At 33.0% G+C, this 144,179-nt stretch overlaps 3 protein-coding genes across 7 annotated transcripts in view; 2 read left to right on the forward strand and 1 right to left on the reverse strand.

Annotated features, from left to right (window-relative positions):
* The first annotated feature begins 14,011 nt into the window (after positions 1-14,011).
* LOC143240425 (CAP-Gly domain-containing linker protein 4-like) lies at positions 14,012-81,868 on the forward strand. Of its 2 annotated transcripts, XM_076482845.1 has the most exons (13): positions 14,012-14,106; positions 18,322-18,614; positions 23,673-23,928; positions 28,106-28,249; positions 38,889-39,097; positions 39,659-39,794; positions 54,411-54,557; positions 54,941-55,039; positions 55,248-55,371; positions 60,279-60,361; positions 62,296-62,356; positions 72,350-72,447; positions 73,232-81,866. In XM_076482845.1, the coding sequence occupies exons 2-13, from the start codon at positions 18,345-18,347 to the stop codon at positions 73,435-73,437; spliced, it is 1,833 nt and encodes a 610-aa protein (XP_076338960.1). In that variant the 5' UTR covers positions 14,012-14,106; positions 18,322-18,344; the 3' UTR covers positions 73,438-81,866. The 2 variants fall into 2 exon arrangements, with proteins under 2 accessions (XP_076338960.1, XP_076338969.1); XM_076482854.1 differs by lacking the exon at positions 28,106-28,249 and having other exon boundaries at positions 73,232-81,868.
* A 30,218-nt stretch (positions 81,869-112,086) lies between these two features.
* Positions 112,087-131,465, reverse strand: LOC143240437 (uncharacterized). 2 transcript variants are annotated; one of them, XM_076482865.1, is made up of 2 exons: positions 131,107-131,465; positions 112,087-113,665 (listed from the first exon to the last, which is right to left on the reverse strand). In XM_076482865.1, the coding sequence occupies exon 2, from the start codon at positions 113,635-113,637 to the stop codon at positions 112,795-112,797; it is 843 nt and encodes a 280-aa protein (XP_076338980.1). In that variant the 5' UTR covers positions 113,638-113,665; positions 131,107-131,465; the 3' UTR covers positions 112,087-112,794. The 2 variants fall into 2 exon arrangements, with proteins under 2 accessions (XP_076338980.1, XP_076338990.1); XM_076482875.1 differs by lacking the exon at positions 131,107-131,465 and adding an exon at positions 115,227-115,538.
* A 7,810-nt stretch (positions 131,466-139,275) lies between these two features.
* The window catches only part of LOC143240446 (general transcription factor II-I repeat domain-containing protein 2-like), a 12,528-nt gene continuing 7,624 nt past the window's right edge, over positions 139,276-144,179 (forward strand). For 2 of the 3 annotated variants that reach the window (XM_076482883.1, XM_076482892.1), the window contains exon 1: positions 140,158-140,480. The gene's annotated coding sequence lies outside the window, so the exon portion shown is untranslated. Of the gene's footprint in view, positions 140,481-144,179 lie in introns of all 3 variants that reach the window. The other variant, XR_013021767.1, reaches the window with a different exon arrangement.

The following is a 144,179-nucleotide window of genomic DNA, read 5'->3' on the forward strand; positions in this document are numbered from 1 at the left end:
AACAATCAAGTATAACAATATGTACCTGATGTAACAATCAAGTATAACAACGTGTACCTGATGTAACAATCAAGTATAACAATATGTACCTGATGTAACATTCAAGTATAACATCGTGTACCTGATAAAATTATCGGGTATAACAACATATTTAATTTACACACTAAACCACGGCGCCACAGCGATTTGTCTGTGGACCCACAACCAAGACCCAATAAGACGTTAATAGTACATCCAATTTCACGTCTACTGCACATGTACTGTTTTCACCAAGTATGCTTTAAGAACTTTATATGCTCTATTGTAATCTATAAATGTCCAAGTTCTCAAATACAAATTCTTAGATACAAGTCTTTCGCTAGCATATTAGCCTCACCGCCAGGTACTTTCTTCTTCCTAATCGCTTGAAATTTCACATATACAATTTTTAGACAGAATTTAATTCTATAAGTGGTGGAGTTGAAAAGAATATTTATTAAGAATAAAATATTTCAAAGTATTATATATGTATCATATATATAAATCATATATATATATATGACTTATGCCAGTTATAATTCCACAGAGTCTCCGAAAGTGTCGTATTTAAAGAGTAAATAAAACCAAAATTAAGAGTAAGAAATATTTTTATTTCTTGTTTTTGAAGTACATATGACAGACGATGTTGTAGCCAACAGAATACTTCATTATCTGGTGATTTATGGCATACGCACGTCATGACAGTACAAATTCAACATTAAATGCTCTTCATTTTAGAGTATACTAACTGGCAGACAACACATTACTGTATTGTGGTGTGAATAGTTAAAACAGGTGGCACGATCGTATTTGTTATGGAACACATACACGTTATTATTTTACCTTTGGCTGTGTTCTTTAGACTTGAGGAACACAGACAGTTAGTTATATTGTTGAAAAATTTTGTATGTTTTCAGCAGTAAGTATTATTCTGCCTACAATTCACTGTTTCTAAATTTGCTATTGTGTCTGTCTATATAAGAATAATACATTGTTAATTGAAAATAATTTAATGTACAAGATGTTTATAATCTCTTGAATTTCTTTATTAATTAAGCAGAGTAATAGTACTTAATATAAACAACTGCAGCTTGCGTTTAATGGAGGCTAACACTTGAGATTGTCTGTGAAGGATGTTCAGGCTGTTATCGGAATACACTCATACATGTATATTGACAGCATCTCTAGAATAATTATCTCAATTATGTTAGTTATTCAACCACTATCTATGGCACGTTATTGTGCCATAATCTAGGACCTTAGATTTGTAGACAGTGTCTTCTACATACCCAGATCTAAAATAGTAAAAATCTAAAACCAGTCTACCACATACCGCAAACCGCATGTATTCACCTTATGTTATTTAATTAAGAAAGCGGTTCAATAATTTACGAACCACCTGTATATTCATGGAATTGTTTAATTTGTAATTGTAGGTTATCACAGACTGTACGGATTTTTATCAGATTTCATAACGAGATGAGTGAGAAGCACTGAAGAGTTTTGAAACACATTGTGCAAATTAATTAATAATTGTACAATAACAATGCATAATATTTTATCTTATTCTCCATCTATGCAGCACATACATTTTTATCAAGCTTCTAAGTGGCTTAGTAGTACACTTGATAACTTGTAACGCAAAAATGTGAGGTTCGATCCTGCAGCAGATATAGCACAAATAGAGCATTGTGTAGCTTTGTACTTAACAACAAGTGTCGCCCGTTGATACAGCGGTAAGTCTACGGATTTATAACACTTAAAATCAAGCGTTTGATTCCACTCGATGGACTCAGCATATAGCCCGATGTGACAATAAGAAAGCATACACAATAACACATAACTTATCAAAATATTAGCTGTCTGTTAATTATAAATGAAAGTTTGTATGTATAAATAAAGGTCGACATTATTTTTTTTTTTTGTAAATCTAAAATATCTCAAAACTCATTTAAAATAACGTGAATATGAGGTACTAGCCACTTTTGTAAAACTTCTCTGAAATTCGGGTGAGCTATGCTACCAAAGCGTTATTGTTTTGATTAACACTCTCATCAGTACCTTAATTAACATCAAAATAACACTCCAGTTGAATACAAAATATGTTCTTCATCAAAGAAAGAAGTGCTTCTTATAGAGGTTTAATAGAAAACTTATTTTTCTGATATGGATACACTTCTTCTTTTACTTTAGTATTTCATATTTCTTATTTCTAACAGCTATTGTTTTACAAGATATGTTATTTACATCATAAATAGCAGACTCGGCATGGCGATGTGGATAAAGCGTTCGACTCCCACTCCAGGGGGGGGCAAGGGTTCGAATCCCAATCACACCAAACATGCTCGCCTTTTCAGCCATGGGGGCATTATAATGTAATGGTCAATCCCACTATTCGTTGGTGAAAGAGTAGCCCAAGAGTTGGCGGTGAGTAGTGATGACTAGCTACCTTCCCTCTAGTCTTACACTGCTAAATTAGGGACGACTAGCGCAGGTAGCCCTTGAGTAGTTTTGCGCGAAATCCAAAACAAACAGACAAGGACGATCTTAGCTATGGTAAAGCAATAGTCATAGAAAGGTTCCAAAATATAATATAATAAGTAATCAGCGACAGCTACTACTGACTAAAGACTTCCATTTTTTGGATTGTGTTCCCAAAGGGCCATGTAGCACAGAAGGTATTAGTATATTTGAACGTTTCCTAAATGTTCAAATACATGTAGTATCATTAGTAAACAAAAACCACGTAATATGTAAATGTTCTTCAAGCTCAGTGAAAATGTATTTATAGTATCACGATCACCATTTCGACTTTATAATTGTTAACGAAAGGTTTTCTCGTGGTTAATTGTTGCTGTTCAAAATGTGATAAATAATTTAAATGAACCTCTTTGTTTAGAGTTCGGTTTATTTTATTTGAATAAACCTACTCGAGAGCTGTCTGCGCTAGCCATCCCTAATTTAACAATGTAAGACTAGAGGAAAGGCACCTACTTATAACCATTCACCGCCAACTATTCGGCTACTTTTTTTTTTTTACCAACAAACAATGGGATTGACTGTCACATTATAACGCCCCAACGGCTGAAAGAACGAGCATGTTTGGTGTGGGGGGGATTCGAACCCATGACTCTCAGATTACTCGTCGAGTGTTTTAACCACGCGGCTATGAGGCGTCTTGTTTTGAGTATCGTAACGTGTGTTATAGTAATGAATGTCTGTACGAAAATGTATTTACTGTTCTGATTGTAACAGAACGTTTAAATTTGTAGAATGTTACAATCGACATAAAGCAAAGAAGGTGAACAATCAAAATCTTCATGTGATAAATTTTACGAGTGCAACAATTGTTTTATCATTATAGACATAATTAAACACAATCATGAATTTCATTGTTGTGGTGAACACATTTATTTAGGATCTAAATCGTATGTTTTAAACAACCACATATGTTTTCTCCAGGACAAAGATCTATCAAATAAATATTCATATTAGATATTTGAAAACACATCAAGAAACAGAAATTCACAAGGTAAACTATTATGCGGTCCATGATTTTAACGATAAAAAAACAGTTTTCAAGATATAATTTCTGTGACGGATTCTGTAAATTTTTATTTTTGAAAACAACATAAGAACTATGCAGCTATGTCACACAATATGAAATGTTTTAACGGTCATTTTATTTTGAATTATCTTATTTGTCAAATGATGAAAAAATTACGATCATAACTCTCAGAAGTCTTGGAATAAATATAATTGAAAATTATACTTTTATACTCACGTCTTCTGTTTCCAAAAAACATTTGGATTAGTAGAAGTGCAGAATATTTTCCCTCATCTTTTTAACATCAAATCATATCAGGAATATTGAAAACCTATCACACCACATTGTCATAGTGTTATATTTATAGACTTACAACACTAGAAACCGAGTTTAGATACCCATGGAGGGCAGACTATGTCTTGGAGCTCCAAGAAGATATGCACAGGTAAAAATATTCTATCATTCTTAATTTTTTTTAAAAAGTGTTTTGTTGAAAAAATAAAACTATCATTACTGATTCTAAAAAAAAAAAGCAAACTGTATTACTTTGTTGTTAAATGCTACATTTATCGTTCTTTATTTTTTTCTTTAGATACTGTTGATCAGATGTAGATATACTTCGAGAGTGCTGTCTCCAGTTCAGGAATAAGTTTCTTCCAATCTGTTGCGATCCAGTATTTTAACATAATAAAAGCAATAACTAATATTTTGTTTGTTCTACAACAACATAAAACACTGACTGTAATTGCAAGAATTAGATTATTTTCAAATAGATATTGAGAACCTATCAGAGAATATATTATATTTTTGAAGTTTCATCCCTCTCTCATAAGATCATAATTACTCAAAATATCTTAGTGGATGTTTTCCTGACAGTGATATACACCAAATTTATACATATGCAGTAACATTATCAAAGCATATCAAAAGATATGTAAAGCAAGAAGTTCTCTTAGTGAAACTATGTTGACTATCAAATAAAATCCTAAGCTATCTTAACAAACTTTGCGAAGTATCTTCTATCAGACTTTTCTTAACTTTTCCCACAACTGATATAAAACTAATAAGCCTATAATTACTAAAAACCTCTCTTACCTCACTTGAAGATTGGAGTAAGATTAGTTAATTTCCAATCTGTTGGTATTTGTTTACCATTCACGGATTTATAAAAATATGTAGCAAGTAAGTCACATTTTCAATCCTTGATCTCCTTTGAAACCTTTGTAGAAATATTATATGACCCAAGAACCTTATTATTTTTTTAATCTTCCCAATTTTGTTCTAGCAAGCTCAGAATTTATGCAATTGTCTCAAAGCAACGTCAACAAAATCAATATTTCTCTTATCATTGAAAAGATTCAGAGCGAATTAGATGTTGGGACCTATGGAATAAAATAAAGTCTAAAATTTGGATTAAAGAAGTAAAACCCTGGTTCCAGAGTCCAATATGTCTTTCATGTATTTAAGTCAGAAATCAGGGCCGTTGTTGGTATCTTGATGCCACTTAATAAGTGCACTTGTTTGAAAAACGTGCATAAATAACAACGACTCTATTACCCATTGAGTTGGAAATATACAGAGGCATGGACAAAGAAGTGGCCCACTTCTTAATTTGTTATATTTTTTACAAAATAACATAAAAATATGTAAAATTATACGTTTTCAGAATGCACTCGACGAGATATTTCAGATATGTTCTCAAATTCTAATTTTAACACTGGTGTTTGTAAATATCTGAGCTTTGCGTGATTTTAGTTATATTTTTTTATAAAAGTGTTGTACATCTACTGTAGTTTCTTACATCTTCTTATTCTAATTAGCCTACAAAATGATCAGACAAGTTTCTCTACAGTTGTGGAGTCATTAAAAGATATGTTATAAATAAGAGAATTGATGTTATGGAATGGCAAGACCAATCACCTAATATAAATCTGATTGAAAAGTTATGGGCTGAGTTAAGCCGATTAACGAAAGATCGCAAGCCAAACATGAAATATTAAATTTTAGAAGCACTAAAGAGAGGATGGCAGGAATATTTGAAGAAACACATTTAAAGCATGCCACGTTAATGTGAATCAGTACTGAAATAGAAGAGAATGCCGATTAAATATTAACTTATTAAACTGGTTTATGTTATGTTGAGTTTCATTTTTACGTTCCATTATTGCAAAGAAGCTTGTTTGATCATTTTATAGGCTAATTTGAATAACAAATAAAAACTTGAGTTTTACGTATGTTCCTGTTATCTAACAAAAGATATAATAAATTATCACCATTTTCAGAGAGGCACATTTATATCAAACCTCTGTAGCTTGTTGTCAAAATGAAAACATCCATTGTGAAATATGAAATCTAAGATTTCTTTGACAGTGTCTATTGTCAGTGTTTATGTGTTTCAACATGAATTCACACATTGCATTAATCCCATTTTCTGTATAGATGAGTGGAGACAAACTACCTAAAAATGTGAAAACAATTGCTGTAATGCTCACTAAGTGAGATACTTCCTTATATGATGATAATAGTTCTCGTTTATCATTTAAGTTGCTTGGAACGTAATTTAGTAACGGCAAAATTGTATGAATAAGCCAAGACAGACCTTCAGTAGCTTTGCCATATGCTGAGACCATGAGTGGCATATTTGGTTTATGTTCCTTAGGTAAACCGTATAATTCTGGGATGCGACTAATCGAAGGTTTAAGTCCATCCAGCAGCTTTTGAGGGAGGTTACTTGTTTTTGTAAGGTCTTAGTTAATCTCTTTAGCTTTTGTTTCAATTTTTTGGGTGAGGTCACTGTTAAATGTTTGAAATTTAAATTCTTCTTTAAGGTGAACAAATATGTTTTGTTCGTAAATGTTTATGTTTGTAACTATTAGGTTGTCCAGAAATAAATGTCGGAATTTTGACGATGACATTTAGAGGCTGATTATTGAGTAACTTATCGTCATTTGGTTTGTTTAACCCAACGTTTATCGCTTACAAGGTATCTTAATTGTTTGCTGTTTCAACTCTACTTAGAATAAGTTTCTCAACCCCAAAGGCAGAATGGACAAGAAGGATTTTCGTCTGATTTTCCTCTACGATTTCATACTTGGAAGAAAAACTACCAAAATTACACGGAACATCAGGCATTTGGCGATAGATATGTTACTGAACGTAAAGTTCAGCGTTGGTTCCAAAGGTTTCCACATGGTGATGAAAGTCTTGAAGACCAAGAAGATCGTGGAAGGAAGCCATTCTTAGATGAAAACACATTAAGGAAAGCAGTTGAGACAGACCCTTGCACAACAGTACGTGAGCTTGCAGAAAAGCTAGGCATAAGCAAATCAAGCATTGCCAAATACCCAAGTGCAATGAGAAAGACGAAAAAGTTGGAGAAATGGGTTCCGAATGAGCTGACTGAGAATCAACAAAATCGACGTTATGAGACCTGTCAAGTATGACGCTTCAAAAATTGAACGAATTGGGAATCAAGGTTCTGCTTCATCCTCCTTATTTTCCAGGCCTTTCCTCTATAGATTTTCATTTTTTCAAACATTTTGACAACTTTTTGAACAATAAACGCTTTCGAAAGACGGCAACTGTAAATGAAACTTTCAGGGAGTTCCAGGGCCGGATTAAGGGCAACTGATGCTCTAAGCCCAGCCCTACAATAGTGCTCCCTTCAGCCCCTCCATTGCTTAATTGACAAGACATTAAGACTAAAAAAGTACTGAAAGTAAAATAAAAGTTTGAAAATTTATAACTTTTTTTCAGGTTTCTTCCAGGTCAGACCCCACAACAATATTAAATAAAACTTTTTTTATTTTATTTATTCAACAGACTGGGCATGGATCAAAATCAAGCAATGACTGAGGCCTTTTATTCAGAAATGATGAGGGAAATAACTTTTTTGATTAATGATAATTAAAAAGACTTATTTTTAATGTATATTTGTTTTCATTCTGAGTTAACAGTTCTCACTTTGATGTTCACACATTTACATTTTGATGTTAACAAAAATGAAAAACGTACTCAAAACCCTTTTATTCAAAAAATTCTCACTTTAATGTTAACAATTCCCACTTTGAACTTAAAACCCTGTAAGCAAATTATTTACTTATACCTTAATATTTATTTAAATTTTAAAGTTTTCTTTTAGATTTTTTAATTGCAAAGTCTTTGATCAAGTCCTCAAAACTAGTTTGGTGTAACAAATCTGCTTCTATACTTAGCAGAGACAAGGCATCCAGCCTTTCTTGTCGCACAGTTTTTCTGTTGAGATTTTTAATATGCTTGAGTTGAGAAAATGAACGCTAAGCTGTGCAATTTGTAACCATTAATGTTAAAAATGTACACGATGCAATGTCTACGTTTGGAAACGCACACTCAATCTTGTCTTATGAAATTATTTTACAAAGTTCAGCAGGACTGAATTTGTTTTTTACAGTTTTTATTGCACTGAGCTTATGGCGCACATATGAGTGAAACTGCTGAAGCTCGGCAGAGAAATCAGTCCTCTAGATAAGCATCAATTAGATTTTGAGAACACTGAGAGTACGTTTCAGTTTCAGCAGATGAAGTGACATCAATCAGAAAAGAAAATTTGTTTGCTGTTTCTTTGTACACCTCTCCTTTTCATCTGGGTTTCTAGTTTGTCAACAATTGTGTTGAAAGTGATGATACGAAAATTATCTCTGGCATACAGATCTACTTCTTGTGCATTGAGTACATTCTTTCTGACACGTTTGCGAGTTTGAGCTGCATTGTAATCAACATCTGGTAGTATTTCTTTTGCAACTGCTTCAAAGCTTTCAAAGCCATCCTTTAAAGGTACGTCTAGGTTGTCCAGCTAATAACCTGTACAGATCTGCACTTGTTTTTAAGTTCACATTCTCATTTTGCAGAACTTGACTTGTTTTATGAAACTTTTGCAAAATCTCATTCCACATGATCAACATGATGACAAATAATAGTTCTTACATTTTAATTGTAATATTGTCTGCTTATCTTCTAACGTCCCCCTTTTTGTGGCTAGTCTTCAACTAAACATTCTAAAGTTTCCAAAATCTTAAAGAAAGACTTCAAAATTGCTGTTGTTGCCATAGCATGTGCATCCCATCTGGTATCAGAGAGGGATTTTAACACATTTTCATTTCCAACACAAGCTTTAAGAATTTTCCACCAACTGGTTGAGGCTGAAAAAAATGTATAGAGCAAATGCATTTTAGAAAAAGAATTAACTACCAACAGCACTTTGGCCTACCAGATTTAGTGAATAGGCTGCACAGGGCACATATACGGCAAACTTATTTTCTTCTAAAATCTTTTTCTGCATCTTCTTATAACGCCCACACATGTTAGCGGCATTGTCGTAAGACTGACTCCTACATTTTGAAAATTTAAGTTTGCAAATTTCACATATGTACTGCAATACCTAGTTTGCCATTTCCTCACCAGTATGGCTTTTCAGTTTCAGAAAGGTTAAAAAAGCGTTCAATAGGTTGCCCCTCTTTTAAGTATTGAAGTACAACACTTAACTGATCTACATATGATAGATATGACGTCGAGTCAACTTGAAAGCTAAAATAACCAGAAAAATTTACTTAATCAATAATGAACGCGTGGACTTTCTGAGCCATTGGTTCAGTACGTTCTTTACAGGTGCTTTTGGACAAATAAGAAGGATTTCCTTTTCCAGAATTTCCATATTTCGAAATGTGCCCTGCTAGAAATGGATTAAACTGACTTATGAGCTCAAGAAGGCCTAAAAAATTGCCATTCTGCAGTGAACCAAAATCTTCATCTGTTCCTCGAAAAGCCAGGCCATGTTTACCTAACGTACGAATAATAGCTGTTACATGCTCCAAAACATGTTCCCACTAATTACACTCTTCTTTAATTTGTTTTCCAACTCATGTCGCAAGCCTAAACCCTGTCTGTAAGTTAAGTATGTTATCATAGAGTCTCGGTGAGTAGTGATTCTTTCATGACGATCAATTACAATAGTATTTCCCCAGTCACTGAACCCTTCTTTTTGAACAAAACCCGAGGAAAATTTAGGGGCAAAATGTTTACAAACAAAGCAGTAAACTGTCCCTGTTGATGGTGAATACAATAACCACTCTGTCTTGTATTGCTCATCATTGGCTTTTACCCCAAAGAAAAGTTTTTGCGAACAGTATCTCGTTGGTTTGCCACTACTGAAAGTCCGGCAAGATTTGCCAAATAACCTATTGTGATGTTTACAGTCAATGGGTCCACAAGCAATCCAATAAGCCACATTATCAGCAGAGAAATCGAGCCACAACCTTAGATCTTTTGCTTTAGTTTCTTCATTTTTTGTAGACTGAAGCATTTTACCATAGTCTAGTAGATTTTCATTTTCAGCAATTATTTGAATTTCAGTCTGTCTTGTTGAGCAACTTGCATAACATTAACACTAGAGATATCAGTAGAATTTACAGGCAAAGTGAGATCAGTTGTGAGACTTGTGGCAGTCGAGACAGCCTGTGACACCTCAACGTCATCACGATGTTCTGACCTTGAAGTGGACAAAGTGGTATTTGTAGGTGTGGAGCTTGGTTCAACTTTAATCTTGTTGGTCAGATGCATTACAAGTGACTTCTGATGGTGGAGGTGGGTTTTGGTTTGGAAGATCATGTTGTGTAAGTTGAGTGAAAAAATTTGTCTGCTTTCCAGTCTTAGCCACTAAATCTAAATCTTTTTGTTGGTTCTTTTTTGTCAGTTTTCTCTTTTGTGCACACTTAATTAAACATGTTTCAATTTGCAGTCTGAAAAATAGAAACAAAAATATAAAAAACAAAATAATATGGATCGTATATAGTTATAATGATTAGAAAAACGTTGGTAATTTAGACAAAGATTGTTAGAAAGTTATCCTAGGATCTAGGTCCATCCGCACATAAACATGAATTCATAAATACCTTTATTGATTTACTGCATTCTAATTGGTTGAAAACCATTCGAGTCTGGCTTCAATCTATTTTAGGATAATTACTTTTTAGTCATCGCAAAAGTTTCATTAAGGTTGTTGCTATGGTAGCTGTATGCAAGTAGCAATGTCAATGGTAATATGCAAATCCATTGTGAGCCAAAATGTGTTCCAAAACAATCTGTGATCAACAACATATTCTGCAGTAACATATATACACAGTGATCATTATGTACTGGTACACATATATAACATACAATCAATTGTAAACTGTACTGCACTTTGAACTACTGAATACTGGGTTAGGCCTAGGCTAGAGTACCGTAATCCCAATCAAACATCTGAAGACTGAGTTGCAACCTCAACTCTGAGCTCAGTTTTGACCTGGGGACTTTAGAGGAGCCAACAAACCATACATCAACAAAATAGGCATATGTCTGAAACATTATGTGCATGTCTGGATGCGAAGGCAAATTCAAAACGACGGCTTTAAATTGGGAATACTTCACTTCATTTTTCCAGACTACAGTAGCGTTTCCAGTGTACTTGCTCTAAATTTGTTACAGTATTAGGTCTAACGTTACTGTCACTCAGTTCTCAGACAACACTAACGTTAGGCCTAATGTTAATGCATTTCAACTGATGCCGCTAACGTTAAACCTAGTACTCAGTACTAATTTTATTCACATGAACTTGTTCAATTCATGCGTTTTTACAGACAATCCTCAATTGATTTTGTTTGTTTGTCGGTTCTTTACAGTATCTTTGTGTGACCACAGTGCCACAGCACTGTACTGCTACTAATAGTATTGTGTATACATAACAACGTTAAAAATCATATTGTTGTACATGTCGAAGTGGTACGCAATTTGACCTAAAAGGTCGAATTATCGCCTTTACACTGCTCCGATAAGTCGGTTGTTTTCCCAGCTTTTCAGAAACGTAATAGAACATATACTGATCTAAATTTACAGTCGCAAAATAGTTGAATTACATCTACAAGTTTGTCGTCGTTACCTCTGCGTTTCTCTCTCGGATTGTTCATTCGTCTCATAAAGAATATCACCAGAGGTGCGGGCCGGGTCGCGACATCATGACATCAGGATAGGAACAAGGAAGAAGTAAGAAGAATATAATTGTGATCTCCATTTTTGTGTATAAAAATTGCATATTTGACAAAACTTTGTTGGCTATTTATAAATGGGGATACAAACAAGGGTGCTCGGTCTTAAATCTCAACTTCAGATCTGCTTATATTATCATGTCATCACAAGGGAATACATAGATGTTCAAATACTCTTATAGGTTGCATGTTATCTATGAACAGTGGCATTGCTACAGTGGAATTCCTTTCTAAATTTTTTCTTTGTATGATAAATTTCAAAACATGTACTCACACACAAAAGAGGTTTTTTCACAGCAAGTTGTTTGAAGCCAAAAAAATTGCGGCTCAGAAAATCTTCAGTGACAAACACACTTATAAAAATATTACAAAACACACATGAATAATGCAATACTAATGCAAATAAAACTGAAACAAACAAGACAATAACCCAAATATAACGTACAAAAACAGAAGCCAAAAAACACCCCATAAACTAGCTAAGTTTCTGTATACATTTGTCACCATTTCGTTTGTCTTATCTTTCTGTGGCATTATACTCTTATTTTTCTGTAGATGTGACTGAATAAAGTTGTGAAAGGTAAAACAAAACAGTTCCATTGCCTATAATTTTTAATAAATAGCACAACAGAAGGAATGATTGATAAAAATATTTCATCTTCAAGGTCAGACATCGTAATATACGATCATCTTTTACCTGGAGTTTTATCAACATTTTGTTCTGCTCTTTACAGTAATTTTTCGCAGATCAATGACTTTTTACTTTAGTCACTCACTGAGTCAAAGAAAACGTTTTTTTAACAATGCAGAGTAAAGTCAAACACGGCAAGTAGGGACAATTACAAAAAAATCGACTAAAGTTGAGTGTAGCAGCGAAAGAGTTAAGGGAATGATAGTTAGGAGAAAAACTCTGTGGTTCCCCCCTGCTTATTTTGCTTAATGGTTAATCCAGGGCTGGGGAATTAATTGACTATAGAAACTCTGATTTATATAGCAGGGGCATAAACAGCATCGTTACGCGTTGACCAAAGTGTGTGGAAGCAAATGGTGCTTACTTCAATTAAAGCATGTTTTACAAAACTGGTTTGCACTTTTCTAAACTTTGCAGTTCAAAAACGACATTTATTTCTGGACAACCTGATACAAAACCCACACACCTTTACAATTCTTTGATAATGATGTTATTATCTTTTTTTATACTTTATAACAGCTAGTTGTTCTTATGGATTTAATTTTGGTTTGTATTGATGATTCCTACGTCTTTGCAAAACGTCTCTGTTCTCCTCCCTCACGTTCGCAAATTATGTTTCAATATTATTGTTATCGTGGAAAGGCCGCTTGATCGTATCAAAAGTGTGTTTTGTGAAACATTTGAAAGCTGCATAATTTGTTGCAACTGTAGTTGAAAAAGTATTGAGGAGTTTCAATTTTGATTATAGTAGAAGATAAGTTAGTGCTATTTTGCTAGGTTTTAGTCGTTCCTCTATTTTCATAGAAATGGTCTTATCGTGTGCATTAAAAAGGATGTTTAAAAGAAAACAATGTGTGAAACACACTTGGTTTGAAATTTTAACAGTTCATTTGGCCAGTACGTTCAAAAAGGAAGTCGAGAGTAGAAGGTCACTTTTCAATATTACGTTTTTACCTGTTGTCTTGTTTTTTATTGTTATTAGAATTTTAAATGAAAGTATCTGATTCAGTGGTTTGTTCGTCATTTATACTTATCTATTTATTTTCAAAGTCTTGTGTGGCATGCTGTCATTTCTTTACCTTTGATACCTAGTTTCATGTTCATTATTGAAGTGTGGAAACTGGAAATTTCAACTTGGGTGATGGGCCCGGCATGGCCAAGCGTGTTAAGGCGTGCGATTTGTAATCTGAGGGTCGCGGGTTCGCAGCCCTGTCGCGCCAAACATGCTCGCCCTTTCAGCCGTGAGGACGTTATAATGTGACGGTCAATCCCACTATTCGTTGGTAAAAGAGTAGCCCAAGAGTTGGCGGTGGGTGGTGATGACTAGCTGCCTTTCCTCTTGTCTTACACTGCTAAATTAGGGACGGCTAGCACAGATAGCCCTCGAGTAGCTTTGTGCGAAATTCCAAAACAAACAAACAAACAAACTATCGGCCTAATTTACAGTTGGAGAAAAATTCGGTCAATCATCGCTAACAGAACAGTTTTTTTTTTCTAATCTGCCACTTTCTTTTTTATTCAGCGAGACAGTTAGATTAAGGATCACTAACATGTAATGATTTATATAACGTACAGAAACTCAATGTACTACAATTTATTAAAAATAGCGATGCTCGAATACATTATTTATTACAAAACATTTTAGTATTAGATGAATGGGAAAAAATATATTACTTTTTTTTTTATAACTACACGCATGCGCAAAAGTGTGTTTGCTAGTGTTCACCGGTGCAGTCAGGATGTTTTGATTAATTTTTATTTGATTTGAATACGTGTGTCAGAACAAATTTCAAGTGAGATAAGATTTTGGCTTATCTATGAATAAATATAAGTTTAAAACTTTTGATATTTAGGTTAGTTACGCTGAATATTAGTATTGGTTATTGCTTTTTTAGAACGTTTAAACTAAACATCAACGAGGTATCTCGAACAATCAGTTGAATTACATTTTAAAATTATCAGTACAAGATAGTTAAGTATTTGTGTGTGTTTATTAATATTATTATTTAGTGTAAATCTTGTAAGTATTCCTTGCACAAGCAGGAGACTTCATTGACTTATTGTTAGTATTATATTTTTATAACAACAGTATATGTCTTTATTTACTATTGTGAGTGCTGTCTAAAAATGGTTAAGAATAACAAGTCTCTAACAAGTTTAGGAATAACACTTAGAATTTAGTTTTTAGAGAAGATACTAATTACTACTACTGTTTAAATTATTTTACTTTGCACTGTTAACTCTTAACAAATAATAAAATTGACCACTACATACATTAAAACTCTCACAACTAAAAGATGAGTTTGTATGATTGGGTTTCAGTCTCTCAATCTTTATATTACGATTTGAGCAACATAACGCCAATCCATGCCAGCCTTGGCTCTTCTGGAACCTTCCAATTTTCTTATCATAGTCCATAACCAAGCTTACATAAATTGTATTTGCATAACATGAAACATTTGAAAATGAAGTAATACAATCGATATAATATTAAATTTTAAAATTTTTAGTTTTCTGAATTTCTCCCACACTTGTATGAATATAATCCAGCATGTAAGAAAAAAGATAAATTTTACAGAATTAATACCAAATAACCCAATAACTTTGCAACTGCATAAACTTATTGCTGTCTTAACAGAGTTGAAAATCTCCAAATCATAAGCACTAAGTGCACACCACTGTATGAAGCAAACTATATCATATGAGTATTTTTATGAATACTGCAAAAATAACTGCTTAGAACAACTGAGGGTCTAAATTTTCATATCTTATTTTGATGATATTCTAGTTTCATTTGTACCATATTTGAATGTAAATATATCTTGTCTGCAGATGTAGCTTGTGTAAAAGCTTAATAGTTCTGAGCCCTATGAACATATAACCACTTCATGAGTTTTTCCTAATAGATAAATGTTATGAAAGTGCAGAAGTTATGAGAGTGACTGAATGGCTAATGAAAATGTATATAAGAGTTGTAATATTTATATTAGTTGAAACTAATATCAGTAAAATGTATTTTTACAATGCTTTTACATACTAGCTAAAAGTATTCATTAGTAGGTAAATTGAGAGACTGTATTGCAAATAAAAAGGCCTAACATGCATTAATTAAAAGCTTCTAATTAAGAAAACAAAAATAGTAAGGTTTTATTTAAATAAGCATTATTTTTAAGAACATCAGGTCAAAATGTCATACTTGGTGTAGTAGATAATTGTTCTTAGGTTAAGAAAAGGAAGAGTGTATGTATATCCACAAGAATGGATAAAAACTACAGAAGGCAATTCAGTTGTACAACATTGTCTCCTTCTGCTCTTAAAAATAACCAGTAAGTGCATAAAAAACAACTAATATCTCTCAGTTCTGTGTAAGATTTTTTAAATCATAACATCATTGCAATTAATATTAACCCTTTTGCAACAGGTCAGGGGCCAAAGGCCATGCTATTATGTTTAACTTGCATTCAAAATTTTAAACTATATTTTATGAATTGATATCAAAAAGTTTGGAAACAACTTGTAGGTTAATTCAAACTTTAGTGTTATGTATGAGTTAATTTCTTAATTTAAAAGTAAATATTAAAATAACGCATCTAAATGTAGATTTTAGTGAGTCACATGGTATGTTAAAGCCAGCATTGTTTAAGATTAGATGTTTGTGATGTCAAAATACTAAGTCAACAGTTTTGTGCCAATTAGGAACTCAAATCACCAATGTTAACAAGCTAGAATATAAAATAAGAAACTTGTATCATTTTATTTTGCTAAGATATATATGGCTTATGTATTGAATCAAACACGGTGGCCCCATTCACCTTAATTCCATTTTAGGAAATTGTCCCTAATGTACACTTCAATATATGTGTGTGAATAACCAATCAACAGCTTATAATGTTCCCCTAGTGGTTTTCTCAGCTATTTTAATCTGTGATAAGGCTACCACATTCTTACGAATGAAAATTTCAAGAAAGTAGGTTGTGTCTTTTGTTTGCTCAAAATTTCATTTTTTTTAAACCTAAATGCATTTTAGTTACAAAGTTCAATAAATTATAATGAAATTCTATAGTATTAGAATAGTTATTTATGATTTTTGTGGTTATTCAATTGTATATAGAAAACCTAAAAAAACATTTGATATTCTCCACATGTGAAATTTTAAATGGCTCAGCAACTTGTGTCCAGCAGCAACTGAGTAAAAAGGTCATAGCTACAAGAGATACTTGTATGCTTTACTTTTTTATTTATTGTTCTATATTTTAAGAAAAGTTTAATAATTTATTCCAAAATAGTAATAATCTATATATGTATCAGCCCCCCAGTGGGTCAGCGGTATGTCTGCGGACTTACAAAGCTAAAAACCAAGTTTTGATACCTGTGGTGGGCAGAGCACAGATAGCCCATTGTGTAGCTTTGTGCTTAATTCAAAACAACAACATATGTGTATCAAAAGTTATAGTGCAAATATTTAACATGCAAATGTGTAGGTGAACTTGTGTATATTATACTGAGCCAGTGTGCAAGGGGTTAACTCTCTTAACTCTAGCTGAATTGAACTGACCACTTTGTACTCTTTATAGTTTCTATGTTATTAACTTTTAATATAGTATGTAAACATTTGCCAAATTTGGCAGACTTTGAACATTACAAGCATTAAACTTTAAAAATAATCAAATTTTTCAATAAAGCACTTTTAGTAAAGATTTGTTCCTGAATACCTCCAGTCTTTTTTTTTTTGGTAGTCCATGTTCAAAGTAGTTTTCACGTTAAGACTGAAATACTTCATCTGAAAAATTCTGAATTTCATTGTTGTAATCTCTAAAACTTCCTAGATACATTTTAAATGTTTCTTTCACCAAAGCTTTTATGTTTTATTTGTTATCATCTGTATCCTAACTCAGTACAAGTTTGGTCAGTTTGACAGACCTCATAACCATCAAAACAAAATCAAAGTTACCCTTTCTTTCTTGCTAGAATGACTTCAAGTTTAACATGAAATTACATTTGTTTATCCTAAATAGCTTGAAACTTGTAATGGTATACATCTGTTTATACTTAAATTTTATTCTTTTATTGTCCTTTAAACTATGTTTGTTTACTTTTTGCATCATTATAATTTATAAATCACTTAGGGAATATGTGGTCCATGTTATGCTATCATTACATTACCTACAAGCTGCTCACGTATATGACTCATGAAAATTTATTATATTATTACTTATTTTACCCTATATTTTTATACTAGTAGTGGTAGTGCATCAAATAATTTTTATTTAATTAAAAAATGCAATAAAGAATATATTAACATGCAAAAGAGCAAATGTCCAATAACTCATAATTTCTTTTACATTCTAACTGTGCAACAAGAGCTGTTACAAATCCATCCAACTAGTCAGTGTTTTCCATAGGAACTAAGCTTTTACTTAAAGAGAAATTGATGATGCTGTGTATATAAAAAAATAAATAAATATAACACATCATTTGATAGATGAAAACCTTGGCTTTTCATTGGGTGGCAAGATGTTTTGATTTTCTGCTTAATGGTTTTGTAACCAAACAAGATTGGAGGCTTTTTAAAGAATAATTTACATGAATAATGACAATGTTATAATAAGTAATTCACATTAAATTCTGTACTCCTAGGAAAGTTGGTAAGTAAATTAGGGCAATGGGGATGCATAGAGAAAAAGTCACATTTCTTGTACTAGGGGGTACTTAACATTATTTCCAATATTGCCATAAAAATTCACAAACTTAGAAACATGTATACTCTTAAAATATGGATTATTAGCTATGATTTTATGCTATACTAGTTGGTAAACAAATATTGGTTTAATTAAATTTTAAATGTAACTCACGAAAAACCTTTTGACATGCACAGTAAAGGATGCCTGAAGCAATAGGGTTAATTTGTTTGTAATATGTTACATGTATATTGGATAAAGAATCTTGTAAATATTGTATAGTTTAAGAAGAATATTTGTAGAAATATTTTTATTTTATTGTTTCTTTAGGTGAAATACTTTGAGGTTAAACTATGACACATGCACACACTGAAGAACTTACACCTAATCAAAGGAAAGAAGAATCTTCTGTAACACAAAGGGATTACCCAGTTATCCACCCAGCATCTGATTCTCCACTGTGTAAGACTTGTCAGCAGTTAAACCTCCCTTTTTTTGACCCTAGCTGTCCTGGTTGTTTGGAGTTTCTTCGTGGAGAACTAACTAGCATAGCTGAGATATTTGCAATTATTCGGCAATGGGTACCACAAACTCAACAAAATATAGACCTTTTTGTCAATGAGGTAGTAAACAATACCATAAAGATAATGAGTTATTACACACAGTATAAAAAAATATAACAATAGATATTTTTAATTCATACTAGTAGTAGCTAATAGCTTCTAGAATTATACAGTGTCACAAAAAGTTATCTGTTGCAAAATAGAAATATAAAACTTGTTATGAATAGCTTGTTACTATCTGACATTAAAAGTCATACAATTTTTAATTTAAAAAATAACTACACCTGCTGTCTGTTTTTTACCATTAATTATGAAAAAAATTATATATCAAAACTGTAAATTCAGTTTACAGTCTTTTATATCTATATCAGATCTTTTTTTTAAATGGGTTCTAACACTGATACTTGTGGTTCAGTACCCATGGAAGATTTTGTAAAAGATTATTAGTATCTTAATTTTAATTCAAGTTTTTATATTAAAACATGCTATTTGCACTCAGACTTTGAACAGTTTTAAGTGCATGATGATTCTTGTTTTAAGTATAGAATACTGTTTTCATTTTACAGTTTTCAAGCTTTATTTGCTTAAACTCTAGAACCTCTTAGAAACCCAAGACATTTTTAAGGCAGATGTTTATATTTTATTTTCATTTTTTTACCATCTTATATCACTAATTATAGATATTATCATCAACATACAATCCATTGAAATGTTTATAATTAAGAAACAGAAAAATGTGCATACCTTTTAAATGAAGCAACATGAAAATATGTTTAATTAATGTTTGTTTTCTTTGTAGCTAAGCATAGAACTACATAATGGGGTATCTGTTCTTCATCCATTATGTTTATCAAAACCCAAGTTCCAGCTCTAAAGTCTAAAGACTTATTCTGCCCAGTGGTATGTATGCCTGTGGTGGGCAGAGCACATATATCCCATACTGTATTACTGTAATACTAGTACAGTAAAATCTATCTAAGCTGGAAACTGCATAGGGCAGAAACCTCTACAAGCCAGAAATATCAAAATTTTGCACCATTATGTTAAGATTTCTTTTATAAAAGGCCCTCTATATGGCAGAACCTGCGTAATGTGGACAGAAAACTATCTTTCACCTACCTCATCCATCAATAAGTAGGATTAGAACCTGAGTAAGGCAGAAAAAATGTTTTTGATTAAATATTAATTTCTTATTTAATTAATAATTTCTTTAAATATTAATAAATTCTTGTTTAATCAATAATTTGTTTAAATATTAATAAATTCTCAGATATTTTGTTACAGTAAATATTGGTTAAATATATTGTTATTTTTTTCTGCTATCAATATTCTGGAGGTTGAATGAATGATTAAGTGTACATTTGTTGCATTTGCTGATGGAAAACTAGAGAAACAATGGATAATAGATAAAAGTGAAAATCAACACTGTTTCAAAAATTTAAGGAAGAATCAACTTCCTGTGGAATGGAAAACAAATAATAAAATGTGGATGACAAGTACTATATCCAAGGAATTTTTGAACAAATTAAACAAAAGAATAGAACAAGAAAATAGGAATATTCTACTTTTCCTAGATAATGGAACATGTCACCCAAAAGTTCAACTTTCAAATATTTATTTAGTCTTTTTACCTCCATGTCAACATCAGTTCTACAGCCACTAGATAATGGAATTATATAGTGCATAAAATTAAAACACAGAAAATTAATACTTCAGCATATTATTGCAAACATGGATGACTGCAAGAGAGCATCTGAAATGACAATGAAAATTGTTGTGTTAGATGTAATTGCACTTTTAAGTCACTCAATCAAATGCGTAAAAGATGAATGCTTAATAAAGTGCTTTCAAAACTGTGGATTTATTCTTGAAAATGGTGGAGATTGTGGGGAAGTTGTTTGTTATGACGATTCTAGTGAAATCCAAACTGATTTAGAAGATTGATGCAGATGATTCTGTGAACGCAGCAAGTTTTGTGAACGTTGACAAGAATGTTTTAACAGAAACTGAAGAAATTGATTTAAAATCTTTAATAGATTTCCAAGATGGTAACAGTGTGAGAGATTGAGAAGATGAACAAAATGGAAAAGATAGTGAGGAAACAGAAATTTCAACTTTATTGCAACTGTTAAGTTATATTAACGCTATCAAATTGTATGCAGAAATGAAGGGGGAAAATGAACTTTATGAAAATGCCGTAGAATTTGCGTTCTCTTTTAATCCCATGAGAAAACCCATTGAGCCAGGATAATGGAAAGTGCTCTTATCATCTGTCCTGGCACCATATATGACTACTGTGAGGTGTCCTCATGATGTATTTAAAAATTAAACTTCTGTCCAATCTATACAATTACCTATTCCAAGGACTACCATGGAAATAACCACCATCAGGGGTGTTCTTGTTTTCATGGTTCATGCTTGCTGATTTTTCAAAGTAGATTTACATGGTCACACATTACATTGTCTCTATTAAAACACCATTTTGGACCATAGGATACTGTATATAGTATTTACATTTATGTTAAGAATGTGACAACATTGAAGAATTTTCCAGTGTTTTGTATTTTCTTTGTGTAAGAAAAAGTGCAAAAATATCTATATGCACCAGTTTTTTGGGCCCGGCATGGCCTAGCGCGTAAGGCGTGCGACTCGTAATCCGAGGGTCGCGGGTTCGCACCCGCATCGCGCTAAACATGTTCGCCCTCCCAGCCGTGGGGGTGTATAATGTGATGGTCAATCCCACTATTCGTTGGTAAAGAGTAGCCCAAGAGTTGGCGGTGGGTGGTGATGACTAGCTGCCTTCCCTCTAGTCTTACACTGCTAAATTAGGGACGGCTAGCACAGATAGCCCTCGAGTAGCTTTGTGCGAAATTTCCAAATTTCCAAACAAAAGCACCAGTTTTTAAACTTCATTACAACTTCATGGTGTTTCTCTACTAATAAACTTACTTGAATTTAATATCTGGATTTTAGAATTTTAGAATTATATTTATGTATAACTTGCTGTACTTTCATGCATTTTATAGTCATTAAACTTGAAGTTAACACTCCTACGAAAAGTGGGGCCTAATAGGCCCCAGAGCAACTTTGAAAGGTTATTAATATTAGGCTAATAATTTTGTATTTAAATGAAATTGCCATTTAAATCCATTAATGAATGGATTAACGAGATTCCCACTGTCCCTATCTACTATCTAGCGGAACCACAGCCAGGGGAACGGGCTTGGAGAAATCAGGACTAGAAACGTCTTTTCGTAAGAGTGTTAATGTCTTGTTGGAAAGGTATTTTTTGCTTAGCATAATGTAATACCAGGTGTGAATGTCATCTTTGTTTTCATTAACTCTCTCCATACTGACTGTAACCACAAAGTAACTATTAGAGTTTTTATAATTATAAATTTTATGTTTTGTGTATTTTCATGAAACTCAGCAGGGTTTCCATAAACAAGAGTCTATTGTACAGCAAAAAGAAATCAGATTTTTTTCTGAGTATTTTTACCAAAGATTTGTTCATAAATACATGGAGTGTAATGCTCTGAATGAAAAGTAATTTTTCATCTTAAGATCAAAAATATTTTTTGTTATATGAAAATTTTCAAATTTCACTTGTTTAACCTTTAAGACCTCTTTAAGTATTTTCTGTACTCTTAACTCTACATGGACTCAATTGGATTTATCCACCCATGTAACAAAAGAAAACAAATCTAAACTGCATTTTCTTTCTAGAATTTCTGCAATTGTAACCAAAGACTACAGTTGTTTCTCCTAAATAGTTTAAGGCTCATAACAGTTTACTTCTGTTACTACTATATTGTTTTATTGCCTTTTGAACCATATCTAACTGATAGTCTTGTCATAAAAGTTGTAAATCATTTGGCAGATTTGAAGAATTTTTGTTATTTTTGTCATTATTCCTAACTTAAATTTAGATTTTTACATTTTATAATTTTTAACTTTTTAAACTTTTATTAAAGTCAAATTTTTAACTTTTATAAAAAGTAAAAGATTTACATGAAAAACAAGAAGTACAGTATTTAATTTTAACTTTTGTTGTTGTCAGTTGCTGATGAAATTTAGGTTAATTTTTTTTAAGTAATGATGGTACTAGTATACTAAATTTTTATTTAATTGAATGATGCATTGAAGAACACAGAATAATATGTGTAAAGCAATGTCCTATAACTATTGTAATTCAACTGACTTTCTAACTAAGACAAGAAGAGCTTTAAATAATTCCCTTAACTTCTTGATAAACTGTGAGATAAACTTTCAAACTGAAGGCATAATTGACAATATTCTGTACAAAAAATATCACATCATTTGATAGATAAGAAAGTAACCTTTCTGTTGGTTGTAAGTAATGTAAGATTTCAGATAATTTTGGTTATTTGTAAAAGAAAGGATTTGACAGGTGGGTTGTGGCAGGTGAGTCTAATTTATAATGATGATTGAAAACTTTGTCTTAGTAATATCTATTGTAATAAGTAAAGTACATTAAATTTCATGCTTCAGACAGGTGTTGTAAATAAATTACAGCATGGGGAAGAGCTAGAAAACAAATGTCTGTTCTTATATAAGGACAGAATGAGGGTTTGAGTATTTTTTATAACATTACGTTAAAGCATTTTAATGTTATATGAATTATAAACTACATTTTGATGCTAAAGTTATTTGTATACATCAGTAATAAATTAGTTTAATTGAATTTTGAATGTAACTAAAATACTGAGATGTGCACACTTTGGTTTACATGATTGGAACAGATATCCTTTTCTTGAGAGTTAAAAATTTTAAGATAAATTTAAGAAATTTAATGGCTTTATACAGACACAAGTTAAAAGCACAAAACATTTGTTCTAAGTTATTAGAAAATTTCAGAGCACATAATTTTAATATTATATTAAACTTAAAAAATTAGGAAGAACAAAAGTTGTTGAGGAAGTACAAATGGAAATTATCTCTTGACATGGTATAGTGTGTTCTGGAAATAAAATCTTTCACAAACTTGCATTGTTCATAGTATTCTTTAATTCAGTAATCTACATGTAATAATAAAAGCATTGTTGTAGTAGCATTTTCTCACTAGCAGTTGAAAATACGTAAATTAATTTATTTCAGATTTTGAAACGGGGTGCTCATATTAATGATCGAGATGGTCTAACTGATATGACTCTCCTACATTATGCATGCAAAGCAGGAGCTACTGGGGTTGGGGATGTACAAGTGGCTATACGAACAACTGCACTTTTATTGGACAAAGGAGCAGATGTTTCTTTAAGGTGTAGATGGACTGATATGGGCCCTGTACATTATGCAGCTTACTTTGATGTGGCTCCTGTGTTGGAACTTCTTCTAAAATTCACAGAAAACAGAGGTATGTAATACTATACTTTTTGATTTACTTCTGACTAACATTTTTCCTCTCCTTGATCTTTTTGTAAATTCCTATAAAATTACATATGGGACTTAAAATGGTTATTATTATTCATTAATAACCAGTCTCCATCAAACTCACCCTTAGAAAGAACATTTTTTTGTTAAACATTAATTCTGTTAATTATTAAATCAAAATTTTTAATGTTAAATTTTTTAATATAATTAATCTTATTTTGGCAATTATTGAAAAATATCTAAAAACCCAACTAGTAGTGGAAGAGTGAAGGTGTACATCATGTGATCTCTTATTCCCTGTGACAGTATTGTTATTTAAGTATACAATTAAATTGTTTGATTAAACAGTAATTAAGAAACTATGAAATAAAGATGTTTACATAAACAATCAATCAATGAGAAAAACAAGAAATAGAAAAAAATACTCGGACTTAAAGAACACCATATTCTTTTTAATTGTGTATTTGTTGCAGTGATTGAATCCCTCATTCTCAGAGGGTTTTTCACACTCTATGGTACTGATTTGCATATTCAAGAACCTTTGTTCATAACTAATCCTATGGGTTCTGACTGATAAGATCCTTAATTCAGTTGTTGCAATTTAGTTGAAGTGTAGGAATCTACAACTGCAGGTGATGCATAAAGTTGAAACCTTTTGGAATAATTACATTACATGTCTTTCTAACATGAAATTCGTGTGTTCTTTGATTTTGTTTTTATTTCATGAAATGGATGCCATATTGATGATACAAAAAAGGCAGGATTCAAAAGGTAAAAAGCAGATGACTTTACCACCTATATTGTAGCCTTGCAAATGGATTTAATTCTACATAAATGATAAAGAACTGTCTACAAACTTTTCCCAAATTGCATAACCAAACAGAAGATCAACTGCAGTAAGCTCAATTAACAGCATCTAGCATGCAACAAATGGAAGTTTATTGTCTGTTGAAGTTGGGTAATTTATTATTATCTTATCAGTGGTACAAAATTGTAAGAATGGTTTAGAACATGTGAAGTTTTTGTTGAGGCAACTTATGGTAATTGCAAGCTACAACTAAAATAGTAAGTTAAACATTCATACTATCACGAAAAATACAAAGGTGAATATTCTATACTATTTGGCTAGTGTACTGACACAAGGAAATGCGATGTTTGTGTGGATGAATCAAGACAAAGCACCTGGCTATGAGACCAGTGCACCAATTTTTTCATGAAGTAGAAGTTTAAACAGAAATTTATACTGTACCATTGGTAAATGTCTCTTTTGGACTTTTTGGTTGCTGAAATAATCCACAAAAAGTTGTTGGCCTTTGAAAAGTAGGTAATATGGTAGAGGGCTATTCTGACCTCACTGTGTGGTGCTGTAGTGCAATAATTCATAGCAAGGGCCATCTGAAAGGACACTACAGATGGTGGAAGAAGAGTTTTAAGACATGGAAATGCATTATTGTAATGTTACCATTGGTTGTAAACTATACACAAGCATTGTGCTTGGATCATCACTCAGAAGAAGCATTACTAGTGGGAGTCATGTACAGAAGTGTTGTTGTACATCATGCTTGTGTGTCAATCTATTATCTCTACATTAGAGATTTTGTCAGAAATTTTAACTTTAAAATTTGATGACTTGCTTTGTAAGAATCTGAAATAACTGTATATATTTGAATCTTTGTTGCCTAAAGTTACTATGGGCTTGAAATTAGTTGTGATTTTATGTTTTTGTAGGTAAAGAATGGCAAATTGAATATTAGAGATAATGTGTAGGAGCTTTGGAAACTTAGAATCAAACTTGTTTTTACAGACAAAAGGCTATTTATCCTTTTAAACAAAATTGTAACATTATATATATTGTGCCTTACATTTGACTTGTGCTGATATTTTGGATTTAGGTTTGTAGTGAATATGTATATATTTAAATGATTTTGTAATGTGATTAAATTCATATCGGGGGTATGAATTGTAAATAAATTTGATAAAGTTTATATAAGGGGAGTTTTGATTAAGATTTTCCTGGCTTGGTGACATTTACTTTAGTTATGTATTTATCTTTTACAGATGTTTTTATGCAAACAAGCCTTGTTAAACTTTTGATAATTAAAAAAAAATTGATCAGTAATAAATACTTTGATTAGCATTGTTTACAGTGCCAATATCACAACAAAGGTCCAAAAATTATCATATCTTATTTGGAGTTTATAAATGATATGTATTTCTAATATAACATGCATACAACACAAGACTATTTAGTCCTTTAAGGCTATCTTTGCACATTCACTTTTGTTTTATGAAAAACATATCTTGTATCTGCTAAGGTAGTGATGAAGTTCAAGAGGGAAGACAAAACTGCTTTTGTTGTCAATCCTGAGTTGTTGGTCTACCTCACCTTGTGTATTTTTTATGGTTGTACAAACATATTGAATATGAATTTGGTATGTTTCAGTCATCTTGTATAGTATTATGTTAATCTCTTGCAAAGGTAGAGTTTAGAAAATTTTATAGATGTAGTGAGTGAACTTCAAATAGTTAGAAACAGTGGTGAATATTTGTAGGAAGTTTATGAAAAACTTTCATTTTGAAAGAGATAGAAGTATACATGGAATAACCAGAAAGTAGGGAAATCTAATATGAAAAATGTTTTTCATACATCTGTGTTAGTGCTTTTTTGGAAATTTCTGTAATTTGAAAGTAAAAATTGTAATTGACAGTGTTTTTTTTAAAACACTTGTTAAATTTAACTTGTTTTGTTTGTAGGTATTATTTAAAAACTATCACATTAATGTTATTTATATATATAGGCCAATTATAAACAAAAACAAGCTGAAACAAAAAATAAAAAATGCTGCAACAATTGAAAGGATCTTAAGGTACGAGCTATAATGTGAGATATAAAATGTGTCCTCGGTTTTGGAGGTATCTACGGAACTAGGACGCACATTGCATTGGGGATACAATGTCTGTCAGTCTTAACCTTTGTTTGCTAATCTCACATAAAGAAATAAAGTAATGGAATAGCAATAGAAGAATAGAAATAGAAATTAGGAGAGTGAGATGTGGGTGTTCAAGTCTGCAACATTCTACATTTATATCACTCTTCACTGTCTGCAGACAGTTGTGGGAATGTGTTTGCTCTCCAAAGCAAAAAAGAAGAAAAATAAATAAATTAAATTAAGAAAACATTAATGTAAAATAAAAATAAGATATTACCATTTGGTGGTAAGAAATAGGAGTTTTAATGGGAGCTAACTATTCTGTTTGTATTTCAAATTTATATCTTTTATGAAAAAAGGTTTATTTTTTAAAACAACATAAATCCAGATATTTTGGCTTTAACTTACAAATATATAGATGATTTAATTAGTATAAATAATCCTTAACTAAATAATGTTATTAACACTGTTTATCTGGTAGAATTAGAAATTGAAAATACTTCAATGCCTAATATGAAAAGAAGGACATTGTTTAGATTTAGAAATTAAAATAGTTCATAAGGATATCAATATAAATGGTTTTGATAAAATAAAATATTTTGCTCTTGCAATATATGGTTTACCCTCTTTTAATAGTAATGTACCATACTCTTCTGTTATAAGCATTATAACTTCACATTTGTTCAGATTTTGTAAAATTTATAATAAAGTATAATTTATTATTAATGTTGAAATATTGATACAAAAATTAATTTTTAATAGATTTAATAGAGGAACTTTAAGTAAAATTATTAAAATATTTTGTAATAAATAGAAAAATATATCAAATATAAATAAATAAAATTAAAGAAATTTTATGAAAAGTTTAACTATTTTTAGTTTTGAATAAGGTCATTAACTTGGCACTACTTCATTAAGATGAACACCTCACTGCATATAAAAGCTTCTTTAAAGTATGAAAATTGACAGTTACAGTACACTTAATGGGTGGTGACTGGGAAATGGTGTTGGAATCCATCTATTTCAGAAGAATTGGTTGATAAATAAGATATAATTAATAATTGTGACTTTTACATGAGAAATTGACAAAGCAAATAAAAGTGTTTGTTGCTGTACTGATATAGTGTTATGTATTAAATTTAATGTTTGTTGTAACTAGCTACACTGACAACTTTTACATGTGATATTGGTTAATACTTATTTAATTTTACTTTAATAATCCTGAATTAGATATAAACAGTCCTTGTCGAGAGTTTGATAGTGGAACACCATTACATATTTCTGCAACAAACTTGTGTATCGGAGTAACTCAAGTGTTAATTGACTATGGAGCTGACTGCCTCATACAAGATGCTTTTGGAAGAATTCCGTTAGGTGAGCTGCATTTAATTGTGTGAAACATGAAGAGATTAAAATATTTCTCTGGTAGATATAGTAGTACCCTTTGGTCATAACTATATTCATAAACAAAAAGGAAGAAAAAGTAACATTTTGTGATAAGCTAACATCAGCTAGTGGTGACATTTTAGAATAATATACTGTTAAGTAAGTTAACATCATTTAGTAATGACATGCTAGTATAATACATTGTTAAATAAACACCATTTAGTGATGACATGCCAAAATAATGTACCATTAGATGAAAACATTTAGTGATGACGTGCTAGTATAATATACTCTTAAAAAATCAAACACTATCTAGTGATAGTACACTAGTAAGATTTACTATTTTGTAAAGTAATATCATTTAGTGATGACATTCTAGTATAATGTAGGAGAAACTAGGGAAAGTTGTAACACATTGTTAGCAAGCTACAGTGACATAATTTACTTTGCAAATGTTCAGTTTCCTGTCTATCTTTGGAAGAGGATCTCACTGTATCAAAATTTTCAGATTTTATTCCCAAAATTAATTTTTGACATCGGTGAGTAAATATAAATGTGTTACACAATTTATGAATCAAAACTTTTATCATTCTCATTCTTGGTATCTCTACATGCAATTGATATACTTAATTCCTTTTAATTTTGTTGTTTTGTTTTTGAACTTGAGGTTTAGTTGAATTGCTCTGGGTAGGGGCTAGTTGTAACTTTTGTTACAGTTGACCTCACATAAGGTCTTTTAAATTGCATACCTTTAGTTAGGACAAGATAAATAGGGAAGTAGCTTTAGAAATACAAGATAAAACATCAAAACTCGGGCAGAAAGGTTGCCTCTTTCCTTTCTGACTGATCATCTCTATGCCTATAATCACCCCTTTACACTGATGGAACTCAAACTTGCTCTTGATTGGTTTGGCAGTACATAATTCGGACCTGATGATATTCAGTATGAGATGTTTTCTCTTTCCTGCCTCTCTTGCTATTTTTTTGGTTGTTTTTAACTAGATCTGGCAGGAGAATGCTTTTCTTGATGCTTGACGCCATGCTATTTTCCTCCCTTTTTCTAAGCTTGGGAAGGATCCCAAGATTTCTTCAAACTACTGTCCAATTGCTTTGCTGAGTTGCCTCTGTACAACCTTAGAGAGGATTGTTAATGTTTCTCTTGTTTGGTTCCTCAAATTAGACAATTGCTTGGTGATGCAGTATTGGTTCTGACAACAACTCTCCACTGTGGACCACCTTAATCGACTTGAAATGTCAATCAGGGAAGCCTTTCTCAAGTGGCAACATCTTGTTTCTGTATTTTGTGACCTTGAGAAAGTTTATGATAGTATGTGGAGGTATGGCATCCCACAAGACCTGTACTCGTATAGGTTGTGTGGCAACTTGCCCATTTTTATGAAAAATTTTTTTAGTGGACTGGCGATTTTAAGCCTGTGTGGGTTCAACATTTTCCCATCCATTTCCTCAGGACTTTTTTTTTTTTTTTAGTATCACACTTTTCATTATAAAGATAAATGCCATCAGTGGATAACTCTCCCTTACATTTGCAAATGATCTCTATGTCAACGATTTCCACATTTTGTGTCAGTCGCTGAGCATGAGGTTAATTGAATGACAGCTACAGACTGCTCTTAATCATTTACTGAAGTGGACCACAGCAAATGGTTTTACCTTTTCTCATTCTAAAACCACTTTGTGTACATTTCTGCAGCCAATGGGATATTCACCTCAATCTTGAGCTCCGTCTCAGAGAAGTTTGCTTTCCATGATTCCTGAGGTAAAGTTTTAGGGTCTTATCTTTCACTGTGAGCTGACCTTTATTCCACACATCAAACAGCTATGTGTCAAGTGTACAAGGGCACTGAATATTCTTCATGTCCTTCTTTGCACCTCTTGGGGAGCAGATCATTGTTCTGTGCTAAAGATCTAGTGTACCTTCATTCGATCAAAACGAGACTATGGGTATCTGGTCAGTAACTCTCAGGAACTCGACCTTGAAGAAGCTGGACCCTGTTCACCATCAGTGGCTTCTGCTCTGCATGGTAGCTTTCCACACTTCCCCAGTCCAGAATTTGAACACAGAGTCTCACGAACCTCCTCTACATCTATGCTGTTTGCAAATATTTTACTGTATTTTTCAAAACTTTGATCCTTATCACAGCATCCTACCTGGGGTTGTGTTCTCGTTCCTAAGTGGGCCATGCTGTTTCATAATAGACAGTCTGCCGTTGTTTCTTTTTGCCTTGGTATCCAAGTGCAGTTGCATGAATTAGGTCAGTTCTTGGATGACATGGCTGGATCCACTTGTCAACCCATCCCACCATGGGTTATTACCATTCACAAATATGACTTTTCTTTGAGTCATCTGAAGAAGGTGGCTACTCCTGACTCCTATTTGCCAAAGATCTTTTGACCCATTCTTCCTTTACCATTTATATGGATGGTTTGAAATCAGGTGATTTTTTGGGCTTTGCTAAGGTTTTTGGTTGTACACAGAATCTCTTCTACAGTTTCTGTGTTCACTGTGGAATTGTATGCCATTTCTTTTGCCCTGGATTAGAGAAGCTATGCAGTACATGAACTGTACTATTTATATTGATTCATTTAGCTATGTACTGGTACTGGAATTGCTTCTCCTTAGATCTCACCCTATTCTCTTCAATATTCAAAACCAACTGGCCCACTTTTCTCTATCATTTATTTTTATCCAGTTTTTGTGGATACCAGGCCATGTTGGTATTTGCTGGAATGAGCTCGCTGACATTGCAGCTAAGTCTGTGTGCTTTGCTACTATCACAATCATGTCTGACTTTTATGTTGATTAGGGTTCTGTGTTGAAGGCTTGGCTCGGCTTCAGTTGGCAGTTGACTTGGAGTGAGCAGCATGATAACAAGCTTGTCCAGATAAAACGTTCCATAGGACTTTGGCTGTCTTGTTTCCATTACAATGGGGAGGAGGCAGCTGTCCTGTCTAGGCTATGCATTAGTCACATTTTTTAACTCATTGTTTTCTTTTATCTGGGACTGATGTAGCAGTGGAACTGGAAACAATTCAGACTGGATGTAAGAAGAAGGCTTCACTCTGTTTATTTGGCACTTTGCCAAGCACACCAGATATCCTCCTAACAAAACTTTTGTTTTTACTTGTCAACCATGTTTTGCATCTGTCATTCTTATGCATTGATTTCTGATATGATACATTACTTCTGCTCACATAAATAGATATTCTTGTTCATTGCTATATAAGTAAAAAAAATACACGTCACAAGCCTTCTACCTCCTCACCATTGGAATTGATTGATTCCAATGTGTGTATGTATCTCATCCAAATCATGTGTCAAACCTCTATCAATGAGAGTGCAACACATTCTTGTGGTGCATGTGTCTCCCTTTATTCAATTTTACTGAAATATCACTTCTCATTTGACAGTATTTGGGTTCAGATGTTTTTGTTTTTTTCTGATAGTGCTCTTCATGCAAATCATGATTTTAATAGTTTAAATTCTAAAATGGCATTTCTTCATTATTATCTTTTTCTCTTACATTGAAAAAATCTTTTAATTTAACTCAATTTCCCAGTCTTTAATTTTTTCTCACTCATACATACATTTTACATCAAGCATTTCTATTTGATTTTCATACTTCTACAATTAATACTGAGGTTCAAGTTCTCACTTTGAGTGATTTACCTCTAGCACTGTTTTCATGGTTGTCATTTAGGCCAACCTTTTTCTCCTGAACTTGCTCTGCTAATCATGCTGAACAAGCTGAACCTGTTTGGGCTGATGAAGATTTTAAAGCCTTTTTTTTTTTTTACACCACCAGCTTTTGTTGTGTTTTTCTCTATTCCTGCATTTTTTCACATGATTTCTAAGGTATGTTATATTACCTTTTTTTTCTGTGTTCCTTTTTTACCTCTGTGCTGGTTCATTTGTCATCTTCAACTCGTGTTTTACATATCTATGTAATTAAAGTTTTCTGGGTTGGGATGCAATCTTGTCCCAGGTACATTTGTCGCATCTTTTTTTTTTTCAGTTTTTTTTTTGTTTTGTCTTGTCTTCAGTCATGTATCTGAGACTTATGAACCTTGTGTAATCTGTGCATCAACACTTAACTGTTTCTTCTTTGATTGCAAATTTGCCACAGCTAGAGTCATGACACACCCATATTCTTTCCCATCCTTGTTGTTATCTGATCAACTGTCTCCCCTTCTAAGGGTCTATCATCTTATTATTTTATTCAAGATTGATGATCATATTCCCAACAGTACTGGAGACTAACTTGAGGTTTTTGGCACAGTGGAAGCTTGATTATATTATTAAACTTTGGTGATCTTTTTCTACAGTTCCATGGGTTCTTTAGGTTTTATCATGAGAATTTGTCCTATTATTTCTTTCCCCATTTCCTTTGTCTCTGGTACCCTTTTTCTTCCCCATGACTTGTGATCCTGCTACCAACCTACATCTGTCTAAAGAGATAAAAGATTTTCTGTCTAAACAAGACAGATTTCTTTTCTTGGCTTTGAGATCCAGGGGTCTTCTGTCTCCTCGGTCTTTGGTTTTCAAGTAGTCCAGTCTCACACCTTTTATATTTGCCAGTCGTATATGCAATTACATCTGCACTTTACTTATGGATGTATTTCTTCTGGATTTGTCGTTCAACATGGCAGGCTGCTCTTCCATGTAATTATATTTATATGGTCCTGCATTGCCTCACTTTGGCTACATTTGAACCACCCTCCCAGTACTCCTTGTTTCACCTTCCCCTTATGTTTTTCTTTCTTTTTTCTATTCATTCATGTACATCAGTTGTCTGTTTATTAGCTAGCAATGTTTCATCTACGTTTTATTCTTCTATGCATCTTTTTCTGGATTATTTTCCTTCCCTTACACTTTGGCACCTCATGAGGATAATACCTGTGTTTAGCTGCTTTCCCTTCCATTTCTCACTTTTATCCTCTTCTTGATCCAGATAATCTGAATGTGCTCTTTTCTATTATATTTCCTACACAGCTTCCTTCTGTGGTGTATTTTTGGGCTTTTTTTTTATTCTAGTGGCGTTTGAGAATCCTTACCAGTTTCCGGTTCCAAGCTTCTGTGGTGGTGAACCATGAAGGCATCCTTGTGAGTGGGTTAATGAGAGTAGGGCATTGGTGTTTTGCTGGTTTTGATGATGTGATATCATATGAAACAAAAAGAAATGAGAGTGAGATGTTAAAATTGCAGTTCACTTCAGATGGGATCCCATGTGGATGGTGGTTCCCTTTGGCCAGGTTTTGGATTTAAAATAGAACTAATCAACACAAGTTCTCACACACATATAAGAGATATCTGCATTCCTCCCTCATTTATACTCCATCAGTGTTGTGGATTACGGTAAAGGTAATTGCATATTGTTTCAGTTTTTCACTTCTGCTGTCTCTCAATGTTTCTTATTCTGAAGATGTTGATGTGCTTGAGGGTGATTGTTTACATTATGTAGACATATTTTCAGTACCGGATGTTGGATTTTCAGATTGATCTATCAATTTATCTTGTATACACATGTGCCCCACACATGGATCAGGGGATACTAGTTTCTCTCACATCTCATGAACTTGAGGTTAAGATAACATGATCCTCTTTCCTATGTACAACAGTTGACTGGATATTGGATTGTAATAGACTTGCCATTAGTATGATCCTCATTTCTACACTCAAATGGATTTTGGTTCCTGGTGGCTTAGGTGTTTTATGACAGTCAACTTACAGGTTCTGTGATCCTCTTTCCTAACCCCACGTGTGTTTTGGTACCAGGCTGCCAGGGTTTGGATTACAGTTGGTTTACTGATCATGTGATTCTATTCATACCCCACACAGATGTCAGTTCCCAGTGGCATGGGTTTTGGATTTAGTTGATTTGCTATTTACATTCCATTACATTCCAATCACTCCATATCTTGCACACTTTTATAATTTGTGGGGTTAAGTTTTGCAAATATTGCATGGTTTAGATCAATTTTCAGCTATAGTTCTCTCCTCGTTGGATGTGATTCTCTATGTTCTGCCCACGTGTATAACATTTTTCTATGGTGGGTGAAGAGTGTACCTGGTTTAGAAGTAGTGCAGTTCCCCACATCAGATCTTAGAATCTGACTGTCTCATGTTGGGAAGTGTCTTGGATGCTTTCAAAAGATGCATCTTTCTTTTCCCCTCACAGGTCTCTCCACCTATTCATATGTGAGAGGGGGTAGGTATCTATTGGAAATACATTTTATGTATTGGAAAATTATAACTTCTGCAAATGTAATGCAATTATTCTCCTTTTCTTTCTCCAAAATTACTACCACAAATTGCATCTCCTTGATCAAAGTGTTTACAGGCCAATGAAGAAGCTTGTGGGCTTGTGTATCAACAGCTGGATGAAAGTGAATTGATAGAAGTCCATATCAGTCTATGATGTTCCCAGCATTGTGAAGACAACACTTCCTTTAGTGCAATTCCCACAAATATACATTCAGGTTTCATTTGTACAGATATGACCTTTTAGTAGGAACATTTTTGAAAACGTGACATTACACCATCTTCTGTCACTGACTGGCCACTACTGTCTTTCTCTTTTGCTGAAGCTGTTCCAGCCTAATCAGATAATTCACATGCTTCAGAGGGTCATTGGAATACCACAGCAGTCACCTTGTGTTGTTTTTTTTTTTTACTAAATCTTGCATCTTATCTTTCTACACATTACAACTGACCTTTTCATTGGGTCAGTTGTAACATCTGACACATTGCTCTGTGTGGGAATGAGAAAATTACATGAAATAATCCATATATAATGGAATGAAATAAAAAAAATGTAACAAATCTTTTTAGTCTCCTAAACATCTCTGTATCTTAACCTTATGCCTTGTCAGACAAGATAACACTGCCTAAGGATGGAGTATTGGTATTATCTAATGTTAGACAAATTAGTATTATTTAATGATGATGTATTTACACATTGATGACCTGGCATGGCCAAGTGGTTAAGGTGTTCGGCTCCTACTCTGAGGGTCATGAGTTCGAATCTCCACTGCCTCTGCACCAAACATGCTCACCATTTCAGCCATGGGGGCATTATAATGTGACACATATCCCACTATTTGTTGGTAAAAGAGTAGACCAAGAGTTGGGAGTGGATGGTGATGACTAGCTGCTTTCTCTTTAGTTTTACACTGCTAAATTAGGGACAGCTAATGCAGGATAGCCCTCATGTAGCTTTGTGCGAAATTCAAAAATAGACAAACAAACACACATTGATATCATTTGGTGATGTTATTTTAGTGAGTGTACTATTACATATACTATAATGTACTGTTATACAAGTTTAACAGTTTAATAGTTGATGGCTCTGTCAAGTTTTTGTATGGGCTGGGATTCTTTCACATTAGGTGTCTGTAACCAGTTGTTGATCAATTTCAACAATAAATAGACAACAGACTCCAATTGCATTAAAATAATATATTCAAAACCAATCGAAAAATCCATTACACTTTCGGTTATCACAACTGTATCCATAACTTTAAGTAATTCTTTTATGTTAAAAGTCCACACAGGCTGCTTCAATTACATTAGAACCCAACTGAATAGATGAATTATTGTTCTCTATTTTATTTATTACATTAAAATCTGAAATTATAACACTAATAGTCACCACATTAGACTTTTTATGGTTAAATTACAAACACATAATCTAGATTTATCTGACTGTAATTTATCTTGCACTCATTTGGCTGCCTGTATGTATATATAACTTGCCCAACTGAGGCATAGAACTTTCTGCTAACTATAAGATGTAAAAATACTCACCTAAAACAATGAAAAAAAATTCAGAAGGTTCAAATAATTTTGTCAAATCACAACAGTTGAATAACACAATAAATGATTTGTAAACAGTTACTTATGTAAAATTGCCATAACTATTGCTTCTAACAATAATTTACTTTAACACTCCCACAATATAAACTTAATACAAAGACTGTTTTTAGTTTATTCCCAAAGTCTACTTATACACACTGCACCAACTTTGGCAGTTCTCTTGATGGCTTTGACATGGAACCTGCAATTCTGGTGGTACAACACCTACTTCATGATCCTCACACTCAGTTTTGCAACTCTGGATTTATGCAAGTGGTTGATGGTCCATCTAGATGATAATCTCTTTCCTGTATAGATATTTCTAAAACTTGTGAAAGGCAAATATGACAATCAAGCATTTTTGTTCAATCATAGTCTAGTTTTTCTTATTGCTCAACAGCTTTTTACTAACGTTACCGGAAACAGTTTTCATGTTCTTACAGGAGTACTGCTTCAATTTAAATATCAGAAGCATAATCATGAATGATAAATGGTTTGTTGAAGTCTGGCATTTTAAGAATTGGCAAACTTCCCAACACGTTCTTCCACTTCTGTAATACCATCTGATGTATTTATTCTCATTTAACCTTGTTGGTTAGGTTTTCCTACTGATGGCAGTCTGTTATACAATAAGCTAACAACATCTAGTGATAATGTGCAGGTATTATTTACTGTTAAACAAATTAACACCATCTGTTGATAACCAAATAATAATTAGTATTATATAGTTTTATGTCATCTAATGATAAAATGCTTGTGTAATGGAATTTTAGTTAAATTTAACAGTTTAAGTAAAATATAATCTTTCTGTTTTTGTGTGTGTGTGATCAAATTCTTGCAGGCAGTTTTCAAATTGTTTTTTGTTGAAACACAAAAATAAAGTGGCAAAAGATGGCATCAGTCTTGAACCAATAATAACGTCATTAATCTCTTCATATAACTTCCATTCAAACTAAAATCTTGACACTCAGATGTATATTCTTGTATTAGTGTAAAATGATTCAGTGTCAAAACTAATACAATTAATGCTGCTGTGAAACTTCAATTGTTGTATTTTATGACAAAACACAAAACGTAACTTTCAAAATGTACTCATTTGTGATGCATTTTGTTGCTAATTGTACAAAGAAGCTTTTCAAAGCATGGTTGAGAGTTTCAAAATTCGATAATGTTGGTCACAATGGGCATCCTCATTTGTGAATATTTGATAGTCTATAAAAATATCACAATATTATTCCAATACTGTCTTTTATTAACATTATTGTCTTTCTTCAGTTGTAGTAAATACTGTTGTAACTTAGTCTCCCTTTTCACTATAAGATCATATTGCACTTTCATAAACTTACTATGGTCACCTACACTTTATGCTTAAATAATCAATTTTATCTTGAATAATAACAATAATATTCCCTGTCTTAGAAATAATACTATTGTCATTCTTACTCATATTTTTAATTTTTAAGGCTTGAATTATTTTGAACATATATTTAAGATGTATTTCTTATTACTGTTGTACTTACTAAAAACAGTCAAAGCAATACCATTGATTTCAGTTTTAAGCACAACAGTGGTTAGTATCTGGAGATGGGCCAAGAATGAAACATGTTATTAAAGAATTATCCTGATTTGTTCCAAATATGATTATGGCTATGTTTGTTAAAACATTTCAAACAGTATATATTTAATTTTTGGGTTTAACCATTTCTCAACGGTTTTGGTGTAACACGTACAAGTTCGTATACATATTTGCACATGAAGTATTTCCACTATAATATTTGAAAAAGTATGGGCATCTTAACAAAATTTGGTAGTTTTAGTAATGATTACAAGTTTTTTGTACACAAAAATAACCAAATTTTTTAATTAAATTTTTATAAAGATTTGTTTTTGAGACTTTTTTAAAGGAACACCTTTATACCTATAATAATTACCAACCTAACATCCAACTGCAATGCCCCCTATAATCCCATACCTGTTTATACTCTTGTCCCTAAGATGTGTCCAACAACGGTCAGTTGCAAACTCTTTGTTAACCTGAAGGTGGCCAAGGAAGGTTGAAATGTTGTTCACAGCTTATCAATAAATGTTTTAATACCCATACCAGCTGTTCTGAGATACATTTGTATTTCAAGTAGGTTTCTCATCACCAAGTCTCAGAAACTGCTCATCAACACTTTTCTCTCATTACTTTTCCCCAAATTTCTCAACTCTGAGGGCTCAATCATATGAAGGTAGAAAGAAAATGGGCAGTTCAAAGTGCAGCTGCATTATGTGATGTAGACGAGTTATGATTGAGAATTTTTCTATTTCTTTTGAAATTAATAAAATTATATAATATCAAAATTTGAATGGTAAACTATATTTTAATGTTAAGTTTAACATACCTTGATCATAAAATAGTTTAAATAATTTTAAAGATACTTCTGTAAAAAAAATGTTGAAACATACTTTTTTTCAATGATATTACATTGTTTTACTTCATTATATTTTTCCCATTGTTAAGTGCAAATTATTTTCTGCAGTTGTATATTCACATAAGCATGAAAGGTCATAACATTTAACTGTCATTACTTTCAGTTTCTTATTAAACTTGGAGAGAGGAGTTTATCAAAACATTGTTTAGTAAAATAAAGTTATTTATATTTCAGAGTGTTGTTACACTGATCTTACTTTATGCTTTTTATGCATACTAAACATGCTTACACTAGTTTTTTTGACTAATTAATTAGAATACTAATGTTACTTTTTCAACAGATTGTGTTCCTGATTTTCCAAATCGTGAAACAATTCCTGACCTCTGTGATGTTGTGAACTCTCTTCGGCAGTTGCTTCAAAAAGCTGTTTGTTTTTCCCAATCATTGCCACCAAATGCTACACATGACTATAGCTGTGTGGCTGGAAAAGCTGTATTACAGTCTGTTGGAGTGAACATTGGAGACAAAGTGATAGTGGGTGGAGCTAAGGTTAGTTGATTTTTAAAAGAATTTGAAGTTCTCCAAGTAACTGACAGATGTGAACACCATGTTAGAGTATACATAAATCATATCTATATAATAAAGATTTCTATTTTCTGATTGTGATATCCCATTCATTAAATTTACTTTAAATATGAAATATCCTTTTTATCAGTTAGTTTATATTTTTGCAATTTTCAACAGTTGTAACTTTTCTTATTTTTTGAGTATTGATAATGTAATTGAAAGTTTGAATATATTTGTCATCAAATATAGGAGTACCATTTTTCATAAATTAAAGGATTATTTGTATCATTTTCTTAACTTAATTTTCAGACAATATTTGACTTCTCTGCTGCACTGATATAGTAATGGAAGTGAGCTGTATTACTGGTAAATGTGTTTTTGCATGTATTATTATTTATTTAAAGATTTACATTATAGATGCAGTTGAACTTGTTTTTGTTATGGTACTTAAAAAGTAAACTTCTACTTTTGTGGTTTGTTTTTTAGTGATGACAGTTTTTTTATGTTATTGTTCATAAATAATACTTTGTACTTACATGCTAGGTTGGAATTCTGAGGTTTTGTGGAGCAACCCATTTTGCACCAGGAATATGGGTAGGAATAGAGCTAGATGAGCCCTTAGGAAAGAATAATGGTACTGTGAAGGAAGTTTCTTATTTTAGCTGCCCTGATAATCATGGTAAGTTTTAGACTAACTTGCAGCAACTGTTGAATGCTCATCAGTCTTGTAATGCTACCATTAATTTATACTTATGCAGTAAAACAAGAGCTTTGTTTCATGGATCTTGCACAACCACAACTTGATTATTCCACACAACTTGTATGTCAAGCAGTGCATTTCTGTGTTTAGATGTAATAGTTGCAAAAATGTGATTTTTTTAGTTCAATTTTGTCTGCTTTGAATTAAAAGATTTTTCTAACATGTTTATAATTATAATTACCAAAAATGTAAAACATTTACAACTTTATAGACACATTTTCTTTTCTGTAAAAATATGAATCATTTATTTCAATAAATGTTGATATCTATTAAGTTGTAAATTACAAAATGCTTAATAAAGCACATTACATTTGATATAAATTACAGAAAGTCAAGTTATTACCAACAGACAAACAAGAGGAAATATATTTTTAAATAAAATACTCTTGTCATTTGATGATAGAGTCTTAATGGAATTTATTCTGTTCTGTATTTAGTTGTTGCGTAGAGCTAGCTTTTGTGAAGATGCACCCTCAGTCATGCATATAACTAATAACAAATTAACAAATTTTTTTCTTTCATAATTTTATTGTAAATTATTTTAACTTTTTATGTAAAAATATGTGTAATTATTATTTTGTTACAGTTTAAAGCTTTTACTGCAAAAACTTACTGTATATTTTATTACTTTATCAGTAAGTAAACTCAAAACAAAACTATTTTTAGTTATTGTTTTGAAATAATCAGAAGCCAGTAACGTTAGGCTACAGTAAATACATTCCTCAAATATCTTCCACTAACAGTAATTTACTGTAGGAAATAGGGTATTGTAAGTATATATTCTTGTTGTTTCTTGTTATGATATCTTTTTCATTGCTTCATTATTAGTCAACAGGTTGAACTTTGAAATGTTTGTGACTGCCGTATGAGTTACTTGATAGAGTATTTTTAGTAAGTGTTTTAGAGAAGTATTACGTGAGGTATTTCCTAACTCTTGATTGATCTATTTTTGTTTTTAGAATATAGATTAATTTCAACTTTGCTAGTTATATTTCTTGCACCTTTTTGAGTAGATTTGTGCTTCCCAAAAAACAAATGAACAGTATTATTTGATGGCCAACATGATAGATATTTAAAAAAACAAAACATTTCTGTGACATTGAAATGTACATGTTTCAGAAGTGCTAATTTTGCTTTTATTTACTTCTTTCTAATGAGGATCTGGTAATTCTACCTCCACCTTCACTGGCTTTTCTATAGTAGTTTATTGTTGAATTTTGGGCCACCTTCATTGCAGTCTGCTGGAGAAACATACCTGTTTTCCCACCATACTCTTAATATTTTTAATCCAACATGCCCAAGTGTACTTGTTTTCTTTGTTTCTGGGATGTAATTTGTTGATTTGTCATGTATCAAAATGTTTGTCTCACTCATTCTTCTCTCATAGACCTTTGTTGCTCTCTTTCTTTATGATTAAGTTTTTCCAGTTTATTTTTTATATTTTGGAGTCTTGAGCTAATACAGCTCAATGGCAGCATCTCTTCTCACTTTGGATTCTTACCCTACCTTAGGGTCTCCCACCAAGTTTCTCATTCTTTACAGACCTCATGAGATCTCCCACTCTCCTATTCCTTGTCCAGCTGTTACTATCCAACAAGTACAGGTGCTCAGTTGAGACACAGAATTTTGCTGTACTCTTACAGTATCAAACTTCTATCACAATTGTTTCATATATACAAGTCCCTTCTATCTGAGGGCTTGTTATTATGGATTGTGAGGGTGGATGTTTTTTTGGAGCCTCCACTTGGCTCTGATTCAGAGAATGGTTAGCCTTTTCACTTTGCATGCATGTGGACTCCTTTTGCTGCAGCTTAATGGGTTAATCAGGTACATACTTAGGGGTTGTCCTTGTCCACTCTCCACCTCACCTGAATGGAATGCTTTGGAATAATTTTGGAACTCCATTCTGGGTTTTATTTTCCCACAAATACAAGAGACTGCCTCTCTTATAGATCTGCTTTACTTGAGTTTTGTTCAATGCTAAAATCAAGATTGACAGTTTTGTTCTGAGAGTTCTTTCCTGGGATGTAGCTTACTAGGTGTGATATCTCACATGTTAAGACCATGTAGCATATTGAGGCATTCTCTGCCTCTTTGTGTTTTGCCTGGCCTTTTCTCTGTTCAAAATCTCCAGTGGCTTAGTCTCAGGGCTTATAACACACATCAGAAAGCAGTATATTATGTAACTTTCTGCTTGACTACAACCAGTCCTACAAACAAAACCTGCAAAATGAATTGTCTGTTTAGGTGGAGTGCAATTCTGAATATGTGCTCCATTCTCTTTGTTTGGTATCTAGAAGAGCAATCTGTATTTCAACATCCTCAAAATGTTAAATACTCAATAATCCAGTCATTATCTTCTAATTTATGTATCTGTTATTGTTATAATGATCCATTTGGACACCATCTCTATCATTTCATTTGTTCATCCCTGTCAAGGTGAATTCCTGTATGTGGTGAGGAGAATTCCCAGAGAAGGTTCTGTACTTTCATCTTACCTCCTCTGGGAACTAAACATCCACCCATGTATTGGTTATGTATGGCAACCAGTGAAGGAGAAAAAAGGATCCTGGTGGTTGAGGAGTCCAACCCCAACACACCACATGGCACTGAATTCCTGTAAATGGGTAGCCTTGGGATGGTCCATTTAGGCTAGGATCAACTAAGTACTAGTGTTGAATGTTCTAAACAGGTGTTGTGGACATTGTCTGATGCTGGTGTTTGGGTATAGTGCTTACAACTCTCCCCGTACCCTTGCAAAATGGTCTCTCTGTCAATTATTTTCACATCTGTCAGTCGTTGAGCATAAGGTTTATTGAATGGCAGCTACAGACTACCCTTAATCATTTACTGAAGTGGACTGAAGCAAATGGTTTTACCTTTTCTCACTCTAAAACCATCTACATACACTTCTGCTGCCAATGAGATATTCAACACTATCCCCAGCTCTGTTTCGAGAAGTTTACTTCCCATGATCCATGAGGCAAAGTTTTTGAGGCTTATCTTTGACTGTAAGCTGTCCTTTATTCCACACATGAAACAACTATGTGTCAAGTGTACAAGGGCACTGAACATCTTCCATGTTCTTTCTTCCAAGTCCTTGGGAGCAGATCATCATTCTGTGCTAAAGATCTATTGTGCCCTCGTTCAATCAAAACTAGACTATGGGCCTCTGGTCAATGGCTCTCAGGAATTTGTCCTTGAAGAAGCTGGACCCTGTTCACCATCAGGGACTTCTGCTATGTATGGGAGCTTTCTGCACTTCCCTAGTCCAAAGTTTATACACAGTCTCGTGAACCTCCTTCATGCCTCTCCCATTTGCAACTGTCTTTACTGTATGCTTCAAAACTTTGATCCTTATCTCAGCATCCTACCTGGGGTTGTGTTTTCTTTTCTCAATGAGCCAATCTTGTTCAGAATAGACAGTCTGCCATTGTTCCTTTTGGCCTTCATATGCAGGCACAGTTGTATGAATTGGGTCCTTGGACGACTTTTGCTGGATCCACTGGTCAGCCCATCTGACTGTGGCTTATTACCATTCCAAAATGTGACTTTTCTTTGAGTCATCTGAAGAAGGTGGCTTCTCCTGACTTAACGTACTGCCTTCTATTTGCCGAAAATCTTTTGAACCATTCTTCCATGTGGGCTCTTCCATGGTTTGTTGTTGTTGTACACACAGTCTCTTCTACAGTTTTTGTGTTCACTGCCAAATTGTAAGTCATTTCTTTTGCCCTGGATTGCAGAGAAGCTATGCAGTACATGAACTGTATTATTTCTATCGACTCACTTAGCTTTCTACTTGCCTTAGAATTGCTTTTTGTTAGTTCTCACCCTGTTCTCTTTACTATTCAAAACCAACTGGCCCATTTTTTCATCATCTACTTCTATCCAGTTTTTATGCATACCAGACTATGTTGGTATTTGCTGGAACAAGCTCACTGACAATGCAGCTAAGTTTTTCTGCTCTGGTGCTATCATAACCGTGTCTGACCTGTACAAGTACTATGGTCTTGTATTGAAGGCTTGGCTTGGCTCTGATTCAGTTGGCATTGTACTTGGGGTGAGCAACATGATGCATTTTCCAGATAAATCCTTCTATTGAACTTTGACTGTCCTGCTTTCATAAGGATTGGAAGGAGGATGTCTTAGCTGGGCTGTGCATTGGTCACAGTTTTTTAACTCATTGTCTTCTTTTATCTGGGACTGATTAACCAATATGTGATATGTGTGACTCTCAACTCACAGGTGTTTACATTTTACTGTTGTGTCATTACAGCCATGAGGAAAGGCACCATTGTAGACATATTTTTGCCATGTCTAACCCTTGATGTTGGACAATGTCATTGGCAACAGTAACACTGTCCACCTCACTTGTGTTTTTAAATTTTTAAAGACCTTTGGCCTTTTTCACTCTATTTCACTTTTTAATTCAAAAATTGGACTTTGTTTTGTTTTAATATGATTCCTTTTTCTGTATTTTAATAATTTTACATTTATTTATACTTTTACTGGTTGTTTGGTGCAGATAGCCTAGTTGCTTTGTGCCAATAAATACCATACAACTAACTAACTAACCTACGAAGCAGCAGTCTTCATCTTCCACATCTGTACCTCATTTTCTCTTACTACATTCTTTGTCAGACAAATTATTAGGGCAGAGTCTCCTTTTTTTTATTCAAAAGAGACAAGAGGGGCTGGCTGGCTGGCTGGCTCTCCTTAGTCAGTCAAAAAGCTATGTTCTGGGGACATCTTGGTGAAAACATGCACCTCAAAACTTGTTTGGGATATACCCATTGAGGTTACACCCCATACTAATTTGAATTCCTCAGGAGGAGTTACTGTTTAGACAGATTTGAAGAAAACCCTTTTGTCAGAGATCCTAGCTGGTTTCTCAGTTCAAGTTGGCAATGACAATGATGCCTATGAGTGCAAACTAGACCCTCACTATTTTAATTGTAGTGGCTCTTACCCCTCTTACTTTTGTTCTTGCCATAGTTGTGTGGAAGAGAAAGAGGTATAGTGGTTGAAAGCAGTTCACAACATTTCTTACCCCTGAGGCTCAGAAGTTATTGTCCCCACATTCAACATAGAAACATTCCTCTGTACTACATTCCACTGCTTCAGTGAGAGTGTCGACAGATCTTTCCATGCCTCCAACAGAGTCATTTTCAAACCATATGCAGATTCATTTGCTTTCTTGTTGACAAGTTAATGGCTACTTCTGTCTCTTTTCTTACCATTCCTTCCAGTGATTGCTCATGTCTAATTTTTTCAGCTTTGAGATTTTGAATGATTATTCCTTGTTGCCCTCAATTGCTGGAATCAATATCTACTGACAGACCTGCCCACTCAATCCAACACAGAATCCTTGGAGGTCCAAATACCTCCTTTTAATAAAAAAAACCAAAAAAAAACAATGTGGTTGTAAACTGAAGGGCTTTCCACCCCTTGTCCCCACATTCATCTTGGATACATGCTTCTGCACTACATTTCAGTTCAAATCTATCTATGTTTCCAATATAGTCATTTTCAAACCATGTGCAGTCATTTGTCCTCTTCTTACCATTCCTTCCAGTGATTGCTCAAGTCTATCTTTTTCAGCTCTGAGAATTTGAACAATTATTCCTTCTTGCCCTTAATTGCTGGAATCAGCATCTACTGACAGAGACCTGCCCCCTTAATCCAATACAGAATCCACGGAGATCCAGATACCTCCTTTTAATTAAAACAATGTGGTTGTAAACCAAAGACTCTCCACTCCATTCTCCTCCACCTAAATACAAATTGCCACATTGATATAAAGGAACTGTGTAGGTTTACATTCTAATGTGGATGACATTGGTCAATTTTCATGCAAAGCCAAAAACTATGACACAGTCCTCTTATAGTGACAAAATGCATGAATATATCTTACAAGAAGTTTAGCTACCTGAAATTTCTATATGATATAAAATTCCAAATGAGTCATTTTAAATTTCATTTCACTTTAGCTACCCCTATTCCATTCTAATAACATAAACACATTTATTTAGGTATATTCCACTAATAAAAATATTTACATAGTAGGTAATAACATTATTCATGCCCTCCAAGGAATAGTTGAGAACTGAAACACTGATGTGTGTGACTACAATTTTTTTAAAAATGTACCAGGATAATTCTTGCAAGAAAGCATAGCTTAAATGGCTTACATAAAAATGATTGTATGAAAAGGAAAATACAAATGAAGAGCATGAAATCTGCTTCAGCTGTTATTTATGTTACAGTTTAAACAAAATAAAACCAGTTTTTTGTAGCTATGTCTCAACTATAAAGAATGTTGTAGGTGATAGGTTTTATCTAATTATTCAGTTTTTATCATTTGTGGTAATGGTGCCATCACATGTATTGGAATAATAAAGCCCTGGATGTAACCTTAGCCTGAAACCAAGCACATTTGTTTTTGAAGTGAGTCAGTCTAAAGTTAATGTGGAATAAACATATACAATAAATCTGTAACTAAGAAAATCTGTAATGTTCTGAAAACAAGATATTAACTCAAAAGGCTAAGTTTTATTTATTTATTTTTGTTGTGTTTCAGGAAGAGAGCAGGACAAAATATATATATAAAATTGTTTTTCAGTCTGTAAACAGTTTAAGGTATTTAAAGAAAATGTGAATTACTGCACTTATAACTCACAAGTGGTTAAACAGTGAATTCAGTTGCTGTTCAGCGTGATCAAAACTGATGTATTGACTGCTGTATATGTCAAGTATTACTTCATTACTTTACTGTACCCAACTGCACTCAATACGCAAGCCACACAGAACAAACAACAGTGATTACAACTAATGACGTATCTGTAACTGTATAGAATGAGGTTAGCATTTCTTCAGAATTTTTTTCAGCTGAAAGACCCACGTAGTGCTAAAATGATCAAGGTTGTTTCTGTAGCCAATACAAAAGGCAATAATATTGGTCTTAAAGTAAAAAGTATAGAATTAAATCTAAGAACTCACTAAATTGAAATTTCATATTGAATAGTGAAACTATCTTTTGCACTGAGGCAGTGATACTTGTTGATTATGTTGAAAGTATGTATGCTATAACTTATTATTTGTAATTATTGTTACAACAGACTTTCTAGTTAGTTGTGAAACAACTGAGAAACACACCAGAAAGGATTTTTTCTGTATTGTGCATTATAATACCACTGGGAAACAGTATACTTTGTCTCCTGCAGTAGCCACTGATACAGATATTGTCATGAACCCATTGTTGATTCACAGCAAAATTTAAAGGCAAATGTATACATGCAAACTTGTTGACATAGCCATCAAATCTGTATTACATAAATTATTGTCCATTCCTTTGTACTACACTAGTGACTAATTGAAGTTGAGCTCAAGGGATTTGCTAAGATACTGCATGGATCTAAAAATTGTGTTATGAAGTGGTAAAGCTGTAGTGTAGTATATATTTCTACTATTTTCTGGTGAAAATGTTGTTTTTTTGTGTCTGCACAGGATATCAAATGCTTTCAGAACAGAGTAGATAATTCATAACATACTCAAGAAAGAAGACATGCAGTAAAAGTTGTAGATTCTGCTAATTTGAATTAGCAAGTACTTGTTACCAAATTGTGTTTTCATAAACAGTTTAAGTTCATAAAATAAGATGTATTTTGACATGGTTTTCATCTACAGCTGCAAAATGGTAAAAGTACAGACTGGATTGATAGTTATGGTATTCGAAGGAAAGTTAATTGTAACTACACATCTGGTTGGAGTTACTAAGCTGCACTGCATTGGCAAATACATTTGTGGTTTCCAATAACATTGAGACCTCTGATAGAAGTTATACAAATAACCTAAGTTTATATCAATGGAGAAAGCTTTAGAGGTCAATTGGGATGTACCAGCATTATATAGATTCCTATGAAGGGGAGAAGAGGATCATGGTGGTTGAGGGGTACAACCTTAATACATCACTTTGGCTTTGAAATCCTGTAGACGGGTGGCCCCCCTTGGGTTAATCTGCTGGTCCACTTGGGCTAGGGTTAACCAAGTACCAGTGTTGGATGTTTGCAACAGGTGTTGTGGATATTGTATCTGATGCTGGTGTTTGGGTATAGTGCTCATGAAACTCTGGCATTGCTGCAGTGTCCTTGTTTGGCATTGTAGTGCATTCCCTCGTCGGGCTTCATGGTGGGTAAACACTGAAATATTCTTTTTTTTTTTATTATGAATCCTCCAAATAAAAACTCAAATAAAATAGTGAAAAACAGTCCATAGGTAAACGATCAGGTCTTGAAGATTCTGTGCAGCAATCTTCAACACCTATACCTCATTTGCTTATACTACATTCTCTTTCAGATAAACCTTTAGGTCAGATGTTTCCCTTTTTCATTCAGAATGGACTAGAGGGACTTGATGACTCTCCAGAGTCAATAAAGAAGTTTTGCTCTGGTGACATATTGGTGGAAACATCTACATCTCAACACATTTCAATACATCTCTTGTATTTAAAGGTGATTGGAGATGTACCTGTTAAGGTTATGCCCCATTCTACTTTGAATTCATTATGAGGAGTTATTGTTGAGAGGGATTTGAAGAACATCCCTGAGTCAGAGATTCTCGCTGGTTTTTTCCACCCAAGGAGTTTGTGCATTGAGGCGTATCTTCACTCGCAAAGATGGAATTACGATGCAGACCAATGTCCTCATTCTGAAATTTACATTACCATGTCCACCTGCATCCATAAAGGCAAGTTATCATAATTGCAAGGTATGGTCATACATTCCAAACCCTCTCTGATGTTTCCAGTGTCAGCAGTTCGGTCACTTGAAGACATCATGTTGTGGTTCCATGACGTGTGCTCATTGAGGTGGCAAGGACCACAATGCCAGTGAATGTGAAATGGACTCTCATTGCATCAGTTGCAATGGCTTTCACCCATCCTACTTTTGTTCTTGCCCCTAAATGGTTGAAAAATAGGTGCAGTGTTTGAAAACAATTCAAAACATTACTTACTCTGAGACTCAAAAGTTGCTGTCCACTACTTCATCTCAGATGTGTGCTGCTGTACTTTGTTCTGCTACTACAGATGGAGTGCAGACAAATCTCTCTGTACCTCCAAAAGAATTGTTCTCAAACCAAATGAAAAGTCTTTTGACCTCCATGGTTAAAAAAGTTTATGAATCAACTTTAACACCCATCTCTGTCCATAACATACATTCCAGCAAAGTTTCACTTCCTTCAGTTCTGGGTGCAGGCATTTCCTCAGGTACTTCTTCTTCTCCCACCTCAAGATGCAAAATGATCATTCATTCATGTTCTCAGCTGCTGGAATCCTCTTCCAACAGCAAAGAGCTGTCCAGTCGACCCAGGGCAGGATCCATGGAGGTCAACAGATTTCCCTCGAATAAAGACAATAAAGAAAAAAAGATGTGGTCATAAACAGAAGGCATCCAATTCACCTACACATAAATAAAAATGACCACCTTCCTACAATGGAACTGTCGAGGTTTACGTTCTAATCTGGATGACATCAAAGCACTGTTTGCTTTCTTCCATCCTGTATGTGTTTCCTTACAAGAAACATTTTTGAAACCTGCTGATACAGCCACCTTTCGGCAGTTTTCTTTGTACAGAGTGACTGACTGTGTGATGAATGAATACATGGAGGTGTGGCACTGTTGGTGAATCAGCATGTGCCCACCCTGTCTTTGCCACTCAACACACCCGTGGAGGTTGTGCCATCACTGTTTCTTCTCTCTATCTATTGCTTGGAGAGACCTATGATCAATCAGACCTTGATGCTCACATTGAGCAGTTGCTGTCTCCCTTTTTCATCCTGGGGGACTTTAATGAACATCAACCTCTCTGGGGAAGTGCTGATATTGATGAGAGGGGTTGCTTCGTAGATAATATGTTCTCTGATCACAACATTTCTCTTTTCAATAGTGGTTTTTGTATTTATTTTTATGCACCTAGTCTGTCCTTTATTGCTATTGATATCTCAATTTGCTCCCCTTCACTATCCTCCCATTTTTCATGGAGGGTTGACAATAATCCACAAAGCAGTGATCATTATCCTATAATTTTGGGAGAGACTGGTCATGGTCAATGCCACCTGACTCACGTGCCCCGGTGGAAGCTGGATCAAGCAGAGTTGCCCTCTTTTACTGCTTTCGCAGAACTTGATTCTGCCATCGTCTGTAAGCCATCAGCAGATGACTGTGTGGCAGCAGAAACTGACTGTATTATACAGACAGCTGCTCAATGTATTCTTAAAACCTCGACACATTTTCCATGATATCCTCGTCCGTGGTGGAATCTTGCCTGCCACATGGCACGAAAGGCTCAAAAACAAGTCTGGGATACTTTTCATAGGTATCCCACACTACTGCACGTCATCGCTTTCCAGCAGGCATATGCACATGCTTTGTGGATAAGATGTCAAAGCCAGAAGGACTCTTGGATTAAGTTCATAACCAGCAACATATCTTCTACTACCAGTTCCAAAGTCATATGGGACAATATTCGAAAGGTCAGTGGGCAATATAATTCTGACCTGCTCTCAATTTTGCTCTCTGATGGCCAGGAAGTAGCTGATACCTGGAGCATCGTAGATACTCTGGGAGAAAGCTTTTGCTGGGTATCTTGCACTTCTGCTTCTTCCTCCACCTTCTTCAGGCAGAACGATCACTTCTTTCCTTTCGAGCTGATTGTCTCTGGGACTACAATCATCCTTTTACACTGGGAGAACTCATGCTGGCCCTTCATCAGTCTGGCAGTACATTGGTTGGACCTGATGATGTACACTATTTTTTGCTTCTCCCGCTAGTCTTCTGATTGTTTTTAACTGGATCTGGCAAAAATATATTTTTGATTCTGAACTCCATATCGGTGAAATTGTGCTGTTTGTGGTCCCTGAGACACAGAGTTTTTGGGGCTTATCTTTGACTGTAAGCTGACCTTTATACCACACATCAAGCAGCTATGGGTCAAATGTACAAGAGCACTGAACATCCTCAGTGTCCTCTCCTCCATCACTTGGGGAGCATATCGATGTTCTATGCTAAAGATATATTGTGCTCTTATTCGATTAAAACTAGACTATGGATCATTGGTCTGTAACTCTGCCAGGACCTCAGCCTTAAAGATGCTGAACTCTGTTCATTATCAAGGACTCTGGCTCTTCATCAGGGCTTTCCTTACTTCCCCAGAGTAGAGCTTATACACAGAGTCTCATGAACCTTCTTTGCACCTCTGCTGTTTGCAACTGTCTTTACTATATGCTTCGAAACTTTGTTCCTTACAAAAGCATTTCACCTGGGGTTGTGTTTTCCTTCCTTGGTGGGCTGTGCTTTTTAAGAACAAGTGATCTGTCATTGCACCTTTTGGCCTTTGTATCCAAATGCAGTTGGATGAATTGTGTCTGTCCTTGGATAACATTGCTGTATCTGCTGGTTAGCTCCTCCCACCATGGCTTATTACAGTCTCCAAATGTGACCTATCTTTAAGTCATCTGAGAAAGGCAGACACTCACGAGTGGAAATACTGTCTGTTATTTGCTGAACATCTTTTGAACCATCCTTTTATTCCCATTTATACAGATGGTTCACAATCAGATGACTGTGTGGGCTTTACCATGGTTTGTTGTGGTTTGGTGGTTGCTAGCAGGATCTTCTCTACAGCTTCTTGTTCACTTCTGAACTGTATGTCATTTCTCTTGCCCTGGATCACGTAGAAGCTAAGCAGTACTCAAATTGCACTATTTATACTGACTCACTTAGCTCTCTACTGGCCCTGGAATCGCTTCACATTAGCTCACACACTGTTCTCTCTGATATTCAAAACCGATTGGCCCGTTTCTCTTTAACGTCTACTTCTGTCCAATTTTTATGGATACCGGGCCATGTTGGTACTTGCCAGGAACAAGCTCACCGATACCACAGCTAAATCTGTCTGCTCTGACACTACCTCTGCTGTGTCTGTTCCATTTATGGACTATGATCTTGTATTCAAGGCTCAGCTTTGTGCAAGTTGGCAGTTGTCTTGGAATGAGCAACCTGAAAACAAGCTTTTCCAAATAAAACCTTCTATTAGACTTTGGCCATCTTGCTTCCAGGGGATGAGAAAGAGGAAGTTGTTCTAACTAGACTATGCATTGGTCACAGTTTTTAACTTATAGTTTTCTTTTATCTGGGACTGATGCACCAATATGTTGTCTAACACTCAGGTCACAATAAGCCATGTTTTACTCTCATGCTGTCATTATGACTCTTAACGATGGCACCATTTTAAACATGCTCTGTCACAAGGTATATCTGTAATGTTAGACAGTATTATTGGAGATGGTGACATCTCCCACCTTAGAAATGTTTTTAGTTTTTTAAATGCCATTAATCTTTTTAATGCTATTTAAGTTTTTAATTTATACATTAGACCTTCTTTAATGTGATTCCCTTTTAAGAATCAAAATACATTTAGTTCGATTTGAAATTAGAAAATGACCGTAACGTCAAATAACTTGAAATTAGGACTACAAAGGCCAACATTAGGTGACTAATACTACTGTTTGAACTACCTGTTAGTCATCCTGGCAAGTTATAATTAAAATTTTGCTGCAAGTATTTTAAAACATTTATTATTTTACCTTCTGAAAATAGTCATAATGCCAAATAACTGAAAACCAAGACTGGATGGGCCAACTTTAGGTTACTAACTATGGTTTTTGATTTTACCTGGCGAGTCTTCTTGGTGAGTTATGTTACTTACAGTTATACTGCAGAAAGTCCTTTATAACTTGTATTACTGTAGTGTTTGTCTTATTGCTGTAGACTAGATGTAAAAATTGGATTTAATGCTGTTTATGTTTTTTTAATTAAAAAATTAAACTTTCTTTAGTTTTACCTTAATTTCCTTTTATGAATTTTACTAATTTTACTTTAATTTTAACTTGCTACCAAATGTTTCGTGTAGATAGCCCAGTTGCTTTACACCATAAAACACCAAACCAACTAACCAACCTATCTTAAGCACCACAGATATAGCCCATGCTAAAATAGATTAAATGCTAAAGGATGAAATATTTCAGCCATCAGTGTTTATTATATGAAATAGAGAAAGCATAGTAATATTTTATGCACTTTAATGAGATGATTGTGACAAGTTACAATGTGAATAGTTATGTAACTCTTGTGAAAGTTTTTATGATAATGAAACTATACAGAAATAGCTAATTTTCAAAACCATTTGCTGTTTGTGAGTAATGGTTGAGGGTGGCTGTTTTTATTTAAGAAAATTTCAACTGCATTGTGGTAGAGCAAGTCAGATATGTTGCTTTTATATCTGCCAAAAATTCATAGAATTGACAATGGTTGAGTCCATGAGAGTGAAGGGAATTCACTGTTGAAACTACAGGTTCCATGACACATGACAGATCCAGATATTTTCCACACAGTGCCTGCTTATGAATAATGTAGTGAAGAATCATAGGCTTGGAACAACATGCATTTTCAATAGCTTTATCGATTTACCCAACTAAACCTTTTCCTTCACCACACACATTTTTACCACCATTTGTTGTAACACACTTCAACTTTTTCCATTTCAGGTTGTACTGAGTTAATAATTGTTTTGACCTCTTTGAAAATTTTCTCACCTGTGGTTGTTCAATGTATACTGTGCACAGAAGCTTATTCTTCTGTTACTTCAAAATGTGACTCTCCAAACAAACAACAGCAACTGTGAAGTGTTGTACACATCTGTTAATTTGTCGTCTCTTTGGTCTTGTCTGTCAACTGAGATGTAGTATTGCTTCCAATGTTTCTTACTGTATAAACAACTGTATTTGTCCAAAGGCTAAGTTTACTTTTTCTGGGTACATTTTTTGAGTGCTTGAGTCATACATAATTTAGTTATCTCACCATTGATAAATGGTTTTTCTCACTTGGCTAATAGGTGAGCCACCTTGAAACTTGATCTTGTTGCAGCTTCATTCTTGGCTTTCTTCCTTTTAAATACAAACTGTTGTGACAATAAATTACATTTCAAGGTTTTGAATTTGTCTGAACATAGCTTTCCTATGAACTGAAAATAATTTGAGTGCTTGGTTTGGTCGTGTATATGAATGTTGTGTTCTTCTACCACTGCAATCGTCTTGTTGGATATTAAACACAACACTTTGTCATGTGATTTAATAATGAAGTAGTCCACATTCCACTGTTCTTTAAAAACATGACATTTGGAGTCAACTTTTCTTTGTGTACTATAGTTAATAGTACACACATTGTTCATACAAATTATGTACTCTTATTGTCAGTCATTTTACTTTGTTGAATGAATTTCATATCTAACAATACATATTTTGTATAAACAATGTGTGTACTATTTTTAGTACTACTTTTTCTGTAAGCCAAATATTTATAAATGCCTTTTGCCAAAATGAGCATTATTTTTTTCATGTTACAGTTATTAGCTGTTATCTCCACATGATTTATGGATGAATGTAGCACAAATTAATATTTTGTTTTTCCTCCTTTTCAGGAATATTTGCACCAGTTGGCAGGGTAAAAAAATATGAGGAAAATTCTTTCAAACAACTAAATAAGACTTCAAGTAACCCAACTCCGAAGAAAAGTGTAACATTTCCCAAAATAGATGTAACCCATGTAACTTCAAAAATTGAAACAGGTGATAAAGTTTGAATATTACTTAGTAATACTTATGCAGATCAGATGAATTGTGTTCTAATGATTTTTTATAACTTGTTTTTAATGGTGAACACATATTTTGCTACTCTTGGAATATTTTCAAGGTGTGTATTTTACAATGATTTTTTTATTTTTATCTTTTTTATTTTAAGTTTACTCAGAGCATATTAAAACTATTAGTATATAATTAAACTGAATAACAAGCAAGTAGAAGATATTGTATATAATTTCCAAAGAAAATTTATTTTTTTAAATTATTGTTTTTGTTATGTTCTATAAAATTAACTGGTTTTGAGAAAGATTATAAAAATGTATATAAAGTAGTTATTTAATAAAAATCATATGATTCCACAAAAATAATAGGCCTTGGGGGAAAGGATTTTGCTGTTGGTGACAAAGTGATGGTTGGTGGTAAGAGAAAAGGAATTATTCGATTTGCAGGAGAGACAGAATTTGCTCCAGGTATCTTTCATACAAGTTTCTTAATATTGTATTAGTTGCTACTTTATTTTGATATTTTTTATCAGAATTTCATTTTCAATGCTGAAACCATTTTAATTTTTGTTATTCCTGTACAGAAATTATTGATACAATATTCATTAAATGTTATTTTAAGGAGTTAATGAGTTTATTGGAAGTGATAATAACGTTAAACTGGTTTGTACCTTAGGCTGGTGGTATGGTATTGAACTAGATCAACCTCTGGGAAAGAATGATGGATCTGTTCAAGGTGTGAAATACTTTGAATGTCATCCAGACCATGGGTTATTTGCATCTTCACAGAAAATCACAAGGTAAGTAATGGAAGAGCATGAACGATTTCTTTTTTAATCTTCTAAGTCAAAATGGAAAAGGTTTTCTTCACATTTTTTAGTGTTCACACAAGATCCCATAAAGTCTGCACTAACATTTTGGTGTGCAGAAAGTTGTCTAGTTTAACAACAGATACTTAATTTGTTATACTTCCAATTTATTTATAATTAGATTAAATGTAAGTTGCATGTGTTTGAAATGTATATATTCAACCATTTAATTGACATGATAATATTTTATACAAAAATGCATATTCTAATTGTAAACTACAGTGCATTTGTGGGTTAGTTGTCACATACTTGACAATTGTAGTTTGAATTATGTTTATGAAATATTGGTAAATGTGTATCTTTATTTTTTTGTTTCTGTAGTTGTATTAGAAAATTTAGTTCTACATCAACTTATCTGTTGGGTCTTGCATAAGGTATTTGCCAACTTTCTTTTTTATCATTCATATTTGTACTGAGTTTTTAGCATATTAATTAAACCCATAAATAAAGATGTTATGGCTGTTTAAATACAAGGATACATGAAAATGTTAGTTTTGTATTATACAACTGTTTTTAAGATACTTGTAAGCTATTGATGTATGTATCACTAGTTTTGGAACATAGCACAAACTTTGAACTGCAGATAACACAAAAATTTCATTTTTAATTAAATGTGCAAATTATTTCATTAGTGTGTGCATGTTAATGAACTTGGATTTAACTTATCTAGATATTCAATATCTTTAATAACTCTACCCACATCAATTAAGTTATGTCAAAAGCTTGAGAAGAGAGAAAACACGTGAACATAACAGAACAAATGTTAGGCTATCACAGAGGAAAAGAAAAACAATAGATCTATTTATTTTAAACACAGAAAAAACAACCATCCTGCTATTGGCCTATTATAGTTAAGATGTAACTTTTTCCAAGCCACAGTTTGGTTTGTTCCCTGTATCTGAAGTAGTATGGATGATTGACTTCTCACACCTGCATTGTTCAGAGGGAGGCTGCTCAGTTTAGCTGACTTTTCAAGTTTTTTCTCATGCCTTCCCTATATTTACATCTGGGTATGTCCATCAACTCCCATCTCAGTTAACCTCAGCTTTCACCACTTCACCTATGAGCAATGTAATGTTTTCTCAACAAAAGTTGTACTACTCTTTTACATGCTCCATATAAAATTTTTCTTTTGAGAACTGTGGCTTTCTTTTAACTGCATAACCCTATCTCAAGAGGTTTTCTTATAGTCAGGAGTCAAAAGGTATCATCTTTGTGGACTTACATTCAAAAGTTTATTGAACTACTATGTTATGAATAAGTTATGTGCAGCTTGGGTCCAGATTAGATATTTATGAAGTCCAAGTACAGAGTCTATTGTTTAGTGCAAATTAGCAACTCAAATTTGGTATTGAAAAGCTAGGATATAAAATAAAAACCTGCTATTTACTAAGATATCACTTTAAAAATCAAACGCAGCGGCTCCCACCTACCTCTTCCGTTTTTGGAAGTACCTACGTATGTATACCTACTTCTCTCTGTAATGTGTTTATAACCAATCAAAAATCTCAGAATGTCTCCATGTCTTTTGTTGTTTTTTTTAACAGTTTTGGTAAAGTGTTTACATGTGAGAACCTTCCTTTTTATGTTAAAATATAACTGAAGATGTTAGAGATAATGGAGTTGGAAATATATTTTTTGACCCAAATACAGCTTAGTTAAAATGAGTGATTAATTGTAATGGAATTTCTGTGGCAGTTTATATAGTAATTTATGAGTTTTTGCTATTTAAAAAATGCATATATAAAAGTTAAGAAAAGTATTTTGTTTTATTTTGTGTGAAATTTGAAAAGGCAAATTATAGCAAATACAAACTGTAAGAGTTGGCAAGATCATTGTTTGTGATATTTCTTTATTTACTGTTCTGTATTTTAAGAAAAATAACTGAGAGGTAAGAACCTATTTGTAAATAACAATAATAAATATATATATGTGCATGTGTGTGTAATGTAACCAAAATATCACTCTTTCACATGGTACTGTTCATTATAACAAAGTCAAGACAAGTCACTTTGTAAAGGCAAGTTTTATATTATTTGATACTGTAACATGAATGCATGGTGTCATTGCAACTTATATAATGCTCTATATACATATCAGTGTATGTATCATGTTATGAGATTTAAGCTGCTTGGACTAAACATTTGTCATTTCTTATTATAATTTTTAGTAATTCTAGAATTTAAAAATTGTAACTTATATCTATTTCCTAATTTCCTTTATGATGTTACAGCTGTTGGCTTTATGTTCTTTATAGCATCTTTTACTGATGATGTGTTTCATTCTTCTTTATCAGTGGTCACTGATGCATCCCACTCTTTCACCATACTTATTTCCTACTCTACTGAGATCAGATGTTTTTTTATTAAGACTGTGGCTGTTCGGATAGTTGATCACTCTTGCATTTTGTTTTCCCTGATCATTTGATGAAATTCTACAAGCTGGCATGTGAACAAATTCACATGCATTTGTCTGCCACAGTTTTCAGCATTTGTGTGTTTTGGTTCCCTCCAGTTGTTATTCTTGAATAAAACTAAACACCATCTAGAGGACAAGCACATTTTCTTTTACATTACCCTCATCTCTCTCTCTTTCTTCTTATAAGATCCCACAAGATGGTTAGTGTTGCCTTCTGTGGTATGTCTATTTCCCAAAATCTGCAGTGGGCCAAGGGTAATGGAAAGCAGTCAACTCAGCTGCCCTGGCTCTGTCAGTTCTTGCTGATGAGATGGAGTGTCCCACAAGTCACCAGAGGTATCCTTTTGGTATTACAATTACTCATTTGCCTAATCCAGACAGTAACTTCCATGGTCTGTCATGGAAAAATGCAATATAAGGGAAGTGACTGCTCATTTCTTTAGTTCACACTTGCTGCATTTTAGAAATAGGGTTTCACTGGCTATAGTAAGACCATTCTAGCAGGTGTCTGAAGGAGATCTATGTGATTCTTCACTTCCCCCCACTCCCACAAATTCTTACCTTCCCTCTCCTCTTTTCTTCAAGTGGAGCATGAGAGACCCTTGTCACTTACCTGTTCTTAGCTGCTAGGGTGGTGGATCTTTGAGAGTTCCTTACTGATTGTGTACAGCACTATATGGAGGGAAGTGGTGACACTGTTTTTTTAATGCAAGTCACCTTTCAAACAGTTAGTGCTCTTCTTCCACTGCAGCAGTATTTCCAGTAGACACCTTCATGCATTTTCTCACCTATCCTCCCACATTTGGTGTAATTTCTTCTTTCCCCATCTATTTAGAAAGGAAGTGTCTAGAGTAGAGTTATTGTGCATGGAGATTGTCACCCTCCTAATCCTGGAGCACTATCACCATGTGATGATGTCATCATGCAACAACACAACGTGTGTTAAACACATGATTATTAGGTGGGAGTTAGCTCAAGGCTAGTAACATGCAAATTTCATGGGAAGATGTGTATAGGGTCAAGCTACTGGGAAGAGATATCTATCAGAAATGTATTTCAAGTAAGAAAAATATACTCTTCAAAAAAAGAAATGCAAAAAGGGTTATTTTTTGTTATTTGAAAGAGAAATGTGAAATAACGTTACAAGCTCAGAGTATGTGATGTTACATGTGTTAAGGCACTGATTGTCAGACCAAAATGACAATAAAAGTTGTGCACATTGAAAACGGAGGAAAACATCTGATTTTTCGCCAAAACGCATTCGTGTCCAATAAATTTGTTTGAGAGATCTGGATGTTCTGCAAGTGCAACATGTGCAAAATCCCTATAAAAGTGACGGGTTCTTGGTTTCCATAGCTCAGTGTTAAGCCACCGACACGCAATAGAGTTACGCCAAGACTGACCGAAGCACAATGCAACAACGCCATTGGTGGCTTGGAAGCAGGCAAATCCCGATCAGATGTTGCCAGAGCTGTGAATGTTCACCCAAGCACCATCACAAGGCTATAGAATCATCACCAACAACATGGATCAACTTGTGACCGTCCACGATCTGGCAGTCCTCGTGTGACCATGCCCACACAAGATTGCTACATCTGGTTACGTTACCTTTGGGATAGGACCACCACTGCGACGTCTACTGTCTCAACCATACCAGGGCTGCGTAGGATTTCTGATCATACCGTACGCAACTGTCGACGAGATTCTTAGGCCCCATGTGCAACCCATCATGGTGAACGTCAACAACGTTTTTCAACATGACAATGCCCGTCTTCACACAGCCCGACTCACCACTGTCTTCTTGAGACACTACAACATCAACGTTCTTCCCTGGCCTTCCATATCACTAGATTTAAACCCCATCGAACATCTTTGGGACGAGTTGAACCAACGTCTGCGACGGCGACAACCTCAACCGCAGACTCTTCCTCAGCTTGCAGCAGCTTTGCAGGCTGAGTGGACAGCCATTCCATAGGATGTGATTCGTCATCTCATCGCTTCCATGGGCAGGAGATGCCAAGCAGTTATTGATGCTCACGGGGGACATACTCGTTATTGACGTTGAGTGACGTTAAGCTTCAACTAGTGAGCGTGGACTTCGCCTTTGCAGACTTTGGATGTTCAGCAGTGAATGTGCAAAGTTTTACACATGTCATACAGAACTACCCGGAATAAACTTGTTAACAATATGTCTCAAATTTTGCCTTTTGCGTTTCTTTTTTTGAAGAGTATATATAAACTTTTATGTATAAATATCTGCCCGATGTGAATACTTCCTTCTTTTGAAGTTACTTATTTCCAAACGTTTTTATGCTTGTTTCAGTGTAAGGTGTTTTTAGGTTGCTTCTTAGCTTTAAGTTAATTATTTTAAAGTTTTAATGTTTTATAAGCAATTATAACAAAGGTAATTTTTCATTTAGGATTAGTAAAAGTGAAAGTGAATCATCTGATGTGGACTCTTTTACTGAACCCAAATGTCAGTCTTTTGTGAGAAGTTTAACAGGTAAATAGTTTTATTTAAATATTTTGATAATTTTTCTTTGTTTTATTAATAAAAAATGTATCACATTGAGGCCAACTTTATAAGATTTTTTTCCCATGCTGATGCTTCAACCTCTGTGAACAATGAGATTTATCATAAAAATTAATTTTAGTGTTGAGAGAGAATTTGGTAGTTCATGAGGTTTGAATGCATCTATGTATGAGTTGTAGTTATATTTTTTGGTCCTTGAAAATTTGTTGTTGAAAGTTTTGTTATTTTTATATTTTCAGTGTTTGCTGCTTGAACACTAGATAGAATAATACGTCTGATCTATATTAGCATAGAACTACATGCATGTATAGGTGATGGTTGAAGTGAGATTGTCAATTTTTGTAGTTACATTCAAAATTTAAAGAACATTATTATTAACATATGAATACTTAGCATCAAAACATAGTTTCTAATTTTGAGTTTAGTATGAATTATGATTTCTTAATTTAAAATGCTGATATTTAAATAAAATTTTAGTCTTCACTTCTATGTGTCAAGTGATGCCTCTGTTGTAAATTTTCATTCTTCCATATTAAGAATGTCCACTAATTAGATTTACCAACTATAAGATATTAAAAGGTCAGAATTTAAAATTTGAATCTACAAATACTTGATTTCCTGAAATATCAATAAAGTTGTTACATTCACAACAGAAATTTGTATCAACTCTTAATGCTTTTTGAGATTACTTATTTACTAATGCTTACATGCAGATATGTATGTTTACAACTTATAAAAGTCATTTTGTGAATTGCACTATTTTGTTAATTTATTTCAGTAAAAAGTGCCATTTACAAAACAAATTTTATGGAGCAATGACCATAGTTTGGGGACATTCCGTTTTAATGTTGGAATTATATGTTCATGTTTTAAAAGTACATATCTAAAAGCTATATGAAATATTTCCTGGACAGTCAATTCTGCTAATGAAAAATGACTCCTGAAAGGAAAAGGTCTCAATTTTGAAGTGCAAATCTTTTTATTTATTATATATTTTTTAATAAAAGTAAATAAAACATAAAAGTTATATTGATTAGGTTAGGTAAAAAAGCTTAAATGAAAAAAAAAAATTTTTTTTGCCTTGAGGTATGCATGAGGAACAAAAGTAGTTAAATGTGGTGTAAGGTAACCTGAAATTTTGTTTACACTACTCTCTATTAACGTACACTGGATAATCAGTTGCTATTTGTGGTAGTTAGACATGGCTCCAAGAGCAATAAAAGAATTGTAAACTGATACTAGCTTGAGGCTGTTTATCATAAGTAATTGTAATTTTGTGTTATAATCTGCAGTCATTCTAGAAAGAAAAAAAAAGTAATTTAGATTTATTTCTTGTTTTTTTAAGGTGGTTACACACTGAGTCAAATGGACAGGACTCGTCTGGTGTTATAGTTGTGAAAATAACATAAAATATAAAGTTTTACTGTAAAAACCTTCTAATATTCATTTAAAAGGTTCTAGTAGTGATGTAAATATAACTTAACAACTTGCACCCGGTGTAGGCATCCTCATTCGGAATGACTGAAGGAAATTCAGAGACATATCTTTAGTAGAAATACTTTGTTAACAATCCTTAGTTTCTTGTACAGTGTATTTGCAAAGTTTACTAAAAGTTTATCAGATATCATGAAGATACAACAAGTAAATCTTGAATTATTGTAAACTTTAATTGTCAGATACCAGCTTGATCCCATGGACTGGCCACTTACATATAAGGTTAAACGGAAGTTGCTATTTCTAGGCAATACATTTCTCTCATAGATAGTTGGAAGTATTAAGTATTATTGTCTATGTTTAAGGTGAAATACACACCTGGAGTTGAAAGAGATGTCTGTGAATTTGCACATACACTACTTAAAAGGAGCTTCAGGTTTTGTTTCTTAAAAACTTTCACATATTTACAGATGACTCGAATTCAAGCTTTTCATCACCCAGGTCTGTTAGAACTAATAAGAAAAACCCAAGGTATGATTGGCATAATTTATACTTTCTCTATATCTTTTATGATATATTCATGGTTGAAGATCTACAATAATCAAATATTGGTTTAAAATTTTACATATTCCATGCAAAAAGAGAATTTAGAAGTAATTATGTTAAAGAGTATTGTAAATGCAATTTGAAAAACATTTATTTACTTCAGCTAATATCTTTAATCAGAAGTTTAAAATATTAAAACAATATTTGTTCTAACCTTTGCTTTTACCGGACCTATTCCAGCAGCATAATAGCATTATAATAGTCTCAACCTCTGAATACCATTAAACTAAGGATTTAGTTTCAAACTTTATAAGTTGCATGTATGCAGTTTTCAATTTATGATTGTTAAGTATTAAACTAAATTTATGCTCTAGATTTCAGTCATGTCCTTTCTCTAAATGGTCACAACTTGATTTTCATACTGTTTATAAGTGTGTTGAATGTTATTTGCTTCAAGCTATTCTGTTGGAAAATAATCAAAAGTAGATATTACTGAAATGTTGCTTACAGTGTTATTTTAGTAAATTCCTTTTGTATAGGAAAATAGTTTTGCTCTTGGAGATTGATTTATAACAGGGTGTTCGGAAAGTCACTGTGCAGTTTTTAAAGTAGCGATAACAGCATTCATTCAGTCTATTTCAAGCCAGCAACTGATAGCGGTGTTTAGAAACAAAATAAGAAGGATCCAGGCCTGTATTGATGCCAACAGGGGTCACTTTCAACATTGTTTATAATTGTCATTCATATTTACCTCCTGTGTTCTATATTGAAACATGTCTGTTAATAAATACATAAGTGCACAGTGACATTCCAAACACCCTGTATATAAGCATTTAAAAAAGTATTACACTTTAAGCCACTCAGGTATGATTTACACCATGTTACTTTCATACAGGTTTATTTCATTTGCATGTGTGATGATTATAATTGCAAATTAGTTTACAGCAGTTTATTTGAAACATGAATTGTAATTTTCTTTGTAGGTACATAACTTTAAAACTATGAATCAATCAGACATAATTTTTCATGTTTTGGTAACAATTTAGAAAAAGAAAATTCCTATAGACCAGTTTCACATTTGAAAATATGCATAAGTTTAGTTTTATATCTTATTCTAAAAAGTGCAGTGCAGCTCCCAAAATGTTGTTTTGGTGTTGATGAAAAGTCTTTCTAAAGCAAGACTACTGTTGTTTAGAACCATTTCATTTTAAATTTGAATTGTTTACAACATTTTCAAAAATATAGGGCACAGTGCACACTTAGTAGAAACAACAAAAAATGTTCTTCGTATTTTCCTTATGACTTTTGTTGGTTTGAGTTCATCAGTCACATCTTAAATCTGTCAATCACTGAATGTGAAAGTCTTTACAATAAGAATAAAGTATAATATTCTTACTATACATTTTGCTTAGCAGGTTAAATATTTTTAGATATCTTTTTCTAATCAATTTAATTTCAACAGGTACCTCACCATGGTTTCATTTTATGACACTTCCATACATCATGCCTTCCAATCTTAAACTTCCATCTGAGCAAGCAGTTTCATTTTTTTAAATTAGTTTATCTTGAACAACTGTTAATGAAATGTACACCAAAAAGAAAATTCAAAATTGGAACATTCTGGCTATAATTTTATTTTGCAGGTAATCTAAGTTTTATGGGTCATACATAATTTCTTGGGAATTTGACATTATTTTATTTTTGAAAATAACAAATCATATTAGTTGACCACTTGTTAGTACAAATAGAACTGTGTTTCAAAATGCTCAAAATTTGAACTGAAAATTGAAATGGCTGTGAATTAAACTTAAAAATTCCCATCTTTTTGTTCAATAGAGTACATGTAAATTATCTTGACCAAATAAACTTAAGTTTTCTATATTTTAAATTTGAGGTCTCCATGGTATAAAGGAAGCCAGAGTATTTGGAAACAAAACAACAATAAAGAGCTCAAACTAAACACAGAATTAAGGAAGAGATGCAACAGGAAATCTATGGCAACATAGTGATTAATATTTTGTAAATTTTGGGAAATTAAGCTTCTTATAGAGAAAGAAAGTCTATAGCTCTACATGTATCATTCATCAGCTGGTGGTGTTTTCATTATTGTTTTGTTTATCAAAAAAATAGTTAGGCTCTTTTGTTTTTAGTCATATTAAAGTTATAACTATGCATAAAAATTCCAAAGAAATGCTTATTATTATGGAAAATAATTTACTTGCCTGTCAGGTAAATGTACAGAGAATGTTACACAGAGTTTCTAAGGTATAATTTTGATGTTAGGATCAATTTGTTTTCTTAGTAGAAATTAATTTGATATGTTTTTGCCACACCTTTATACTCTTGAAGTATCTAAGTTAGAACTTTGCAGGAATGAAAGGCCATTTGTAAGGTGATGAAAGACTTGATGATATCTCGTCTAGAATGTAAAGTTTGTAACATTAAAAGTTAGTATATGATCATCAAATATGCACGTAAGAATGCATGGAAAATGAAAATGAATAAATTAGTCTCCTTTTTTTTAAAAAAAAAGTGTGATTGTTAAAAGAACTAAAAAAAAGAATTTAACATTATGTTTAAGAACAACTAGGGACCTATTGGTCTATCTCAGCTATCCCTACCTCTAAACTAAAACAATTATAAATTTAAGAAAAGGAACTTAAAGCAAGCACTTACCATTCATATATCTATCAAGTTTCTCTTAAACTCACTTAAATTTACTGCCTCCAAAACACCTGAAACAACCAATTCCAAGAACAAGCCACCCTGTTACAAAAATAAAACTGTTTTGGTTAAAGATGACTCCTACCTAACCAGAATTTATATTTTTGTCACCTAGTCCGACTATTGTTAAAACTAAATATTAAAAAAAGATGATGCATCCACATTAACAATTCCCTTTACAATATTAAACATCTCAACTAGATCTTTCTAACCTTACATTTTCAAGAGAAATGAATTTCTAAGATCTTAGTCTGTTACTCATGTGATGACCTGTCCATCCCAGGCACCTTTCTAGTCATTTTTTTCTGAATCCTTTCCAAAAGTTTTGGGTTCTTTCTAGCGTGAAAAGAGTACAAGACTGAATATAATATTCCACATGCAGATTAACCAGTGACCTGTACAATGAAATTATAACCTCTTTAGTCTTGTAATTATCATTTTCTTAGATATAACCTAAAATTCTATTTTCCCTACTACTTGCAACAGCATACTGCTTAGGTGGCTTAAGAGAATGATCAATCGTTACACCAAGATCCCCTTCTCTCATGATATGATTAACCCTTTTGCAACAGGTCTAGGTTTAAAGGTCACATCATCACATTTGTTAACTTGCAATCAAAGTTTTATTGAACAACTATTTTATGAAGTTATTTCAATAAGTTTGGTATCAAATTGAATACTATAATTTAATCTTTAATGTCATATGTGAGTTAATTTCTTAATTTAAAAGTAAATATTAAAAGAACATGCCAAAAAACAATTTTTATGAGTCATATGGTATGTTGAATGCAGCACCAAAACACAGCCAAGAGAGGAAAGACTAAAGGTCAGTTTTATGTTATTGGATACAATAAAAATTGCACATTAACCATGTCAGTGCAAGATGTGTAAACTTAGCCAGACACCACTGGTATGTTAATGTAATGAAAAATGATATATATAATGCTATGAAATTTAAGCTTCTTAGATTAAGCATTTGTATTTTCATGATATAATATCTTGTCATTCTGGCATGAATATTTATTTCTTAATTTTTTATGATTGTTACATAGTTGTTCAAATTGATAGATACCACACACTTAGTGTAGAGAAAATAACAGACAAAATATTTGAAATGTATTTATAAGGCTTCAGAAGTTACACTAATATTTCAGATTTTTTGGGATGAGGAATAGTTCTCTTAGTCATACCATGAAATCACTAGTAACAAAACAATATTTTCACAAACAAATCATTAACAAAAATACTTCATTAAATTTCAGATTTTTGTGTACAAAAAAACTTCTTTATGAAAAGTCTACCAAATTTTGTGAAGATACACATACTGTATCAAAGGTTATAGTATAAACACTTCACGTGTGCAAATGTGTATAATTACAAAATGGTTAAAATTATTCCCATTCACACTTTATTCATAATTCAAATTATAACCCACATGCATTAGTGTGTATTTATCAGAATTAAAATCCATCTACGATTTATTTGCTCAACTCACTAAATGACCTAAATCCTTTTATAAAGCAGCAGCAGCATCCTCTTTACAGCCACCAACAACACCCAAAACCTTGATGTCATCAGCAAATTTCATTAAGTTATTGATCAATCCCTTTTGTATGTCATAATTGTAAATTTAAAGAGGAACAGTTCTAAGATTGAGCCCTGAGGTACGCTACTTGTAACATTAATCCAGTTTGACTTAACTACATTTATAACAAATCTTTCCTTTTCCATCAAGCCATTCTTCTATTCAATTACTTAACTCGCTCCCCCCACATCTATAGAAATAAGTTTCTTTACGAATCTTTTTATGTGGCATGTTGCCAATTGCTTTCTGAAAATCCAGATACACCAAATCCACACACTTACCCTCGCCTACATAAGTAGTAACTTTTCCAAATAATTTAAAGATATTTATTAGGCAAGATATTTGCAAAACAAATGTGAAATACACTATAGAAATTGCCTGTTAACCCTGTACACATAGGTCTAAGGCCTGTCATCACATTTTTCGACTCGCATTCAAAATTCTATTGAACTACTATTTTATGAATTTTTCAGTATGTTTGGTATCAAATTGTAGATTATAATTCAAATTTTAGGACCATACATCATTTGATTTCTTAATTTTAAATGTTAAAAGTCACATTTAAACATCCATTTCTGTTCTGTTGTGGTATGTTGAATACTGCACTGATCCAGAATAGAGGTTTGTGATGTCCAAGTACAAAGTCTATAGTTTGTTATGAATTAGGAACTCAGATACTGACAAGCTAGAATATAAAATTATATCCTCATCTTCTCTGTTTGCTGAGATGTTGCTTATGAACTGAACCAAACACAGTGACCTTGTAATTTTTTTCTATTTTTGGAAACACTTACTTCCTCATACTTCTGTCTGTGGCAACATGTGAATAACAAATCCAAGACTCAGAATATTCCCCTAGTAGAATTCTCAGCCATTTGTGAATATTATAATGTCAACTTTTTCATTTGATATATGAGTTCAAATTGGTAAATTGAGTCTTTAATCTGCTCAACATCTCAAAGTTTTTGAAACCCAAATACAACTTAGTTATAAAGCTTGATAAATTATAATGGAATTCTGCGGTATGGATATACTAATTTTTTATTTTTTTGGTTATTTCAAATATAAAAATCGAGAAATCATTTTTTTCACATTCTCTACATGTGGTATTTGATAAGGTTTAGCAACTAGCAAAAAATAAGTACAAAAGTTGTAACTACAAAATATAATTGTTTGCTATACTTATTTATTTACTGTTCTATGTTTCAAGAAAAATAAGGTTAAAAGCTTGCTTGTAAATAATAATAATAATGTATATCCATATATAATGTATTATAACTGAAATGTGACTGTAGTTTACAAATACTAGTCTACTAAAGACAGCAATGACATGTCACTTCGTAAAAGTAAGTTTTATATTATTGGATATGTTATAATAAGAGTCTGTGTGTCACGTCATTGTAACTTCTGTGATGTTAGCCAAGCATGGCTGAAAGGTCAGTATAATAAAAATGATAAATATACATATAAATGTATAATGTTATAATATTGAAACTGTTTAGGCTACACATTTGTGTTTTTCAAGTTGTAATTTGTTGTGATTCTAGAACAAAAATAACATATTTATTTTCTAATTTTTTTATGGTGATTGTAAGATCTGCTAAATCTTTTTAACCTGTATAGAGATTTGATAGTGAAAATAAGAGAAAATGTAATTTTTTTCTTAAAATACATTTAATAATTATCTGGAGCCTATTAAGATTTTGCATGTGAAATTTTAAGATTTTCTTATGTATAAAAGTATTTTTAATCACCAAATGAAAATTACTTTTGCATGTTGGATGGACAACATGCAAAAAAAGAAAAAAACATGAGAAAAACATTACTTAAAGAACCTTAAGACTTAATATAAAAAAAAAATCTGATAATTTGCTTGCAAAAGCCTTGTATCGTTTACTGATAATATTCCACATTTCATGAATATACACTTACTAATTTAAAAATGATAGCACAAAAACTATAACAAGCACAAAGTGGCTATTATTAGCTAACTTTTTTCTTGAATGAACTTCTTGACTTTCACTTACTTGGTTGCCTATATTTATATATTTTCCAACTGAGGCCTAGAACCTTCTACAAACTAAGAGACACTATGATGTAACAATACTCAAGTCAAAGAGAAAGATATAGAATATTTGACTTATGTGACATCAATTTACAAAACCAAACTACATACAAAATGTACAACTCTTACTCATAATGAAATTTGTCATAACTATTGCTTTTAAAATAATTAACTTTAAACACTTTATGAAAACTAAATAATCGTGAAATGTTCAATAACTAAACGAAATAAATAGTAACTTACCCTTAACAGTCTTGTTTATCCAACAGATACAGATATTCCTTTATCATCCTTTTAAGAGTCCTATCCCATCCTAATATTTTATTTATCGTTAATGTATTAAAGGAAACCCTTACTGTTAATTTTTACATTTGCAGCCAACTTTTTTTATAAATCCTTTTGGAACTCCTAACTTCTTGTTTAACCAAGTTTCTTGATCTTCTGTAATCTTCTAAATCTCCTTTCAAACTAGGAGTTTGTTTATCTTGAATATTTACAAACTTACCATTAACACTTTTTTACATTATGCCTGAATAACTTGGGTGGCCAATTCACAACAGATAATTCTTTTTGCATCCCTTCCAACTTCACTTTTTTTGAAATTTGTAACCAAAATATGATTATTCATTATCTCCATATGAAGCAAAACATTGAACCTAATAGAACAATTGTCACTTACTCATATTTTCTCTAATTTTCACCCTCTTGACAATTTCCAAATTATAAGGTAACATTAAATCTAAAATAGCCTTGTTTCCAGTAGATTTCTTGACCACTTTGTGAAGAAAACCATCTTGAACAACTTCCAAAAACCTTTATCAATATTTGAATTGATTGTTTCTCAATCTATATGCCTTAAATTAAAATCATCTATAATTGTGACCTCATTAACAACTTGAATCATAAATTAATTGTAAAGTTTCTCATTAATTTCATCAGTATCACCTGGTGGTCCATAACAAATTCCCACTCAAATCCTTTTTCCTTTATATCTTCTAGAAATTCAATTGAATTCATTCTCTTTGCTGTTATTTTTATATCCTCAATTTCAATAGTATGTAATTAATATTTTAAATGTAAAGCCACTCCTCCCCTTTCTTAAATACTCTATTCATATTAAATAATCTATAACCCTGTATTTCAAAGGAATTTTTGTCATCATAATCATGTTTTACTGTGTTTAAAAATTGAAGGAAAACAAGATAATTATATGTTTTGCAAAAACATCATTTATTTGCAATAATGTTTCAGTTATTCCCATTATATCAAAATCCTCTATTTCTGCCAGTGGCCTAAAGTTATCTATTTCATGTTATTGCATTACAATAGTATCAAGTATACCTATCCTTAGAACTTCTTCTGTACACATTTTGTAAGCTAAACTTTTCTCTACATCTTATTATTTTTGCATTTAGTTTATCCTGGTCCATAGCCACTGTCCAGTATTAACTTAAAACTAACCTTACATTTAAGTTAACAACCCATGCAAAAGAGCCAGACCTCATGCTACTTAAATGTAATCATGCAGTCTAAAGATCTCCATTTTTCCATTGAACTAATCCTAAAAGTCCAATCAAGCCTATCTGTTCATCCTTATATCATAACTTAAGCATAGAATTTAGCCCTAGTGAGTCGCTCATAATTTCAGCCCCACAATTCTCGGCAGTATCCCCAACGTAGTATTTTTCTTTAATTAAATGTCTTTATCAACACCTTGCACTTAGTAATTAGCTCATCTGACAAAAATTTTTTCCATATTATTGATGAAAGAGCAAAAAAAAAAAGGGGGGGAGGTCACAGAGGGATGATGATAGGACATTTTGTGTAATAAATATAGAGAAAAGTATTAGATTATGATACCCAGGAGCACAAGTTGTGAATATAATAGACAAAGCATAAAATATAATAACAGGGACAGTTTTTGTTATGCATTGTCTATTATATTCACAACTTGTGCTCCTGGGTATCATAATCTAATACTTTTCTCTATATTTATTACACAAAATGTCCTATCATCATCCCTCTGTGACCTCCCCCTCTTTTTTTTTTTGCTCTTTCATCAATAGTTCATCTGCCCAAACTAAGGGTTGAAACCCACTGCTCAATAAAATAGGCTCATTACAATTAAATCTGTTAATTTTAGTTTTAGTCCTAACTGTTAGGTGATGTAGCCTTTGCATGTAAAAGCTTAAGCTCATTTTGAAGTTGTTAGCATTTCCCACAGCTTTTCTTACCTTTGTCTATTGTTTCTACTTTAATTACGATAGTCACAAACCTACAAACTCTACATACAAGTTCTGAGTTCCAAAATAAAATCCATTTATTGCACTCATCACACCTGGCAAATTGTGAATGCTTAATTCCTACTCTAGTCTTAACTATTGTATTTGTAACTTGGAAATAAATATTCAGTACTATTACTAAATACCAGTAGCTTATTGCTAACACTGTTAAGCCCCTACTGTTCTAAAATAAAATATATTACAGTATTTTATAACCAATTAATGTTCACTAAAATAACTAAGTTTATCTTTAATTTTATAAGGTGAAAAATAGTCTCTAAAACATAGAGACAACTAATTAGCCTTTAGATTGCATTTGTTTAATAAAACAAAGTATTGAACTTGCTTTTTGATTTACCAGTGAGTTGAATTATAGCTAAACCTAAAGTAACATTAAACATCCTAAGTCTAACATTGTAGTACAGGTTACACAGCTATGTTCCAATATAACACTTTACCTCTACTTTTTTTATTTAACAATCTTACTAATTATAGTTGTACTTGTGTTACTCAACACAAGGTACTGCAAATTATGATATTAATATTCAAAAATTGTTATCTGTTCTGTAGCATCTTCTGCTTCTTTTGTGTGTGTATTTTAATCAAAGTTTGTCTTTTCTGGTAAACATGAATCAAGTTATTTATTTCATTCTTTTTAACTGTCATTTTTATAGTTACAATATGTTTTTGATAATCTTTGAGTTGCAGACAAAAGTAATAACCTTATATCTGTGACAAAATGTGTATAAAATTACAAAGATAAAGGATCCAATTTTGCCATTGGTGGTAAATCATGTATATACATCTCAAAGGTGTTACTAAGTTAATTAAACATCAAAGATGTTAATAAATCATGTTCCTACATCTAGATTCCTATCTGTAACAAACCATATTTAATATCCATGATGTCAGTAGATCATGTTCCTGCATGTAATTTGTAATTTCACATCTATAATAAACCATGTTTATAATCCAGTTTATTAATAGATCATGTAGATTCCCATGTGTAACAAACACTTTATTTTCCAATCACACTGTATTTATTATATCTTTGTTATTTGTTATATACACTCTTCTAATTCTTGAAAACCTCTAAGGAACTACATTAAAAATGCAGTGTTTAAAACTATATAATAGGCATAATAATATTGTCTAATGACTACTAAATGTGTAATACATGTTACATATACACATAGAGTTCAAAGAATTGTAAAAAGATTTATTTTTGGGAATACAAAGTTGTAATGTCTGCTGTGATATTTATTCACAGTTAACAAAATCCATTAATGCACTTAGGATTTTTTTCTTTTTTCTACACTTAGGAGTAGCAAAACTAGATCCTTGGAATCCTCTTCCTTTAAATTGCAAAAAGGCTGCTGGCTAACTGTTGGAATGAATGTATTTGTACATAATGAGCTAGGTGAGTAAAAATTAGTCCAGGATTAACATTTATTATTCAGTGGTAAATCAAGTAAAATTAATTCTAGATTTTACTTATGTTAAATTGTCTAGATAATAATAATAATAAAACTATGTTGAATATTTTTCACATGATGTTATTTGTATTTATATTACTGCAGAGTACTAGCTCATAGTGAAAATATCATCAGATGTGGAAAAAAGGGCTGGGTCTGTAAGGTCTATGCAATAATACTTTGTATCATTACCATGAATGCTTCTTTACATATTGCAAGTAATTGTTCATTGATTTTTTGTAAATGTTTGTAGCTGCTCTCTAACATTCCTTTATCTTGCTTTTATCCACTGTGTGTGTTAATTGTTTTTTTATTATAACTTGGAAGAGTCATATGTATAGCATTTGTAATAATGTGTTTTAGGTCAAATATTATTTTTATTATTTACTTTTGAAAATTGACTACATGACTGATTTTCTTACGTTGTCTAAATATGTCAATCCAGATTCAGCCATTTACCATGTGTTAAGTGTTTAAATCCCTAAACATATATATATATATATATATATATATATATATATATATATATATATAAAAATGCATAGGAGAGGTATTCAGTTATAAATATTATTTCAAAAACAAGGAAAAGACATTAAATCTTTTTCATCTGTTTTCTCTCTCCAGATATAGTGTACATGAAAAAAAAAAAACAACGTTTAAAATATATAATTTAGAAGGTACTTAATTCCAATGAAGTGTGTATAAACATTATTTACATCTTTATGGTAGGAGTTGTTCGTTATATTGGACCTGTGGAGTTTGCAGATGGAACTTGGCTGGGTATAGAGCTTCGGACACCACGGGGGAAGAATGATGGTTCTGTGCAGGGTTACCGCTATTTCACCTGCAAAACCAACTATGGCCTTATTGTACGCCCTAATCGGGTTACAGTAAGAGGCATCAATGGTTCCAAACTAATTGGGGAGGATTTGTAAAGTACAAAATCTTATTTTCAACACTGGTTCCACTACTGGCAGTATTAAGATTTAATAAAGTCATGTTTTAATTCATTTAAAACTTTTATGCAAAAATTATAATGAAGTTGTAAACCAACATTCCTACCGAGTTTTTGTTGTTTGAACAATGACAAACTCAGTCAAGAGATTTTAGTTTTAGGGAAAGGATTTAAAATTGATACAAATCACATGCTATGTTTCTGATTTATTCTGTTGTATTTTTTGATGAAATTTAGAGAAATTTTACAAAATGCATACTGCATATCTATAATTGGATGCTTCCTTTATCCATCTGCTGTACTATTATCTTTTGATTTACTTAAAGAGAAAAATTACTTCTCATATTTGTAGAGGTAAAAAATATATAAATCAATGTGTATGTCATGTGGTACAAAATGCATTTATAATAACTAATTTTGACATACCCTATCCAGAACAGTAATTGTTTTATAAGGTACTAGAATGATTTTCTATTTGTATGAAGCCTTGTCTGTTTCCAATGTTAGAAGCTTCTTACTTTTCATGGGGCTAAAGTGTTTTCTTGATGATAGACTTGAGCACATGTGCCATTGTTAATATTACTGTAGTAATGTTATTTGTGCTGCTAGCATGGTAGATTTGCCTTAATGTTTTTTAATGTAGTAATTGTTAGTGAGAATTAACATAATTACTTCTGCTGTAGCAAATGTCATAGTTTGTGTGCTGAACTGTTGATCTAACAAATACCTCATCTATTATTGCAGCATAAATGCTAATAATTATATTTGTTTATTTTTTTTAGTGTATGCTATAATTTGATATGTGGTTGCTAAATTTTGTGCAGTGCTATATTGGAAATAATTCTTAGGTAACAATTAATAATTGAATTTTTATGCTCATTGAAACAAACAGCCACTGTTTGTAATTAATTTAAGAGTTAATTGATTTTTTTCTGTAACACTTTCAATATTTATTGTACAACACAGATAAGTATTATGGATTTTTTTTTGTAGCCATTCTTACAGTATAGTGTGCTGTGGATTTCAAACATATCAAGATATACAGTTGTTTAAAACCAAAAAACTAAAAGGTTTCATTACAACACTTGTGAAAGATAGCACAGGATGTAGAGTTTATTTTGCTCTCAAAATGTGTAATGTGATTTGTGTACTATAGTCAGGCTCAGTCTGCATTTATTTAGCAGTGATTTCCTTTAAATATTTAATTTTATGCACTGTATGCAAATTAGATTCTGTATATTTGTTAGAATAACTGCAGTATAAACAATTCTACTGATTTTAAAAAAAAGTGTGTGTGAATGAGGAATAACTTAGATAATTATGAAGATAAAATGTTAAATGAATGTTTGTATAGTTTACAGGTATGGTATATACGATCTCTTTGTATGATTTAGCAAAATGACCACGAATTTTTGTTGTACTAGTACAGTTTGTTTCAGGAAAGTCTTCTTCAATTTTAATACAGAAGTGTATGTAATAATACTAATACATTTTAACTCTCATAACAAATAAGATTATTTGTGAGATTTTATATCACATTTTTCTTTAATGCAATGTTATAATAATGCTGCCACATATAATTGCACGTAAGAAACACATGAGATACCAGATTTTTTGGTGACATGGTTATCTATTAAAACTGTTTCACTGTTGAAGTTTGGAGGCCAGAGAAATAACAGTATAGTGCTGTCTTTTAGATAACCTAATTCTGAAAAATAATTAATTTTGTATTTGTTTAAGTTGTTCTTTCAGATGAAGAGTTTTTTAATATTTATTTCTATATATATTTTAAAAACATTCCAGAAATAAATAAAGCATAAATTTAAACACATCAGTCAAGAAATGTGATATAAAAATAGTTATTTGTACAATTGCTGTTTTGTAATTATATTGTGTTTAGAGATCTAGAGGCATCATATTTTCTTTCAGGTAAAAACTATTTTTCATTGATATTCATAAAGTGTAAAGAAGAGACATGGCTTTACAGTAATGTTTCAAAATTATATAAAATTCACAATGCATATATTTATTTGACAGTAAATAATGTGTAGAAGACTGATTCAAAGAAATGATTTTGTCATGTTAATGGAAATGATTGATTGTATGTGAAATTAATGTTTTTATTCTAATCATAAAGTTTTACATCGATTTATTTTGTGAACTCCAGGGATTTTTATGTGACTGTGATTGATATAAATTGTATACTTAATAATTTTTTCTAAGGTGATGGGTTGTATAACTTGTCTCGCTACAAGATAATGCATTGTGTAACTTGGTAAGTGGTTGTGGTTAATAATGAATTATGTAAATATGATATTTTTATATATTTTTTTGACGTTGGTTCAGTAATAATATTTTGGTTAATAAGATTATAGATACGGGTTTTAGGAGATATATTTGCATGTGTGTATATTATGGTTTGTTTCTAGGTTTCTTACTGAATTCTTTTGTGCATTTATACTTTAAAGTTCAGTATTTATGTGAGTGACAACATAACATTGGACACATTGGTTATAATAAACCATAGATTGTTTAAAATAATTACAAAATTGGTGTATTATGTTAATTTTAACAACTAAGTAATCTTGAAATAGGTTTATCATGGAATGAGTTATGTTTTTTTAAAGTACTGATAATGTGTGAAGTTTACATATAAATTCAGATTCATGTAAATCTACTGTCCTCACTCACCTATTCCATTTATTCCACAGTTATATACATACCAGATGCAATATATTTATTTGAGAGGTAATTATTCCATCTTACCTGTTTGTATAATTGTTTAACTATACTGTGGGAGAATTCTGTGTTCTCAGTTTGTGGAAACTTGACTATTTTTTTTTCTCAGAATAGGAGTAAGACAATCAGGTGATTGTCTGGTGTGAATTTAAATGTAAGCAATATCCACTATTCATGCACCCATATATTATCTTAGCTTGTTTTTGTGTACATATGTGTAGGGCTTACACAAGACATGTCAGACTGTTTTAAAATATACAGGTTCTCAATTAGAAAATGCAGCAAATTGGAAGGTTTTAAGCTCCCACTGTATATTCCTTGCATTGGTCATTTCAACATGCAGATTGTCTGTAGTTTTGTAGTTCTTACATGTACAAGGAGCTGAGTTACTACAATGGATGAGAAGCTTATTCATGGACATCTTTTTTTATGTTCTTTGTGGATATTTGAGCTATTATATATTCAGAATAGGAATAAGCAAATCAGCTAATTACTTATAATTTTGTTGGTTGTAGTTGATTAGTCAATTATATTTTGTATTGTTCTTACAAGAATGTAAACACTTCATTAACTGCTTTTGAAAAGTTATGAAGTGCAACCAGATATATGACAACATGATTGAATACTAGATTTGTAATGTATAGTTGTATGCTTAAGCCTCATGGTTGGGGATTTTTACATGCAATGTAGGCATGATCTGTATCTAAGTAAAATAAGGAACATTGGAACATTTTTAGTCGAATGGTAGTAAAAGAAAAGCCTGGGAACAGAAAATAATTTTTTTTCTGCATTTCATTAGTCAACTTAGAACATTTGTGACCCCCCCAGTTGGATCACATCCAAATACTAATTTTAACAGTGAACACAGGACGGAAAGCATCTTCAGTTGCATTACAAACAGTCCCCGATTTATGTTTCAAAAAACCTTTATGCAAGTCGGAAAGACCTAGAAGAGAAATATGCTGATTTAATTGTTTTATATGCTTAATTAAGCTATGTAGATATAATGAAAATATCCAGCAAATGCAAAAAGAAAAATGCTTTTAAAAAGTGAAGAATAATTAATTTGAGGCAAGTTTGTTTATTATTAAGTACCACGAATACCACCACCAGATGTCAACGCCATTTGTTTACATGCAACTATAGTCATGCATATTTGAGCTTACTACAATAACCACTACCAGATGTCAACATGATTTGTTATAAATACAGCTAAAAATGAATGAGTTTTAATAATTTCCTCTATTGGTGTTAAGAAATGGAATATTATTTAAACAACATGTATATAATATTTAAAAGTACTTTACATGTCTTAAAATTGATACTATTCAAGCTTGCAAGAAGTGGTGTTTTAATTGTAGTGAGGACAAACTCAGTTGTTAGATGAGGAAGATGGAAAAGGATAGATGCTTCAGATAAAGCGAAAACTTCAGGGTTAGAATCAATGTCAGGAGTGGTGGAAGATTTAAGTTTAATGAAAAAGGGATGAATCAATTATTGTTTACTAGCATTTTCTTCTCCTCCTCATAAATCCCTCTGGAGCCAAAACATCTACTCCTCTTAAGACTTAAATAGCGAGAGGTATTGGGGTCCATTTTCTCAAACTTTGCCTTGCCTGCCTCAGTGTCACAGAACACGTGCAATTTCCTTCTCTATGAAGCAGTGTGGTTTTTCATCTAACTTTTTAGATGGTTCACTCTGAGTGGTTTCTTGATCATTGCTGCTTCTAATTCCATGAGATCTTCATTAGAAAGTTCTTTTTCATGTACTTCAATGAACTCTTCTGTGTCAGTCTGATTGACTTTCTGATCCAACTTTTCGGCAAGCCTCACAGATTTAGCTATAACCTTCTCGTAGGTCTTGTCCTTCTGAAACTGGGAAACATAGGTTGTTTTTTTTTCACATAGAATTCAAACAATTTTGTGTAACCTTTTGCCATGTCTTTGCAATGTTGAGAATTCTTTGGTATATACTGTATGGTTTCCAAAAGTCTCTGAGTGTGTTATCAGTGTTCTTGGTGGCAGCCAATGCTTGCTATAAAGTTGTGTAAATAATACACTCTGAAATGCACAATTGCACCTTGATCCATTGTTTGGGTAAGAGAAGTTGTGTTTGGAAGAAAGACTACTTTGACATTCAGGATGAAAATCATTGAGATGATTTGGATGGCTGGGTGTATTGTCAATATCAAGCAAAAACTTGAATGGGAAGTCATGTTCAAGACAATACTTCTCAACTTCTGGGACAAAACAATTATGGAATTAATCTTCAAATAAAGTAATAGTAATACATACATGCCTTTGGATTGTAACGGTAATAAATGGGAAGTGTTACCTTACTGACTCTCTTAAATGTGCATGGGTTCTCAGAGTGATGCACAATGATTTTAACCTGTAGTCACCAGCTGCATTGGCCCTAAGTCAAAGAGTCTGTCTATATTTTGCTGCTTTAAATCTTGGCATTGTTTTATCCTCAACTGGAATGTACATGCCATGATGCATTCTTTTCCAAACTAACCCAGTCTTATCTACATTAAACACTTGTGTTGTATAACCACCTTCACTGACTTTTTTGTTTCAACATGTTCGGAACAATTTGGCAACGTTGGCGTTGTTGCTAGTAGCTTCACCACTCAATTTAACATGATGAAAACTGTGCTTAAACCAGATAAACCAACCACAACTAGCTGAAAAAGTTTCTAGGGTATTTGCACACTTGTCCTCTTTGTCTTCATGTCATTTGTTTAAATTGTCTGGAGGCTCAATGGTATATGACTATGAATCTTGTCTTCTATCCATAAGATAAGCCGTTTTTCTACCTCGTGAATGGTACCAGCCTGCTGTTTTGTTACCATTGTAGACTTTAAGGGTGCAGATCCTTTCACTATCATGTTCACTGTAGATACAGGAAGACCAAGCTCACACACTATAAATGATTAGTTTTGTCCACCCTCGTATTTCTTTATCATCTTTAGTTTCCTCCCTCACTCCATTCTAGTGCACTTACAAGCAGGTTTGCCATTTATAGGAGCAGTGTGCCTCTTCCTAGTCATGATTAGGACACAAAAATCACTATTAAAGAAAACAAAGAAATTACTATGAGCGATGCACAGGATGTGTTAAGCATGGTAGCATCTCAATGAATGAGAGAGAGAAAGAGGGGTGGGCAGGCACATGGTAGCATCCCAATGAATGAGAGAGAGAGAGAGAGAGGGGTGGGCAGGCACATGGTAGCATCCCAATGAATGAGAGAGAGAGAGAGAGAGGGGTGGGCAGGCACATGGTAGCATCCCAATGAATGAATGAGAGAGAGAGAGGGGTGGGCAGGCACATGGTAGCATCCCTGATAGTACTGATTAGGTGATAGAAACAACTATGTGATGACAACAGTATTGCTTTGATAAGATAACATAAAGTAAATTTTTTGCAACTTGATAACTTATCAGTGGGTTTATGAAAATTCTGTACATTAGTGTAAGTTTACACATGTCACATATTACATAAGTTGGTGACTGTCTGTACATCATGATTGTGAATTGTGATGAAATTTTACAGAGCCAGCTTACACAAATTAGGCTTGAACGTATAGTAAGCCTACATCAAAAACTGCAGAAAATGTTAAATATGAATGGACTGTTACTTAACGTGCGTGTGTTTTCAGAGTTTAAACATAAACAATTCAGTAATTGTAACTGAATACATATGAAATGCACTGTGGAATTGTTTTATAATATACACATATATGCAAGAACTTTATTGTCTGAAATCTTTAAATTTTTATTTTATAAAATTTCCTTTCAGTGAAAACATGACACTCGTAAGTCAAATTTAATTATGAAGCAAAGACCAAAATTAACAAAAACAAAATATTTTGGAAATTAGGTAGTTCTTTTTTTCATTGTATTTTAATATTAATTTAACATTAAACTAATCTTAAGGTTTTGCTTGTTCTGATCTATAAAGTTTCAGCAAACAAGAGGAATGTTCTTTTATAAGTCTAGAAAAGTACAAAATCATAGAGGTTGTTTTCACTTTTTGTGTTCAGCAATGTTCTGATCACTAATCGCCCAGTGATGTGATCTGTTGCACTTGTTATTTACAGCTTTTTCAAGAGTAGAGAAGTATCAATTTGAATTTTTTGATGAAATTAATATTTTTTTGAAAAACTTAGAAACAGTAGTGTTTATTTTCAGAAGGTATGAAAAGTAAATTATACGTTTTGGATAACATTATTTAAATCAGACTGGTATTGGATAACATTATTTAAATCAGACTGGTATTCTGTGTAGTCTTAAGTTGTAAATTGTTGTGATTTAGTTTAAACTGGTTTGGTATAGTATGGAGAATAATGGGAAATTAAAACCAGTTAGTTTAATCTATAGCAATAATTTTTTACATTGAATTTCCAATGAGTAAATCATTTACTATCAAATTATAGTCATTACATTTTGAAAGTACAAAATTTAGGGATACATTTGTAAAGATTTTATTTCGTTTATTATACTGTATATATTAATATGTAATGACAATGAATGGACCTCAGACTGTTACTAATAAACACTGTTGATCTAATCCTTATTATTTTATATGATAATGTTACTTATTTCTAACATTCTGTAACATTGTAGTTATGTTTATAAAAGTTTGTTTCCATGATTTACAAAGAATTGAATTAACTCTGCTTTTGTAGCATCACATCAGTGTAAAGTTTCAGGAAACACGAGGGGGAGTTATCTTTTATAAGTCTATAAGAAATCACAGAGGGACTGTTTACATTTTTTATGTTTAGCAAAATTCAAAACTGTCTAAAACAAACATAAATGTTCTTTTTAACCATTATAATGAATTTTTTCAGTTATCTTTAAATCAAAATATAAACATGTATAGTGTTTTGCAGATGTTATATCTAATTTGTGAGTAGTTGATAAGTATATAAATTTTTGTCACAAAAACAAATTAACCAAAAAATATTTCATTGCTATCAGTAATTTGTGTAGGAATTTATATATATTTTTCAATCATCCTTTTTTTTAGGCTCGTAACCTGAGGGTCGTGGGTCTGAATCCCTGTCACACCACACATGCTCACCCTTTCAGCCATGGGAGCATTATAATGTGAATCCCACTATTCATTGGTAAAAGAGTAGCCCAAGGGTTGGCAGTGAGTGGTGATGACTAGTTGCCTTCCCTCTAGTCTTGTATTGGGAATTTAGGGATGGCTAGCATAGATAACCCTTGTGTAGCTTTGAGTGAAATATGAAAAACAAATCTTCCTTAGGTTTTCAATATAAAATTGGGTGTTTTTTTACCAAGTAAATAATTTTTATATTTGCTCTACATGCTTAATCTGGCTACCAGTATCTACTATAGGATGATTGAATCTGGTCTGTTTGTGATTATTGTTATTAAACATGAAATCTAATAGCAGAGTGAGTTTAACTGAAATTAGTAGAATATTTTTGATATTTTTATTTTATCTTGCTATTTGAGAAAAGGAATGTTTTCACAGAAGTTGTGGATGTATAATTCTTGAATACTACATTATGTTGTTTCCTTGATATACATTTGAATAAAAATTTTATAGATCCAAGAAGAAATCTGATGTTAATGCTTGTTGAGTCGCATTAGCAAGTGAATATCAAATACTTGTATTATTGGGTCTATCCTATGTATAGGAATTACAGTTATATATGTTTCAAACCAGGTTAGTAAAAGTAATTGTTTCTGTAACTTTTGTTTTAATAATATATCTCATTACATTCAGTACAACTAAACTACCCGCCCTTGATATTTAAGTTTATGAAGATACTGTATCACATAAAAAGAGGAATGTCTTACGTCCTAAGGTAGTTCTCTAATATTAAGCAATTGCGATGTTCGAAATCTATTAACGTTCCTTGTCAAATAACTGTAGTTTCCCGATTGGTAAGTTTTAATCACCGTTATAGCTTCTGAGGTTTATAGTATACCAACTGTAGCAAACCAACAACAATATACTGTCTTTTAGTGCGCCGTTTTATAAACTTTTAGGGTGAGGTTGTCGAAATTTCAGTTGGCAACAATATTCGAATATGTACTAGAGTTTTTGTAAAACATATATTGTTGATTCTTACACTCGAGGATCTTCTAAAAAAATAGAGAATAGGCGGGAATTTTGCAATACATATTTAACCATATAAGTTATGCGCATTTCTAAATATACATTACACTGAAACAAACACAGATATTAAAATAAATATATAATAGTGTAGCCCCCCAGTGGTTCAGCGGTATGTTTGCGGACTTACAACGCTAAAAACCGGGTTTCGATACCCGTGGTGGGCAGAGCAGAGATAGCCCATTGTGTAGCTTTGTGCTTAATTCAAACAACAACAATGTACTAGCATAAATGTTGCATAAAACGGCCATAGAGTTCAGAAATAATATGGAGATAAAACATTCATTAATGTTCATAAAGTTAGAAAATATTTTGAAAACAGTTCTGAATCAAACCTTTTATTTTTATTCAAGCATTATTTTACAGAAGTTTCAAAATTTGGTCCAAATGTACCAGTTGTCTCAACAACAATACATTTCTACATCAACAGATACCAATGGCTAAACAGAAAGTTTGAAGACTTGCGAACCTAAAAATATTCCTATCGTATAGCTTTGTGTTTAATAACAATAAAAGTCCCTAACTAACACTATGAAGAGGGTGAGTTAGTCATAAAAATTCAATGTCCGCAACTTATGCAAAATATAAAAATGTAAAAACTGTTTAGTCAGCAGCAAACATTAAACACAGGAGTAAAACGTAAAAGTAAGGGAAAGTATATACCACTTAAAAACAATAAATTAGTTTATTTCCTTCTTAACATTGGCTATAAGATCTTGTAACTTTTATACAGTTATAAGCTATATCTAGTTCATAAACAATGTTTTCGTTTCCAACATAGATTTAATTTCAACTGACACTGTGAATAACATAAAATTAATATTATTTATACAATTACACAGTAATAAAGTGGCTTACACTGATCTGAACACTTCACTAACTTTTCAATTACTGAATGAATTGCATACTTTACTGAATCATTAGCTTTCTACTAAATCAAAACCCGACTTAGTACTTCATTGATTCTTGTAACATGTTTTCCCAAATTCGTTGCAAAGCCTCTCGATCGCTAATGGTACCCAAAATTCTAGATGTGTATATATATATATATATGTACTGTAACGATTTTATTTCATCTTAATGTCCTTCACCCTTTGCTGGAGCTTTACGCTCATTTGATGTTAATAATGATAATTTTTCTTCATATCTGAAGATTGCTATCCTTCATTATCAAACTGGGTCAAACTGTTGTAGTTACAAAAGTGTCACTCAGCACAGTACAAGGCTTTTCTTTTCATCATTGAAGCCTAAGAATCGTGCGCTTATTTCATTCTTTAAACAATGAAAGCTTTTGTTGTATTTGGGGCAGATGGATAATTCTCAGCTCTCCAAACGTCTAGCTAACTCCCGTTTCCAAATATCTGAGAAGCTTTTGGTTGTCATTTCAACCTGGATCGCTAGAAGACTTGTCTTTTTGGTGTCTTAACAACTGTTAATTCCTCACAGTCTCAGCTTTAAGGTATAATTTGGGAAAAGTTTTTATTCCCTACAATATTTTGTCTACAATTTTTGGCAATACATTCTTTCAAGTTACATTTGAAACGCACTATTTCTTCTTGTTTCTCCCTATTTTATGTCATTAGCTGGATAACTAGTCCTAGTTCTTTTGAAGCGTTGCCAGTAGGAGTAAGTGATTTAACATTACAAGATCTGACAATCATATAATTTTGTAATGGTTCTTCAGTCGTTCATCTGCAACGTTAATAGATTCTATTTCAATTGCCAACTGTAGAGTTTCCTTTAAAGGTTTGCTTGAGCCTGATTCTTGTATCTTTGCCTATTTTAGCATCTGCGTAAGATATTTGGGCAAATCTTTCTCGATTTTTTCCGTCTGATCTCTGCCACTGAGGCACCTTTCTAATTGTGTGTGAGAGAGAGATCCTGTGTTAATCATGCGTTACAGTCTGGGTCTAGAACACTGAAATGCAGAAGAGTTGTTTCACCAGATGGTTAAACATTGTTCATTCATGGAATGTTCATATTTTGGATGTGTGGAACTTAAAACTATTTCTCCTATAAAAACAACAAGCTTGCACTAGGAGATTCACTTGTAGATATATTCCATGATTAAGATAGAGAAAATATGTAACATGATAACTTTTTATATGTGCTTTAAAATAATGAATCATAAATTTAACTAACTATCAGTGTGTATCACACTTGCCATGAAATTCATAATACCTCTCACTCACTTGAAACCTTAATGTCGCATGTGAGGCTGAAGTGGAAGACTGTTTCTGAACGTTCCTGGTTGTCTAACAGGCCTCTTCGTTTGGTTTTAAACCTTAATTACTCCCAAGTGTGGATAGAGATAGTAACATATTTCATTAGTGGATAGATGCCATGATTAATGTTTTCAAAATCTCAGATAAAAAGTAGCCTGGCTCATTTTCAAGAAAGTAGCATAAACTTAGATAACCTATGACACCTGTACAATGTATCATGTGTATAGGAAGGTATGCTGTACCAATGAGCAGTTGCTCCAAGCCTGTAGTACAGTCAGTGTTTCCTAAAGATTTATTGTATGAGATTCTCTGGACATTGCTTGGCACAAAGGCTGGAGAGTAATAAAGTGTTACATGCACAGGTGCTAATGCTATTCTGGCAATATTTGAGTCGAGACATTGAGTAGGTTGAAATATTTTAAATAATACGGTTTTCCTGAATATGTTCTTAATATTGTTTCATTACGAAATCCAAAAAGCTTAGGAGTTGCTATGGCACTTATTGCGCAGCACTCGCCAGAGGGCGTCACATGTGTGTCGACCACAGGTAGTACTGGAGGGAAGAAAGGAGAAGGGTAGAAATGATGTTATAGAGCCACAAATCAGATACAATCACGTCCTAGCTCCACAAAGTGGAATCAGAAGGCAAGTTGCTAAGCAACCATGACATGTGGAAGTTGTCTGGAATACGTGTTGTTAGGCTGCCATAACAACAGAATTTATCCAGAGGAAACGTTGATATCATGAAAGCTTAGATATGACATTAAATTTACAATAACAGTCTTGGTAACAATAATTTAGTCTAATTTCTCTTATGTCGTGTTTACATTTTTGTTGAATAACTAAAACATTAAATATGTTTTACAAAGACTGATTGTATTACTATGGTTAGTATTTATGTTGTCAACATGTGGCAACATCATCAATGGCTGAAAATAATTATGTATCCTAAAAGTTACAATTAAACCAATTGTTTTAATGACAGTATTACAGTTTTACTAGCTATAATAACAATTCTATTCCTCTTTCCATATGATTATGATTGCTATTGTTCGTGACAAAACATTCCATTTTACACAAGTTACTTTTATAGTTTTCACTTGCATATGTCTTGCAGAGGCTGGTGATGTTTTTATATGCAAGTGGTTTTACAAGACGCATTGTCTGTGTGTTTTACAAAGGCAGGTTATCCATTGGACAACATAGATGATTCAAATTGTCTATATTATATTTATAGTTTTCAATCATACGCTACATTTACAGGAGGATAGTGTTACCAACACATTTAACATATTGCTGAAACGTTTTATCCCATTTCATGTTTCATAAATATTGAATGAGACAGTCAATTGTATGTTTATGATTTGGTACACTTTTAACACACTAATTATAGTTTCTGCTTCCATATCTAATCATACTTTTGCATTTTTCTGATGTTTTATATGTAAAACACTCTCATTCCTATAATTATTTATAACATCCTGAAAATGATGTTATAAATAATTATTTTTCTGCTGATGTCGGAACACACCTAAACAAAAGCAAAATCAACTAACAAAAGTAAATATATCCCACTATTTTAAAAAAAATCACGAAACCATATACTGCTGCATACCATATATTCCCGACATCAGCAGAAAAATAACCAACATTTGGCAAAAACTAATAACAAAATATGAAATTCCAGTTAATACTAAATTTATTCAAAAACCATGCACAAAACTAAGGTCTATACTATGTAAAAACTACACTGACAAACACCACACCAACATTATTTATAAAATACAATGTGATACCTGCCACGACTTCTATATTGGAGAAACAAGTAGAAAAATGGAAACCAGATTCAAAGAACACAAAAAGTCACCTTCACACGTTTTCGAACACTGCAAATGAAATAACCACAACATTACCATAGAAAACACTCAAATACTAAATAAGGAAACAAACATAAACGCAAAATTAAAGAAGCCTTACTTATACAACAACTCAAGCCTAAAATTAACCAATACAAAAGAACACCTTTATACCTATATTAATAATATAATATAATCAAACATTTAAGCACGCCCTCTACATTCCTATACTCAGTTACACAATCCTCTTCAAACATGTGGTCAGTTACCTCTTTCTTTCTTTGTGAATCTGATGATGACCGAAGAAGGTCGAAATGTTGTTCACTCCTCCGCATGAAAAATTTTCTCAACCCAAATCAGCCGTTTTTACATATATATTTTCATTACAAGTGGATTTTCTCGTCATCACTGATGATGATTTTGTTTTAAGTGCATACATTGGTAAATAATCACTAGATTAGGCATTGTTAAAATCAATAAAAGTAGTTAGTTTAGAAACTGTAGGATTGCTCATACTTGAGAAAAGACAACACTGCCGTTTAACAATTTAATCTTCGGCATATTTGTACCATTTTTGATGTATTTAGGAAGCGCCCATTTTCTACAAGGCTTCCATTACGAGATAAAACTTTATTGAAGAAATGGGTGGTTATTAAATGTAGAAGAGATTGAATTCCCACCAAATATTTGCGCATTAGAAGCGAATAGTTTACTGCATAAAGTTTTTACATAGTTAGCTTATAATAAGGACAGATGATTTGTTACCATCCTAATTACTATAAGACATATCGTTATTTTTTAATCTCTATTTGTAATAATTTCTTCTAACTGTTAATGTTTGGAACCAAACATCATTGGTAAAATTACAATGATATCAGGCGTGTTATTAATTGCACTCTATTGTATCTCATACTGAGATAATTGAAAATATTATATTTAAAATTGGAAGGGCCCGGCATGGCTAAGCGTGTTAAGGCGTGCGACTCGTAATTTGAGGGTCGAGGGTTCGCATTCCCGTCGCGCCAAACATGCTCGCTCTTTCAGCGGTGGGGGCCTTATAATGTGACGATCAATTCCACTATTCGTTGATAAAAGAATAGCCCAAGAGTTGGCGGTGGGTGGTGATGACTAGCTGCCTTCCCTCTAGTCTTACACTGCTAAATTAGGGACGGTTAGCACAGATAGCCCTCGAGTAGCTTTGTGCGAAATTCAAAAACAAACAAACAAAAATAAGAATGGAATAATAAGTAAAGAAATATGATGCAATAAGTTGTTTCAGGCTTTTATATAGTGTCAATTAAATCCTAAAAAAAGATTTATTTTAACAAATACGTCCAGATGCCGTTTCTCGATACTTAAAAAAATGATTCTGCATTATCGAGATCTCCTTCGCACCACAAATCCCTTTTACAATTACGAACATCATAATCGAAAACACGCTTACATTATACTAAAAGGAGAATGACTGTTAGAATGAAGTAATGATAATAACAGTACTAATAATCAGAACGTTAGAAAATAATAATGATTCAAACAATAATAATAATATTGGCATTACAAATGCAATTACACAATGTGCAGTATATATATTAAAACAGTGGGGGATTTGACCTACGAACGTGAAACTTGGCATAAATATAGATATATCAGGTCATCCCTTAAGAAATATCCGATTTTACGTTCAGAAGAAAAGATATGATTTCAAACGCTTTTAATGTTATTTCCTCAATAATGTATGTTCCACTGTTATTAATTAATTCCTCCCAACGATTCACAAGCTTCTGAATGCCACTTATATAAAATTCTTGGGGCTTGGAAGAAAAGAATGTGGAGAGGGTAGTTTCGACATCTTCATGTGTTCCAAGCTCTTTTCCATCAAGACAGTTCTGCAAAGTTCGGATTAGATGATAATAGGATGGGGCAAGGTCTAGAGAATAAGGAGGATGTGGAGGTTTTTCCCAGTCTAGCTCTTCATTCTTTGCAGATGTGATCCTTACTGTATGGGGCCGTGCATTACCCTGGTGTAACACAACACCTTTACGATTGATCAAAGTAGGCCTCTTTTCTTTTAATGTAATATTCAAGCGCTCTAACTATTGACAGTAGAAGTCTGATGTAATCTTTACATTGAGTGGCAGCAACTCAAAGTGGATCACATCAATAATATCCCACCAAATGCTTAACAAGATTTTCTTAGGGTGGAGGTCCATTTTGGGTTGTGCTTTAGCCACTTTACCTGCACTGAGCCATTGTCTGCGGCGCTTAACATTTTAATAAAACATCCATTTTTCATCTCCAGTCACTAACTTGTGCAGAAAAGGTGAGTTACCATGAAAGTGGTACTACTATTAGAGAAAACAAGGAAGCTTTAATAATAAGATCTATAGTTTCAAAAATCAATAAATACACAGGCTTATCTTTTTAAATGTTGATCTAACCTAAACAACTACTCTCGGTGTTTGTAATCGTTAATGACGGCCTTTAACACTAATATCCATATTAATATATATATATATATATTTCTTTTTATTTAATATTTTGATATAAAAACATAAAATAATGCGAATTGTAAAACATACTTTAGTTTACAATTACGAGTGTTTTAGTGAATATTCTTTCAAATTTTAAAACTAAATTACATATTATCATTCTCTATCTTATTGGCTAGTTTTATTACTATTGATGTCATCGTGCTGAAGCGTCACTTGCATTACTCACGTACCTTTATCGGTTTAAATTTATGTCAAATAACTGAAAAAGCTCGAAGTTTAAACTTATGTGTTGTTAATGTTTCTTTATTACATCCATACCCATTTTAGTGTTCACAAAATCTCATTAGGATCAGAATGTATGATAAAAATATTTACATGAAAAAGCGAACAAACATTACAAAGGAACCTGGAGCACACTATTGAACAGTATATATATATATATATTATAACCATAAATTTTACGCCATAAACAAAATACGCTGCATATTTTAAAAAACGATCCTAGGGCACAAGCTATACCGTGGTATTATACAATGTATTCTCGGTTTTGGAGGTCACTAGGGAAGTGGGACCCACATTGCAGTGGGATACACCGTCTATCAGTTTTAATCTCCAATTCGCTAGTCTCACATAAGAAATTAGGAGAGCGTGAAGTAAGTGCTCAAGCCCACAATGTCCCACATCTATATTACCCTTCACTGCCTGCAGACAGTTGTGGGAAGGTGACTGCTCTCCCAAGATAGCATAACAATAAGAAAAAGATGAAAGAAAAAAAAGGATGATAAGGTATTACCATTTGGGGGTAAGTAAGATAAAACTTAGTATGATAGAGGCACTAATTAACACAACATCAGTAAAGTGATAGTTTACTGTGACTGTCGTGCTTTTATATGCCGCTTAAGGTATATATCCGCATAAAGTAGTGCCAAGTTCTTAAATGACCTTATTTTTAACAAAAAATAATTTTTAGTAAAATTTCTCTTATTTTACTTTCTTTGTATTTATTTAATACATATTTGTGTTTATTACATCGTGAAAAAGCTGATATTATTGAACAAAAAAGTTGTTTTCTAATACACTTAATAGATTTAATTTTAATAAACAGGCCTACATCATATGTTACACTACGATACAAGCGCTTGAAATACATAAAGGTCAGCAACGTCTTGTAAAATCGAACGTTGGAGTTTCTTTTCAATCCCTGAAGGAATGAGTGTATAAATGTTGAGAATGATTTGAAACAAACGTCTTCAGATCAGTGAGCACTATCCTAAATGTGAAAATTAAATCTTCGACAAAATGAAGTGTTCAAATTAGTCAATGTTGTTAATGTTCTTACGTATTTTCAGACTTGCAATGTAATGTCTCAGGTTGTATTATTTCGTTACAACATTAATTTACAATACATTTAATTGTATGAAAATACGACATTGTTTAAAAGCTTATGATTCTGTTACAACTCGAAACTTGTGTTAATACTATTGTATAAATTAATAGCGTATTGTTCTCTGTGTGTGTTTTCTTATAGCAAAGACACATCGGGCTATTTGCTGAGCCCACCGAGGAGAATCGAACCCCTGATTGTAGTGTTGTAAATCCGTAGACTTTTACAGCTGTACTATCGGGGGCAGCGTATTGTTCTATCCTTAACTATAAAAAATAAAAGGCTTATTTCCTTTGTCACTCTTGTCTAAAACGCTTCTGTGTTGGTAACGCTCAACAACAGAAATCATCGCTTAGCAATAAAAAATCACCCGATTGTTCTTAGGCTAACTTTGATGTTTATTTTGATATTTATTTTGATTTGATGAAAGGTTCGTTTTTATTACAATCATTTTATAGTTAGTGAGTTTTTTATAACTTTTTTGATAAAACAGCAAAATAGTTTAATTTAGATGTTATATAACATTAAGTTTTAGCTTAAAGCAAAATAAAATTTACCAAGTAGTGTTTCAGCGTTGCCTTATTTATAGGCCCGGTATGGTCAGGTGGGTTAAGGGGTTCGATTTGTGATCTGAGAGTCGCGGGTTCGAATCCCTGTCTACCAAACATGCTCGCCCTTTCAGCCGTGGGGGCGTTATAATATGACGGTCAATCCCACTATTCGTTGGTAAAAGAGTAGCCCAAGAGTTGGCGGTGGGTGATGATGACTAGCTACCTTCCCTCTGGTCTTACACTGCAAAATTAGGGACGGCTAGCGCAGAAAGCTCTCGTGTAGCTTTGGGCGAAATTCAAGAACCAAACCAATCGTTTATATATTAGGCCTAATGCTTAAATTAGACTACAAACAAGTGTACTGTTAAAAACGTTATACGGTCAGTATTTAAACCGTTTTAAGTGACGAATAAATTTTAGTTAATAGATATTATTTTAGCACACATATTATCTACCTGGCCTTAAAAGTGCGGTAATTAAAGAATAACTGAAGAGTGTATCTTGGACGTACAGATAAATTTGTTTTGCTTAAATTCTATACTTTTCATCATCTAACAATGATTTCATATAATTTTTGAGAGACTTTTGTACCAATGTGTTATAATTCTTCCGTCACAAAAATAAGTAAATAAATACTTATTACGTTGTTCAGGCTATTGTTTTAAGTTATATAATTTCACCACACTTCATGGTTTGTTTTATGAATCAGTTAATTTTCGAGGCGCTAAAACAAAGGAAAGAATACCTTGAAGACAGTGAGTGTGTTAATTATCTCGAGATGTGAGTGGTATCGAGCAAACCTTTGTAAAATTTATTTATAATCTCGTGCATATTAAAACATTTGCCCCCCGCTAGTACGGCAGTATGTTTACGGATTTACAACGCAAAATCAGGGGTTCGATTACCCTTAGTGGGCTCAGCAGATAGCCCGATGTGGCTTTGCTATAAGAAAACACACATCAAAACATTTCATGAGAATCGTGTATACATTTAAAAAAACAACTAAAAATATTTCTACTCTCTTTAATGTTTACTATGCGAACAGTAACTGTCAGTATCTTCTTTACGGCTGTCCAACAAAGAATCAGTGTAAATTGCTGGACTTATAATGTAAAATTCCAAGTTTCGATTCTTTGAACTGGACATAGCCCAAATATCTTAATAAGTAACGTGTGACGTGTTATAAAGTATTCAGAACTTATTATAATATTAATTAAGTTTTTTTGCATTAATATAAAGGAGCTGTGATATAATAATAAGTTGCCTGTGATTATACATTAAAAGAACTATACTCTTGTAAAAAGAATCATCTGATGGTCAGACCCAGTTCTCCACTGTGTATGGATGTAGAGAAAGAGAGTGATATCCTATTGGATGAAAGTCTTATTACGTATGGTTACTTACATTAACAAGCCAGATTATCAAACTTGGCTGCCGAGGAAGTGCGATTTCTTTGATTTAACAGAGTAAATCAGAAGAAAAGCTTATCAAAACAGCGAGTTCTAATCCATTGTGATTCTATTAGTCAGCCATTTTCTTTCATCCAAATATTAAAATATTCAAGTACATTTAATCCAATAGACGTCTTCTCCTGACAACTGTAAGCACTGTTCCTGTCTAACTTATTTTCATTGTTTAACATATAATTCGTACATTCTCCCATGAACTCATTAACGTCTGTTTAATATTTCGCTATCTTCAAGAACCTGTTAATGTCACTTCCACCCATTACTTTGAGATATCTGACCAATAGACATTAACTCTTTGCCATAAAACTGAGAAGAAGCTTGTGGATTAAGTCCAATTGAAAGTGAAAACTGATAGGAAGCCAATAGCCCATATCTAATGGTGTATAACTAACTAGTTAAGATCACTCTAGATTCACGAAGTAGAATGGTGACATACGTATAACATAATATGTGATTGACTTTAGACATTTTTTTGTGTTATAATACTAAAATAGTGTGACCATACATGCTGAGAAACGTATTAACCTGATCAGACGATTTTTATGTAAATGGTAGTGAGGAGAAATCGAATTGATTGTTTTCGACTTCAAAAGCTGAACTAAAACCGAAATCCTACCAACGTCCAGAGGTGCCAGCAAAGAACTGATTAGGTTTATCTGGAGATTTCAACGGTAATTGTATGAACTGTTAGAGCTCTAGACCAAGTCTGGCTAGCATCTATTCTTGGGCAGAGATGATCTAACTTTTGATTTAAACTATATCATAGTTTAATTCTGTCGCAAGCGTGAGTCTGCAGAGAGTCGAACTCTGCAAAGAACAGAATTCAAAGTTTAAAACTGTGACCATTATAAAACGTGCCTGTTTCTACCGATGAACTACCCAATTTACGTGGCAAAGCTTATCCATGTATGATTTTGTCATCAAAAAACAAATTCAATAACGAATTTATAATATGTTTCTCAAGTTAGTCTTTGCAACACCATTTAGTAATGAGCGATCTTCTCACATTAACAGACGCAATATGTGAAGACTGGTGTTTAATTATATTGGTAACTTCAGATAAATGTCTGTAGTGAAAGAAATCTAGAGTTGTAGTTCAGCCACAGAAGAAGTCTCACAAGGAACCTGAAACGCTTAGTATTTAAAGAAATATTCCTCCAATAGGGAAACAAATACTGTAAAAACACCTCAATACAATCTGAATAAATTCCACCTCAGAGGTAAGCCTGCTTACTGCCTGTCAATGCAAGTAGTGCCATATATGAAGAACGATTCATTACTGCAAAAGTAGAAGATTGAAAATAAGCCTTATGACAGAAAATTAAAACAGAATTGTTCAGGAAAAACAACTTCAACTGGAAGATTAGGTGCGGCTATGGTATATACCATCCGCACGTGAGGATTTATGACCGAGTTGGATATCTCCATACCTTGTAATTATAAAACTGAGTTCGTTAATTTATGATTTTCAGTGAAGGTGTGGTGCCCAAACACAAATGAAACATAGTGAGAAAATTTAACTATGTGTTACAAGTGAACTTCTAGTGAATTGAAAGGACAAGAAAATCGAGAAGTAATATAGAAAGAGTGACAGATAACGATGAAGAAATGGTATACAGTAACACTGACACAGGAAGATGTAACAGTTTCACACCTGGTGACGCATTAAGAGTCAGATGACGGAAAACCATGATATGAAGCTATGGGTATCCAGATAAGTAGCTGCAACATGATATTACTTGTAATGAATAAACATCTGGTATTACAAACAAATGCGACAAAGTACAAAGATCAGAACAAACTGTTAGGATAACTCAATAAAAGTAAAATAACGTCGTTGGCAACCCTGTGATCTAAGCTTAAAGATGGAGAATAAGGAAAAAAATATAAAACAGTTATGAGATTCACTTGGTAGAAAATGTTAGGATGACTTTCAGAGAAATGCCATAAACAAAAGTCAGCTTGTCTATCCTAGAGCTAAATAACTGAAGATAGAGGGATAGCTGAAAGATTGATTTGTTTTAAGTACACAAAGATATAATCACATATTGAAGATGATAGTAACTTGTATGAGGTATACCCATGTGTTTCAGTGTGTGCAGATGTAACTTGTATGAGGTATACCGATGTGTTTCAGTGTCTGCAGATGTAACTTGTATGAGGTATACCCATGTGTTTCAGTGTGTGTAGATGTAACTTGTATGAGGTATACCGATGTGTTTCAGTGTGTGCAGATGTAACTTGTATGAGGTATACCCATGTGTTTCAGTGTGTGTAGATGTAACTTAACAGAGAAGTAAGTGGTACTTACTTCTGCAGTTGTGCAGTGTTTGACTATAACGTGACAATGAAGCAGACATGTAAATGAGAATTTGTATATAATATATTAAAATGTCGTCTTCCACAAATTTGAAAATAATTTGTGACAGAGAGACTTTTTTCCTGTTTATTTATTTTTACAAACAGGTACAGCATCATTCTGTGCAACAACAGTATCTCTTTGCATGCATATAAGCCAATACCATAAATTTTGTTGTTGCGCAGAATGATGTTGTACCTGTTTGTAAAAATAAATAAACAGGAAAAAAGTAGAAATGAATAATGCAACTCATACACACTGTATTTGTATTGTAAAGAAACTTCTATGAAATTAGCTAAAAACGTAAACTGTTCAGAAAATTCTATTTCAAGTTTCCAACTTAAAACATAATCTCTTTTGATGTAGTTCAAGAAGCATATACAGTAAACGTTTTCTTGAACAACTCATAGGTGCGATCAGGTCTCCATAAACCATACTAAATTATGAAGTTGGAAAAATGGTGGACAAACTGTGTACAATTTAATCGTCCCAAATTTTATGAACGGTAAAAGGTTTGAACGTAAATGTGGGGTGGACTCATAGTCAGGGGTACACTATTACCTCTCCATGTCAAAATCTGGACTTTATCCCATTTTGTAGCAGACTCTAATTCTTCATCAGTTCATTTTGAAGAAGCTCGAACAGTACAAGTTTGTGAATCTTCATCTTGCAACAGGCATAACATGGGTAAAACACGTCGTTTTCACTGAATTCATTTAAATGAACTTTGCTTTTAAAATTATATTTTCCAGCTTACTTACATTAATGAGCTTATATCTTGGAAAACCGATCATACCATTGAAATTGTGGACAAGCAAGATTTACACTCTGTAGAAAGTTCACCACTCTTGGTGGAAATGAATCATGTATTACCCAGCAGAAGTATTTCTGTATCGAATGTTGATGAAATTAAGTGCAGTGGTTCTTCAAGTTGTCATAGACACAACGGTTGCCTGACAACATTGTCAGCATGCACTCAGTTGACAGAGTCTGAGGAATGTGAACACTTCATATTCATCTTGTACTCGTTGCCACCTTACATCATGTATTTTAGATAATTATAAATAAGACATTTATTTTAATTCTATAAACCACCGTTTTAACATAATGATGTAATGTGTTAACTTTATTTCAGTTTTTGTTTGAGTATTCAGTATATTTATTGTGTTGTAATATTATAACTGTGTAAAAGTAACAGAGCAGTTACTTTCATTAATGTTTAAAGCATTTTTTATGATTGCACGTTTAGGGTTTTGTCTTATATTCTGTATTTTATTGTCTGTGTAATGCATGAGAGTTTAGTATTTTTGTACTCTGTAGCACTTAAACGTTTTTTTCATCTTGTACTAATATAATTGTTGGTTATCAAGTTTTAAGTGGCTTCTCTATACTATTGATATTTGTCATTGTCCAAATTAACTTAGAATAGTCTTAAATAGTTTCTGTAATAGACTAGTCACAATAAGTACGCGAAGTATATTGTTTTTTCACAGGGCTTAGTATGTTATTGTCTGTATTAGATTAGTCATAATACTTTCCAATAACTTCTGTAACAGATTAGTTGGGATACCTACGTGATGTATGTTGTTTTTCAGAGGGTTAAGTATGATATATTTGACTAATTAGGTTAGTCAAAATGCTTTGTAATAGTTTCTTAGGAAATATGATGCAACTATGATCGATTTTCGGAAGAGTATGCAAAAGCCCTTTCCGAAAACAATATTTATCATTCAAACCATAAAGACCTGTTCAGATTGAGTATTTGAAATGTCTAAAATCAAAGGAATATGGATAAACTTAGAAAATCAGGACTATCCTGTAAGAGGCCTCCAACAAGTCGTATCCCAGCTGCCTTATGTCCACGGGCACAAAGTAAGTAAAATAATTAAGAAGAATCTTTAACTTTGTACTCAACACAAACCACGTGTACAAAAATTATCTTCTAAAGTAACCCTAAACAATGAATAATTTCAAATGTTTTTAAAACAGACTGACTCACATTTAGCTAAGAAACATCGTCATCAGCTTTCAGTTGAAAAGAAAAAACCTAGCGATACCGAAGAAACAACTATCGTAATTTTATGTAATGGGTATAAATTCAAACGTCAGTAATTTCTAGAAAATAAAAAAAGACATATGTAATAAACGCAACCAATGAAAGCTAAATAATAAATTCGTTTGTTTTCCAAAGATGGCAACAAAAAGTAAACAGACAAACCAAACGTAGTAGCAGGAGGAGGCAGCTATATTAAACCAAATTTATTTTCACGTCTTGTCAAAGTTCTAAGACTGCCATTCATAGAAACTTAATGAAACCGAACGTCTTGAGGTTCTCAAATAAATAAAAATAATTCTATAATATTTGCTGGAAAGAATACTTCTTAAATAAATTAACACGTTGAAAATGGTAATGTAAACATCACTTAGAAATCTGAAGAATTACAGCTAAACTCATCAACTATACATCAGGACGCCAAAAGAAAATATACAAAACAATCCAACTAGTGCTGTGACGTTCAGCTGAAAAGAACATTTCTTACAGAAGTTGCTAATATTAATGATCAAAATTAATTACAAGATCATAAAGTGGCAGGTAAAATGTTTATGTTTTCTAGGCTTTGACAAATTTAACCTTTTCAATGCTAGAATCGGAAATTGGCCTATCATCTTATATTACAGATACATTATATTCATAAATTCTTGTCTGAATTGTCACTTTGAAATGAGTCAAAGAGCTAATATTACTCCAAGTTGGTCATGAACAATGGATAGACTTTGAAAAAAACATATCCATATTGCCACTCATGCAGAGAAACATTGCACAAATAGAAAGCCCGCCAGTCAGAGTTTGTTTTTGAGAACTGGTGTTATAGAAGCTCAAAATGTCGTTGGCAGAATCATCCACGAACTGTAAAATCACTTAAAATCCAATGACATAGTTGCTGAGATACACGAACCAAGTAGACCACATTCCACATATGAAGTAAGCAACTATTATTTTTTTGCTTTAGGCTATCTGCAGTTAGAGAATAATTGCTATGAGACTGAATCAAATATTCACAGCCTCAACTATAGTAGTGTAAAGAATACATAAATTAAACAAATGACGTAATATTCTTATTTCAGATTTCCCTCGCTTCGCTTTAGAGTCAAATAACAACTTGTATTACTTTGGAGAAGATATGGAAATAGCTTCAATTCTATTTTAATTTTGGAATTTTATGCATAAGAAAGTGGTAGCAATATTTTGTGTATAAAAATATGCTTTGATTAAGATATGACTAATTCATCTTGAGGAATGGCACTATTAATATTAAATATTATGAAGGCAACATCCTTCATGAAACTCATTGCACTGCTTATTGCTTGGGTGATGGACACTAACTTTAACCTAATGGGCAGTAATGTTTCTCGAATGTAGCGGTGTGAATGTTCACTGACTTGATTCTAACAAGCACGTATAGAATGTTCTTGGAAGACAAGATAAATCTCATCAAAACGTTTTAGACACAAAGAAAAAAATGTAGAAACAGCTGTCAGTCGGAGGTACCTCAGGATGTTAAACACCAAGTTAGGTACCACTTTGCTATTATTGTTTAAAAATGTAATTCTGAAGTTCTATTTAATGTGAAACTTCAGAAAAAGACAAAACATTTTCTTAAGATGCAAACAGGATCTAAGTTTTTGTAAACATCTTTATATGTTTTCTTCAAGAGATGGCACTACTTGCATTAGTTGTTCTCGTGGTGATTAAAATAATTAAAAAATTACTAAGCTGACTTGGTATATAAAAGTTGGTATTGATATGTTCCTGGCGATAAAAAAAATTATCCAAACGTTCAGCATGCTCTAAAAGCCGGAAATACGATCGGAACAGAACAGAAACTCTGTACTAAAACACGGGAGCTGGTCTAAACCCTTTTAACAATGTACTCTTGCATAGCAATAGAAACCACACCTTAGAAAAGCGTAAGGAAACGCCTAGAGGTAGAAAAGGACATAGAACTTTTAAGTACATCAGTGAGGGTTAATACTAAACACAGTAAAGACATGTTGTCTCGGGCAACTGGAAATAAACAAAATTTCTAGCATCTTTACGAAATAGTGTTCCATAACAACAAGTGTTAAAACTGAAACGCAAACAGTTGATATACTTTACTTTAAATATTTCATCAATACTGAAAAATACTTGACATTATGTTTAGGAGAAGTTAAATGACATTTCAAACAAATTTTCATCATATTCTAATTTCACTCATTATCGACTGAGACTTCTTGAGAACATAATATATTCAGCATAATCAAAAAAGACCTAAATTTTACCATTTGATTTTTGAAGGTTTGCTGTACTGAAATCTGAATTTTATAGCTTGCAAACGAGACTCTCACCGAGGAAACACGTTGCTACATTTAACACTCCTACGAAAAGTGGAGCCTAATAGGCCCCAGAGCAACTTGAAAGGTTATTAATATTAGGCTAATAATTTTGTATTTGAATGAAATTGCCATTTAAATCCATTAATGAATGCATTAACGAGATTCCCACTGTCCCTATCTACTATCTAGCGAAACCACAGCCAGGGGAACGGGCTTGGAGAAATCAGGACTAGAAACGTCTTTTCGTAGGAGTGTTAAAGTAAAAAGATATATTTTATGCGAGTAATAACTAGTTTTTACGCAGTAGAGGCTATCCTGCATAATAGCTTCCCAACGGAAAACAAATAAATATATTACAAAGTAAAATATATGTTTTGTGTTCAAAATAACATCTGCTACAGTTACATATCATAAATTACCAAATTACCCTTTAAACTATACCCTGTTGGCTTTATTTGGAGTTCCAACTTGTAGATAAGAAAGTTTTATAGGTTGTTAAATAGCCTCATACCGGCGACACACATAAATAGAGCAAAACAAAAACAAAAAAGAACTTGTGCATAATAATTTGTTTTACAGCACTACTTGAGATTCATCTTTGGTAGATACATAACATAAATTATCGAACGACAATGTTGATTTTATTTAGCGTTCCAAATTTTGCTATGTCGTAGTTCCCTTGCATAATTAGCTTCTTGGGACAACTCATGACATTAAAAGTAAAATAAAGTGTGCATAATAAAGTGTTCATAACATAAACTACAAAACGACTTCATAATCTTAACAGATCATAACCATCCTCTCTTCAGCACTGATTCATTTACCTATTTTCACATTTTTAGTCAGTCTTTTACTGCTGTTGGACTATCCATTTGTTTCCATTTACTTTTTCTCATTTTTCTTGTAGAGCAAACAATGACCCATGAGGCAGTGATAATGTTCCCTTCATTTTGAGGTAGTTCGGCTGCAGCCGATGCCACCCATCTTGTGTGCCATGGTGGAAGCTCAAGTTAGCTAACTGACACTCCTTCATCATTTTCTTAGAATTTGATCCTATTGTCGTTAGCCTTTCCAATATTAGTGACTATATGGAGGTAGGAACTGAATGTATTTTTCAATCAGTTGTTTTCTCAATTCCCCAAACCTCGACATGTTTCTTATGGTATTTTCGTTTGTGTTTGACACCTTCCTGTCAGCAGGTGTAGAAAACTCAGAAATAGGCCTGGAATATCTTTTGCAGGTATTTCACTCCTTCCGAGCGTATTGATATTAAGCAGACTCGTCTGGCTGGTCAAATGTCAAAGCCAGGAAGGAATCTTGGATTAATGTTAGTATCAACATCTCTTCTACCACCAGCTCCAAGGTCTTCTGGAACAGAATTTGTAAGATTAGTGGAAGGTATGTTTCCATAGTGAGCTTGCTCTCCAATGGCTCATCGCTGAAACCACTCTGTAGTACTTTTCTTACCTTTTCTCTTTATTTGCCTTCTTGACCATCAAGTCACAAACTGAGCAGTTTGTTACTTTCTGTTTGGGTAGATCGTGCCCATGAATATGCCGTCCATTCAAGGTGGTGGAACTTAAATTTGCTATTCATTGATCTGACTTGATGATATTCATTATGACGTGATTCTTATTATTATCCTATTTCACTGACTAGCTGTCTTTATAAGAACCAACGACTAATTGAAACAAACAACGTCCTTTCACCTATACAATATTGGTCATCGAGTATGAAATTTATTGAGCAGTAGCTTCAGGCTGTTATCACTCTCTTGTTCTGTGGGTTAGGGGAAATGGTCTCATCTAAGATATCTTCTTAAACTAATTGCAAACATTTTTGCTTCCACAATAATTTGTATCCTGATCCAGAGCTTCATCTTAATGGTAATGTTCTTCTAGTGGTGGCTAAGATATATTATCTATATTAATTAGCTTTATATAATGTGTACACTGGTACTAAGCATCCTCCAGGTCTTCTCTTCCATCACCTGGGGAGAAATCGATGTTCCGTGTTCAAGATCTATCATACTCTTATACAATCAAAGCTGAACTATGGATATTTGGTCTGTTGTTCAGCTCTGCTTTGAAGATATTAGACCCCATTCACTGTCTGTATGGGGGCTTTCTGCATTTGACCAGTCCAGAATCTGTATACTGAATCGCACGAATTTCCTCATTACCTTAGACGTTTGCAACTTTCTTTGCAATAAGCTACCAGGTTTCGTTCCTCACTACAGCATTACACCTGGGTTTGTGTTTTCCTTCCTTCTTCTGAGAATTGATGGTCTGCCATTCTTCCATTTAGTCATCATATTCAGGCAAAGCAGGTTAAATTTGGTCTTTTAATGGGTAATGTGTCCAAGTGTGATGATCAGCCAATATCTCCACGCCTCATTGCAACCCCACCTAAGATTATTTCTGAGTTATGGGAGGAGAATAGGTACTCTCGATTAGAAATACTTCTCTTTGCCAATCGTATTTTGAACCATTCTTCAAAATCAGATGACTCTATGGGCTTTGCTCTATTTTGGTTTGAGTCAGTGGATGCTCACAGAATCTCGTATACAGTTTCTGGGTTCACTGTCGAGTTGTAATACGTTTGTATTGCCTTGGATAACCGATAAATTAATCAATACATTAACTGTATTTTTACACTGACTCTCTTAGCTCGGTGTTGGCCCTGGAATTGCTTAATGTGAGTTCTCACCTGTTCTTTTGAAAATTTAGAAATGATTGGCCCCATTCTGTCTATCATTTATTTCTATTCAGCTTATGTGGATACCTGACCATGTCGGTATTTCCGAGAATGACCTTACTGACATCACAGCTAAGCCCACCTGCTTTGATATTGTCACAGCTATGTCTCTTCCATATGTGGACTGCAGTTCTTTAGTCAAAACACGGTTTCACACCAAATGACAGTTGATTTGGGGTAAGCAAATTTGTAACAAGCTTTTCGACTGTTTGTTTGTTTTTCATCTTACGAAAAGCTACACAAGGGCTATATACGGTCCCTAATTTTGCAAGGTAAGACTTGAGAGAAGGCAGCTAGTCACCACCACCCACCACCATTTCTTTGGCTACTCTTTTACCAAAGAATAATGATTGTCACAGCATAGCGCCTCCACAGCTGAAAAATATTGGATGTTTGACGTAATGGAAATTCGAACCCGCAATCCTCAGAATGCAAGTCGATCACCCTAACCACGAACTTTTCAAAATGAAACCTTTAGTTGTTCTACTTTCCATATTGATTGGTGGGAGGAAAGTGTTTTGTTTAAAATTTCATAATCTTACTTATTTTGCTTTTCTATTGGTCTTAGTAATTGATTATTTCACAATTCTTACTAACTTTAAACAACCAGCCACTTCTTCCCTCTTACTACTACCTATTTAAAGGGACGTCAAAAATTACAAAATATTTTTTGAAGTATAGTCTTTTGTTTTACATTACATTTTCAAAAAGGGAAAAGATGAAAATATGGTTCTTTTACATTTTTAAATTTTCTCAAAATATATTCATTAAAATGTGTACTACCATACAATAGGCCTTTTTTCGGGACACCTAATATAGAATTTATCCTTAATCTTAAATTATATGCTTTACAAATATATAATACATCAAAGTTTACACATTCTAAAAGATGTCCCCCGCTGTTACAGCGGTAAGTCTATGGATTTACAACGCTAAACTCAGGGGTTCGATACTTTTAGATGGACTCAGCAAATAGCCTAATGTGGCTTTGCTATAAGAAAAACACACACACACACTAAAAGATATATTACTTTATTAGAATTGTTGCTATTGTTGTTTGCTATTAAGCACAAAGCTACATAAAGGGCTATCAGTGCTGTGCTCACCACGTGTATCAAAATCCGGTTTCTAGCAGTACAAGTCTGCAGGCATAGTGATTTGTCACTAGAAAACTCTTAAAATTGCGTGGGTCATGTTTATACCAGCAGTATATTTCCTAGCTTTATAATGCTTGCCATTGTTCTATGACTGTTACGTATTATAATTTATACCTGACAAGTCTCTAATTTATTGTATAACGTATTATAATCTATTTTGGACGAGTCTCCGACTTATTATATTACATATTACGATTTCAGATAGTCGGACATTTAAATTTTAATTTAGAAGTTAACTGAATGCCGAAATTTATGATATTTATCAACAAGATTGATACGCACAATTTTCTTTCTTAATATAAATATATTTTAATTACAAAAAAAAGTTTAGAATAACAGTTATTACAAATAAAAATTTATACACAAAGATTTTATAAATTTATAAACAATACTGAATTTTCTATCTGATCTAGAACTGAATATTTTATCGACAAGTTATGATGATTAAATTAATTTCGAGTTTCTAGCTCTCTATTTCTTGGCTGGTCCCACGCAGTTTAAAAGCTGACTTTTGTCCGACGAATATATCTAGAGTTATCGCAGAAATACTAACGTCCAAAGTTAATTCTCTGAAGTTAAACAGTTCGCAATGTTCAAAATCTGTAGAAGTTCCTAATCAAGTAGCTGTAGTTTCCAGATTAATGAGTATTAATAACAATTATAGCTTTTGAAGTTTGTAGTATACCAACTGTAGCAAACCAACAATATAAACTGTCTTTGACGCATCGATTTATAAACTTTAGCTGAGGTTCTTGAAAGTTCAGTTGACGATAATAATGGCGATCACTATTATTTTGTTTAGGTATATACATTGTTAATTCTTACGCTCGAGAATCTTTTACAGATTTAGTGAATGGCCAAGAATTTCGCCATACACATTTAAAAGTATAAGTTACACACATTTCTAAATATATATCTAAGTAAAACAAAGATCAATATTGAAACAAATATACATTAATATATATGTTATAATTACCTACTCACTTTGTCATTATGAAATTGGCATCTCACATACTGGAAATATGGCTCTAGTTGATAGACAGCATTCACCAATGGTGTCTTCATATTCAATTCATCTATAGGTGATTATGATTAAAGTTGGGTTTGACATACGCTTGTGGTGTAAGTCCAGGAGTCATGTTTTGTACAGACCACCTAAAACCAGTCTGGATTCACCCAGTGTCAAATTGCGATGACAGTTCTCAATTCGTGATTCTCTCACATCAACGCTATGCTATCCCTAGGAGGAAAACTCGATTATCTAGCTGACAGTTATCCTTACCAAGTCTGTGGCAGGAAAGAAAAAAACATTATAGACCTTTGCAACATCGGCAAAAGTTTTTTATCCAGATGAAGATTTCTTCTAGGCTTGACAATTCTCTTAGACAAAATATTCTCTTGATATCTGACTCTTTCTTTTGATCCTAAGTGATTTGAGTTGGGAAATGTTTTTATTTCATCAAACATGAAGCGTTTTTAAACGTAATAATAGTAAAGTTTGAGTAGAGAGCAGTACACACTTGAGAACAATATCCTGTAATTATGACACCAACATATTTCCCTACCTGTCCACTCTGTGGTATATTCACGTGAATTGAGTATCATTCCATACTATTGAATGGGTCTGAAAACTAACAGGAGTACTGATAAATTCCTTATTAACTGAGTTAACACCGAAACAAATAATGATGACTGGATACATATGTAAAACCAAATAAACATTCTTATTAAAATATAGCACACATGCTTGTGGTATACTTATAAACATTATATGATTTTTTATACTGGATTTTCTTTCAGGTCAAGATCATATACCAGGCTGACAAATTCAGGGTTTCTTAGATTTTAAAAACTTTGAATGTACCCAGTGAAAGATGTATTACACGTGACTGGTCATTCTTATTACACAAAGATGAAGCTATAACATCTAGATATTACCTGAACAGTAACTGAACGACATTGCTGTTAATATCCTTACCCAAGTTTACATTAAGCAGTGTTATGTACCATGAGAGTAACAAAAGTAACTTGCAACAAGTTTAACTCGATAGTTTTCTTTACCACGTGTTATGTAAAACCTGTACATGTCCAGGACAATGAATGAATTCAGGGTAAATATGAAATAAATATATTAGAAATTCATATAATTTTCTTATACCACACCGTTTATTTTTCGCCTTGGCTACTAGTAATTCAACACCTGATAAAGACGAGAAGGAATACAAATTATACATCACGGAGACATTTTAATGCTTCACTCTTGATAAATCTATTTTTGTATCGGTATTTAAAACTATTTACTAGTCTATTTATTGTACTATGGATCATACGGAAACTGGTGAAGAAGAAAAAAAGACAGAAAGTAAGTAAATGAGCTACAAGTTTTTAAGATGGTAAAAACAAATATATTTATATCTATATATAATGGGTTTTGTAATTTATTTACACATAGTACTTAAAGGTATATATACGATTCGAGTCCAACTCCTTTTATTGCAATTTCTTGTTCACCATGCCTTCTTTATCATCCTTACTGCACGATGTACATATAGAAATTTTAAATGTTCTCTTTTTTTTTCGTAAAGATTGAGGGTTTAAAAATGTGTTAACATTTCTTATAGGGATTAGGCTTAACGTCTGTGAACATTCTTTTCAGTTCCTTAGCTCTCAACTCATCCAATGTTTTTAAGAGAACCGTTGCTTTATTAATGTTACTAGTAAACATTGACGAATCTTTCTAGAATTCTAAGAATAGGCTGAAAGCGGATGATAAACTTCCTCAACTGAAGCCCAACTTCCAGTTATGGGTTAACTTTACATTTATCGATAGTACACACATCCTGTAGATTGCTGGGTAACTTGGTACGCCAGAAGCCTCATAATTATATAATTGTAGCTTAGCAAAGATCAACAGCCTATTGTTTCATGTATACATTAACATAAACCAAAGTAGACTAGTGCTCACTATCTTGGATATAAAACATGAAATAGAAATGTCAGTTTTCATGTTGGTGGCATGTTTTCCAAGACTACATAGAAAACAGTTTTAGACTATGAATAGTCTAGCCAATTATTAAAGATACATAAAAGAATATAGAGACCCGGTAATACATCATAGTTCCTTAAATATTTTTTTTATTTGACACAGATTAGTCAAGATTTGCAAGGAATATAAGTCAACAAGGCTCGGTCAAAGATCTTAGGTCTACTGAAATGTGAAAAACGGTACAGCGAATAAACTTAATAACCGGATCAAGAAAAATATTAGGAACGACTGATTTTTTTTGAAAGAGTATAATAACAGAAAATTATTTGGCTTATTTACGTAATATCTTCAAATTAACTGCTTTATGCGCCAAAGAATTAGAATTTTTTTCTGTTAAAAACTCTGTGTGTTAGGTTATTATAATTTGAAACTATTTAAAATATGTGATTGCATTCCGAGAACGGCCCGACATGGCCAGGTGGTTAAGGCACTCGACTCATAATTTGAGGGTCGAGGGTTCGAATCCCCGTCACAACTAACATGCTCGCCCTTTCAGCCATGGGAACATTATAATGTTACGATCAATCCCATTATTCGTTGGCAAAAGAGTAGCCCAAGAGTTGGCGGTGAGTGGTGATGACTAGCTGCTTTCCCTCTAGTCTTACACTGCAAAATTAGGGACGGCTAGCGCAGGTAGCCCTCGTGTAGCTTTGTGCGAAATTCAAAAACAAACAAACAAACCATCCCGAGAACATACAGCTCTAGGTTTGCATGATCTGCACCAGTAAACCACTATGTTTTCATACTGCGCCGTTTAGTGTTTGCTGTGACTCCTGGGGTTTCCGGTTTAGTGCTGGTCTTTGTGGCGCCACGATTGGTTTCAAGCAAGCTCTCGGTAGCATGTTTCCATCATAGTAACTACTCTGTTTTCGAAAGTTTTTTTCTTTTTTGTCACTTAGCTTTGCCTGAATTGAAGCAGTACATATATTAGTATAATAAACACAAGACGTTGTTGCGATTATGCGATTCTATCCTTTTTTTTTAAGATATGATACAATACTATACTATCGATACTTGCAAGATTTTTGTTAAAACTTTCCAAACTTTCAGTATGTTTTTTATAGGAGAACTTTTAAATTTCGGTATGAATATAATATATAAATTTCAAACCTTTCATTGTTATATTTAATTATTAATTTATGAAATGAACCGAAGAATTATTTGACAAGATATGTGTTCGGTTGACTTAAGTGTTTGTTACAAAAATCACACTGTCGAAAGAAAATTGCTTAACGAATTTTTAAGCTGTCTTATTCAGGAAGTGAGAAACATTCTGATGATTTGTTGTTTGAAGCTGAAAAACAACAACAAACGTAAAGTCTTTTAGGACTTAAAGTAGAATAGAACATCACAATGAATTGTTCGATATTCATTGTATTACTTAAACTAACTATTCTGCTTTAATTGTAAGCTTTGCTAATGAAGTTTGGCTTGACTGGACAGGAACATTACTCAAAAATATTAGTGTACGTACATTATAGTCGTCTTTTTGTTATTTCATTTGGCGTTTAATGTAAATATGACGGCGTAGAAGTATTCCTACAATAGTCTACAGAACATACTTATATTATGTTGAACAACTATGTCAACAGAAAACCAGTAATGTGCGAGCTAAAAATGATAAATCAAATTTGTCAGCAGTGTTATTGTTCATACAATTGTTTAAAAATATGATAAGTTTCTTGGTGATGCAAGAAAGACGCTAATTATTTCTGAAAGCATTTAAATTTAGTAAGTGGTAAGGTTTTAGGCCCATTTCAATAATCTTTGCGGCATAAGGAACAACACGAGCTTACCATGTGGAACTTAAATTTTCACATAATACCATAAGCCTAAAGACATTACTCCGCATGACGATTTCAAAATATACAGGAAAACGAAATAATCAAATTCATTCAAATATTTCCAGTAGCAAAAAAAGTTCTGTGTACATTTAGCCTATAACGTCAGTACGTCAGAGTTAGTTACGGGTTCAGAAAATATGTAATTAACACGTTTACAAATATTTTTTATGGAAGACTGCTACTGATAATTCATTTTATGGAAAAAAAGTCCAGTTTTATTGTTGATTTTCAATACACGTATTTTATACATTCATTTTGGGCTCATTTAATGTCAGGATTAGACCATGGTTGACGAGCAAGAAACTTTAACCTTTAGAAACCAGAGGGAGTTTGTATCTACTACAAGAATCCTTATGAAATTCCATTCAAGAAATCAAGATTTTACGAAATATTAATCACTTAAATATATCACTTAATCCAGATTACGATGTTAACTTGTATACCGATCTTTGGTATTATTAAGTGTCATCCTAAAATAAAGGTGTTATTAGTACCGCTTACAGGAATCGGAGATCACTTTCCTCAGATAATACAGTTTTTATTTTCAGAACGATGTACAAGAGTGTCATTTAAAAGTGTTGAATGTAGTTATGGATATCATTTGCTTGTGCTTTTAGAAGCAATTAATCTCAGAATTACTGTCGTTTGGAATATGAAGTGTACTTTACTATTATTCCTTGCTTTCTTCAAACATTAGCTGCTGAGTAATTATTAATTGGAATTCAGATATATAGACATAATAAAAAGCAAAGAAGCTCATTAAATTTAACAAGATTAGAAAAGGAAAGCATATAAGTAGTACTTTCAAAGCCACGTATACACACTGCTGGCCAAAATCTTAAGGCCAATGAACATAAAGAAAAAATATGCATTTTGCGTTGTTAGACTCAACCACTTGTTTGAGTAGAGCTTCGAAAGATGAAAATAAGAAAAGGGAAAATAAAAAAAAACTCTTTTAGCATTTAATAGGGAAAATGTGAACACTGTAAAGCTAGCTTAAATACTAGCTGGTCAAAAGTTTAAGACCATACTGAAATGAAGCGTTAATCGGTAAACACGTAACGAAATTTAGTCATTTTTGTTCAAGCATTAGTGTTGTCAACATTTCCCACTGAAATTCCTGTGTTACATTGGGTAAAATCATGGCAAAGGCTAAAAAGTTGACAGAGTTTGAACGTGGCAGAATTATCGAGCTACAGAAGCAAGGTCTTTCTCAACGTGCCATTGCTGGTGAGATTGGGCGTAGTAAAACTGCTGTTGCAAATTTCTTAGAAGACCCTGAAGAATCCAGAATGAGAATTTAAAGTGGTCGGCCCAAGAAAATTTTGCCGGCGTTGAGCAGAAGGATTCGATGGGTTGTCCGGCAAGACACCAGCCGATTGTCGAACCAGAATGCAGCTCAAGAGCAATAAGACGGCATCTACGAGAGAAAGGCAGTGCATGTATGTTTGTTTGTGTTGTGTTTAACAGTTGGTTATTTATGCATCTTAATACTCTTATGCGATTTCCTTGTGTATGTGATTCACTTGTATATTATACGTAAAACAATTATGTTGGTCCCTAAGTTTTATTTATTTTAGAGACGATGATGTTCTTTGAATAATTAAATTTTATAAACAATAATGACATACCTGAATATTTATATATGTGAAAATGTTATAGTCCATTTTGTACTGATACTTTTAACATGATACTGAAAGGAAATATATGTATACATGAGTTACTCTGTAGAATCAAATCAGTTCCTTCTGCATGATTCTGAAGTTGGCGAGTTTTGCAATATTAAAATTTACAAGTTTGGAGTGAAAAATAAATTAATTTTATAGAAGTAACAGTGATGAATAAAAAGGATATAATTCTTTAACTGAAATAAACAATAGAAGATTAGTACTGGAAATCTAGGTATAAAATCAAACACTACAAATAATTATTAACTTGTGTGTTTTTAAAGTGCTACCCCCCAGTAACTCAGCGGTATGTCTGCGGACTTACAACACTAAAACCGGGTTTTGATACCCGTAGTGGGCAGAGCACAGATAGCCCATTGTGTAGCCTTGTGCTTAATTCGAAACAACAACAACATTAAAGTGCAATCTTAAAATTCTCGATTTTTCTTACTGTTGCACATTTCATATATAAAGTGTAACCATGAATTCAAAAAAATACCCAGGATTTTGATTTAAAATACTATCAGATAAATTATTGTTTCGATGTTTCATATCATTATTGTTTCTGTAGAAATTACGTTTTGTTCTTTGCTGTTTTAAAATATGTGAATCCTTGTAATAAATTTTGGTTTAATATATGAAGATGTATCAAGATTTTCGTGGTAAAAAAAACTTAAAGTTATACGAGACTGTTTTTAAGTCCCACCAAGGTTTATGTTTACTCGAGAATACTGACCTGTGCAATACAATCCCCTCTTTCAGAGTTGTAGTAGTTTGAAATAATAAAATATATTATGATGTGTTTAATTTCATTACAAACATTATATAAACATTTAAAAATATTTTAATATGTATTTGTTTATCTGATTACCAATTTTAATCTTCTTCTTATAGGTAGTAATAGACAACTATAATCCTAGTTGAAGCTATGCCAAAACTCTCGTGGATGATTCCTTTTGTTTTATACTTTTTGTTTGTTTGTTTTAAAATCTCTATTCAATTAAAAGATCTTATCTTAGAAATAGTTTGAGTATTAAGTGTTTTACCAAGAAATGACAGTAGAACCACAATCTTCATACTATATATTCAAGTATATTTCATAAATATGTACCCTTTATTTTTCTTAAATTGGTTTCGTTAAATTTAAATTGTGAATATAATTCATTCTTATATTTCATTAATTAAAACTTACAGTTTATGCTCCATTAACTTTTAGTGTATGATGCGTTTTTTTTTCTTTGATAAATGTTTAACTTGTGAAATTGTATCTTAGTAAACTACGTATTTAGAACATGAATATTGAAATTAAAAATAAATAAGCCCGTTCTATTACTCAATTCACAAAATGTCCCGTAATTATAGCAGTTTTTAGAGATTACACCCATTACTAGTAACTCTGAACAAGGGTTAAGTAAGTAAGTCATACGCGATTTTCATTCCATCCAAGAGGGGCCGGGTGATATGGTAAGACAGATCATATTGGACGTGTAACGATGACAGTCTGTATACCATCAAAGAGAACTATGTAGAATTATTTATTAGTATTGCCACAAACGAGAAGGAAGGGTGTTGAATGGACAATACAAAGAAATAAAGGACAGTTAATCTCCAGGATAGATACAGTTTAGTAGGCTCTTCCTAGGTGTGGCTTTAGTAAAAAGGTCGTTTGACAACGAGGAACATGACATGTTTATTAAATGATCTGTAGGAGATTAAAGAGCAGTTTTGGGTGGCAAAAAAGAAGAAAAAGAAGGCCTCGTAACATGACATTACGAGTCCGGAAACAGTGTGAATACACCTAATTCGAAAATTTCTGAGATTTAATAAAATCTGTGGGAAGATAAATAGCCATAAAGTATTTGATAATAACTAGATAGTTTTATACCAAAAGCCATCCAAAGAGCATGATGCTCCAAAATTTGAAGTCTAGAGCAAAATTGGTAGACCCAAACATCCAGGCAATGTGGCCATAAGGTAAACATGGTCAAATGAAGGTTTTACTGAATATATATAAAGAGAGATGTATTTAAGCTTTAGGAAGTTCCGGTCAGTCGTCGGAAGTGGAGTTTGGTATATAAAGAGAGATGTATTTAAGCTTTAGGAAGTTCCGGTCAGTCGTCGGAAGTGGAGTTTGGTATATAAAGAGAGATGTATTTAAGCTTTAGGAAGTTCCGGTCAGTCGTCGGAAGTGGAGTTTGGAGGAGACTTTGTATACAACAGCTGCAAAGTGAATTTTCCAGACAAGATGTTAAACAAATGTGACTGGCTTGAAGACTCCTGTGGGAATACTTGAGAATAATACTACTCTTCTTAAAGTCGTTGGATATATATCATATGTGATTGTATGAAAGTGACTTTTCATAATATTATGTTATGTTGTTATGCTTCTCTGACCGACATAGTTATTTTATTCTTTGTTCAAGCGGAAAAGGTGATACAGTATTTCTTGCATTTCTTTGCCGTTTAAACAAAAGTGTGTAGTTCTATTACCTAGTTGTCTGTTTTCCAGTACATTATATACGTTAAAAAATCATTTATGTATTAAATTCAATACGATTTTATAGCTTTCTTTATTCGCTCTTTTTAATTACATATAAATGGTTGAATATTTACATATAAAAATTGCTTAGCCACCATAATTATACATTTTGAGACGAACGCAAATAGTCTGTTTACTTATGCAATTTAAATTATATTCATCACTTGTGAAATTGATACTGCACTCGAAGCATTAGTATCAGCCTATCTTAACTGAATAAGATATTTACCTGTTACTTATGGAGAAACGAATTATATATCAGTTAGTGAGCAAAATATTGACTCGTTCTTGTTCAAGTTTGAGAGAAAAATCATCATAACATAAATATTTTTTGCAACGAGTTGTTACCATAACAATTTTGTATTTTTTCTTTACATATGTAACAATACAAGACCATTCAGTGGAGCATTATCTGTACAGTCTTTCTCTGATTTGGAAAAAAAAGGAAAATATTTCCGGTGGGAACGCGTTAGGTTTACGGAGTTACAACACTAAAATCTAGGGACCAATTTTCCACAGTAAACAAAGCAGATAGACCAATTTAGCTTTTCTCTAAAATAAACAATTTAGGAGGAAATGAGCTTTTGTTTTTCAGCTGATAATTAGGGGCGGCTTTCCCATTTAAGGAGTTATGGGAATGGAGGCGAATTTTGCCTGCCTTCATATATAGTCAGACAGTAATGCTTTGAAATGCCTGCCTTAGAAATCTGCCTGATTTTATTAGTTTATTTCATCATTACTATAGTGTGGACTGCTCAAGCTGGAGGATGGAGAGCTGACACTTAACCTGTCCTTTACGTCTATCTTATTTTCACTGCAGTTTTTTCTGGTGATTATTACCTCTGATTTGACACTGCTCAACTGTAAATAGCCACTACTGGTGCTTTTGGTTTCATATTCGGCTGAATGGTCAGTATTCCTGCAGGATTCCACATGGTCACTAGAAGTTGGAGCTTGAGCCATCTGTTCTTGATATTCAAGGACGTCCGACAGTATTCTGATATAACGGATTGCCAGACGGAGAATTTCATTTTTACTTAGTTTTTTGTCCGGCGGATGAGTTGGCACCAGCCTACGTAGGTCAGCAAAAGCACCGTTAACGTTCTGTTGCCGCCATCTTTCGCGATTGTTCGTAAACGTTCGGCGGTTTAACTTACGCGAATTTCCTCCCTCATTCGTTGGAAATTCTTCTTCCGATGAAAATCTTCGCCTGAGAACTTGCCGTGGGACAAATTCTAGAGCCACTTGCTGACTCGTGGGCACATCAACTGGTAGGATAGATCCAGTGACAGTTGACGAGAGGCTGAAATGTGGCTTAGATGGAACAGACAAGGGAGAGACCCAAACCCACGCTGGAGTAGTGTCACAGGACGATGTCACATGCGAGTAGAAAACGTCGTCTGTCTCAGCTTCCTGGTGGTCATCCCCGCTACTTGAGAATAAAGAACAAGGAGAGGTACTGTCCGATGGTCGTTCATTCTCCGATTCGGAATCGTCCAATCTGGGGCTGGTTAATCTTGCATTTTCAATATTCTGTGTGAAATGGTCCGTGTCACCTTCCATTACAAGGTTTTTTTTAATATGTGATGATCTGGGTAAAAGAAAGACACAAAAAACAATAACATTTAATGTAGAAAACAATAACATTTTATGTAGAAAACAATGACATTTAATGTAGAAAACAAAACGTTACTATGTATGATACTGTTAGATAGTACTGTTTTCCTGAAAGATAAAAAGTTTTATTTAATATTCTAATATGTCATGTAACAATGTTCTTTTACATTATCTGTTATAACTTATACTAGCAATACATGGTTTTTGTTTGCTATTCGTATTGCTTAAGCTGTTGACTTCCGACACAAGAACAAGTTCGAAGGTGACAGAATGCATACATTTTGTAGTTATCGGAGTGAAAGTTACGGAGACAGGATATTTGTTTCGTTTTGAATTTCGCGTAAAGCTACAGGAGAGCTATTTCCGCTAGCCATCCCTAATATGGTAGTGGAAGAATACAGGAAAAGCAGCTAGCAATCATCATTCACCGCCAACTCTTAGGATACTCTTTCGCCAGCGAATAGTGGTAATGATCGTAACATTATAACGCCTCCACGGCTGTAAGGGCAAGAACGTTTGGTGGAAAGAGGATTCGAACTCGCGACCTTTACGTTGCTAGCCCAGTGCCCTAATCTCCTGGCCATATCGGGCCCGTGTATGATACACGGCAAAAACTAATCTAGTCTCTACAGTACGACTCTAACGTTTTTATATAAATAAAAATATATCCATCTTCTTACTACTTTCAATCTTGTAGTCGGTCAGAAATCAATAGCATAAGCAAAACAAATAGTGAAGAGTTATTTCGGACACTCAAACATTATAGTGATGCCACATAATTTATCCATTCTTGAGTCTAGGATTACTGAGAAAGAAAATTACGAGGAGTTCTGTCTCACGGACATTCACGTAAATCTGGTAAAACCATTACATACAAATGGTAATCGACTTCCCAGTGGATGTGAGAAAGTATATTATTGTAGAGCCTAAAATACTTTAGTAGCTCAAATTCTTCAAATATTATTACACCATAATATGTCAACATATAATCTAACGTATTTTCAAATATTTATCCTGTGCTGTATGTGCACAGGATAGATCGATAGATAGATTACTGTGTTCTGTGTAGTATAAGAACCCTTTAGGTATTGTTATTGCACTATAAATGTATTGTTAATGAATAATCCAAAACACTTTCAAATATTGCTCTGTGATACATGACTCGATTGATTAGTTTAAGAAGCTCCTAAGGTTCGTTCTTGTTCAATAAAAGTTATTTTGCTAGCGGACGTTAAAACAAACTAATAAGCAGGTGAAACAATAAATTTTTGTAAAATTGACTGTTAAGTGTTCAGTACAAGTAAATTATATTGTTACTATTGAGAGGTATATAGTGAGTTACATTGTTCATAAACGTGTCTCTGTTTTATCAGGCACCAACAAGCAATATATTTCTGATAAAACATTGTTTTACATAACTTTGAGTAACAGCTGAATGAAGCTGAATTTTTATAAAACTAATTAACTGTTTTAATTAGCAAGTTTTTTTAATATATACTAGATTAATTTGGGAATAAGATTTCACCGTTTATTACTGAAATCATTCGGGCTGGTGATTTTCCTCATTCATATAGTTACTCATATGAAGGGATGTAGTGGAGAGTACAGAAACGTAATTTGATAAACTAAGTAGTGGACTCAGTCATCATCAAGAGAAGACATCTACAACACATGAACTAAGTAGTGAACTCAGTCATCATCGAGAGAAGACTTCTACAACACATGAACTAAGTAGTGGACTCAGTCATCATCAAGAGAAGACTTCTACAACACATGAACTAAGTAGTGGACTCAGTCATCATCGAGAGAAGACTTCTACAACACATGAACTAAGTAGTGGACTCAGGCATCATCGAGAGAAGACTTCTGCAACACATGAACTAAGTAGTGGACTCAGGCATCATCGAGAGAAGACTTCTACAACATATGAACTAAGTAGTGGACTCAGGCATCATCGAGAGAAGACTTCTACAACACATGAACTAAGTAGTGGACTCAGGCATCATCGAGAGAAGATTTCTACAACACATGAACTAAGTAGTGGACTCAGTCATCATCAAGAGAAAACTTCTACAACACATGAACTAAGTAGTGGACTCAGTCATCATCGAGAGAAGACTTCTACAACACACGAACTAAGTAGTGGACTCAGGCATCATCGAGAGAAGACTTCTACAACACATGAACAAAGTAGTGGACTCAGGCATCATCAAGAGAAGACTTCTACAACACATGAACTAAGTAGTGGACTCAGGCATCATCAAGAGAAGACTTCTACAACACATGAACTAAGTAGTGGACTCAGTCATCATCGAGAGAAGACTTCTACAACACATGAACTAAGTAGTGGACTCAGTCATCATCAAGAGAAGACTTCTACAACACATGAACTAAGTAGTGGACTCAGTCATCATCGAGAGAAGACTTCTACAACACATGAACTAAGTAGTGGACTCAGGCATCATCGAGAGAAGACTTCTACAACACATGAACTAAGTAGTGGACTCAGGCATCATCGAGAGAAGACTTCTACAACACATGAACAAAGTAGTGGACTCAGGCATCATCAAGAGAAGACTTCTACAACACATGAACTAAGTAGTGGACTCAGGCATCATCGAGAGAAGGCTTCTACAACACATGAACTAAGTAGTGGACTCAGTCATCATCGAGAGAAGACTTCTACAACACATGAACTAAGTAGTGGACTCAGTCAATCGAGAGAAGACTTCTACAACACATGAACTAAGTAGTGGACTCAGGCATCATCGAGAGAAGACTTCTACAACACATGAACTAAGTAGTGGACTCAGGCATCATCGAGAGAAGACTTCTACAACACATGAACTAAGTAGTGGACTCAGTCATCATCGAGAGAAGACTTCTACAACACATGAACTAAGTAGTGGACTCAGGCATCATCGAGAGAAGGCTTCTACAACACATGAACTAAGTAGTGGACTCAGTCATCATCGAGAGAAGACTTCTACAACACATGTTTTAACGAACAAGTAAGTCGTCCTGTAGTCATAATCAAATTGTTAGAGTTCTGTGATTCTACTTCTTATAAAAACGTACGTATAGAATGAAGTAATTCCCAGTGATTGATAAAATAAATGTTGCGAGAGACAAACATTTTCAGCTAGAGAAACTTTCCTTTGTAATCTCAGAGGAAACTTGGCAAGAAATAATGAACTACATGAGGGCTTAATAACATTAATTCAGTCTCGAACTTGTTAAAAGTATTAAATTAACAATGTTTAACGAGGAAGAGCATTTGTCATGTACGTTTGAAACAGATGAGGAAAATAAGGTTTGGATAAAACAACAAAAGACGATCACATTAGCAAATAAAATATTGAGCAAGGTTATGGAAGCTTGCACCAGGCTGACCTAAATAAACCACGTCATCCTTAACTAGAAAAGATTGCGCTTTAACAAGATGACCTCATTTCTGAGCCGCTTTCGTAACTCTAAAAGACATGTACAAGCAGTTGGTTACTAGCACAAAACATTTATACTCGATAGAAAACCAAACAGTTATTCTAGCACAAGGCCATATGAACAGAAGCCAGATATAAGCTACAAATTTGAACAAGACTATATGAACAAATGCACAAGCAAGATAGGCTGAAGACATCGACAAGATTATATTAACAATTGCTTAAGAAATGATGTAGATAGATAAAATGGTTCATTACAAGTTCTTTGAATCTAAATATCAGGAGTCCAAAGGATCTGTTGGTTAAAATGAAATAAGCTTTCCCCCACAGTAGGAATAAGGAAAAAACAAACAAACAGTATACTCGCTAACGTGATACGGGACATACAATTTGTGCAAAAGTGTTAGGACAGGAGAATATTTTGTCATTCTTTCTATTTTATGAGGCTAATTCTTCCATGCTATTGCAGAATGTAAATTTCAGTACCATAGTGATGTTTCGCTGATCCTCTTAACTGTTAAATGTACCAGAGCGAGAATACTCATCATTCTTTAGAATTCCCATGTACTTATACTAAAGTCATGTCATGAGGGTTCTACTTGAATGAACATATGCATTAAAATTAATGTTCGACACAGCTGTAATGGTGTCCTTTGCAATGTCTTAATTATGTAGAAAGAAGCTAGCACATGGTGCTAATATATGCTAGAAGAAATCAATTTAATAGCACTCTACAAATAAACCGTGATAATAAACAGCGTTTCTCACTAGATATTAAGTTTTATTGTCGTGTTGGAGCCCAAACAGTACAAATAATTGTCATTAGAACATAGAGTTCGCATAATGGTTTTTCGTGATGCTGGTTGGACTGTCTAACAAACTGCTGCAGACTTGAAATGCTCCCAGAACACTGTCAAGTACACCAAAGATTGTGAGACAGGAAAATTTGTAAATAAAACAGGAAGAGGCAGAACATCTAAACTCAATTATACTGATCTTAAGTATCTTCGTTTATGCAGCCTTCAGAACAGAAGGAAGACTGCTACTGATCTCTAGCATGAGATAAATGACCATCTACCAAATGACAGAAAAGTGTCGAGACATACTGTATGAAAAATGCTCAATGAAAATATAATATTTGGTTATGCAGCAGTTAAAAAAAAACATTTACTTCAATTTCCAAATATTCTAAAGAGACTGAAATTTGCTAAAAAAAAAGAACAAAAACTGTACTGTTGATGATTGGAAAGTAGTGTCATGGAAGGATGAGTCCAAGTTTGAAACATTTGATTCAAATCATAGCTTGTACTTAAGTTGGAAGAAAAGAGAAATATTATTATCTCAATACACATCACTTATCATCAACTGTGGGTGGAGACAATGTGATGGTTTTCTGCTGAAGCGACAGGAGATATTTGAAAAATAGATGGAATGATGTACCAGCGCAAGTACCATCAGTGGTTTGTGTATTATTGGTAAAGAATTCTACTACTAATCACTCATCTAACCTATGTAGAAATTACTCAGCTAAGAAAGAATCTGCTGGAGTCATTTCAATTGAGCAGGTCTTTGATTTGATAGATCAAAAACTTGGCAAATCAAAAGTTACTTCCAGACAAACTATATGGGAACGTATTAGTGACATTTAGATTAAAATATCAAAGGACATTTTTCTGAAAGAATGCCTGAAATATTGTCTGCAGTTATTAAAGTACAAAAAGGACGTGAAAAGGTTATATATCAACTCAAATAAGGTACTTATCTCTCTATATATAAGTCACCTCACTTGGAGTACAGTATAAAACATATATTGACATATTGGAAATGGTTCAGAAGAAAACTAATAGGATGGTTTTTGGAAAGGAAGGGTATCTTATGGGGGAAAAGTTAAGTTCTCTTACGTTATCTTCTCTTCTGAAAATAAGTGTCAGAAATGATCCATCTACAGTTTATAAGATCATCCCAGCGATTGATATAATAAAGGTTTCTGAGTTCTCTGTGCCATATTTTGAAGATAATATAATAAAACAATACACATTGAAGATTTGTAAAAGACAAGTTAGACTCTAGTTAAGATAGTATTAATTTCCTAAGAGGGACATCAACTTGTGAAATACGTTGCCGTCGCAGTTGCAAAGGCCAGAACTTTAACATTCTGAAAATAAAGGCCGGATTTAAATTTTTACTTTTCTCAAATCTAAAGACAGCGTTGATGAATGAAACGGTCTCTTGCTGTTTACATGTTATGTTACTGAAAATACTTGCGCAAATACAGCGAACGTAAGAAGTAGCGTATTGAATTAATACAAAGTCATTTAGTTTAGATTCTGATAAATTTAGTGGAGTTGAAATTAATTCTTATAAGTTAAACTCATAACATGAAAATGAAGCATCGGAGCCTTTAGTAAAGTGTGTGAGGTGAAGGATGGGTGGGTAAGTCATCATATTAGAAGTAGCTCATCGACTTGATAGGGGTAGACTGTTCTTTGTGGAGAGAAGATAGTAGTGTTTAGTGAAGGGTATATCATTGTCTCGTGTGGATTTGAATTATTCTAGACATAAAAAACGTCAGAAATCTACTCTTTGTATCCGAAAACACTTAGTTCAAAAATCTTTATATATTAGTAACTTAGCTAAATAAATTGTAAAATGAATTATCATATGTGTAAACGTGTCAGTCTTCTTTATTTATACAAAATTTATAATTATAAGAAAAGTTATTTAAGTTAAAACTATATAAATGACAATATACATGGTGTGTTTTGAGAAAGCACCTAAAATATGTCTCTTCTATACATTTATACCTTCTCCTGTTACAACATACATTCTTTCTTAGAATTTTCTTTCAGACTGTAGCACATTAGTAGCAAAAACGTAGGATATAGAGTGGATGTGAATAAATATGGAGTAATAATAAAATAAACTAGTAATTAGATTTAGGTGAACTTAGAGGTTATATTAATTATGACAATAATTGATACCGCATATGGTAAAAATAAGTAGGATAAAAAACAAGACTAATAAATCACATAAAGAAACATTATAAGGTAATGGGACAGATAGTTGTATGTATATTTTGAAATATGACAGTGTTGAAATTCTTTAAAAATAAATCTAAAGGTTTGTTTGTTTTTTAAATTTCGGGCAACGCTACATGAGGGCTATCTGCGCTAGCCGTCCCTAATTTTGCAGTTTAAAGCTACAGGAAAAGAAGCTTGTCATCACCACCCACCGCCAACTCTTGAGCTCCTATTTTACCAACGAATAGTGAGATTAACCGTCACTTTACTACGTCCCCACGGCTGAAAGTGTGAGCATGTTTGGTGCGACAGGGATTCTAACCCGCGACCCTCATATAAGGAGTCGAACGCCTTAACCCACCTGGCCATACCGGGCCAATCTAAACGCATTTTTGTTGTGCATATCTCAATACACTCATGTAGAAGTATTGTACGTATATTTATTATATACAACATAAAACCATTTATAATGGAATAATGTACAGATTAGTTTTGCAGTTTGTCAAATTCAGTTTTAAAATATTGTATACATTGTTGTAAGGATTTATATTATTGGTTAGTTTTTTTCTGATTAAATGGTTTACTGAATGATAACGAAAACAAAAACACGCGATATCTCGTACCTCAGTTATGACGTTCTAAATCTAACATAAACTCTCTACACCGAAATAACAGGCAAACTTACAATTCGCTGCTAGAACAAAACCAATAATTAGTCGTTATAAACACTAGTGTATCTCGCGTTGTATATAACTAATATTGTTTCCTAAGCTTTCAAAAGATATCTAAACATTGGGATACGCACTTATCACAAATTCTCTCCAGTTAGAATATAAGTTATACCATACAACTATATAGCTTGAAATAATATACCACACACGAAATATAATAAGAGATACGGTTTAAACGTCGAAGGTTGACGAACACTACAAACCAATACTTTTGTTAATATTTAATAAGCAATAAGTTTTGAATGTATTAATTTCACTCTCTCTTCTCTACTCTATCTGTCTGTCTCTGCTACTGCTAAAATATAGGCATGAAAAGCTTCTAACTGTTTTCAGCCTAATGTAGAATTGCATGTGATATTTTATTTCGATTATTAAGGTGTTTGTAGGTAACAACATTATATATATTTAATTAACCAGAAACTGATTCATATAATTAGCTTTCATCTCACTTGTATTAAAAGTCAGCCTACAATCACATATGTATATTTACATAATTAATATTACTTACACCGTACATACCAAGCGCCTGAACATTCTTTGAAAATATGACACCTTTAAAACATAGCAGAAAAACACGCTTCTATGGTGAATAAACACCGCAAATTGAATATAAATGTTAAAAACTTGCGAATTACGTGATTCGAAAGAGGAAAAGGAATTTGGACTTTTATAGACGTGGTAAGTTGATACATAAAATGTATCACATGCTCGAGACATTGTATCAAGATTGGGAATTGCTTAGAGTAACAAAGTTCAGATCAGTTGAAAACGCTGCTGTTGTCAAATAGTTAATTGTGACGTTTGTGAACATCTTTTTTTACTTCGAAATGCGCAGCGATATTTCTACATATATTAAAGTCACTGCTGGAGGTGTGAGATTTGTCCATGGACGTTGATAAGCGAATCATGAACACAACACTCTCTAAAAATGTTTTATCATCTTCAGCACAGGAATTTTTCTCGTAAATGGTGTGAACTGATTATAGTCACCTTTCTCAGTTCGTGCTATAATATGGATTTGCAGGCAAAAAGGTGAACAACTGGATTTTAGCTGTGCTGCACAAGTTTGTTACTGTTGATTGTCACTAAACCGGTATATATATATATATATATATATTCTAAGCTTTTAACAAATGTTTCAAAAACGGCGGGCAATATATCAGTGAAACATAACTACTATAAAATCTGCGTTAAAATAATATTATCATGAACTGAAGTTGTTCAGACTGATATGGAGACTTGTATGTATATTATGTAAAGTAACAGGAAATAAAAAAAAAGAAATCGTAAATGATAAACAAATATTTTTAATATTCGCAACGCTTGGAACTGGTCCGCTTTTTATCAATGTTTAAAACTGCTAGGAAAAGGCGTCTGGAAATATGATTCAGATTCAGTTTTCATTAGTAAGCTTCGCCTGTATAACGAAAATAACTAAGACTTCAGTAATAGTAATTTACTCAAGAACAACACTCAATAATAAGTAAAAACTCATCACCTGAAGCTGATACTTCGGTATTTATCTACATAAGGTAATAAATACTACTCTTAATAACAACAACAAAAAAATACAAGGAAGAAAAGGTATTAATCTCTATCCTGCTAGTTTAAGTAGTGTAATTTATGACTAGCTGATCGTTGAAACTGGTTTTTGATTGATTAGATTGTTTTAACTCACCACGCAGACTATCCAATACGCATGTGGTACAATATCAAGCTAAGACTACAATAACTTGGTGCAAAGCAAACCAAGCCTCGCATAATTGAAGTAAACTCTCAGAAATAACTTCATTTATTGTAACAACTATTGACATATTTGTATAAAAGTTTTCTTGCGTTATATTTTACACTCCTAAACAGTTCTTTTATATTTAGTGTATTTAATCGCAAAGTGCACAAAAATCCAGCAGAATTCTGGCTTATTGCTATTTCATTAAAACTGTTATATGAATAATCAAATTTATAAACTTTTTTTTAAAATTTCGCGCAAAGCTACACGAGGGTTATCTTCTGCGTTAGCCATCACTAATTTAGCTGTGTAAAGCTAGAGAGAAGGCAGCTAGTCACCACCACCTACCGCCAACTCTTGGGCTACTCTTTTACCAACGGATTTACCGTCACATGCTTGCCCTTTCAGCCGTGGGGGCGTTATTATGTGCGCTCAATCCCACTACTCGTTGTTAAATGAGTAGCCCAAGAGTTGGAGGTGGGTGGTGGTGACTAGCTGCCTTCTCTCTAGCTTTACACAGCTAAATTAGGGACGGCTAGCGCAGATAGCCTCCGAGTAGCTTTCCGCGAAATTAAAAACAAACAAACAAAAACAAAATATATAATTATCGTAATCTTTATATAATATCCAGACCAACGAAAAAGTAGAATTCGAAGGTCACTCTTGTAGAATAACAACGACCTCATAGTGCGGATAATGTTTTGTAGCTGTGGGACATGAACATTGAACTTTATGATTTACAATCCATGCACACTAACTACAAGGCCATGGCCGACCCAGTAATTTATGGGTTTCAAGTGTATCTACCTTAGTATCACTCCTTGATTTTTACATAAGAACGTTTTAATTTCATACTACTTATATATTAAACAAATTGTAAGAAATTTGAACATTTTCTTTTTGTAATTTCATTTTTGTAGTTGTAAGACTTAAGTTTAACGGTATTCAACAACGTTATTTGTTTTATTCTGTACGTCTAACAGTATATCATAAAATCATTTTGAAATACTGAAATAATAATTTCAGAGAAACTTTATATAAGAAAATCTAACAAATAAATTAGATTAATAAGTTTTTATATCGTGGGTTATTGAAATGTCTCTTTCGGCTTCGTGATTAAAGGTTTCAATTTATTAGTTGGTACTTCATCTAATATGCTAATTGAATTATTTATTGTTTTTACCCATTGACTGCTGATTTACTGTGTAGAGTGTGGTTCGCCTCCGACAGCTGAATTCGCGTATGCTGTTTACGATATACTGTTCATAAAATTTTCGCGTGCATGTAACGCAGCTACAGACAAAGGGTTAAAACTGTGAATAATGAAATAATGCAAGATTATAATTGATTCTGCACTGGAGATTGGAAAATAAATTTCATTCTTCTGTCTTAAGAATTATTATGCTGTTCATACAGGTGACTATTACGGAAAATGGAGAGTCAACTTCAGGTTATAGTTTTACTCCTGTGTTCTGTTTGTTGTAAGTGATGGTTCGTTTTACTATTATTTCCTAATTCCAATTAATTAAAATCAACTATATTACTATAGTTGACAGCAGTAATACTAGATGCGAGGCGTTACGAGCTAAAGCACACTTGTTTCTGGTTACATTTCACAAGGTGAGGTTTTGGGATAAGAGTAGAGATCTTGAACGTTGGTTCCACTTCTGTGTGAGCACTTCTTTTGCTCGAATATACTTTATTATTCCCAGACTGTATTTTGCGTCCTATGTGTATATAATTATTCTGTGTTATGCATTACACTTTGTGTTTGATACAACTGTTTAAATTTGAGGGAGTTCCAGGTTTGTTTGGAATTAAACACAAAGCTACATAAGAGGCAATCTGTGATCTGCCCACCACAAGTATCAAAACCCGGTTTTTAGCGGTGTGAGTTTGCAGACTGTGCCACTGGGGATCAGGAATTCTGGATAGAAATATGTTTTAAAATTAAAATTAACCGCACTGTTGCAATATATTCTCACGTTTATACAGATAAGGATAAACAGATACGAGTTTGAAATTATGCCTTTAGTTAATAATCCAGACCGTATAACATTCACCATGAAAAGTAATACAGACCACTCTTGTATAATTAAGTTTATATAAAAAAAAGGGCTATACCAATTACAAATGGGAAATGATAAACAGATGTACCTTTGCCATATATTTCAGCAGTTATGTATTAAAAAGTGGAAAAATCTTAAATTATCTTTGTAAAATGTAATAAATAAAAATGCAGTATTATCAACCAAAGTATATATAAATAAAAACATTAGGATATGAAGAAATTCTATATTTTGTGCAAAGTTCAGTTGAATAGATTAGAAATTTGGTGAAAAGGAACTCACGTTCAAAAGTTATTTAACAATACTGGATACTTCCGAGCATGTATAAATTGGGCAAAGATGGTTGAAAAAAAAAAGAGTTCAAAATTGCGTTCGTAAAATGTCAAAGTCGTAAACAAAAACATCGTAACAAATCAGCATTTCCCTATTTTCATAGATATTAGATCAGTACATGTTCTATTATTAATCCGTTTTTCTAAGGACAGAACTGCTTAAACTAAAACATTTAACACAAGTTGAACTAAAAGGAGGAAAGGAATAGATATTCTAAATCATGTCTAGAATTTGTGCCAATTCTTGCTAATCAGAGAGCAAGCATAAGACAAGCCTTACGCTTTAGATATCGCATGGTTGTAAGTTCAAGACTGGCCCAAGTTATGCTGTTGTGTCTATGAACAAAATACTTTACCCCAACTTTTCCATCCTGCCTAAAATGGTGTCTTCATTAATACTAAGCACCATTCTCATCCATTTGTGTCACAGAAATCGGAGTAGGAAACCACCGGACTTGTTAACCTTGTAAAGTCACAGCTAATCATAATATTTTTTTATGATTTTTATATTGCTATAAATGTCAGTGTTAATTTAAAGATATATAAACTATTATATAAATAGTGGTATTACGAAACTTTCTCTAACGTTAATATATATTAAAAGTAGATAAAGAAATAAAGAGCATAGTTCATTTTCTTGCCATACTTGGCAGGTTATTTTTCATCACCTCCGGGTGAATAAAACTAAGTTGAGGTTTTCAAATGGATCCGAACAGCTTTCGTTACTTAGCCTATTCCTACGTGTCCTACGGCCCGGCATGCCCAGGTAGGTTAAGACGTGCGACTCGTAGTCTGAGGGTCGCGGGTTCGCATCCCCGTCGCGCCAAACATGCTCGCCCTTTTAGCCGTGGGGGCGTTATAATGTGATGGTCAATCCTACTCTTCGTTGGTAAAACTGTAGCCCAAGAGTTGGCGGTGGGTGGTGATGACTAGCTGCTTTCTCTCTAGTCTTACACTGCTAAATTAGGGACGGATAGCGCAGATAGCCCACGAGTAGCTTTGCGCGAAATTAAGGAACAACAACAAAAAAAAACACAACGTGCCCCGTGCTCACCTAAATAAAGCCCAACAGTCTAGGCATGTCAGTGTACAACACACACTTATCCAATTGGATATACAACTACGTTCTGATTGTGACGAAGATAATGGTGTTTTATTGAACAACTACAAGGTATGCGAAAAATAAAGGACGATAGTTGCATCCAAATCATCGTGAAATTTATGAAAATAGGGGCAGTACATCTGAGATGGTTTATTAGGAGCGTTTGGTTGTTTCCGTTCCGTTTCAGAAATACAAGATAGTATTCTGATGAAATCTAGTAATGTACAACTGATTAACTAAGCAGTTTATATATTGTTATATATGTTTACCGCTTTTATTTTCTTTTATATATGTCATGGCATGTTTGTTGTATACCTACCATAATTTTAGTAAAACTTTGCACGCACTTTGTTGGATTTCTACGAGTTGTTGCAGTGCGAATTAATAAGTCAATAGATCGTATTAGTATTATACATAAATGTTTTGAAATGGTTTTACTTTACCATGACGATTATAATTTACTATAAGCCGTATTGAGACATACGAAATATTACCCTAGAGTACTTATATTAAACAGGTATAGCGACAAAACGTTTACAAAATATACCCTGGAACATATATCACTAACATAAAAATATGGACTCTTTCTTTTCGTTCTTTAGAGGTTATATTTTATTAAACTCCTTATTTTTATTGTGGTCAGCTCTGGAAAAGAAAAAATATTAAACGAGATATGAGGGGGACGAAGGAGCCAAACAAAAACCTTTTCCTAGATCCCTAAATTCTGTACGTATTTAAAATTTTGATATATCTGTACAGTGATTTAGTAATTATGCAACACAGTGATATCACTTGGAATTCCTCTGTCTATCTCTCTATTTCTCTAGGTGTTTGGGTATATATATTTGTATACCCAGGAGGGTCAGGTACACTAGACCTCTTCCTCTTTCCATTACTTTGTTGGAGTGGCCTGATTAATATATTTCGAGTAAATACTACTGAATGGCTGAATTAATATTTGTGTTTCTTTGTTTGTTTTGAATTTCGCGCGATGCTGCTCGAGGGCTATGTGCGCTAGCAGTCCCTAATTTAGCAGTGTAAGACAAGAGGGAAAGCAGTTAGTCATCACCACGAACTCTTTTGCCAACGAATAATGGGATTGACCGTCACTTATAACGCTCCTACGGCTAAAAGGGCGAGCATGTTTATTGTGAGGGGATTCGAATCCGCGACTCTCAGATTATGAGTCGAGTGCCTTATTCACCTGGCCATCCCGGGCCTCTTACTTATGATATAAATACAGTATATTATGAAACAATAGCTGTTAGAAATAAGCGATAACAAATACTTAAGTTAAAGAAGTGTATCCATATCAGAAAAATAAGTTTTCAATCAAACCTCTACAAGAAACACTTGTTTCTAAAATATGTTTTCTATTGAACCTCTACAAGAAAAACTTGTTTCTAAAATATGTTTTCTATTAAACCTCTATAAGAAACACTTGTTTCTAAAATATGTTTTCTATTGAACCTCTACAAGAAAAACTTGTTTCTAAAATATGTTTTCTATTGAACCTCTACAAGAAACACTTGTTTCTGAAATATGTTTTCTATTGAACCTCTACAAGAAAAACTTGTTTCTAAAATATGTTTTCTATTGAACCTCTATAAGAAACACTTGTTTCTGAAATATGTTTTCTATTAAACCTCTGTAAGAAGCACGTGTTTCTAAAATATGTTCACTATTGAACCTCTACAAGAAACACTTGTTTCTAAAATATGTTCACTATTGAACCTCTACAAGAAACACTTGTTTCTAAAATATGTTTTCTATTGAACCTCTACAAGAAAAACTTATTTCTAAAATATGTTTTCTATTAAACCTTTATAAGAAACACTTGTTTCTGAAATATGTTTTCTACTAAACCTCTGTAAGAAGCACGTGTTTCTAAAATATGTTTTCTATTCAACCTCCATAAGAAACACGTTTCTAAAATAAGTTTTCTATTCACCCTCTATAGAAACTTGTTTTTAAAATATGTTTTCTGTTAAACCTCCATAATAAACACTTGTTTCTTTGATGAATAACATATTTTGTATTCAACTGGAGTGTTGTTTTGATAGTAATTAAGGTACTGATGAGAGTGTTAATCAAAACAATAACGCTTTGGTAGCATAGCTCACCCGAATTTTCAGAGAAGTTTTACGGAAGTGACAAGTACCCCATATGCACGTTGAGTTTAATGAGTTTCGTGATATTTTGGAATAACAACAAAAGTGAATGGCGACCTTTATTTATACATTTAAACTATCATTTATAATTAGTAGACAGTTAGTATTTTGATAAGTGATTTGTCATTCTGTGTGTTTTCTTATAGCTAACCCACGTCGAGCTATCTGCTGAGTCCACCGAATGGAGTCGAACACTTTATCTTAGCGTTGTAAATCAGTAAACTTACTTGCTGTACCAGCGAGGGAGATTATTTGTTGTTAAGCACAAAGCTACACAATGCTCTATTTGTGCTATATCTGCTGCAGGATCGAACCCTACATTTTTGCGTTATAAGTTATCAAGTGTACTACTAAGCCACTTAGAAGTTTGATAAAAATGTATGTGCTGCATAGATGAAGAATAAGATAAAATATTATGTACTATTATTGTACAATTATTAATTTATTTGCACAATGTGTTTCAAAACTCTTCAGTGCTTCTCATTTATCTCGTTATGAAATCTGACAAAAATCCGTACAGTCTGTGATAACCTACAATTACAAATTAAACAATTCCATGAATATGCAGGGTGTTCGTAAATTATTGAACCGCTTTCTTAATTAAATAACATAAGGTGAAGACATGAGGTTTGCGGTATGTGGTAGACTGGTTTTAGATTTTTACTATTTTAGATCTGGGTATGTGGAAGTCACTGTCTACAAAACTAAGGTCCTGGATATGGCACGATAACGTGGCATAGTTAGTGGTTGAATAACTAACACAATTGAGATAATTATTCTAGAGATGCTGTCAATATACATGTATGAGTGTAGATCGATAACTACCTGAACATCCTTCACAGACAATCTAAGTGTTAGTCTTCATTAAACGCAAGCTGCAGTTGTTTATATTAAGTACTCTTACTCTGCTTAATTAACACAAACATCTTATATATTTATTAAGATTATAAACATCTTGTATATCAAATTATTTTCAATTAACAATGTATTACTCTTATATAGGGAGACATAATAGCAAACTTAGAAATAGTGATTTGTAGGCACAATAATACTCACTGCTGAAAACGTTCACAAATTTTCAACAATATACTATCTGTGTTCCTCAGGCCTAAAAAACACAGCAGTAAAATAATAACGTGTATGTTTTCTATAATAAATATAATCGTGCCACCTGTTTTAACTACCCGCACCACAATACAGTAGTGTGTTGCCTGCCAGTCAGTAAATATTCAAATTAGGGACATTTAATGTTAAATTTGTATTGCCATGACATCAGTAAAAGGTGCGCATATGTACTTCAAAAGCAAGAAATAAAAATATTTGTTACTCTTAATTTTGATTTTACTTACTCTTTAAATGCAATACTTTCGGGACTTTGTGGAAGTATAACTCACGTAAGTCATATATGTATATACACATATGTGTGTGTGTATGTGTGGATATTATCTACATTTGGAGACTGAATACAATATATTACATGATTTTGGAGCCTCATCATATCTTACAATCTATGTCATTACAATTGACGATGCTTCTTGGCAATATTCCTACATGAAGCTCCGTTGTAGTCTAGTCTGTCAAGTCCAATGCACACTATTCCTCATTCTTGCTTTATATTATCCATCTAGTTAACAAGTACGGTGGTTTTCCAGCATCTTTATCAACAGTAAGATCGCAAAAACAGCTCTTCATCGAAAACTTAAATGATAATTACTCGAATACAATAGGATGAATACCCATTGCGTTTTCAGCTACTTGAGGTATGCAAAAGTTGAATGAATATGATGGTGAAAGCAACTTGTATACACGTCACTTACACTATTCATCTTATATTTGCCAATCAACACCTGTTACAAAAAGATGCACTTTAATTACCACGGTTGGGTTACGACTTTATTCAGATCACTTTCTGAATAATCCTGGTGCCCATGTTTGATTCATATTCTTTTGTTTTACAACATCATTAAGTTCCTGTAATACCACCATACTGGAAATTGTAAATGTATGACATAAATTCATATTTGTGATCTGAGTGTGTGGAAAATTTAAGTCTGAAAGAGCTGTTACACAACTTTACCAAAACCGATTAGTTTTGAGTGGAATCACACTGTCTAAGAAATGTCAAGCAATGCCATACTGTAGTTCTGATACATAGTGTACCACTTCGACTTTACATTAGCTATGCCTGTCACGTGACGTAATGATTTGCTGTTTAAACTAGTTTTAACATAGCGTACCTAATCCTCTATATATATATTTCAGTGTTTGCTTTGGTGTTGCTCATTGACTAACCACTTTACTTGTCATTCTTCAGCTATCATACCAGATTATAACTTACTTAAACTATAACATTTCGTTTGCGGGGCGATAAACTCGTTTTCTTCGTTTGTAACACATGCTCATTACTACGCTTGGTAACCTGCTGGACTGTTTGTATTACAATTTAGATTTACAATTCGTAAACCGGATATTTCATAGTTTCTCCCTGTTTGTCTGGAGCAGGCGGTAAGCACATATTGCAATTCTTATTTTGAACAAGTGTTGTTTCACTGCAGTTATAGCTTAATATTTATCACATAATAATAATAATACCATTATTTCTTAGACACACACAAATATTATTTTTACTTTAGTTTTATTTGAAAGACATAATGACAGAACTCATCAATAAATTAAAAGTTTAAACATCCAACCAAAATTTTACTTTGGACTATACCTATTTTTTGACGCAACTTAAACAATTTATGTGTACTGAAATGTAACTTGTTTTTTTAAAAAAAATATTTAAAGCACTTTAAATTGCAATATTCAAACTTACCAACTTTTGAATTTTTATGACGTATATTACTGAGCCTTTTTCTCACTGATAGCTGCGTTTGTTGGGATTTTCCAATCTGTTTTTAATTAGATTTGCCCCTGAGTAGTGAAGATAAAACAGGCCACGATCTCTTGCTGTCCTGTAAATTGCGAAGAAGCACAAAATTCAAAAGTGTTTGTACCACTCTCGTGGTCTACCGGAAATGTTAACCTTCTCACGTTTTCAAATTGTATTATCTGTATGCAATCAAAAAAAGTCTTTATTGACTCTTCTGATACTTTAAGTAAAACATTGGCTTCTATGTTTCGTTCCGCTAACTGAATGGTTACCATACATCAATGGGCGTACCTTTACATATAACAGTACTCGTTAAACTTGTAAGGCGGGATCAGTAATATCACGTGCTTGACAATGGCGTTCTTCTGTCAACAAGCGCGAATGATGATTGGTTAACGAAGGCAAAACTCGACGATATATGTATTTTCACTTGACTCAACTGAACCTCAAATTTTAAAATTTATGAACTATTTAATGTAAACGACACTTTAAACCAATCAGTCTTATTGTACATGTTATCTATAGCATGGTATTAAACACAACGTTAATTTTGAAACTGTTCGGACATGGGTAAACAGTTTGTCTAATCCTTGACAAACAACGTGGCTTAATAATAAAAAATTGAAATATATTTACTTACATACGCAAAAACACGTACACATATATGTCTGTGTGTTTTACGCAGCGTGTTCAACGTTGAGTTTTTTTATTGACTTCTGGTTTTCTTGATTTTGACATGACGTTTCGGGATGAGGTACTCAACATAGAGCCCGAAACTCATGTGGACACAATCAAACACCTAGAGAAGTCTTTAAGTAACATAATAAACATAGACTGCTTCATAAAGCTTCTGAAGTGAAACAGGACTACTTTACAAATTTGAATAATGAAAAACTAACGTGAATTTAGTAAAATTACAAACATTTGAACAATATTTTATGGCTTTGTTCTGCTTTTTCATCATGTTCTATTGTGATGTCATCATATTACGAAATACGTATGAAATCTAAAATTATATATGAACCAGCTGAAAATAAAAATATACCCAAAAAATATTGGCAATCATCACAATGCATAAAAACCAATAACAATTTATATACTGGACAGAAATCTCTTAATTATGCGAAACTACTGAATAGTTAATTATTTCATCTTATAATGAGGTAAACAAAACTCTAAGAAAAGTGTCTAAAGAAAACCAGTTTATTATACATTGCAGCATTGTCACATTTGTCACAAAATAAGCAAATTGTTCAATTTTGAAATTGTTTGAAAAATCATCTTTTTACTAACGCGTAAAATTATAACTATTAAACACGTTATAATTGTCTAAAAACTTCAAAAACTCATATATTAAAATACGACATATTTGAAAAAGCATCATTTTTGATGAAATGGAAAAAGTAAAACCTCATAAACTACACATGTATATCGCCCGCTTTTCCATATGATCTATTTAACATGATGTAGTAAGACTATTGCAGACGGATAATAAGCATTCGTTTTGTACAAAAACATTATGCTTGGAAAAGGGAAACTGGATTGCGGTTTAATAAGTTATGGTAATGTCCAAAAACAAATGTCTACTTTAAACCTAATGAAATAGAAAATTTATGGTTCTTCGAACATTTTCAGAATTGATTTCATAGACAATATTACAGGTCTTTTAGAGTTAATCACTGTCCTTTCACTTTTACCAGCCCGGATCCTTTTTAAATACTGCCCTGTGATTACTATTAGCTTGAGTTCCTCTAAATACTACATTGTCGAAAGTATGTTATTCATATGTACCACATCACTTCCGAAGACGTTTTACTCAAGGTAATGGAGGCCCGGCATGGCCCAGCGTGTTAAGGCGTGCGACTTGTAAGCTGAGGGTCGCGGGTTCGCATCCCTGTCGCGCCAAACATGCTCGCCCTCCCAGCTGTGGGGGCGTTCTATTGTGACGGTCAATCCCACTATTCGTTGGTAAAAGAGTAGCCCAAGAGTTGGCGGTAGGTGGTGATGACTAGCTGCCTTCCCCCTAGTCTTACACTGCTAAATTAGGGACGGCTAGCACAGATAGCTCTCGAGTGGCTTTGTGCGAAATTAAAAAACAAACAAACAAACAAAGAAACAAACTCAAGGTAATGTGACACATTTTTCTATACGGGAAGTTAGCCTGAAAAGGGTAAGACACGAGTAAGTAAATATTTTGCTAATTTTGCTGACATGCAGTTTGCATAAAGAAACATTCACTCACTGTTTAAATCTTAGATATTTTCTGAAACCGTTTAACTTCCTTTCTTTCAGTCTCCCACTGTGATAGCGGTAATTCCTCGGATTTACAATGCTAAAATCAGAGGTTCGATTCCCTTCTGTAGACCCAGTATACAATCCGATGTGGCTTTGCTATAAGAAAAACACACAAAAGACTCCTTAAAACAAAGTGTTATATTCAATATTAAAATTAATGAGTAACTACTCTGTAGTTAGCTCTAACATATTCTTAAACACAATTAATTCCTCACGAAAATTCAATATTAATTTAATTGTCTGTTTCTTAAATAGTCACAATATTCACTTTGTCAGGTTCCATGAACTCTAGATATCACATGCGTTACGTCCTCTGAGAGAAGGAAAGGTGCCCAGGAGAAATATCTGTTATAGCTGCACAGAACATTCTAGCAAGCATGGAAGTATGCTAATGAGGTAAATACAAGTTGTAAAGTGGCGCTTTGGGATGCTCTCTGTAATGTGTGTCCTCCAGCTCGCTTCGGACTAGCACAGAATAAGTCTGATCATTCTTTAGAGTACTTGTTTTGTTAAGTAGGAACCACCTATATTTATGTATATGTGAGCAATTTTTCACATTTTATTTACTATTTTTCTAATTTTCTGGTAATATTTAACGTAAGAGACTTTTAAGACATCTTGAAGGTCAAAAACAGTTTTATTTATTACATTGTTTGTCTTGCGCAGTTTATTACTTTCCGTTGTATTAATGATTGAAGAATAAATAACTGGACGTAAATTTACAGTTAATTTAATGCAGCTTTCACATTTCTTGACCAGGACGTGTCGACGATTTTCAATGTATCATGTTCAATAGCTGTTCAAGGGTGGACAAACAAAAGTGTCTCTCCTTAAAAATGCTGTTGATTTGTTATACATTTTATTAGATAACATAAAAATAGGCAAAACTACATGTTTGTAGAGCGCAATCGATGAGATCTATTCAAGCACGATCTCAGATCCTAATTTCAACACTGGTTTTCGTAAGCACCTGAACTTTTCATGATTTTAGTTACATTTTCTCACAAAACTGTGGTGTACACCTGCTGTAGTTTCCTAAATATTCCAATTAACCTATAAAATAATCAAATAAGTTTTTTGCGTCTAAACTAGTTCTGTAATTCTCGAGTGAAATGTTATAAACTAATTAAAGATATTTGTAAGACCGCTAGCTACATCTAAATGTGGCAAACTTATCATATTGTCTTCTATGAATTCAATTAAAAATATTTGCATTAACAAGATTATAGAGAGTTTAGCATTTCTCTATTATTGTCCCTTGCTTTCTGTTTACCGTTGTTTTTCTGTTACATAGAATGTTTTTATTGTTTTTAGATTTTTATTTAGTTTTCTTAAATCTTACATGACACTTCTAAAATTACTGACTTACAACTTAGAAAAAAGGATGTTCACTCAATCAAAGTTTTGCCTTAGACTTTAATTCCAATTTTGCAGTTTGAAATACTGAATTTTGTATGTTGAAAGATGAACTCATTTCTACAATATCAAAGTAGAAAAAGGTACAACAGAAAATAATTCCATAATATTTATTTTTAATCTTCACACACGGGAAAACTGCATGGTCAACAAAACGATTACGCTTAACCTCAGTAGTTACCATACAGTAAACACCGTTACAACATGTATTGTGTTAATCAATGATTTTTCAGCTCTATAAGCACAATTACAAACATATTTTTCTTAGCGTTCACTACATTTTACAGCCCAGCTTACAAAGTCAAGCATACATAAAGAATAACAGTTTCATAGGCATTGAAATATAGACGTCCTTTAACATGCCCTACGTTATAGGGTAAGGTGACATATAGCCATCTTAAATCATCTGTTCAATTGTCATGCTAGCCATTAGCAATGTAATGGTCTTGTTCCCATATGCGTTCTTCAAGCGTGACGTAAACTGTGCAGTCATAAAGAGTTTTACTTTGTATTTTACAATCTGTGACAGACTACCCGATTGAACTCAATGCTTCTCAGTTGGATAATAATGATTATTTAATATATAAAAGATTTAACCATCCATATAGAGGTCGGGCAATGAAAATGTGACGTCGAGAATTTGAAACCTTTCTTTAACACTCACTGTGTTTATATAGAAATCCCATTTCACAACAAGGTTAAAGGTAAATTTCAGAAGCAGGATGATATTTTCAAATCAACAATAAGGGTGACCAATTCAACTGTTTTCCGACCGACTGAGATTGAATGCTGTAAGGAACCTTCTGCGTGACCTGATCCGACACGGTTCGTTTATCCTAGCACGTGCAAACCATGTGTCAAACCACGCTACAATTTTAAAAGCAGGAAATTTTGCTTTAGTAACCAGTTTCATTTTTTTGCTTGTTATAACATTTTCAAGGAATATATAACGAGTTGGATCACTGCTTAAATTTTCGTGGTCACATGATTTGATGTTGATTTGCATTGTGTTTTCTCATAGTAACTTACTGCATCATGCAATAATCAGGGTCTCTGGTCAGCAGTAAATCATGTTAGGAGATAATATAAAGCAAATAGGTGCTTGTAGAATCCAATGTTTTAATTCTCCTTTTCAAAGTAATGGCAAAGCATTAAGTAAATCGTATAAATCACAATTTACAGATTAAGTTGTGTACTTCAGATTCTGGAAGAAAAGTTCACACGAGAACTGTTTTTACATCAAGCTGTTATACAACTGATCTTTTATGTGTACATTCACTTTTTTTTAGTTGCAAAAATTTTTCTTCTCATTTCGTGTATTTTATTCCAATGAAATAATATCTAGGACTACTCCTACACAGGTATTTGCATGACTGTTAATGAAGTATAAAATCATTATTGTATATTACAAGATAGCCATTAATGTTACAAAAAAAATGTGCCACTTTTTGTTGTACTATAACTGCACATAACTTACTCTGTTCGGAATTTTTCTTTCTCTTTTTTCCAGTTATGGTAACATGAAAATAATATGACTGTAACTGTCTCTTACACAGCAAAATATATCACACAGCTGAAGTTTGCAAAATTTAAAACTTTATTTGAAAGTGTCGTAGGTTTTCTTTCAGAAACATTTTACCTGTTGCATGAAATTTATGAATTATGCTATATTTGTAATGGTAATGAAGATATACTGGTGCCGTAGTATACTGACAATCTTATCCTTTCAATTAATCTAAAGTAATATAGTTTAAAAACTGGTTAATTAATTCAGTTGACGGTGAAGGATGATATTAAAAAGAAAAACAAGTTTATACATTATATTTTTAATATACAGGGCGTCCGAAAATGAATATATCACAAATAAAGTTGAATAGCTTTATTGTTATTTGAGATAACAACAAAATTGAATATAAATACACGCAGTACGCTAGTAAGTTTTAGTTTTGTTATGCACTTGTTTCTTTGACGAACGAACTGTTATTGAAAATTCGCATCTAGGCATATTCAATGAGCTGTCTTCCACCAGGATGGAGCACCACTCCACTTTGCTAAAGTGTTTTTAAACCAAACTTTTCCAGAGCATTGGATTGCCAAGTGAGGACCTATCTAATGGTCAGTACCTTTTCCCGATTTAACTCCTTTAGATCTTCATCTCTGGGTTTTTTGAAAACAAAAGTCTATCATAACAAACCAAAAGACACTGAAGAATTGAAAAGGCCCAGCATTACCAGGTGGGTTAATACGTGCGACTCATAATCTGAAGGTCGCGGGTTCGCATCCACATCGCACCAAACATGCTCGCCTTTTCAGCCGTGGGGACGTTATAAAGTTACGGTCAATCCCACTATTCGTTGGTAAAAGAGTAGCCCAAGAATTGGCGGTGGGTGGTGATGACTAGCTGCTTTCCCTCTAGTCTTACACTGCTAAATTATGGACAGCTAGCGCAAATAGCCCTCGAGTAGCTTTGCGCGAAATTCAAAAACAAAAACAAGAATTGAAACATCGGATTCGCGATTCTATCTTATCCATTCTCATTGTTGTGTTGGAAACTGTTTTCTCACAATTTGAACGCAGAATTAGATTAAATATAACAAATGATGGAGGAGATGTAGAAGGTAGCTCATTAATCGTTTAGACTAAGACGTTCAAACCCAAGACTTTATTTTTGGTATTTTCATTTTCGGACACCCTGTATTATATTGAAATTTTGAAGCGATTGAATTGAATTGACACCAACGGCTATGAATTTAGCAGACGCTAATAAGTATTTACTTTATTAACTATTGATATAGGTATTGAAATATTTTAGAACAATCCACGATAAAAACGTTTAATAGCATATTTCTGTCGCAATTGTTGTTTGGAACAGAAATACTAGTTTACATGTAGGAAATATATAAAGGAATTTAACATGTTTTTGTAGAGTTATTTTAAGTAGCAGGAAAGCACTGAACAATAAATGTTTTATTACATAATTTGTGGTTTAGTTTATTTTGAATTTCGCACAAAGCTATAAGAGGGCTATCTGCGTTAGCCGTCCCTAATTTAGAGAGAAGGCAATTTAGTCATCATCACCCACCGTCAACTCTTGGGTTACTCTTTTACAATCGAATAGTAGGATTGACCGTCACATTATAACGCCCCTACGGTTGAAAGAGCAAGCATGTTTGGTGTGACGGGGATTCAAACCCGCGATATTTGGATTACGAGTCGAGCGCCTTAACCATCTGGCCATGCCGGGCCTCGTAATTTTCTGTTCCTTTCAGTGTAATCATTTATTGTAAACTTAGAAATGCTTTAAATGTGCATCATAATATCTTAATAAAGTTTGTGTGCCTTTGTGTTTCTTATAGCAAAGCCACACCGGACTATCTGTTGAGCCCACCGAGGGAAATCGAACCCCTGATTTTAGCGTTGTAAATCAGTAGACTTACCGCTGTACTAGCGGAAGGCCTTAATAAAGTTAAATATATTAAAACGTATAGCATCTTAACATTTATGCTGATAAATGTATTTTCTGGATTTAACTAACGAATGTAATACATTAAGTACTGAGTTGAGAGGCAAATTGCAAAATCAAATCTGATATCTTGATGTGTAAATAAATTGCTATATAGGAACATATTTGGTGTACATTAATGTACGATCTTGATATGATAAAACAAATATTAAACTACTACTTATAACACTGCGAATGAATATAAAAAACGAATACATATTCTCCACATGTGTTTGTGTGAAAAGTACCACTGTACCTAATTGTAGGGACCATGATGGAACAAAATAACAGGCATAAAAAATCGTCTGTTTAAAACCGACTATTAAATGTGTGAATATTAACAACGACTCTTTAACAGTATTAATCCAAATCAGTATACAATGTATGCGTCAAAATTTCGCTATTTCAACGAATTTTCCAGACAAGCTTTCAAAAAATAATAACGAACCATATTACTCTAATTATTTCACTGAACTTTTCCGTCTGGGGTTCTACTTATTTGTTTCTTGTACCAAAGAGGATATTGGTTTATACATATATAAAACGGACGATGCCCAACTTTGACATATAATTCAATTTGAAGTCAGGTTATTGGAATCCAAATGAGTAATAAAATTGAGTCATATATACACACGTGGTTTTGCTGGTGCACAAAAATATAGCTAATGAAAAGGTAACAAGGAAGCATAGAAAACAAAAACAAGAAATTTTATAAAGCCAGTTATGGATAAATATATGCGTAACCCAATTAAGTGTAGTAATATAGAAAGTTTTAATGTTACAAAAATATTGAAATAAAAAAGTAAAAACTATAAAAACTAAGGTAAAATATTATCCCTAATTTGGCAAATCATTGTTATTATATTAATGTGCGTGTTTTTTCTTTTAGCAAAGCCACATCGGGCTATCTGCTGAGTCCACCGAGAGGAATCGAACCCCTGATTTAAGTATATTATATTATTCTGAGCCAAAGTAGGGAGAATTTTTTAAATTTTAAGTAACTCAATATCTTTACTTTTTACTTTTTTGTTTCAGTACATTATATGTCATTAAAACATTATGTATTGTTATACTTGGCTAGGTTACATATATATCGACCCATACTTGTGTGTACAAAATGTACTTTTTTGAATTATACTTTCGTATATACATATAAGGTATAATATATGTATTTGTACTGCTAATACTAAGTTAAAATTCGTATTTGTTTTACTCGGTAGCTAAAAAGCAATATACAATTATTGCTTCTTTAACTTACAAAAATAAATAAAATGAAACCGTAACTTTGTGTCGATTGTTTGGTGAACAGCTGAAATGTGTCAACATCCTAAACTATTGCTGTTCAGAGATTGTTAGTTGTGCTTGTGAAGGATGAAGATTAGCAGGACAGAAGAGGGGCTTTTGTAGGTCAGCAGGATGTCGTTTGGTGGATTGTGATTGATTGGAATCGGTTGAAGATATTTGTGGTAAAATTATGACTAAACGTTTATCACTGTTTTAGTGTTGTATTATCGATTACCTTTCAAATATAGATCAAACGAGAAGAATTAAATGTATTATATACATAGGTTAAAATGATACAACAGATATAACTATGTTATGTCTATCTGAAATGGGTTAGTCTTATTTCGCGCTTAATTTGTTTTCAAGGTATACTGAAGACTGAAATCGATTCAAGCTGTAATACGACTAACTCTGCAAACACTTTTTATTGAACACGAATCATAGTGCATACTTAGAATTGTCAGAATAGACTCAGTGAAAAAGTTTCACATAAGTGTGATCTTAGATGAAATGAAACTTTCTTATCGCAGGAGAACACGCGTCTGTCGGAGACACTGGGTAATTTATCCAACGTATATAAACGTTATCAGTGTTGTGCAGGTGGCTGCTCCGTGTTATAGTTAACGAAGTCACCAGTAGAAAGGCATTACGCACGTGTTCTTTGAGATTTTCGCTTGGGTGTCGTACAGGTTGATTAATTTTATTGTTAAGTCCAAATTATATGTTTACATACGTATACGAAATATTGAGCTGGATTATATCGTTTCTAACTTTCACTTGGCTAGGCTTAACATTCTGATGTCATAATCCCGTTTATTTTGTAAGTATTTATTTTATTTTTATACCTTATGGTTGCTATACGAAAGTTATTAATGTCTAAATGGTTCATAAACTCCAGTAAAATCTGTTATTTAGATAATGTAAATTGTACTCCTCAATCTCAGTTTGAGAACAGTTTAAATAAGAAAACAAAACCAAAACCAAAACTTTGGATTTTAAAGTGCTTTATGTCAATAGACAAGGTTTTTCTTTATAGTTAATATGTTGCAAAAGAGTCAAAAGTTATTTTACGATACTTTCGGTTGCGTGAAGTGTATTAATTTATACGGATGCGTGTACTATGCTTGTATTATATCGTCAATCTTAGAACATTAAGTCTGCTCAACACATGGCATGCTAAGATCAGCTTTCAAAAATGAGTGTAACAAAAAATTGTAATAAATAAATAAATACTTGTCTTCAAATAAATAGATTTATATAATTTATATAGTCATGGTGTACAAATAATATTTTATCTGTAGACCATAGCTAGTGAGATTACACTAGAAAAATATTATAGTATTATACAACTTGAGTAATATTAATGATTTATCTGTACATGAAGAGAATATTTAATTCTGAAGTATTTTTATTATTGCCTGTTATTATATTATTTTCCAATATTTTGAGTTCATAAGCCAACTTTAATACCTTGAAATTGTCATATATCATATCTACTTGTAAAGTTTGAAGAAGTAACATTATTTGTATGATGATTTATATGTATATATATATTTAATATATTAATATGATGAGGAAACATGATACAAAAGACCGTTCCCCAGTAGACCAGCTGTAAGTCTTCAGATTTACATTACTCAAGTCAGAGATTCGATTCCCCCCACTGAACACAGCAAATCAAATAGTCCAATGTGACTTCGCTATAAACACGCACACACACACATAAAAGACCACTGTTACAGGACTACCGCTCTGTTATCATGTGGAAACGCACTGCATCACAACACAGTCATGTGCTGATAGTTTACGTTGTTATTGGTTCTCCTGTGACCAATCAGAGAGTGATATGCTAGTATAAAGCCTTACTTGCAGTAACTATGCTCCTATGAATCTAGAAATGTATTCCAAGAATATAAAAAACATCATGACAGATCTATAAATCAACTTTTTTGTCTGGTCAATGCAAAATATCCGGTAAAACTTCATGTTTCAGATGGAGCTAGCATTGTTAATGCTAAATGTTCTCGAGAGTGAAAACCAAAATATTTCAAAAATTATATTAAGTGATATTACGAGACAGATAATAATCAAGTTCACATTTTGCCAACGAGCATACAGTAAATACAGTGTGAATGTTGGTACAAAATGGTTTCAGTAGGTGTATAGCTATTTAAAATTAACTGCCATTAAACAAGCATCGATCCATAAGCAGTAGAATGAGTGAAGCTGCAGATGTGTGCTCTTTATAGACGAATATATATTCGGATTGTTTTGCAAAATAGATGAAAGTTTGATTGATTCTGGAGAGGAAATAGTTCCATGTTCTATTTACCACATAGGAAACATTATTGCTGGAGGATCAGAACAAATTTGGGGCTGCATCTCACTCAGTAGTTTTGATGATCTATACAAAACTGATAAATGGTTAAATATACAGATATTTTTTGATCGATTTTGGCATTCTCTTAATAACACGAACTACCGTGTTTCTCCGATAATAAGACCTACCCATAAAATAAGACATAGTGTGATTTTTGGGGATAGTTTTAATATAAGCCCTACCCTTAAAATAAGCCCTAGTTAAGAGTGGCAGGAAGAGGAAAGAAATAAAAAAATTAATTTATTAATTAGTTTAATAGTTAGCTAATTAGTTTGTTTAAGTATTAATCAGTTAGTTTAATAGTTTAATAATAGTTTATTTTAAATGGTTAGCTTAATAGTTTGCAACATTAAATAGAATATAATTTCTATTTATTTAGAGGTCTTATAATTTTTACTTTGTAACTTCATTTTTTTAATATATCAAAATAAGACATCCCCCGAAAATAAGCCCTAGTGTCATATTTTAAAGTGAAAATTAATATAAGCCCTGTCTTATTTTCGGAGAAACACGGTATTAGGAAGGGATTAATTTCTAGCAAGACGATCTCAAGCATACAGCAGATGTTGCATACATTGTTTTGACCGTAAAGAGGCTCAAGGAACACTCACAACCATTGCTTGGTATGTAAAAATCATGGTACGAATATTTTCGAGACTAAGCAACTTCACTGATTTTTGGGAAGTATCACAAGACATTTAGACAAATATTCAACAAGTGTGTGCTGATGTATTGTGTCAGCACGCTGAAAGGTGTAACGCTCTGTGTAAAGCAGAGTACTAACATTAAAGTACCAGTAGTTAGGACTTCTGGCCAACGTCCAAATAATGTCAGCGCTTAGAGACACGAGGGTATTATCTCTGAGACTAGGAGGCCACGTGACCTATGACATCATAATTCCAAGGAATGTTTCCAGAGGGCGGATATTTCCGTAGTACGCCACTAGTGTCGTGCATAAGATTACTTAACAAAGAAAACATCATCAGCTGTACGACCAATTGTGCGGACAGATGTTTTGTTAGGCAGTTTGTGAGCGAACCACCAGAGGGTGTTGTTGAATGGAGAACTGCGTTAACATGATTGTTAAATTGTGACATGTTATACTAAGTATAGAAAAGACCTACTTATTCGTTCTCTGAAGTTTTAACACAGTATTAGCTTTGTAATATCATTATGGTCAACTTTCTACTTTATAATTTCAGTTGGATATCCATATGTCTAATAATAAAGAAAGTATTTAAAAAGAACTATTTTAATGTTTCATTCATTGCACTTTGAATACTTGTACAGCATGCTTCATGATTTACAAACATTTAATATAATAATCCATATAATAGTTCTTCTAAACGATATAAAGATTAATTCAAATAAAATAATAACAGCATTGAAATAACTAAATAATATTGTGTTATCAGCACTTACCCTAAAATTTGACTTCTAAATCATTTATATAAAATGGATAATAATTACAATTCACTTACTTCAATTAGTTCACATTATAACGGTCGATGTTCGTCAAAATTCATAATTAGATAATTAATATGGCCTGTTGTATATTATCCGGTCTAATGTTAGCAGAAAGCTTCGTCGGTTGTTAATGTGACAGATGTTTGTGGTTGAAATATTATAGTTTAGTCGTTTTTGCATTCAAGCATAAGTTCTTAGCAATACAATATACATAGAGGATTGGTCAGCATGTTACCTTCAACCGTTAAACTCCTGCTGTATATCATCACGAATAATGAACAGTACAACTGTGTGTACAAGTCGTCATTACTTATTAATAACAAACAAATTATTTTAAACTAATATAATTTATAGGTTGAATATTTGTTTAGCATATTTCAAGTGCTATTAGTATGATTATATATACATATATATTTAAGTGATTTTAATTTATAATCTACATAATCGTGAATAAGGCCGTATAGGGCGGCTTCCTTGGGGTTGCATACAGATGGTTTGGGTCGCGACCTTTGGCAGAAACAAATGACCGGAGAAACAGAGAAGTTGAAAACGATAACATAACAAAACTATCAGTTTGTTGTCATAGTTTGTTTTTTTTTTTGCTCTCCCATTTAGTCACTCCTTACAAGCATTTTTTTGTAGTTTCAAACAAAGTATTAAAACCAGTTAAAG

This window comes from Tachypleus tridentatus, chromosome 2 (genome assembly GCF_004210375.1).
Source record: "Tachypleus tridentatus isolate NWPU-2018 chromosome 2, ASM421037v1, whole genome shotgun sequence".
Classification (NCBI taxonomy): domain Eukaryota; kingdom Metazoa; phylum Arthropoda; class Merostomata; order Xiphosura; family Limulidae; genus Tachypleus; species Tachypleus tridentatus.

What these genes read in the sequence shown, in the direction of transcription:
- LOC143240425 (XM_076482845.1), top strand. Translation starts at nt 18,345, where the DNA reads ATGACACATGCACACACTGAAGAACTTACACCTAATCAAAGGAAAGAA. An exon ending in AAAATTCACAGAAAACAGAG is followed by an intron (nt 23,929 to 28,105) that starts GTATGTAATACT and finishes ATCCTGAATTAG; the next exon opens with ATATAAACAGTCCTTGTCGA. An exon ending in ACTAATAAGAAAAACCCAAG is followed by an intron (nt 62,357 to 72,349) that starts GTATGATTGGCA and finishes TTCTACACTTAG; the next exon opens with GAGTAGCAAAACTAGATCCT.
- LOC143240437 (XM_076482865.1), bottom strand. Translation starts at nt 113,637, where the DNA reads ATGGAAGGTGACACGGACCATTTCACACAGAATATTGAAAATGCAAGA.